We start from the raw sequence: 142919 nt of genomic DNA, 5'->3' as shown, positions 1-142919 counted from the left end.
TGTCTGCAGATATAGATATATATATTTTGCTGTTTGGTTTGTTTTTAGTTGGTTTTTAGGAGACAGGGTCTTGCTATATTGTCCTGAATGGCCTCAAACTCAAGGCAATCCTGTTTCTGCTTCTTTAGTGCTGGGATTACGGGCATGCATCACCACACTCGGTTAGACATGCTGTTTTCTTCCTCCTCTTCATAGTGAATGTTCATTATACATAGTGCTGGGTTTCATAAAGACAGTTCATTTCAACTGTCCTGTGTACTTTAAGTATATTCCCTCTGAATACCCTCCTCTTGGTCCCGCCCCCCTTCCATTCTCCTTTCTTCCTCCTCTGTCTCCCTTCTGCTTTCAGGTCTGATATGGTTTTAGGTATTTATATAAAATTTAGATCCCAAAGTGAGAGAACACATGGGCCTTTGTCCTCCTGCTTCTGGCTTCCTTTGCTTGTTATCTTTCACTGAATCCTTTTTTTTTTCCACGCCATATTCTTCATGCTGTACACATTTTCAAATGAACATAGCACTTTCTCCATGACAGACTAATGTTAACGCAGGCCATCACAAGTCTCTGCACATCTAGAGTGGTTTAAGTCATACCAAGCATGTTTTTCAAATACATGGAACTAAGTTAGAAATCAACACCAGAACATGGTATGATGGCTCAAGCCAGGAATCCCAGCACCTGGGAGGCTCAGTCAGGACTGCCTTTGAATTCCAGGCTGGAAGGACTATAAAAAAACAAAACAATCAAAAAACAACAACAAAAAACACCAAACTACTTTTCTATACTAGATAAAAGCAAACAAACTCAGAGGCAGAAGGAAAAAAGGAAACTGATTAGTGAAGAAATGGATGGAAGAAATGGAAAAATTGAAGGAACAGTTGGCTTTATGAAGATTATTAAAATTAAATCAGAAATAAAGAGGTGATACCTTTATCAATTCTATAGAAATTTAAGAGATTATGAAGGGCTGGAGACATGACTCGGCAGTTAAGCGTACTGACTACTCTTCTAGAGGACTCCTGCCTTCGACCCCCAGCACCCATAACCACGGGTAAAATTCCATTTCCAGATTCCTCATCCTCGTCTGGCCTCTGCAGGCACCAGGCCCGCAAGTGGTTCACAGACATACATACAGGCAAAACACTTATCCACATAAAAGTAAAAGGCAAACTGCTGTATGTATTGAGTGAGAATGGAAAAGTAGCAACATTACTCATAGCTAACTGAGTTTATGTCTCTCGGCTGCTCTGCCAGGCGTCAAGTTGTTCTAGGTTAGAAGAAACAGGGGTGTAAAGACTGGTACTTTCTCGGATAGGATAGTTCAGTAACGAACAGGAAGCAACTATGGCTAGAACGCCTGGCTGCCAATTTCCTTTTATTATTTATTTAGAGGAATGTGTGTATGTGTTGAGGACAACTTGCGGGTGTCAGGTCTCACCTTCCACTCGCGGGTCCCGGGAGTCGAACTCAGGTACTCAGGCACGGTGGCAAGTCCCTTTACTCCGCCGGCCCAACAGAGCCACTTCCTAGCTCGGCGGCTGAACCAGTTGCCTACCGCCTCAGTCCTTCGTCACACGCTAGGAGAGTCATAGTCCTCATGGGGACTTAGGGGCTAGACCCGCAGACGCACGGGACGATTTTCAAGGAAGCAGTTTACTGCTCGGAAAATGTTAGCTGAAAAAGGACTGTTGTACTTCCTAGGATAGCGCGAGCGGTCGCCACGGTAACGGGCGCTGACTTCCGGAAGAGGTACGGCACGCGACGAGGGACATCGGCCTCCTCGAGTGCGCGCTGACGGGGCGGCTCGTCGCGGCGCGGTGGGTTCCGGCTGCAGCCCCGAAGGCTGTGTCGCCCGGCGCCAGCTCGGAGGCCCGGCCGCGCGCGCCATGGACTTCTCCAAGTTCCTGGCCGACGACTTCGACGTGAAGGACTGGATCAATGCCGCCTTCAGAGCCAGCCCCAAAGACGGGGCGGCGGCGGGGAAGGCGGACGGCCACGCAGCCACCCTGGTGATGAAGCTGCAGCTGTTCATCCAGGAGGTGAACCACGCCGTGGAGGGTGAGCCGCGCAGACGCCCACCTGACCCACCCTGAGTGCCCGACTGCAGGACCCCGCCCAGGGGCCAAGCCTCTCCTTTGGTGGGAAAGCGGGCCCTGCGGCAGTCTTGAGTTAGGTTTGGTCTTTGGTAGTCACCTGTGGTGAAGCCGTAACATTTCCTTTGAAACCTAAAAAAAAAAAAAAGAAAAAAGTTGGGCTTGGTGGCAGCTACCTGTAATTTTAGCACTGGGGAGGTGGTGGTGGAGGATCAGGAATTCAAGGCTAGCTTTGGTTGCAAAGTGAGTTTGAGGCCAGCCTGGGCTATACCAGAACGGGCGCGCATACACAGACACCGCCCCCCCCTCCCCCAACACACACACACTCTGTTTTCTTCTTATGAGACAGTGGTTGCTGAGAATTGAACTCAGGACTTCTGGAAGGGCAGATGATGCTCTTAATCTCTGAGCCATCTCTCCAGCCCTAAAACATAAATCTTGAAAAAAGTCCGCCGGGCGGTGGTGGCGCAGGCCTGTAATCCCAGCACTCGGGAGATAGATCTCTGTGAGTTTGAGGGCAGCCTAGTTTACAGAGCTAGTGCAGGACAGGCTCCAAAGCTACAGAAAGAAACCCTGTCTCGAAAAACCAAAAAAAAAAAAAAAAAAAAAAGAAAAATGTCCTTTGGGGAGTTGTGGGGTAGATAGGTCTCATGTGGCCTATACTGGCCTTGAACTTGCTGTATAGTGTAGGGTGACCTTTGACTCCCAAGTCCTGGGATTATAGATTTGTTCCATCATGTCTGGCATAAGGACGCACTTTTGAGAGTGTTAAATAGTTAGCTGATCCTAGTATTTAGCAGTAGATGGGAAGGACACAGATCCATTGTAGTATGAGGAAGATGGGTCATCCTGAATGAAGACACTTTTACTCTGTGTGTGTGTGTGTGTGTGTGTGTGTGTGTGTGTGTGTGTGTGTGAGAAGTCCTTGCATGTTATTTTGTGGCAGTCTTACTAAGGTGCCCAGGCTGGCCTTGACCTCACTCTGTGTCCCAGGTAAGTCTTGACTTTTTGATCTTGCCTCAGCAGCTTGAGTGTCTGGGATTGTAGGTCTGAGTCACTATGCCTTGCAGATTTATGACCATTTTTAAAATTTAAAATTACATTTATTTATTTGTGTGTATTAGAGAGAGAGAGAAAAAGAGAGAGAGAGAGAGAGTGAGAATATATGGATGGACATGTGTCCAGAGAGAGAGAGAGAGGATATGGGCATGAATCAGTGCCCCTCCTTGCCATTTCACTGTGCAGACTACACAGTGCCACCTAGCCTGGGTTATGGTGCTGCAGTTCAGTTTCCAGGGTATGCTTTCCCTCAGTCTGAGTGTGGGAGCAGGGGCTCTTGGGAGCCACATCCTTGTGTTCAGAGGTGTTAGAAATGCAGATCTTGAACCCTGTCTCACATCTACCAGATGACAGGCTAGATGATGTTAAAGCATGCTCAGGACCCGGGTTAACTGGAGACCATGGTGTTCATGTCTCTAGTCTGTTGCAATAGGCTCAAAGTGCAGCAGCCAGGGCCATGTTATGTACATACATCCTCATTGGTTCCCAAATTTGTAAAAGCACCCAGGGTTTGTGTATGGTTCTGTTTTTATGTTCATAAGTATGACAATCACAGCACCCAGGGAGCTGGCATTCACCTTGTGCATTTCCAGAAGTTTCCCCTTAATACATGTGTAAACATGAGACAGGATTGCTTCATTGGTAGCTCAAGCATGTCCCTGTCCCCTGCCCTCAGTTCCGCTTTGAAGACTCTTCCCAGATTCTGAGCACACCAGACACTCAGAAGCTCGAATGGTTAGAGTTCCTAGTCTCTCATCTCGAATGCTCTTAGATAGTTAAAATGTCCATTTGCAGCATCACTGATGGTCTTGAGTCAGCAGAGACTTGTAGCAGCAACTTATTTTGGAGGAACATCTATTAAAGGTATCCTCAACCCAGTTCATTGAAGAGTAAAAACAAAAGCAGATTTGAAGGTCACTTGATAAATACACCTTTCCCCTATGCTGAAGCCAAGTAGTCCTTTAAAGTTGGAGGGAATGTGTGATAAAGCGGAGGTCTATGAGATGATCTCAGCTAGGACCATGTCCTGCATAGAGTGATGAATAAAACTGTGTTCTTCGGAAGCAGGAAGCAGGCCATCAACATCAACCTGACCCAAAACCAACAGGCTACAAGAAAGAACGAAGGGCACAGGTGTGGTAGCCACAGGTGTGGTAGTGTGGGCCTGTAATCCCAACTCTCAGGAAGCGTTTTAGAATTCTTCTTTATATAATTAGGAAAACTGAGTATATTCTTGAAAAGGTTGGAATTAGAGGAAAAGTGTCCCAGAAAAAGTCCAACAAAATAAAAATACAAAAACAAGAAAAAAAGACCATGGCAAACAGATGGGAACTAAACTCACATAATACTTGACAAGTGTGTTGCCACTGAGCTACAGCCCCAGCTCTTGGGTTTTGTTTTAAGATTTATTTTCTTTTATGTGCATGTGTGTGTGTAGGTGTGCAGGTACCCACAGAGGCCACGAGGGGAGCTTCAGGTCCTTTGGAGCTAGAGTTATGGGCCCCATCCATATTCCGTTCTCTGGTAGAGCATAATTGTTCTTAGTCATGGAGCCACTACCACTTTTCACAGTCATCCTCCTGCCTCAGCTTCCTAAGGGTTGGGATTACAGGCTTACACTATCATACCTGTGTCCTTCATTCTTTCTGTTGGCCTTGGGTCAGGCTGATGTTGATTGCTTGTTTCTGAAGCACACAGTTTCACTCATTCTACTGAGGACATGGTCCTGGTTGAGGTCACCTCACTGATCCCTGTTTTGCCCCACAGTCCCTGCAGGTTCTCAAAGCTGATTGGTAATGTTGTAGGGAAAGTGTCCTTCCTGTCCTCACATGTGTGATAATTTCCCACCGTACCAGCTCCAGTTTCCACCACTTGTACACATTGCCATTCTTGAATTTTTGCTGCAGAAACAAGTCTCCAGGCCCTTCAAAACATGCCCAAAGTGCTCCGTGATGTGGAAGCCCTGAAGCAGGAGGCGTCTTTTCTGAAAGAACAAATGATTCTTGTCAAAGAGGACATTAAAAAATTTGAGCAGGACACGTCACAGTCAATGCAGGTACTTTGTTTGGCTTCTGTCTTTGATGTGGGTTCTCCTATTTGGCAGATGCTCTCGTTCACAGGAGGTTTAGAACTCAGAACTCTACCTGGCTCTCAGGCCTCCTTTTCATCTAGCTTGTCTTTTCAGCCAAATTAGCTAGGTGAGGCTGGAGAGATGGCTCAGCAGTTAAAAGCACTGGCTGCTCTTCCAGAGGTCCTGAGTTCAATTCCCTGCCACCACATGGTGGCTCACAACCATCTATAATGGGATCTGATGCCGTCTTCTGACGTGCAGGCATACATGCAGAAAGAAGAGGGCATTAATAATAATAATAATAATAACAATAACAATAATAATAATAATAATAATAATAATAATAAGCTATAGTGAAGAACACTCATAAAACACTGTTTCAGGTCACCAAAGGTGGAGAAAAGAGGACTGTCACTGAATTGTGCACACTTTCTCTTTCAGGTGCTGGTAGAGCTTGACCAGGTGAAGTCCAGGATGCAGCTTGCTGCAGAATCTCTCCAGGAAGCTGATAAGTGGAGCACACTGAGTGCTGATATTGAGGAGACCTTCAAAACTCAAGTATGTTCCTTTACAGAGCACACTGTTCCAGGCATTTAGGGAAGAACTTGGGGTTTGGGGAAAGCAAGTGAGGTAGCTGTTGGTTGTCTGTAGTGGTCTCTGTCTGTTGTGAAGAGAAGTTTCCTTGATGAGGGGTGAGGACTACACTTATCTGTGTTTAGACTATAGTTCTTGATCTTTGTTTCCATCTGTAAAATGGGGACATTTGTAGGCTCCTGGTAGTATCAGTTGTGGTCACAAGCTCTCTGTCTGAACTAATCTGAACAACCATGCAGGCTTTATAGCAGGGACCTATGATCAGGGTGAGGTAAGAATTGTTGCACGAATCCTAAATGGTCTTATAATAAAAACTCAGAAAAACAAAACAAAACAAAAAAACTCAGAGCCAGATATCAGGGTAAAAGCTGAAAGATCAGGGAAGCAGAGCAAGCCACAGCCACCACCTCTTATCTTACCTCACCAACTCCTCAGTCTGAAAGAGCCAGAGTTCCTGTCTCCTCCCGCCTTATATTCCTTTCACTGTCCAGCCATATCACTTCCAGTCTCAACCTTCCTAGTGCTAGGATTAAAGGTGTGTGATCCCAAGTGCTGGAATTAAAGGTGTGTGCCACCACTGCCTAGCTGGTTCTCTTAGACTGGATTAATCTCATGTAGCCCAGGTGTGGCCTTGAACTCACAGAAATCCGAAGGGATCTCTGCCTCTGCCTCCCAAGTGCTAGGATTAAAGGTGTGTGCCACCACTGCCTGACCTCTATGGCTAACTCTGTGACTGGCTTTGTCCTCTGATCTTCAGGCAGGCTTTATTTTCTAGATTACAAACAATATATCACCACAAAGAATGGAACTTGGATCAGCCTGATTTTGATAACCAGTGCTGGACCAAGACTTCTTTTGTTTTGTTTTGGTTTGGTTTTTCAAGACAGGGTTTCTCTGTAGCTTTTGGAGCTTGTCCTGGACTAGCTCTGTAGACTAGGCTGGCCTAGAACACACAAAGATCTGCCTGCTGGGATTAAAGGCATGCGCCGCCGCCGCCGCCACCACCACCACCACCACCACCTGGCAGACCAATACTTCTTGGAGTCTGACCCAGATCATTTTACTTTAGCCATATTTAAGCACAGCACAGTTTTGAAAAAAGTATTCAGATAACAATGAATTCAGTCCTGTGAGTATGGCAAAGCTTAAGGCATGTTCACACTGAAGCCCTTTACAGCGTCCATGTGGCTGTAAGATAGATTCTTGTTGACTTAGAAGCAGTGCTCAAGGTAAGGGTATTGGGAGAATGACGGGTAGACACAGTGCCTGCCCTAAGATGACATAGAAGTAAAGTACAAATGACATCTCTCACAGGATGAGTTTCATGGCCAAAACGCTCAAGGTGTTAGGGGGAAAAGTCTGGGATAAACAAACATAATATTCTGGGAGTATGGGCAGGGCCTGGCCCAACAGAGCAACGGATTACCAGGTTGTAAACTACATTTCCCCCTAGCATTCTGGGAAAAACAGTCAACTATCTTCTCCCTTTGAGGAAGTCAGCTGTATGGTTTCCTTTCTTTGGCTTCTCCAGTGCTTATCTGTGTGCATGGGCTTTTTTGCCCTCTGCATACACTGATCTGTGGGTACAAGGACCAATATTTAGAGTGTAGTTAGGGATTATGGTTTAGTGAAGTGGTGGTTGTAGGTTCTCCTCAAAGACCCATGTTTCCTAGCCCTGGGTAGCTGGCTAGGTTTCCAGGACCAGGCATGTTATCCCTCCTGTTGAGTGGGTCTTGAGAGGTGCTGCTTACCACCAGTGTATTCTGGCTGCTACTGCCCCCTCAGGGTTACCATGCCAGGCTGATTGTTGTGGTTCACAGGTGTCATAACTGGATGTTTCTTGCTTCCTCTCCTGGAAACTTGCATGGTATCTTCCAGTACCATGAGAGCTAGTTCAGGTCAGGTCCAGCTCAGCGGTCTCTGGGCCCTGTGTCTGAAGTACATGGTGTCTTGAGCAATAGGAACTTACTTTCCACCACTGGGGGGTAGCCAAGAGCAACAGCAGTAACCTCTAACCCTGACATAACAACTAAGGATGGCCTTTGATGCCTGGTGTTGGGGATTTTGTTAGATGATCTAAGGTTCTGGGAAGGAGAATTGTCAGCACAGATGGGACAGTTTTATTTAATCTTTCTCTATGCGCGTGCGCGCGCGCACACACACACACACACACACACACACACACACACACACACACACCTACCTGTGTATATTATGGTACTTTTAGGTAGATGGTTAATAGTTTGGTTCCTTATGGCTTTTCAGACATCCTTACTGTTATTTTACTCTTCTCCGTCCTTCTATATTTATCTTCCCCCCTTCCTTAACTAGAGCCCCCTTTTCCCATCTCCCCTTCAGATCACTGAACTCTGCTATTCCCCTCTCTATCTCCATCCCCACCACTCCCAATGGTCCCTTTTTACTTTCCTGATTTCTGCAGTTACTCCAGGATATATACTCACATTTGAAGATTTGTTGCTAGGAACTTCCAGTAAGAAAGAACATGAGGTGTTTGTCTTTCTGGGTCATAGTTACCTCACTCATTATGATCTTTTCTAGTTTCACCCATTTACTTGCAAAGTTCATGATTTCATTATTCTTTACAGCTGAATAGTATTCCATAGTTTATATGTACCACATTTTCATTATCCATTCGTAAATTGAAGGACATTTAGGTTATTCCATTTCTTGTCTGCTGTGACTATAGCATCAATGAACATGGCTGAGCAAATATCTGTGGAACAGGATACCAAATCTTTTGGGCATTATGCCAAGGAATGGTATAGCTAAGTTGTGTGGTCAATTTGGTTTTAGCTTTTTGAGAATTCTCTGCACTGATTTCCATAATGGCTACAGCAGTTTACAATCCCATAAACAGTAAATGAAGGTTCTTTTTCCCCACATCCTCTCCAGCATTTGTTGTTGGTTGTTTTGTTGACCTTTGCCATTGTCTGACTGGGGTGAGATGAAATCTCAAAGTTCTTTTGATTTGTATTTCCCTAATTACTAAGGGTGATGAACACTTTTGAGATATTTCTTAGTCATTTTCATCTTTCTTTTGAGAACTTTGTGTCTCTCTCTGTTCAGGTCCTAGCTTTGTGTGTGTGTGTGCGTGCGTGTGTGTGTGTGTGTGTGTGTGTGTGTGTGTGTGTGTGTGTGTCTTTCAGACAAGATCTCAGTTAGCCCAGGCTGGCCTTGAACTTTTGATACTTCTGCATCTACTTCCCAAGTGCTGGCATTATGTACATGCACCAATAGACACCAGAATTCCTCAGATTCTTTTATTTTTAGTTTAGTTATTTTTGTTTTTGAGACAGAGTGTCTTAGTTAGGGTTTCCATTGCTGTGAAAAGATACCATGACCACAGCAACTCTTATAAAGGAAAACATTTAATTGGAGTGGCTTGCTTATAGTTTTAGAGGTTCAGTCCATTATCATCGTGCTGGAGTAGTAGCTGAGAGTTCATCTTGCAGGCAGCAGGAAGTCAGCTGAGACAGTAGGTGGTATCCTGAGCACAGGAAACCTCAAGCCTGCCCCCACAGTGACACACTTCCTCCAACAAGGCCATATCTACTCCAACAAAGCCACATCTGCTAATGGTGTCACTCCCTAGGTATCATGGGGGCCAATTATATTCAATCTACCGCACAGGGGGTCTTGCTGTATAATCCTAGTTGGTCTATAACTCATTATATAGACCAAGCTGGCCTCTAACTCACAGAGATCCTCCTGCCTCTGTCTCCTGAATGCTGATATTAAAGGTGCATGCTATCATGACCAGCCTCAGATTATTTCTTTAAGACAATTTTGTAGAAAAGAAAATGCCAAGTTATAAGACATGATTTCTTATTTTTTTTAGTGCTGGAGATGAAACCCAGGCCTACAACATGCTAGGCAAGCACTATCCCACAGAGTTGCATCTCTAGTCCTGGGAATACTTCCTTTTTATTTACTATTTTATGGCATGCATGTGTGCACATGTATGATATATGTGTGAGTGCTGGTGTGTACATGCCACAGCACTCATAAATGGAGGTCAGAGGGCTACTTTCAGAAGTCTGTTGTGTCTTTCCACTGTGGGTCCCAAGGATCAAACTCAGGGTGGCAGGCTTGCACAGCAAGTGCTCCTGCCAACCCTTCCCCTACTCTTGTGGATATCTTTAAGATTCTTGACCTATTGTTAAATTGCCTTCCAGTAAGACAGTATACATGTTAAGATACTTTATTTTATTTACATATCTCTGTGTGTCTGTGTGAGTGGATGTATGTGGGTGTGGATGGAGGAGGTCAGGTGAGTAGGGTGGAAACCTGGAGCTGAGTTAGAGCCTGCTGTGAGCCTCCCAGGATGGGTGCTGGGATCTGAGCTTGTCCTCTACTGACAACAAGCCCTCCTAACCACTGAGTTGAAGATTAGTTAGTTATAGCTGAAGATTAGATAGTTATAGTTATAGTTTTCCTTGTTAAGGATTTCAGAAAAGAAACTCACTAAAGAGCTGTAAGTGTATAGATTTGAAAGATGTTGTAAGATAGTTCTGTTAGTAATATAAGTTAGGGTAGAAAGTGAATCAGGTACATTTTGTACTTATCAAGATAGGATAGATAATGGAATTATTTTCTCTGAATTTGTCGAATGCAAATGGACTAGACATTGTTTAGGTATTTATTGCTTGTTATATGATACATAGTTATTGTACTTTTCTATATAGTTTTTCTTATATTAGTTATAACCTTTTTCCTTTTTTTTATTATAATAGAAAAGGTGAAATATGGTGAAATATTTGTACTGAAATGTGATTTTATTTGTATGTTAATAAATAAAATTGCCTGGGGGTCAGAGCTAATAGCAAGCCATAGCAGAAGCCAGGCGGTAGTGGTGCACACTTTTAATCCCTGATCACATGACAGATCTCTGTGTGTTCAAGGATACAGCCAGCATGGCGACACACGCCTTTAATCTCAATACCAACCATAGAAGACCTGGAGGTCTGTATAGACAGGCAGTGACGAGGAAGTCATGTGGTTGGGTTTACAACCAATAAGAAGGCAGAAAAGAAAGTCAATAAAAAGACAGATACACAGGAAGTAGGCCTCTTTCTGAGGGGAAGGACAGCAGCGGCAGCGAGGGCTAAGAAGGCTGTCTTGGTATCAGCTCTTAGCTACTGTTCTGACCTCTTGGACTTTTAACTCTGCATTTGGCTCTGTGTTTCTTATTTAATAAGGCCCTTACACCTACATGATACCGGTTTTTTTTTTTTTTGCATCCTTATCAAAAATAGCCATTTTAATTTTTCAAAAGCTTTCTCAATTAGAAGAAAATGGCACGTCCTTGTTTTAATTTGTGTTTATTTTGGTACTAATAATGTTGAACATGATTTTTATGTGCTGTTTTTATTTTTATGAATTATTTCCTTAACTGAATTTTTTAAAAGATTCGTTTATTTTATGTATGAGTGCTCAATTTGCATATATGACTTTATGCCAGAAGAGGGCATCAGATCCCACTATAGTTGTGGGCCATCATATGGTTGCTGGGAATAGAACTCTAGACCTCTGGAAGAACAGCTGGTGTTCTTAACTGCTGAGCCATCTCTCCAGCCTCTGAAAAAAAATTTTTTTTAATTGAATTGTGTATGAGTGTGTGTGTGTGTGTGTGTGTGTGTGTATACACAAGCACTTGTGCAGCGGTATACATGTGGTTGTCAGAGGACAATTTGTGCAAGTCAGTTCTTCCCTTCCATCGTGTGGGCACTGGGAGGATGGTGGGCAAACTCAGGTAAAGGTGGCAAGCACCTTTACCTCCTGAACCGTCTCTCCAGCCCCAAAAAGTTGTCTTCTAATGTATTTCCTCTAATTCCAGTTGAGTTATTGGGAGTCTTAAGATAAGCATCTTCTGTTTTGTCTTTTTACAGGACGTAGCTGTGATTTCTGCAAAGCTGACTGGTATGCAGAACAGCTTGATGATGCTTGTGGATACTCCAGACTACTCCGAAAAGTGTGTGCACCTGGAGGCTCTGAAGAACAGGCTGGAGGCCCTGGCCAGCCCCCAGATTGTAGCAGCATTCACCTCCCAGTCTATAGGTGAGTGTGGCCAGTTTCAATTGTGGGTACCTTTCTGTATAAATGTAAGGCTTGTTTGCCAGGCGGTGGTGGTGCATGCCTTTAATCCCAGTGCTCGGAAGGCAGAAGCAGGTAGATCTCTGTGAGTTCGAGGCCAGCCTGGTCTATAGACCATGTTACAAGAAAGCCAGGGCTACACAGAGAAACCCTATCTCAAAAAACCAAAAAGAAAAAAAGAGTCTTTAGAATAATTTTGCGTTGATTAAGTTATGTAGATTGCAGAAAAATGTAACTTCATAGTGTTTCCATATTTTTAGCATTTTATACAGTTTCCTGGCATACAGAATAGTTGAAACAGGCACTGTGGAGATAGCCTCTAGATTTCAGCACTGTCGTTTTCCTGCGCCACCTCCCCACGCTGGCAAGTGCTCTGCCACTAAGCTCCATGCCAACCTTACGTTTGCTCCATGGTAGGCCTGTTGCTCCATCTCACTGTTTCTTCCTCTTTCATTATTGTTGTTGGTTTGGCAGCTTTGCCACAGACTGCAGCTCCAGCCCATTTTTGTCTTGTGTGTGGAGAGTCCTGGTGAGAACCAGGGCTTTGTCATGCTAAGCCTTCACTTTACTTCGAAACCACACTTCTAGCCCCATGTGACTCTCTTCAAAGTAAGTCGCAGACATCAACACACTTCACTCCTACATACTTCATCCACAAAAATGTCAGCCAATCAAAAAGTGGCAGCAGTGGAGCTGTCTTTTTTTTTTTTCTTTCTTGAGACAGGTTTCTACTGTGTAGCTCTGGCTAAGTTGGAACTTGTTAGGTAGCCCAGGCTGGCCTCCAGTGAGTGATCTGAGTGCCTCTGCTTCCCAAGCGCTGAGACACACATGGGGTGTGCACTGTGCAGGGCACTGATGCTGTTTCTGGTCTGAATTCCCTGCTACTCGTGTGTCGTGTGAGCCCTTCTCTTCTGAGTCCCTTCCTCTTGAACTTGTTCTATACAAGTTCCCAGCAGCTGTTCCATCAGCAGACTTGGAAGCCTGGAGTCAGCCTGCCTTTTTATCTTTGAAACATAGATGGTTGACAGTGGTATTGTTCTGCATTCTTTCCTGTTCTGAAAACACCTTCTCCTCTTGGCTTCTGAGATGCAGCATTAGTTTTGCTTAACAGTGGTGCTTTTCTAATGACGCACTTAGGGTGGTTTAAGAGCTCTAGTTCTTCAGTTTGTTTTAGGTCACGTGGAAATGCTGACATCAGCCTTCAGCATTTTTTTCTTTGAAAATTGTGTTAATAAGCTACACAATTATAAACATGAACATACAGATGTGTGCACATATGAATGATTGTCATATGTATGTCATAAATCTTTAGGGTATTCAGTTTTACTATATAATTTTCTTTTATTAACTAAGGACCTTTTTGAGAACAAAAGAAGTTTTCCAGCTCTTAAAGATTTGTGTGTATTTTAAGTGTATAACATGCTGATTTCATAATCCTGTAATTACTGTGATCAAGGGAAGCACATCCGTCACACACAGTTGTCCCTTTCTATTTTTTCAAGACAGGGTTTCTCTGTGTAGCCCTGGCTGTCCTGGAACTCACTTTGTAGACCAGGCTGGCCTCGAACTCACAGAAATCTGCCTGCCTCTGCCTTCTGAATGCTGGGATTAAAGGCATGCACGATAGCCCCCTGGCCAGTGTCCCTTTCTTTTTGTGGTAAGGATACTAATAATCTACTCTGAGCAAATTTAAGTCTATACAGCCGGGCGGTGATGACACATGCCTGTAATCCCAGCACTTGGGAGGCAGAGCCAGGCGGATCTCTGTGAGTTCGAGGCCAGCCTGGTCTCCAAAGCGAGTTCCAGGAAAGGCACAAAGTTACACAGAGAAACCCTGTCTCGAAAAAACAGAAAACAAAAACAAACAAAAAAAATTTAAGTCTATAATATATTATTATTATCTGTAATCACTATGCTCCTTCTCATAACTGAGAGCTGGTGCTTTTTGAATGATGTTTCCTGTTTGCCAACCTTCTCCTTGGCAGCTCCCATTATCTTTTGTTTCTCTAAGCTCAGCTTTTGAGATTCCATGTATAAATGTGATCATACTTGATGTTTCTCTCTCTCTCACACTCTGGAATGGAAAACATGGTGCTTTCCATGTTCTTCTGTGTAGTAGTTCTGGCAGGCTTTCTTTCTGTTTGATCTTGAAAGAGAGGTTGCCTTCCATATGCCTCTGAATTCACAGGGATTGAACCCAGGGCCTTGTGCATGCCAGGCAGGCACTCTACCACTGGACTTCATCTGTGTCCCCGGGAGAGTGCTTTTAGTAATTAAGCTGGGACAAGAGGTGTAAACCAGGACTGCACAGAAGCTCTGTGGGTAGCTTAGTGCTCAGTGTGTGCAAAGAAGCCTACCCTTCCCAGCCCCACAGTGACAGCATTGTCCCCATGAGATGCTTTCTTCCTGCTCATCTTCACAGTCAGGGCCCAAGAAAGTTGGGCCCCCCTTAGTCCAGTGTTGAAGACATATCAAAGCTGGGGCTCCACTAGTTACACTAGGGTGTAACTCAGTGATAAAGCTCCCACTTAGTGTAGACAGTGCCTTGGGCTTAATGCCTAGCACTACCAAAAAGCAAAACAAAACAAAAGCCTTTGCTTAGTTTATTAGTTTTAGTAGGATTTGTGTGTGCATGGAATCTTCCGGTTTTTACATACAGGACCATGTCTGCACAGATTATTGTGCTCCTTTTCCCATCTGAATGTCTTTTATTTTTCTTGCCTAGCTTCTCTGATTAGGACTTCCAGTATCATGTTGGATATAACTAGACAAAGTAGACTCGTTTTGTCCCTTATCTTTAAAAATTTTTTTTAGATTTATTTTATGAATATGAGTGTTTCACCTGTGTGTATATATGTATACCGTATGCATGCTTGGTATCTACAGAGGTCAGAAGAAGGCATCGGATCCACTGGAATGGTAATTATGGGTGGTTGTGGCCACCATGTAGGTGCTGGGAGCCAAATCCCAGCCAGTCCTCTGCCAGAGCAAAAGATGCCTTTAACTGCTGAGTCATCTCTCCAGCCCCTTGTTTCTTACCATTATATCTTGAGTGTTGTGGTAGCTGTGGTTTTTATTATTCTAGTCCTAGATGACTGAGAATTTTTATCATGAAAGAGTGTTGAGTTTTGGGGCTGAAGGTTAAGAGAGCTTGTTGCTTTACAGAGGTTGGGAGTTCCCAGAATCCTTATCTGGCAGCTCACAATAGCCTGCAGCTCCAGCTCCAGGGTATCTGATGCCCTCTTTTGGCCTACACAAGCACCCATACACATGTTCACAGACATACGTAAATGAAAATAAAGTAAGTATTTTTTTAAGTTTTTGAGTTTTATTAAATACTTTTTTTCATAGTTGAGATGGTCATTATCTTCCCTTGTTTTGTTAATGTAGCATTACATTGCATTAATTCCCACCCCTTTTTGAGACAGGATCTTACTATATAGTGATGACTGGCTTAAAACTCATTATGTGAAATAGGCTGGCCTTGAACTCACAGAGCTTTGTCTGCCTCTGCCTCCCAAGTGTTGAGATTAAAGACCCTTACATTGATTGACTCTTGGTGTTGAACCATCTTTGTTCCCAAGGATTAAATCCCACTTAGTAATGGGGTATGGTCCTTTTAATGTACTGCTGAATTTGGGTTGTTTTTTTTTTTTTTAATTGAGTATTTTTTTTTTTAAAGACAGTGCAGTGTAGCCCAGGCTGGACCAAACTGACTCTGTGCTGAGGATCATCTTGACCTTCACTTCTTTTCTGTGTGTGGAGAGGTTAGAGGACACCTTTTGTGTCTGTCCTGTCTTCCTGCTTTGCTCTGGGCAGGGTCCCCCCGTCCCGTGTCCCCCCCCCCCCTCCCGTCTCTGCTCTTCGTGCTCTAGGCTAGCTGCATGGGGAGCTCCCGAGCAGTTCTCATGCCTTGTCTCCAAACTCACGGGGTTACAGATGGACACCCCTCTGCATCAGCTTCTTACCTGGGTTCTGGAGACTAACTCAGAGGACCAAGCTTGCTTGGCAAGTGTTTTTACTTCCTGGCCTGATCTTGAACCTCTGACCCTCCTCTTCCCACCTTCTGAGTGCTGTCAAGTATACGCTACCACATGTGGTTTATGCGTGCTTAGGACCAAGCCCTTCCTTCTAGCCTTTTTTCTGTGTTTGAGACAGGGTCTTGCTATGTAGCCCTGTCTGGCCAGAAACTTTCCATGTAGACTAGGGTGGTCTCACACTTGGAACAATCCTCTCACCTCTGCCTGAGGGTTGGAATTATAGGTGTATGCCTATAATGTGTCCAGCTGAGAATTTCTCTGAGATTCAGTCTTGGTAGTTTGTGTGTTTGGAGGAATTTATCATTTTCATCAAGGATATCTGACATCTTATTTTTTAAAATAATTTCTTTTTATTTTATGTGTATTTGTGTTTTGCCTGCATGTATGTCTGTGTGAGGGTGTCAGATCTTGGAGTTACAGACAGTTGTTAGGTGCTGTGTGGGTATGGGAAATTGAACTTGGGTCCTCTAGAAGGGCAGTCAGTATTCTTAAAATCTGAGTCACCTCTCCAGCCCCTGACATGTTGTCTTATAATAGTCCAAAGTACTTTCCTGTTATCCTTTTATTGTTTTTTTTTTTTTTTTGTTTGTTTGTTTTTCATTCCCATTGTCTGCATTTAAGTATTCTTTCTTTCTTTTTTCTTGACTTAGTGGAACTAGGTAGATTTTTTTCAGTTTGCTGCATTGTTCAGAGTCTGGCTTTATTGATCTCCTTTTTTGTTACTCCATTTTTCTTCTGCTAGCTGATTAGTTTATCGTTCTTGTGGTTTATTTGCGGTAGAGTCTTACTATATCACTGTGCATCCCTGAGTGGCCTTGAATTCCCAATCCTCCTGCCTCTGTCATCCCTGGCAATGTTACTTAAATAATCCTTTTAGTACAACTCAGTGTACTTCCAGTAACTGTGCTTTGTGCTGATTTATCAAGGAACAATGAAACAAGACAAGGGATGTCACAGCACTCATGTGGCTTGTCTTTCCGTGTGTGGGAAAGAGAGCAGGCAGTTACATAAAGTGCCTGACACAGTAAGTATGGCCCGATTCCTTCTGTGAAGAGGAGGTGTGACACAGCTGGCAGGGGAGCCTAGTTTAGGTCGACTGATTAAGATCCTGGAGACCACCCTAGATGATAAGACGTACCAAGGCCCCGAGGCACTGAGGAGTGTGATTTGTTCTTGGCATTTGACAGCAGGCTTGTTTGCTCACCATTTTTCAATTCATATAAACGCCAATGGAGTCAGAAGATGGCTTTTTTTTTTTTTTGTGAAAGTCAGCACTGCATGCAGCTCACTGTGGTTTCCCGTCCAGACACTAACTCAAGCTGGAGGTGCAGTTTTCTCAACTACGAAACGAGGCTGATGGATGAGATGGGTTATTTATATCCATGTCAGTGACAGTCCATGGTTGGTGCAGGGCCAGGACTAGGAAGGGGAAGTAGGTGTACTCCTGGACAACTCTGAGGCTCAGAACCGCCTTAAATTTTACACTCCAGCTTTGGTGCCAGCCCTGTTCTCATCTGTTTACCACCAGCAGTCACGTGCTCTGATTATTGCACCCTCCCATTACTCTTTAAAAATAAAAATCATTTTATTATTTTACGTGTGTGGGCATTTGCCTGCTCTGGATACCATGTGTGTGCCTGGTGCCCACAGAGGCAGGAAGAGGGCATAGAATCCTCTAGAACTGGAGTTATAGATGGTTGCAAGTTGCCATGTAGGTTCTAAGAATCAAACTCGGGTCCTCTGCAAGAGCAGCCCATGTTCTTACTCTCTAAGCCATCTCTCCATTCCCTGTGTATGTTATTTTTGAAGACAGGGGCTTGTTATGTAGTCCGGGCTGTCATTCTCCTGTCTCAGACTCCTGAGTGTTAGGATTCCAGGCATGTTGCCACCATGCCCAGAGCTATATTAATGTGTTCAATGCGTTATTTTAGTAAGCTTAGACTTGCAGTGTCTGGTAACTGAATCCTATGTTCTGCCCTTATTTCTTATGCCTATGATTCTCATATTTGAATGAAAGCAGTTATCTAAGTAGAAATTTCTGAATCTAGTTGACATATATCTGAATTTCTCAGAGCGAGTTGCTTGCCTTGGCTGCCTTGGGAAACCTGCTAACACTTTATAGCATTTTGTGTTCTTTAGATCAGTCCAGAGTGTTTGTGAAGGTGTTTACTGAAATCGACCGGATGCCCCAGCTCCTTGCATACTACTACAAATGTCACAAGGTGAGCAGCTGCAGGGGAGTATGACTGGAGGGCCACTGCCTCTACTGGGCTTATGTCTTTCCTAGACTAAGGCAAAAGTAGAGACTGCTTGCCCGTGGGTCATTTTTCTTTTAGTTAAAGCCAGTAGGGGGTGCTCTTGATCCACTTAATGGATGCCTTTAACTGTCACTTGGAACGAATCAGTGGGCTTTCAGCCTGCTTTCGTTTACATACTTAAAACATTATTTTAATTTGTTCCTATTTTTGTTTTTTAAAGGAGATTCATGTCTCATGCTTTATTATGCCTTTAGCAAGCCATAAGAATTTTCTGTTTTCAAGGACTAGGCTACCAACCTGCAACTTCCTGGGCAAACCTTAATTCTTTTAAGCACATTACTCATAGTTTTTTGTTTGTTTGTTTTAGTTTTCCTTATTATTATTTTGTGTGTAGTGCATGTGTGCAGCACAAGTGTGCCATGGTGTATTTGTGGGTAAGAGGACAGCATTATGGAATCTGCTTCCCTTCTACCTTTATGTGGGTCCCTGGGATTGAACTCAGGTTGTTAGGTTTGCATGGGAAGTGTCTTTATGCCGTGAGTCATCTTATTGGCCTCTGGGGGGAGGGGGGGCTCACGCCTTTAATTCCAGCACTTTCCAGTACTTAGGAGACAGAGGCAGGTGGATCTCTGTGAGTATGAGGTCAGCTTGGTCTACAGAGCTAGTTCTAGGACAGCCAAGGCTATACAAAGAAACCCTGTCTCGGGGGTGGGAGGGAGGCAAAAAAAAAAAAAAAAAAAAAAAAAGTATGGGCCAGGCAGTGGTGGCACATGCGTTTAATCCCTGCACTTGGGAGGCAGAGCCCAGGTGGATCTCTGTGAGTTCAGTGCCAGCCTGGTCTACAGAGAGAGTTCCAGGACAGGCACCGAAACTACACAGAGAAACTCTGTCTCGAAAAACAAGACAAAACAAAAAGTATGGTGGAGGGCACACGTATAGACACCCTAAGAGCTCTTCACAAGAGTGCAATGTACCCTGCAGAAGCACAGTGGCATGCTTTGGGGTGGGATCAGAGGAGACAGTGTGGCTTGGAGGTCGACAAGTTCAAGCAGTAGATCGGAGCAGGAGCCTGTTTGTTTTCTGCTTTTTCTCAAGTGGACGGATCTCAGTGGGTACTTGTGTGCTCAGGACAGTGGGCAGCAATAAATAGTGTAGTGGCATGGGGCAATTTCCCAGCATGTTTTGGGGACACCTAGTAAAACACCCCCGTTTGTTCTGCTTTTGCAGGTACAGCTTTTAGCAGCCTGGCAAGAGCTGTGCCAGAGTGACCTTCCACTGGACCGGCAGCTCACTGGCCTCTACGATGCCTTGCTTGGGGCTTGGCACATGCAAACGCAGTGGGCCACACAGGTAACCCTCACCGTTGGAGAACAAAGCCTACAGTGGCATGGGAATGGGGGCTGCTTTGGACCAAGCACTGTTGTCACCCAGTGGGTTAAAACATAGGCTTATAAACCCACGTCAGGGGATTCTTTAGGTCTCCAAGGAAACTCTACTTATCACTCTCCTCTGTATCTTAAATAGGATCTAATGAGACTGGGTTCCTGGTATTCAGCTGGGCCTCTGGCCTTCCTCAAAGCCGTTATCTTGATAGCTGAAAGTCAGAGGCCCCTAGTCAGGTGGTGGAAAGAGCAGACTGTTTTTTGTCTTAAGTTCAGGTCAAGTTCCTTTGTTTTCATCCAGAGCTAGAGGAAAAGTCTCTCTCTCTCTCTCTCTCTCTCTCTCTCTCTCTCTCTCTCTCTCTCTCTCTCTCTTCTTTTGGTTTTGGTTTTGGTTTTTCGAGTCAGGGTTTCTCTGTGTAGCTTTGAGCCTTTCTTGGAACTCACTCTGTAGCCCAGGCTGGCCTTGAACTCACAGAGATCTGCCTGCCTCTGCCTCTCGAGTGCTGGGATTACAGGTGTGCGCCACCATGGCCCGGCTTGAAAAGTCTCATTCTAAAGGTACTCTGAACAGGGTGAGGTGAGGCACAGGCATTTGTAGCCACAGGGGAGGAGCCACCCTTCCCTGTCTGATGTCAGAGGCACAGCAGCTCTTCTGGGAAAAACCCATCTTACCTGGGAGTGCTGATGGGTCAGGTCTGGTGGCTGTGGGACTTATTCTCACAGATTGTCACGACTCCTGAGATAATCATCAGGCACTTGCTGGAATGCACTCAACTGTAGTTGGGGAGAATTCCTTACTCATGGTTATGTCGTTCATGTTGGCTAAAACATTTTGTTTTGTTTCTTTCTTTTCATCCTCCCCGAGGCTCATGAGACAGATTTTTGCTGTGTAGCCAAGCCTGGCCTTAGACTCACTGCGATCCTCCTCCCTCAGCCTCTGGTTTCTCCATCCTTGTTTCTTGTCACTTGAACTAACCTGATTTAGATTTAGGTTCTAAATTCCCACGGTTCTTTGTAGCTACCAGTTTCCGGTGTGCCTGTCTGTCCACAATCATTTACACATCCTCACCTCTTACACACGTCTTGTATCACTAGAATAAAAACAACAGTGTCTAGCCATGAAAATGCCCTGTGTCATCTAAGAAGATCCTGGGTTCTCAGCCTCAGTTTTGGAAGGCATGTTTATTTGCACCTTTGGCTCATGGTCTGTTTTCTTTGCTGGAGTTAGGTGTGACAGGCGGCCAGTTTGCTGAAGCTTGGGCTAGCACAGTGTAAGGGACGGGGTGACATGGTAAAATGTCATAACCCTCCATTTTCCCTAGTGTTTCATTTTATTTTAGTGGGTTTTGTGGATCAGATCTATAGCTTCACACATGCTAGGCCAGAACATTTCCACTGAGCTGTACTCCAGGTCTTTCTTGTTTTATTTGGAGACAGGTTTCTTTAAGTTGCTCAGGCTGGCCTTGAATTTTTAATCTTCCTGCCTTGGCCATCCTAAATTGCTGGGATTAGATGCCTGTACCACTGGACCCAGCTTTCCCTTTCTCTTCTTTCTAAAAATTGATGATTTGAAATTTTATTTTGTTACTGTTTTAAGACAAGGTCTTACTCTGTAGTCCAGACTGACTTGGAATTCACTGTGTAGATAGGCATGGTAGTTTACACCTTTAATCCTAGCACTTAGGAGGCAGAGGCAGAGGCAGATCTCTGTATGTTTGAAGCCAGCCTGGTCTACATGGCAAGTTCTAGGCCAGCCAGGGCTACATAGTGAGACCCTGTCTAAAAGAAAGAAAGAAATTCACTGAGCAGCCCACTCTGGCCTCTAATTCATAGCAATCCTCCTGCCTTGGCCTCCCCAGTGCTGGGATTATAGTCATGCATCACCAAACCTTTTGTTGTTGTTGTTGTTGTTATTTTTTAATATTTATTTTGGGAGGGTGTTGGAGGCAGTCTCATATACTTCTGATCTTCCTGCCTCTGTCCCTCGAGTGGGTATCCTGTCATGCCTTATTTATGAGTTCGGGGGATGGAACCCCAGGCTTTGTGTAAGCACTTTATTAACAGAACTGTAGCCTCACTCCTCCCCAGTGTTTTTAATTTTTCAAGACAGGGATTTTCTGTGTAGCCCTGGCTATCCTAGAACTCATTCTGTAGATCAGGCTGGCCTCAAACTAAAAAAGATCTATCTGCCTCTGTTTCTGGAGTCCTGGGATTAAAGGTATGTGCCATCACCACCCGGCCCTCCCCAGTATTTTAAGTGAAACTTTTGAAAAATCTTGCTCCTGTCCTGGGGCTCAAGTGCAGGGCCTTTGGCATACTAAACAAGTGATGTTTTACCACTGAGTGCATACTAGTCCTCTGTTACTTTACTACAAAAGAAACTTCCAACTATAAAAAACTGAAAGATTTGTACAGTTAATGCCTCCACCCCAGGCTTTGCAACGGACATTTTACCCTGTGTGCTTTATCATAGATCTGTCCCTCTGTCCATGTTTCCATCTGCTCATTGAGACTACTTATTTTTGATTCTTTTAAAAGTAATTTGCAAACATCATTCACTTTAGAACATACACATATTATCAGCTAGAGTATTTATTTGTTTTAAATTTATTTTATTATTTTAAATTTATTTTAAACTGTAAAATGTAATGATCTTTTTGTTTGTTTGTTTATTTTGTGTTTTTTCAAGATGGGGTTTCTCTGTGTAACAGTCCTGGCTGTTTTGGAACTCCCTATGTAGACCAGGCTGGCCTTGTACTCACAGAGATCCACCTGCCTCTGCCTCACATGCTGGGATTAAATGTGGCCCACTCTCCTTTGTTGATAGACACTTGGTCGGCTCCTGTCCGAGGCTTTGTTAAAGCCACTCTGAGCAGTGCTCCACCGGGGTCTTTCTACTTAAATGTAAATACCTGAGAGTAGACTTGTGGGTTCAGAGTGCAGGCAGTGTATGCTTTGGTGTAGAATAATTCACCAGACCTTTTCCAGAGTGGTCACACTTTACAAGTTCACACCAGTGTGCAAGGGCTCTGCATGCTGTACATCATGCTGATGTTGATGTTGTCATCTGTTTAATTTTAGCTTTCCTGGTGGGTGTGTAGTAACCTCTCATTGTGATTTTAATTTGCATTTCCATGATGACTAAAGATATTGAACACCCACTCATGTGCTTATTGGCTGTTTGCATACATTCCTTTGTGACATGTCTACTCAGGCCTCTTGCTTGTTTTAAAAAAAATGGGTTATTTGCCTTTGCACTATTTAGTTTAAGGAGTTCATCATTCTGGATAGAAGTCCTTTCTCAAATATGTTTTATAGACACTGTCTTCCAGTCTGTAGCTTGAGTAGAGGGTTTTTGTTTGTCTGCTTTGGGGATGCTGGAGAATGAACCCAGAGTTTGCACATGCCAGTCAAGTCTGCATCCCCAACTCTGAGCAGAAGTTTTCATTTCATTTATTTATTTATTTATGAATCAATGATTTTATAGGGGAGTGTTTACACATGCCATTGTACACATGTGGGGGTCAGAGGACAACTTGTGGGAGTCAGTCCTTCCTTCCAACAGGTTGGCCTCAGGAATTGAACTTGGGGTGTCAGGCTTGGCAGCAGGTTCCCAACTGAGCCATCTTGCAGGTGCAGTTTTGATTTTTTAATTTAATTTTTATGTGTGTGTGTGTGTGCCACATGTGGGTGGGTTCCTGAGGAGGTCAAAGGGTGTCAGATCTCTTGGAGCTGGGATTAGAGGCAGTTAGCATGGGTGCTAGGAACTGAACTCAGGTCCTCTGGAAGAGCAGCATGTGCTCTTAACCACTTAGCCATCTTTCTAGCCCTCAGAAGTTCTGATTTTGGTGAAGCCAAGTTAATAATTTTTTTTTTCTTTTATAGATATTGTTTTCTTTGCCCTAAAGCACCACCACTAGCCCCCAGGTTGCAAAGACATTCTAATGGTTCCATCTAGAAGCTTCTTAGCTTCTTCTTGAGCTCTATCCTCATGAGTTTTTGTTCATAGTGGAGGGCAGTTCCCAAGGTCTCACCATGGATTAGTCAGGTTAACTCTGCAGCCCTCGTTCCTAAGTTTGTTCTCTTAGGCCTTATCCCACTGGAAGGAAGGAGTTAGAAGAAATGGCTCTATCCCAGGGGACTCTTATGTGTTAGTTTGTATACAAAGACATTTCCTGGACCTTCAGTGGCACTTTTGTAAATGTATGCTTCAATGAGAACATATTGGGTCCATTATGCTCAGCTTTCTATCTCCTTGGAGTGACTGGACGAAAGGGGTCCTCTGGCCATTTGCCACAAAACAATGGGAAGTTTAAACATGATTTCGGAATTGAGGCTGGTTTCTTAGTCATGGATGCAGTAAACCTGACACAGGCCCAGAGTATCAACAACATGCATAGATCATGCTTCATCAGTATAGAACCTCTCCTGAAGCCACAGATTGGAGGAAGATGTCTGAAAAACAGCTGACAAGGGCTCATATTTAGATAGAGAACTCTAGTAACTGCACAGTGAAAAAAGGCAGATAAACCAATTTTTCAAAGTGAGCTCAAGACTTGACACATCACGGCTCCTTAAGTAAAATGTTAAAGTAACACCTAAAATTAATAAATTTAGTGAAGATATGGGGAGTGAGTTGCTGATTAGTGTAGTTGGAGATCTTCTCTCCAGGTGCCACCAAGCCCCTGAGGTCCCACAACCCACGTATAAAATAATCACTCAGACGCTTATATTACTTATAAACTGTATGGCCATGGCAGGTTTCTTGTTATCTACTTCTATCTTAAATTAACCCATTTCTATTAATCTATAAATTGCCACATGGCTCGTGGCTTACCATTACCTTACATCTTCCTTGTCATGGCGGCGGCTGGCAGTATCTCCTTCCAGTCTTCCACTTCCCATAATTCTCCTCCTCCTTGTCCCACCTACCCTATCCTTCATGCCTGGCTACTGGCCAATCAGCACTTTATTTATTTTAACCAATCAGAGCAACACATTTGACATACAGAACATCCCACAGCAGATGAGGGATTTGAGGAAGGTAAATGCCATTGCCTGGTAGAGGATGGTGATAACAGCCAAGAAGAGCTGGACATGGTAGCTTATGCCTGTAATCAAATCCTAACACTCAGGAGGCTGAGGCAGGAGATTCAGACCTGGGCTACATAGTGAGTTCCAGACCAGCCTGGAAAGAAAAGCGTTCAAAAAGAATGAGAAGTTGTTAGGATCTGTTCTAAATAATGCTCAAGCAACTGTTAGTAACTAGAAGAAAGGAAACTCAAAGGGGGGAGTTCATCCTGGGTTAGTGGGAATTACCAACCAAAACAGGGAAGGTAAGGGGAATGGGTCTTGAGAGGTCAATTGGAAATAATGAATTTCAGTTTGTAATGCTTTGCAATGTTTATTTATTTTTGTGTTGAGGTCAGAGGGTGGCTTCGTGGAGTCACTTCTCTCCTTCCACCTTTATGTGGGTCTTGGGGATTGCACTCAGGTCTCATCAGGCTTTCAAGATGAGTACCTTCACCCACTGAACCACGTCACTTGCCTCGGGATGCTTTTACGTTCCAAGTGAGAGAGTTTAGCAAAACAGATGGTTGGAAGCCTCACTCAGGCCATACAAGGTGGAATGGGATAACCATCCAGCCATTTTGTTAATGTTGGGTGTGTATGGTTCTTCCTTCTATTTCTTTATCTCGGACTCCAGCAGAGTGACTCTAAGCAGAGTATAGAATAGGATTCATGAAATGAAGCGAAAGCCCACTGAAGTTTTGTAATTCTTGGAGTGTTTAGGAAACACTTTGAACATATTTTGGATCATATACATGACCTTGTGGTCTTTGATTCATTCTGAGCTGACTTGTAATTTCTTTTTCTTTTCTTCCCTTCCCTTTTCTTCTCATAAGAGGAGACAGTTTCCGAGCACCATTCGTTGTCAGGACAACACTTTCCCTGTTCAGTGGTCTTGCGTTCTTTTCTTGCCTCTCCTTAGCTGCGATGCTGTCCACACAGAATGAACCAGAAAGTGTCCCGTGAGTCTGCTAGTTGATGTCAGAGTGAGGCCCTTAGAGCGGGTAGTTCACGTTTTCTTTGAGATTTTATTTTTAGTTTTTGTGTATGAGTATTTTGTCAGCATGTATATATGTATGTATGTGCCCATATGCATGCAGGCCTGCCGAGACCAGAAGAGGACGTTGGACGCCCTGGGACTGGAGTTACAGAGGGTTGTGAGCTTCCATGTGAGTTCTGGGAATTGAATCCAGGACCTCTGGAAGAGCAGCCAGTGCCTTAACTGCTGAGCCACCTCTTCAGCCCTAGACTGGATAGTTTAAACAATAGTGATATTCTCAAAATGCTGTATACTAGAAGTTTGAAATCAAGTCAAACGCAGGGCTGGAGTCTTCTCTCCGAATCTTCCTCCCAGATGTGCTGGTTGTACTGATGTCTTCTCACGAGGACAGTGGTCATGTAGAATCAGAGCATGCCCCTATGGTACCATTGTACCTTCACTCCCTCTTCAAAAGGCTGCCTCCAAATAGAGTCATATTTAAGGTATTTGGTGGCTAAGGCTTTAGCATAGCATTTTAGGGAGACAGTTCGGACTATGAGATGCCCTTCAATGTTTCAGTGTCTCTGGAGGATTGGTGTAAATTTTTGTATGTTTTGTAGAGTTCACCAATGGAGTGCCTTCAGTTTTGGTCTTTATTTGGACTTCTGTTTTAAGACAGGGTCTCATGTATTCTAGGTGATTCCTGAACTCTTGGGCTTCCTGCCTCTACTCCTGTACTGGGATTGCAGGCATGGCACACCATTCCAGCTGTCTGGGCATTTTTGACTACCAACTCACACTCCTGGTGACCCTTAGGTCTATTTGGAGTTTCTTTTTCCTCTGGAGCCAGTTTTGGTAGACTGCAGCTTTAGCACTGTGTCCATGTGTTCAGGCCCTGGCGGGTAGTGGTCACGGTCCTCCCTTAGGAGCTTAGCGTGCTTTCTGCTTCTATAGGACGGGTGCTAGTGTCCTACTTGTGTATCTGAGTTTAGTAACTTGAATACTCTGTCCTGTTTCCTAAGTTTAGGCACAGGTTGTCAATTTTAGAGCTCTGTAAAAAAAACCAGCTTCTGGTGTCAATTCTGTGTATCTGTTTTCTCTTTCTCTCGGCTTCAGTAATCTTTTCTGACTTTAGTTCAGGTTCTTCTTTTCCTAGTTCTGGTTCTTGTTTTTCCAGACAGAGTTCACATAGTCCAGGGCTGGCCTTGTGTTTGCTGTGTAGCTAAGGATGACTTTGAACTTCTGATTTGTCTGCCTCTACTTCCCAAGAGCTGCGTGTGAGGGCAGGCAAGTGCCACCACACCTAGTTCCGGTGGTGTTGGGGATTGGAGCTATGCATGGTTGATAGGCAAGAACTGCCTCACCGAGCTTCATTCCTACCCCGTAGTTCTTTAGTGCATGCAGTTAGGTAGCTGATGTGAGATCTTTAGTGTATGCATTTTTTAAAAAAAGATCTATTTATTTATTATGTATACAGTGTTCTGTTTGCATGTGTCCCTGCAGGGCAGAAGAGGGTGCCAGATCTCATTACAGATGGTTGTGAGCCACCATGTGGTTGCTGGGAATTGAACTCAGGACCTCTGGAAGAACAGTCAGTGCTTTTAACTTCTGAGCCAACTCTCCAGCCCCTAGTGTATGCATTTATAGCTGTGAATTCTCCTCCTTGATCTGTTTTTGCTGCATCCTGTAAGTTTTGTTATGCTCTGTTTTAGTTTCATTTCTATTAAGGTAACTTTGGATAAAGTTTGAATTTTATTGGCTGTATAGTTTTCCATTTGTATCTTTTTTGGTGTTCGGCTTTTCTTTCTTTCTATCTTTCTTTCTTCTTTCTTTTTCTTTTCTATTATTTTTCTTTTTTCTTTGTTTTTTTTTTTTTGAGACAGGGTTTCTCTGTGTAGCTTTGTGCCTTTCCTGGAACTCACTTGGTAGCCCAGGCTGGCCTCGAACTCACAGAGATCCTCCTGGCTCTGCCTCCCGAGTGCTGGGATTAAAGGCGTGCACCACCACCACCCGGCCTTTTTTCTTTTTTTGGTCTTTTGAGACAGGGTTTCTCTGTATAATAGCTCTGGCTGTCTTGGAACTTGCTTTGTAGACCAGGCTGGCCTTGAACTCACAGAGATTGCCTGCTTCTGCCTCCTGAGTGCTGGGGCTAAGGGTGCACTACATAATGTTCAGCTTTTCTAAGACTAATTCTTTAATTTATTTATTTTTATTTTATATGTATTGGTGTTTTGCTGTGGATGTCGGGTCTCCTGGAGTTGGGATTATAGACAGTTGTGAACTGCCATGTGGGTGCTGGGAACTGAATCCTGGTCCTCTGGAAGAGCAGTCAGTGCTCTTAACCACTGAGCCATCTCTCCAGCCCCTCTAAGACTAATCCTTACATCTCATCATCTCATTTCATGTTTGCACCTATTTGGGTTATAGCAAAAAGGTATTAATCAACAAAAGGAGGTTGAGAGCATTTTCTTTCCTTTTTTTTTTTTTTTTTTTTCCGGAGACAGGGTTTCTCTGTAGCTTTGGAGCCTGTCCTGGACTAGCTCTGTAGACCAGGCTGGCCTCGAACTCGCAGAGATCCACCTGCCTCTGCCTCCCAAGTGCTGGGATTACAGGCGTGCGCTGCTGCCACCACCACCCGGCTGAGAGCATTTTCTAAAGGGACATTGTATGTTATTCAAATTTTCTCAAGAGATGTAAGGAACAGAGAGTGGAAAAAGATAACCAGAGAAGAAGTGAGCCACCTAAAGTGTACAGGTCCCTGTAGGTCCTTAAGAGAATGCATGTGAGCCCTGGATCTGTGCAGAGAATAGAAGTGACTTCAGGCCAGACGCTGGGTTGTGCATGGCCCTCCAGCTGTGGTCCATGTTGAAGGCCCTGGGTTGTGCACGGCCCCTCCAGCTATGGTCAGTGTTGAAGGCCCCGGGTTGTGCATGGCCCTCCAGCTGTGGTCAGTGTTGAAGGCCCTGGGTTGTGGATGGCCCTCCAGCTGTGGTCAGTGTTGAAGATCCTGGGTTGTGCATGGCCCTCCAGCTGTGGTCCATGTTGAAGGCCCTGGGTTGTGCATGGCCCTCCAGCTGTGGTCAGTGTTGAAGGCCCTGGGTTGTGCATGGCCCTCCAGCTGTGGTCAATGTTGAAGACCCTGGGTTGTGCATGGCCCTCCAGCTGTGGTCAGTGTTGAAGACCCTGGGTTGTGCATGGCCCTCCAGCTGTGGTCCATGTTGAAGGCCCTGGGTTGTGCATGGCCCTCCAGCTGTGGTCAGCGTTGCTCTTTCATTGTGTTTTGCTTCTGTTCATCCTTCAGTCTCTGTTGTCACCTATTCCTCGCTGATGACTATCTCAGTACTGTAACAGGCATTTGGCAAGCTTGAGTAAGTAGGCATGTACTTCTCTGGCCACGTTGCAGCTCCTGGCACTTTCCATTCTGTCCCTGTCCAGTCTTCCTGGTGAGGGAAACTTGGGCTCCTACTGACCCATCCTGAGCAGTCTTAGGAGCTCCCTCAGAACCCTCAGGAGACAGCTAGCTTATTCGGATGGCTTCTTCCTTGCGCTCCTGTGCACTGAGCACATGCCTCTCTCCTACTGCAGGTTTTCAGGAACCCCCACGAGGTGGTGACAGTGCTGCTGATTCAGACCCTGGGGGCCTTGGTGCCCTCCCTGCCCATGTGCCTCAGTGCAGCCATGGAGAGAGCGGGACCCGAGCTGGAGCTCACCAGGCTACTGGAGTTTTTTGACACCACTGCCCACTTTGCCAAGGGGCTGGAGATGGCACTGCTTCCCCACCTCCGTAAGCATTCCTACCTCCTGTCTTTACTTGCTTTTGGGGCCTGGGTGTGTGTACTTTCTCAGGTAACTATATGGAGGAGAAAGGGGTCATTGTTTCTCCACTCACGTGGAAAGTTTTCCCATGATAACAGTGCCAGCATGGAAGTGGGGGTTCAGTGTACTCACTTGGCCCCCGTGCTGACAGGACCACATACTCCAAGGCAGGGGCAGACACTTGTGCTGTGCCTGAGAGTGTGAGAGGGCCTTAATGGGAAGCAGGGCAGCATGAGGGGCTGTGAGCTGGCAACAAGCTTCAGTGGGGCGATCCTCTTTTTCATGAGTCAAAACCTCAGACAGTCACCTAAACAGTAAGTTTATGAGAAACAGGCTAGAGAGGAAGGCGATGAAGGACAGCAGCAGCTTTGTAGCCCAGGAGCCATGACAGGCCTGAAGTGATGTGGGGAAGTGGGTGTTCCCAGTGGCCATTGAGCAGAGCACAGCTTATCCCATTGGGGACACAGAGTGTGGGATCTGGCTTTCCAGCCATTTCCACCCGTGTGAGAAGAAAGAAAGCAGCATGAACTTTTAGGTAGCATAGACCTCGTGACGCATGCTGCTGTCAAATCAGGAAACTGCTTCAAGAAGGCCTCCTCCTGCCGTGCAGCTGCTGTGTGTCACAGCCTTCGTTTATTTAATAGTTACTCTCTTTCATTACCTTGGGTTTAATTGCCTGTACATTCCAGGGAGTATGTTTGTTGTTCAGGTTCCGGATGATTCATAGCTGTTGTGGCACACTCACTAGTCAGGCCTCACTTGTGGGAGACGCACAGTCATATGGGTGGTTTCCAAAGGACTGTGATGCCCTGGCCCGGGTGACTAGAGAACGCTTAGTCTGGGCACCCTGCTGGAGCAGGCTGGCCGAGGTAGGGCAGAGAGCAGGTTGTAAGCGTTCCTCCCCAAGGATGGCCTTTCTTAAAGATCTGAGAACCACCCTCTGAAGTCAGCATGACAGTTTAAGGTTAGATGTCTAGTAATTTCAGCTGAGGCCTTCCAACGTTTTTGTTTTTTTTTTTTGTCTTTTTTTTTTTTTTTATTGTTTTAAGCCAAAAATACTTTTGGAAAGATGGATGTGGTGGTATATGCATGTATCTCAGAACTCAGTAATATATTGGGTTCAAATCCAGCCTGGGCTACATTGTTAGACCCCATCTCAAAAACAGTAAGAGAGCGGGTGGTGGTGGCCCATGCCTGTAATCCCAGCGCTCCAGAGGCAGAGGCAAGTGGATCTCTGAGTTTTAGGTTAGCCTGGTCTACAGAGTGAGTTCCAGAACAGCCAGGGCTACATAGAGAAACCCTGTCTCGAAAAACAAAACAGAACAGAATAACCCCAGTAACAAAAAAAGAGCATGAAAATGATCTGTAACTTCATCATTAAGAAAGAAGTAGTGGTCGAATTCTGTTCTATTCCTCCCAGAGTTCATATGTAAATGCACACTGAAGCTGGGCTTGCTGGAATATGCCTGTAATCCTGGTCCTTGGAAGACTGAAGCAGGGGGATTGTGAGTTTGAGGCTAGTAGTAAGTTCAAGACCAGTCTGAGATATGTAGTGAAATTCTGTCTCAAAACTCCAACTTGCCTCAACAATTAAATAAATACATACTATTTGCAAGCATTAATATAAATATTTAATATATACTATATATAAAATGTATTTTACATCATTTATGAATATTTAACACATACTGCACTATATAATGTATAACTACTGTTATTGCATGAAACATTTAATGTTATGTATCGATATTATATGCATATATGCTATACTATAGTACATAAAAATTTTATTCATTCATTCATTCATTCATTCATTCATTCATTCATTCATTTATTGTGGGAGGGTTTCAATATATAGCTCTGCTGGCCTGTGTGGACCAGGCAGATCTCAAACTCACAATGATCCATAAGTGTTAGGATTAAAGCATGAGCCACCATGCCTGGCAAAATATTTTAAAATATTGGTGGTATATAATCTTACATTCTTTTTGATTTCAAAATAATATAGTGGGGGCTGGGAGGTACTCAGCTGGTGAAGGATCTGCTTCTGAGTATGAGGACCTGAATTCGGCCCTAGCACCCATGTGGAAAAAGGGAGGCACAGCATCTCATGCTTTTAACTCAAGTACTGGGAAGACAGGCGGGAGGCTTCCTCACTGGGCAGCTGATCTAATCTAATTGGTGAGCTGCAGGCCAGTGAGACCCAGCCTCAAAGGAGGTGAATGACATACCTGAGGACACCCAACGTTGTTCTCTGGCTTCCACATGTGTTCACACATTTAAAGAAGGATAATAGAATGAGTATTTTCTTAGGTTATTATCCTAAAACATGGCTTCTAATAACTGCTTCATGACTGTGACATACATTTTCTTGTTTGTTTGTTTGAAACATGGTCTACATAGCTCTGGCTGTCTTGGAACTCTCTAGTGACCAGGCTAACCTTGAGCTCACTGTTTCCTCCTGTATCTGCCTCTTGAGTGCTGGGATTTAAGGCAAGCAGTGGCATGCCTGACCCTATGGCATACTTTTTTTTTTTTTTTAAGCTACTATTTAAGCAAAACCTTGCAAACTGTCTCAGGAGAGTTTCTGACCCAACCCTGAGGTTTTCAAAGTATAGAGCTGCAGTTGCTATGCCCAGGACAATTTAGAGGTGCCTATCATACTGTGTCTTCTGCTGTCCCTTAGGGTGAGTGGTGCCCCCCCCCCCCCCCCCCCCCCAGCCATCCCCCCCAGCATTGTGTTCTTTCTTCCTCCATCAGTTCCTGGTTCTTAGATAATTAATGATATAGCACTTTAAATTTTATACTTTGGTTTTTAATGTGTGAAAATTATCTGTTTGGAGATTTAATCTATTTTTCATTAATTTTTTAGAGCAGTTCATTTAAAGCAATGCATTATTGAATACATGTATAAAAGCAATAAAATATGTGTTGCAAAAATTTCTGACAAAGAATCTATAATACAAATGGAAGTTTCCTCTGATGCCACAGTTGAGAATTTAGCATTTGTTCCTAAAAGATTTTTATATGGTGAACTTCCCCCCTTATTTATCTGATATGTTACAGATATATTTTTAACCTTTATCTTTAACTTTTTTTGTTATTTAATAGTTAATGCAGATACATGATACAATTCAAAATATATGAAAGGCTATATAATAGAAAACAATTTAGGTTCATTTTTTCCTTATTTTTATTTTTTGATATGTATGGGTATTTTTACTGAATGTGATAAACACACACACACACATATGCATCATGTATATGCCTGGTGGACAGAAGAGGGTGCTAGGTCCCTAAGAACTAGAATTACAGATGGTTGTGACTCTCCATGTGGGTGTTGGGAACTAAACCCAGGTCCTCTGTAAGAGCAGTGATAATCACCACTGAGCCACCTCTCCAACTCTTAACTTCAGGACTAGGCCATGTCTGTTTATTACACAGAATCTTGACAATACAAGAAAACAGTCATCCTTACCTTGCCATCTAGGAATAGCATTTTTGTGTATATGAGTGTGTATGTGTATGTACTAAATTTGCATTGTTTTTGGCTTTTTGAGACAAGGTCTCATTTAGTCCAGGGTGGCCTTTAACTCACTATGTAGCTGAGGATGACCATGAACTCCTGATCCTCCTTAGTTATTGGGATTACAGATATGTACTACCATACCCAGCTTTTATAATATGTTTATAATAGATTGTTGCCATTATCATACCCAAGCATTTAATATCTAGTATATAGCTTGTATTCAGAGTTTGCCAGCTCTACAGAGATCTTTCTAGCTGCTTCCTCCTCTGTCTCCCTCTGAGAGCCAGGCTAGTGTATGTACATTACATTTGATTGACCTCTCTTTACTTTCTTAATCTAACAGTCATTTTATCTTTGTTTTTTGTGACAGTGACATCTTTGAAGAAGATGGTTTTCTTGTAGAATTTACCACGCCCTAGAATGCTGTCTTTTCCTATTATTGTTAGCTCTATATTAAACACTTTGACATCATATATTGCCCTGCTACTAACGTGAGACTCCTGTTGCATCACATCAGGAGCCACAGTGTCCAGTTGACACGACAGGCTGGATTAATCATTTGGTAAATGAGTCTACAAGGTCACTCCATTGTTGTTCCTTTTTCCTTTTTGTCATTCTTGGTTTTATTTTTTGAGACAGGGTTTTTCTCTGTAGTCTTGGCTGTCCTGGAACTTGCTTTGTAGACCAGGCTGGCCTTGAACTCATGGAGACCCACCTGCCTTTGCCTCACAAGTGCTGGGATTAAAGGTGTGCACCACCAATGCCTTATTTACTACATTTTCATGATCCGTCAGTTGAAGGCCATTTAGTTATTTCTATTTCTGGCTATTGTCAATAGAGAAACAATTAACATGATGGGGCACAAATCGGTAGAGTAGAAAGCCAAGTCATTTGGGCATGTGTTATAGAATATTATGTGAAGGTGTGTTACTTTTGTTTATGTTGCATTTGTTCAACTCTGTGCCTGTCTGAAACACCTGATGGTCTAATACAGCGCTGAATGGCCAACAGTGAGGAAAAAGGATAGGCAGGGCTGGTAGGCAGAGAGAATATATAGAAGGAGAAATATGAAAGGAGATTAAAGGAGTAGCCAGAGAAGGAGAAGGACTCCAGGGGCCAACCACCCAGCTTACACAGCAAGCCACAGAGTAAGAGTCAGATTTATAGAAGTAAGAGAATGGGAAAAGCCCAGAGGTAAAAGGTAGATGGGATAATTTAAGGAAAGCTGGCAAGAAACAAGCCAAGCTAAGGTCAGGTATTTATAACTAAGAATAAGCCTCTGTGAGTGATTTATTTCGGAGCTGGGTGGGGGCCCCCCAAAAGAGCAAAAGCTAACACCAGGCATATGCCAAGGAGTGGTGTATCTGAGTCATAGAGTGGAGTCTCCACACTGACTCCAGAGTGGCTGCATTAGTCCGCCTTCCCACTGGTAGTAAAGGTGGGCTTCTCCTTCTCTACAACCTTGTTGGTATTTGTCCTCACCTGTTTTGCTATGTCAGCCATTCTGACTGGGGTGAGATGGAACCTCAGCTATTTTCATTTACATTTCCCTAATTGCTCAGAATGATAAATATTTTTTAAGGTATTTATTAGCCATTTTTATTTCCTCTATTGAGAATTCTCTGTTTAGATCCCTAGCCCATTTTTTAGTTGGATCATTTGTGTTCTTGACTCTCCTTTGAATTTGTTTTATATTCTGAATATTAGTCTTCCGTCAGATGTGTAGCTGGCAGAAATTCTCACCCATGCTGTGGTTTCTTCTTCACTTGATTATTCCTTTAGCTGTGCAGAAACTTTTTAGTTTTATGAGGCCACACTTGCCAATTGTTGCCCTCAATTCCTAGGCAAATGCAGTCCTGTTCAGAAAGTTCTTTCCTACACTGGATATGTTTTCTAGAAGTTTTAGTGGTTCAGATTTCAAATTGAGATCTTTGATCCTTGGGTCTCATTTTTGTGCAGGGTGATAGATATGTGTCCAATCTGATTCTTTTACATGTGGAGATGCAGTTTCCCCAGCCCTATGTATAGCCCCTTCTCAAGATCACTGTAGATGGAGTGTGTGTGTGTGTGTGTGTGTGTGTGTGTGTGTGTGTGTGTGTGTGTGTTGGGGGAGGTTCACCCACAGAGCCTCTTCTCTATAGCCAGTTCTTGACCCTGTCAAAGAGGTCAGAGAACAATTATGGAAGCCATTTCTCTCTTACCATGTGGGTCCTAGGAATCAAACTCAGGTCATTAGGCTTGGCAGCAAGTGCCTTTCCCTGCTGTGAGCCATTTCACTGGCCCCTGATAAGTGTTGTTGGTTTTGTTGTTGTTGTTGTGTTGTTGGTTTGTTTTTTGAGACAGGGTTTCTCTGTGTAACAGTCCTGGCTGTCCTGGATCTCGCTCTGTAGACCAGGCTGGCCTCAACCTCACAGAGATCCACCTGCCTCTGCCCCTCAAATGCTGGGATTAAAGGTGTGCACCACCACCGCCCAGTGTGTTGTTTGTTTTTAAGATTTAATTTTATTATTTTAAATTATGTGTATGTATGTGGTTATGTGCACATGAGTATAGTTGCCCATGGAGGCCAGAGGCATTAGAACTGGAATTAAAGGTGACTGAGAGCAGCCTCATTTGGGTGCTGGGGACCAAATCAGGTCTTTTGAAAGCAGAATATGCTCTTAACTGCTGAACTATCTTTCTACTCCTAGTTTGGTGTTTTGAGACAGAGACTCATGTAGCCTAGGCTGGCCTCAAATTCACTTTGTAGCTGAGGATGACCTGGAATGCCTCCTCCTGTTACCTCTACCTGACATTATGGACATATATCACTGTTCCCACGCCCAGGAGTTTTCACCTGAATCTGGGTCTTTGCTGTGATGACTCTAAGCTCTCTAGGGGCATGGTGTCTATAATACTACTTGTAGCAAACAACACACAAAGCCCAGATCTTTGCATTGGGATCACAGAGGCTTCCATGACTGAGAAAGCAGATACATGCAGGATGTGTGGATCAGGGAGTGTTCCAGGAGCGTACCCTTTACTATTGCTTTCCAGCAACCAGTTCTAGATTATTTGCCTATGATTTTAATTTCATGTTCCCTACAGAGGACCACAACCTGGTGAAAGTGGTGGAGCTTGTGGATGCTGTGTATGGTCCATATAAACCCTACCAGCTAAAGTATGGCGACATGGAGGAGAACAACCTTCTCATACAGATCAGTGCTGTGCCTCTGGTAATGTCTGATAATGCTGCAGGACTAGCCATTTATCAAGCATTCTCTGTGCTAGGCTCTTGGCTCTGTGTAGCGGAGGGTTGGGGTGGGATCAAGTTTATATAAGAGGGAAGCGAGGAGGAGGAAAAAGGAAGAAGCAAGCTGGATGGCTTTACATGCCTCATGGACTCTTGCAGCCCAAGTATGAAATGAAACTACCAATGTGCTTCCATTTTCATTTCAAATCACCAGTTAAAAGGCAAAGCAAACAAAATAGAGAGACTTAAATCTTAACTCTCTATCATCTCTTCAGCTTAGTAATTCTGTCTTAAGATGGTTTTTTGCCTTTTGTCTTAAGGGTTTCAGAGCAGGTGCCCAGTGTGGGCACCAAGGGTCAAGGCCATCTGTGTGTCACCTAAGTGTTTGTTCTCAGGTCGTTTGAGGTGTCCAGTGTGAGCTGAGCTGCTACAGAAGTGTTGATTGAACATTGAAGTCTGCAGCCTCTAGGGACCTACCTAGGAAGTCTGCTCTCCTCAGTTCTGTTCTTGCCCTGCAGGAGACATTCTCCTCTGTCACAGGGAAGTTTATCCTAGCTATAGGGATGGAAGGTGAAGAACCATTTTAATAACCAGAAAAAGGGGAAAGAAATGAAGAAAGAAAGAAGTATGAGGATGAGCTAGCTAAGTTTTGGTTGTATTTTTCTGCCAGGAGTTAATTTCTGTGCTGTCATGGCCACATAAACTGCTGACCATCCATGTTTGTGTATGTGTGTGTGTTTGTTTGTATGTGTCTGGCTCAGGCTCTTGAAGAGCTATCGCAGTTGGGGGTGGTATTTTTTAGGTGATTTAGCCATGGTGAGTGGGCTTGTCAGTCATCCCATGTAAATGCTGGCTGGTTCTCTGTGCTAATGGGGTCCAGACCAGCATTCTCAAGTCTAATGAGCTTTTGTCTGTCTCTGTCTACTGCCCAGGAGCACGGGGAAGTGATAGACTGCGTTCAGGAGCTGAGCCACTCTGTGCACAAGCTCTTTGGGCTGGCATCTGCAGCTGTTGACAGATGTGCTAGATTCACCAATGGCTTGGGGACCTGTGGACTGCTGACAGCTTTGAAATCCCTCTTTGCCAAGTAAGGCTGAGGGAGCGGGGACAGGGCCGGCCGCCTTGGAGGTTGTGTCTGTTCCAATTGAGAGTATAGCTGTGTTCCTGCCGGGAACCTGTACCTGAGCCCAAGAGGATGATCTTAAGGATGCTCAGTGGGGCATCATTTGCATAGGTGGAGCACTGGAAGTTATCAACATGTCCATCCAGTGGGATATGACAAAATACATAATTTAAAAATGTCAGGTGAGCCAGGTGTGGTGTTGCATACCTTTAATCCCAGCATAGAGGCAGAGGCAGTCGGATGTCTGAGAATTTGAGGCCATTCGGATCTGCATAGTTCAAGGCCAAGTAGGGCTATGTTGAGAGACTCTGTCTCAGAAAAACCAAACCAATGACACACACACACACACACACACACAAATAATAAAAAAAAGTAAAATTAAAAAATGATGTAAATAGCCTATAGATTAAACAAGCTACTTACAAAACATCATCCATCTGAAATGCCCAGAACAGGCAAGTTTATAGAGAGAAGCAGCTTCTTGCTTGCCAGGAAAGACATAGAGGAGATGGAGGTGACTGTTAAAGGTTTGGAATGTCATCAGAGGCAGAGTGTGATTTGCATACATAAGGACTCCATGTAACTACCCAGTACCCCCAAAGTAAAACCAAAAGCTTGTAACTGAAAGAAAAAGAAAAAAGGGACAGTTTAGTCACATTTTTTCAGAAGAATAAGCAAGGAGCAGGAGGCTGGGTCCTCTGGGCAGGTCACTGAGGATGAGGGTCCTTGGGAGCTGATATCCTCCAGTCTTTATAGAATGTCTTTTGATCTCACCTGCCCCATCTCTGTTTTCTCCGATCTCTCCCCCACTTTCCTCCCAACCTCATGTGCTCTTCCTTTTGTGTACCCAGGGACTGCTTGGTACTGCCAGTGTGCACACGTGTGCCAGGCCATTTACTGGCACATGGTAGCCTCTTGAGGGCTGCTTCTTAGAAGAAAGCTGACTCTCCTTCCCCCAGCAGCCATCAGTGGCCAACAGCTCCTCCCGCACCTGTGCTTGGATTGCGTCAGGCTTGCTCTTGTGTAGATGTGCTGTCAAGCATGCAGTCATAGCTTCTGTGAGTTCACGTGTGCATGGTGCTGTCCAGCACATGCTATTATTTCTCTGCAGACATTTACTACCTCTGGCTCTTATAGTCTCCCATTTCTCTCTGATGACCCCTGGGTCTGGGGTCAGGGATGATAGCGCTGCCTCCTTTAGAGATGAGCATGCCTCCTGTTCTGTGCACAGTGATAGACTGTGAGTCTCTGCACTAATCTCTATCTCCAGTAAAAAGAAGCTTCTCTGGTTAGGACTGAGAGGCGCACTGACCCATGGGTCTAAAAAGGACAATTTAGTTGAGTGATAGTATTAGGTTTTTCCCTAGAGCCTGTGACTTAGGCAACCATAAGTTTTTGCCAATGCTAGCAGTACAAGGCAGTGCATGAATTTCATCTTGTGGATCGCTCTTAAAATCCATTAGAATATACTTGATTACTCCCATAATATTCATGCAACTATCACACTAGTGGGCATATCTTGCCCTAGACGCCACATGCTATCAAATTAAAAAAAACCAAATAAACAATAAAACAACGGTGTTAGATATGGGTTGTGTTTTTTTGAGTTGTTGGTCGGTGGAGTCCCATAGACTCCTCCAAACAGTATGGATTGTTGCTATTGCTCTTGGTTACCCTTCAGAATTTGATTGTAAGACCCTACTTCTGAAAACACCACATATTTGAGTCTCAGGACATGGAGAAACCAAACTGGCTCCAGCTGGGAAGCTTCACCCTACTGGATAGCTTCCATAGTGCTGGAAGGGACTATGCACACTACCTCAGTGTGCAGAGAAAAATAGTCAACAGTCTTACCCAGCTGTGAACTCGATGAACTGCACATACATTGTTATGCTCTCCAAGGACCCCTTTGTGGAAATCTGTTTCTCCACGAAGTTGCCCTGTATTTCCAGGCTCCTTTACTGAACTGAATGCTGTTTTGCCTAAGATGTTAGGGAGCTCTTGTCATTCCAGAAATACCAGGCTCGCCCTGTGAGCCCAGTGTTCTTGGCTGTTGAGGCCTTACGGGTTAGAGGTTTGTCCAGATGAACCCTGGTGTGTGTCTGAAAGGGGAGAAGCGTAAGTAGTGAGTGTAGTGTTTGCTTACTTACTTATTTATGATTTTAGGTGATTTTTGTGTGTTTGGATGTTTTGCATACACTTCTGTTTGTACACCACATGCTCGTCTGCCATCCCTGGAGGTTGGAAGGCAGCATTGATCCCCTGGAACTGTAGTTACAGATTGTGGGTGCTTGGGAACTGAATGAACCCAGGTTTCTGCAGGAGCAGCCAGTGCTCTTAATCACTGGGCCAGGTTTCCAGGTGACCCCTACTCTGCCTCTTTTTAAAAACCTCTTCTCATCCTGCCATCGTTAGGATTTTGTGGGTGGGGAGCTTTCTTTTGAGATCTAAAAACTATTCTGTAAGGTAGTAGAAATAATGCTTTTAGACATAGTTCCCCCCAATATAAAACACACAAAATGTAAAAATATGCCCCCCTTCCATCAGGTTTCAGTCCTTTCCACAGAGGTAGCATGCTGGAACACTTCGCTTTTGGTTTTCTGATTCTTCTTTGCAAATAAGTAAGATTTGATCAACTTTATCACCTCCCTGCTATGAAAATGAGGTCTTGAGCTTTTCTTTAGCTCATACTCCTCTGAGCGAGCACTTACCAGATTTACTTTTCTTCTGTTTGTTGTTTTTATGATTGATAAAGAATTTATATTTGCATTAAAATTTACTGTATACCAAAGTATATGGGGCAATGAGGTCACTGTCTCTAGAATTTGGATATTACCAATATTGCTGAGTTTATAGTGGAGTTGAAGCTAATTTTATCAGGTTCAAGTGTTGGGAGAGAGGAGGACTTGGGGCAGGGTGGGCAGATGGGGCAGAATGAATGTCCTGATGTGCACTCTGTCCCTGCACACTAAGTTAGCCCATACAAGGCTACAAAGAGTGACTTCACAGCTGTGGAAGGCATGAGGTGCAGGAACTGGCTCAATCTGGGCTAAGCCTGGTCCTGGCACCTTAGGACCTAAGTCAGAGTCGTTGTTTCCAGTAAAGTAATGGCAGTGAATAGAAAAGATTGTGGTTGATGTCTCCGCCAGTGAGTGGCTCTCTGGTGGTGGACACTTGAAGCTATATATTCTGAAAGCGAACCAAAGAGTCTAATCTATTATGTAAGTAACGGGGTAAAATCTACACTGTGTTCTGTATTCTGACCTGAGGGATAGTGAAATCCCTGTCTGCTCAGCAGCCCAGGAGTGGCCTGTTCTTGGCACATTTGTCATAGTTGCCAGCTGCTGACAGTTGTTTAAGTTCCCACAACTGAAGCAGTTATGTCCACTAACTTTTCCTGCCAGTCTGCTCTGGAGGCCTCTGCTTGGAAGGTCTTCGTGAAGGGAGTTGAGTGGTTGTGCAGTGTCTGCAGGTTGTGGAGTGTATGAGGTCAGTTCTCCCACCTCAAAGGGATGGCTTTTCTCTCCTCTACACAGCCTCCCTCTCAGGCCCAGGCATTACATTCTGCTCTGTTCGAGGGAGGTTAGCTTTCTTGTGATGCCCAGATGTTCTAAGGACACAGCCCCCCCCCCCCACCCCACCTCAGGACAGAGCAAGGAAATTTACATCCTTAAAAGCATACCTCACCAAGAACTTTCATTTCATGCTTTTCAGAAATCATATGCTATTTCATTTATTTGTAAGATGATACAGAAGGCATCATTAAATCCATTTTAGAGATGAGAAAACTGAGGTCTGAAGATACAGAGGCACTTGCCTAAAGTCGAGGTGTGCTGAGTGCCATCAGAACAGCCTGTGAGGGTCTCCACCTTGAGTCTGACTCTGTGCTCTTGGGTGCTCTTTCCTGCCAGTGAGCTTTAGTCTTCCTGCAGTGACTAGTCTAGACTGGAAGATTTGCTTGCAAAAGTACGCAGGATGTTGGTAACTGCATTGCAGTGGGCTGTGTGTTCTGCAGCCTTTCTAGAACTTGTTTCCAGAGAAGCGCATGCGTTGTCAGGCAGCAGTGTCTCTCAGCTTGTCTGTCACTGGGTTCCATTTGGTGGCCATCTCCTCCCTCCTCATCCTGAACACCCCTAAGGTCTCTCTGCCCTTATTAAATGGCCTGGAGATTTTTTCTGTAGCACGAATCTTAAAAGGTCTTATTAATAAAAACAAACCCGGAGCCAGGTATTGGGGTGAACACTGAAAGATCAGAGAGACAGAACAGGCCACAGTTAACCTCACTTTGCCAACTCCTCAGCTGATCCTGTTTCCTCAGACTGGAAGCCTCTGAGTCCTCATTCGGAATGAATCTCAGCTGAACTGCTACTCAAAAGCCTAAAAGCTTAATCAGGCTCTAGTTCCTGGTCCTCACGCCTTATATACCTTTCTGCTTTCTGCCATCACTTCTTGGGGTTAAAGGCATGTGTCACCATGCCTGGCTGTTTCCAGTGTGGCCTTGAACTCACAGAGATCCAGATGGATCTCTGCCTCCAGAATGCTAGGATTAAAGGCATGTGTGCCACCATTTTCTGGCCTCTATATCTAGTAACTGTTCTGTTCTCTGACCCCAGATAAGTTTATTAGGGTGCACAATATATTGGGGAACACAACATCACCACATTTTTCTGTAGCCAGATGTTCCTAAGTATTCTTCATGACAGGACATTTGCAAGATAGACAGCGGAGGATTTCAGCTGTCTTTAGAGCTGCTGTTTCCTCCCCTCTCTAGGTATGTGTCTCATTTCACCAATGCGCTCCAGTCAATTCGAAAGAAGTGCAGACTGGATGATATTCCTCCCAACTCCCTTTTCCAGGAAGATTGGACCGCTTTCCAGAACTCCATCAGGTAATGTGGATGCTGTAGTGTAAGTATGCGCTGAATGGAGCAAGCAGTATGATTCATGAGGTGCCCCTCTTTCCCCTTTCAGTGCCTTTGTTTGCTTGCCTCTTTGTTTTGAGACAGGCTCCCTTGGGTAGCCCTGACTGTTCTGGAACTTGTTATGTAGACCAGGCATTGGCTTGCCACTGCCTTCCAAGTGCTGGGATCAAGGGTGTGTGTGATCCTGGCTCAGTGCCTTTTTAAAAAGTACTACCTAAATTTAAACAGCCAATAAACAAAAAACCCAAACAGCTGCCAAAACAAATGCCAGAAATATCCTTATAATTTGTAAAATATATTTTTTAAAGATTTATGTATTTTATTTTCTGTATATGAGTGTTTTGCCTGCATGTATGTCTGTGCATTAAGTGCATGCAGTACCAGAGGAGACCAGAAGGGGGCATCAAATCCACTGGAACCAGAGTTAAGATAGCTACCACATGGGTACTGGGAACTGAACTTTTGTCCTCTGAAAGAGCAGCAAGTGCTTTTAATCACTGAATCATCTCTCCAGCCCCGTGAAGTATTTAAAAAAATTCTTTACAAATGCCTTGTCTTCTTTGATGACAAACTCTTTTACATGTGGTATGAGATCCCCTTCCCCCACAACCTGTGTTTTTTTTCCAAAGCTAAAGTATACAGCTGTATTTTGGAGCATACAGCTGAGCTGGTCTGTCCTGTTTCGGGTCTAAGAACCACAGCACTTACGAGAATGCCCTTGGAAAGAATCCTGCAGGAGCTGAGTGGCAGACACTGAGCTGAGCCTCTCATGTTGTCAACAGCTATACTCTGAAGCACTCATGTGACTTTGGGGCCACTAGGTAGACATGCCAGTACCTGGGGAGTGTGATCAGTAGTGTCTTAGGAAGGTTTGGCCCTGGCGTGTTCAGCTGAAAAGTCTCTGACCCACAGACACCACTTATCATCATAGCATTTAAAAGAATTTTGGATTAGTTGCCAACAGATAAAGCAAATTAAACATAATCCAGATCTCTGAAATTGCCTAGAAAATCTGAGGCTGTGGCACTGAGTGGGTTAGCAATGGAAGCTACTGACTGGTGTGTTTAGAGACACTGCTTTTTATGGACCAGTATTCCAGAGGCAAGCTGTTCTTCAGGTGACCTACTTCATCCACTATCATGTCTTGACCCCTGGCCCCACTGCCTGGGTATGTCACACGGTAACATCATGGTACATGTGGTGAATGCCAGAGCTCAGACAGCCACTGATGGTGGTCCGGGTGAACCAGGATTACCCAAGACCATCTTAGGTTACCATCTCATGGTCTCTGTTCTGGACTTTATGTGTATGGACTGAGATGCTTTGGGTGCTAACTACATCCCCTCTCCTGTGGGGTCTTGGCATACCAGGAAATACTCTGCACAAGGCTGTTCTGGTACACCTGAGTTGAGTGGAATATTTTACTTTCTCATAAACCTTTCTCATGATGGAATGCCCAGATACCCTGGTGATGACAGGCACTTTCAGAGAGAGTTAAAAGTTAACGAGGCTTGAGATGTTTTTAATCTTTGGATTTGTCCCAACCTAATGGGTTTGCTGAAGAAGGACCAGAGACTAGGGTCTGCGGACTGGCATGATATTACTTCAAAGGTTATGAAATGCAGATGTGACAGTCATTCCAACATCTGCATTTCATGTGTGAGAGGGAGACAGTTTTCTATGCAAATAGTAGCTGTCTAGTAGGTATTGAATAATACATTTCACTTTCAAATTTTAAATAATGAGTACTTCCGTCCAATTTTCTTAAAGTAAAAACCCAGTGTTTTGGAACTGTAAAACGGTTTGAGGTAGCATTGGGTAGACTTGAGATTCATAGCCGAAGTGTTAGTAACATGGAGGACACCAGGAGGAACCTGCACTTGCCTCTGACATTCATTATATGTGGTGGTGAAACATTTCAGGGAGGCAGTGCCATCAGAAGGAGCAAATGGTTGGGATTTTTATGAATGAGACTGTGTTTGTCCTGTAAACGCTGGCATGCCCGGTAGCACTTGAGCTTGAAGTGCTTTGTGTTCTGTTTAGGATCATAGCCACCTGTGGGGAGCTCTTGCGCCAGTGTGGGGACTTGGAGCAGCAGCTGGCAAACAGGTAGGAGGGCATCCTCCATCTCCTTGCCCGTCATTCGCGGGGGTTTGGGCTGGGCAGTATTTGATCCAGTACAGGGACAGAATCTGAAAGCTACAGGTCTGGAGGACTGCCTGTCCCTCGATACGAGGTGTCATTACTGTCATCATTAAACATTTATTGAACACCTAAAAGGGCAAGGCTCATCCTACTTGGCAGTAGTCACATAAATCTGGTTAGATATGGAGGCGCCGGGCCAGATGAGGAAATAGTACACGATGTTTCCCAATTATATGTGGGTTAGGCTTCTACTTATGGTCAGTTATTGGGCTTGAAATAAATTTCCTCATAGAGACCATGTTACGAGTGGTGACTAAGGCCCCCAGACAAGCCCAGAGGATTGAAACTAACCCAGGCAGCCTGCAGTCCAAGTCCTGGAGTAGAATTCTGCCAAGGGCTGAGAATCAAAGGGGAGTTTTGGAGTCTGCACTAAGAAAGATCCATTCCAGCCTCCTGTCTCTCCTCTGATATTGCCAGGGCTTTATGTGTGATCCAGTGTTGCCCCATTCAGACATTTCCCTGCCACCTTCCCAGCTTCCTTGTTCCTTCATCCTGTGGGAAATAAGAAGCCTGGTATGTGGGGTGGTTGTTGCTTAACAGTTAGTTAATGTGTGTATATGTGTGTCCTAAAACTCACTGTGTAGACCAGCTAGCCTTGAACTCACAGAGATCACTTGCCTCTACCTCCCAAGTGCTAGGGTTGGGATTAAAGGCGTGCACTACCATACCTAGCTGAGAGAGGCGCTGACTTTAACTTTGTTGTCATCAGAATGTGTGAGTGTTGTTCCCACACTTCCGTTTGTCTGTCCTTACACTGGCATTACTCTGAATATGTGTGTTAGCCATCTCTCCTCCTCAGAACACAGTAATTTTTCTTAACTTTTGCCTTGCAAAGGGTCAGGAGGTTTTGGTCAGGAAGGTGAGTGAGGCCTGGGTGGCTGTGGGGATGACCTTCTAGCTGCTGTTTGCAGCCTAGAGAGAAGCTAAAAGGCAGATTCAGCTTCAGTGAAAGACCACACAGCCTCTGAGTGATGTCATCCTGGAACCCTGAGCCTGGGGACAGTCACCATCTGTGTTCCCATCTGCTTGGTGTGTGGCAGCCACCCTGTAAAGCTTACCTTATCTCCCGTCTGTCTCACCTCAGAACCCAGCCTCTGCAGAGCCACTCCCCAGGGGCTGCACATGGCAAGGCAGCGCAGACACTGCTTAAGACTGACATCGACTGTCACTCCTAAGGTCTCTGTGCAAAGGGCTATGGCTGTGTAAAGCAGAGCTGGCTGTCACTTCTTTCTGGAAGATTGCTACGGTTTATCCGGACCTTCCTGGTGCTCACCACTTTCTTTAGAACACTGGTACAAACATCCCTGACAATGATGGTTCTGTTGATGATGCTTTGGCTACACGCTTTATATTCAGGAGAAAATGTGTTTCAAATTTTGGTCTTTTCTAGACTAACATTGTTCAGGCTGTGATCCTTTCCTACTGTGCAGGGCAGTAGCGGCCATCCCATAGCTCCCTGTCAGCCCCTCTAGTGTTGAGAGCCTAGAAGGTTGGAGACTTTAGGATGTTTTCAACTTATGAGGGTTTGTTGGATCTTAGCCCCATTGTAAGTCTAGGAGTGCCTGCGCTTTTAAGGTCTTTATAGAGTAGTTCAAATGGACAGTTGGGTTTCAGGAATTCAGTGTAAATGGACAGGCTTCCGGGGCTGAGGAGAGAAATAGCTTGTCTTGAAGGGAAATGAATTGAAGAACTAGGTGAAATTATAACCTTCGCTCCTGAGTGCACACTGGCTGCATTCTCCAGGCACATTGGTACACTAGTGATGAGCTCATCTAGTGATGTCTGTATGGAGATGAGGCTAAGAGCAGGCGTCATTAGTCCTCTTGAGTTGGAATTGTGCTTATGGACACTTTAAACTAGTCTTGGCTAGAGAAAGCATTTCTAGCCTTCCTTGTTTTCTTTAACTTGGATGGCAAGCTAATCCAGGGAAGCTGGATGCCCATGGGCTACCTGAGATGGAAGCTTATATTACTGTAACTCCATGGAAGAGAGGAGAGCTGACCCCAGAAGGCAATGATGAAGGCTTCTGGTTACCCACGTGCAGCTAGCTACTGGTCCTTCACAAACAGCTGTTCGTGCCAGGCACCGTGCTAGCTGCTAGGGTTGGGCGATGAAGCCCCTTTATTCTGTTCTTACCATTTTATAGGAGGTGTGAGGGAAACCTCTGGTAGGTGCACAGCGGAGGCAAGAGGCTGCCAGCAGGGAAGGGCCAAGTGTCCCGGGGAGGGGAGAGCCTGGGAAAGCTCCTGAGGGACACACACTCAGGAGGGAGAGTGTTTCCAAGAGTGTGGAGGGGCAGTGAGTGAGCAGAGACAATGCAGGGCTGTGAGGAATCAGTTTTTGCATGTTTTAGTTTTATCCTGGAGAACTGAGGCTGCTTCTAGAAAAAAGGCAAAACCAGACTTGCCCTTTGAAAAGACTGCTCTGTTAGCTGGGGTGGATGAGGCGGATGAGGCAGATGAGGAAGGAAGGGGAAGAGAAGGGAAGGGAAGGGAAGGGATGGTTAGAGTACTTCTGCACCTGAGGGTGCAGTCTGAGCAAGGTGGTCAGGGCTGGGCCGCAGTTTCCCACACAGACAGAGGAGCTGGCGGAATTGCTGGTGGGCTTCAGCAGTGGGAGCGCCAGCTTGAGCCTGGGGAGGAGGTGGGGGAGGAGGTGAGGAGCGAGCCAGCCCCTGTCTGCAGTGTTGTTCAGCAAGCTTGGGGCTGCAGAACTCTTGGTCCCTTTTCTGCCCTTTTTATCTTTAAGACAGGGTCTCACTGTTTACCCCTACAGACCTGGACCTCACAGAGGTCCACCAGTGTCTGCCTCTAGGTGCTGGGATGAAAGGCACATGTCGCCACGCCTGCATTTGTTTTATTTCCTTGATATAGGGTCTAGGTTTGCTTCAAACTTGTAATTCTCCTGCCTCAGCCTCCTGAGTACTGGGATTTCAGGTATATGCCTCACCCTGCTTTTTAATAAATGAGTGCAGTCTAAAACCTGGCATGCCCAAAGCAATTGCTTTCATAAGAAATATTTGGGCTGGGCATTGATGGCGCACACCTTTAATCCCAGCACTCGGGAGTCAGAGGCAGGCAGATCTCTGTGAGTTCAAGTCCAGCCTGGGCTACCAAGTGAGTTCTAGGAAAGGCGCAAAGCTACACAGAGAAACTGTCTCGAAAAACCAAACAAACAAACAAGCAAACAACAAAAGAAATATTTGGAAGGGAGGGTCAGGGAGTTAGCTGCATTTGGGGTAGTCACAGTGCCTCTTCTTCTCCCATAGTTCTGCATACATTGAACGTGGAGGCTGGGTGGGAAGAGTGGGCTGAGGGAGAATAGTGGTTCCAGCATCGTCCTGTTCATGGAGACTCAGCTCCACAGAAGTACCACAGGTGGATTAGCACGGAGACTCTCCCCGAGGCATTTTTCTTTCTTGAAGACTCTGTAAAGTGCCAGCTTCTCTCAGTAGATCTCCCTGTAGCATCCAAGCCACAAAAGTAAACTTCGTGGTGTGCCAGTGAATACCAGCATTATAGTTCAGTGTATGGGGAAGGTATTCCGAGGATAAATAGGCATGCAGTTAGCTAGTGGGTCACACAGCATTTGACTCTTCCACGCCATGATGCCCAAGGTAACCCTGGTTTCTTTTCTGCATCTGAGGCCCAGCTCATTCTTAAATGAAGAAAGATGTCTTCGTTTCCGTAAAAAGCAGACCTTAATTCTGTCTACCTCGTGTCCTACATTTAGGAAGATGCTCAGTACAGCCAATTCAGGGCACAATGCTCACCACTTTCCTTTCAGGGTCCTGTCCACAGCGGGGAAGTATCTGTCTGACTCCTACAGCCCTCGGAGCCTGGCAGGGTTCCAAGACAGCATCTTGACAGACAAGAAGAGCCCTGCCAAGAACCCATGGCAGGAATATAATTACCTCCAGAAAGATAACCCTGCTGAATATGCCAGTTTAATGGAAATACTTTATACCCTCAAGGTATGAGATCAGCCCAGCAGCATTCTTACAAATGAAACCTTTCCCGTGTCACTCACTCTCCCCTGGTGCCAGGTTTTCTGTCTCTGTTTGCAGGCCCTGCCTTCTCTCTCTGTCTCCTGTATGTGAAGTTTTAAGGAGCTAGTAACCATCACTGGGTTGGAACTCACTGAGATAAAGCTGTAGGAGTCGGGTGGATATGTCTTTTTATGGATGAAAGCCAGGCTTGAAAGTTGTCCAGGAAGCTTACTGTTGCTCCATTTAGAGATAAACTTGTCTATGAGACTATGGCAGTGGGAACCCCTGGTCCTTATGTAGTGACAATACCCTTTACTGAGTGGCAGCTAGGGGATCAGATGTGTACTGTCTGCAGTTAGAGTGATCCTGTAAAGAGGAGCATTTGGGGAGCAGGGTCCCCTTCTAGGTAGTCTTTGAAGCTGATCTTGGCTTTGAGCTTTAGGCCCCTTGGACAAGAGGACTTCCCAGAAAATGGAGTGAGTCACCTAGCTCCTAGGCATGCCCTGTAGGGTTGTAAGAGGACTGTAGGCATCAGGTTCAGAGCACCCCTCCATGTGTTCTTATGCCACCAGATGCAGTCTGCAGCTCTCCTTCTGGTGCAGTGCTCCAGGGGTGAACCATGCAGTGAGGCCCCACTCTTGTTTCCCGAGAGTCTCCCCATCTCTGCACCTTGGCCCACCACGGGCTGCATTTGAGCTTGATAAACACACTTCTTAAAGCAATTCTCCAAACGCATTCATCCATGTTTCTGAGATTAAGTTAAACCAGCTCTGTTTATCTTTATTGCTAATCTGATTTATGTCTGTTGTAATCGGTCCATTTATAATCACAAGAACTAAGGTTACATTTTCCATCTCTGTATTTTCTCAGGCTGTATGAATTCCCAGGACTCATACAGGTTGTACATACTCTGGCTTTCAGCCAGGGGTGACTGACCTGACCTCTCTGGGAATCAGAGTTCTGGCCATCACTCTTGTTTATTATATGTGAGGCCACGATCTTTCCCCCTCCTCCTCAGTCCCCAAGGGATAGTCACAAGTTAGGTTTTCCTAAACTGCAAATCTGTAAACTCATGTTGGAAAAATGCGTCAGAGTCACCTGGGAAGTGATGTCAACCCTCACGGGTTCAGTATTTTGGAGCTTGTGGATCTTCCAGTCAGCCTTTTCCTGGGGGGTGAGGGGGGCATAGTCGGGTTTGGGGACCACTATTGTAGAAGCCGTTCACATGCCCCACTCAGTTACTCTTCAACACTTCCAAGAAGCTGATGACCTCGTTTGGGGACTTAACTGCCTTTGCCTTTGCCTGTCTCAGGAGAAGGGGTCCAGTAATCACAACCTGCTGTCTGCATCACGCACAGCCCTGACCCGGCTGAACCAGCAGGCCCACCAGCTGGCTTTCGACTCGGTCTTCCTGCGCATCAAACAGCAGCTGCTGCTCGTTGCCAGGATGGATGTAAGTTCCACTGACTGCAATGTCTATGCTCCCGGGTCCTGCATATGCTCAAACTATGCCAGGATCTTCTCCCTCTCCGCCATGAGATGCTGGGGGACAGCAGAGTCACTTTGTCATTTCAGTCTCTGGCTTGGCATGAATTTCTCATCTTAATTGTAGTTACACAAGCACTCTATTGAGAGGCCATTTTATAAGATGATGATGGTGATGATGGTGGTGGTGGTGACGGGTTGTCATTATCTGAGACAGGGTCTTACCATGTAGCCCGGCCTGGCCTGAATCTCAACATCCTCTGCCTCAGTCTCCAAGCGCCATGACTGCAGGTGTATACCATCATGCTCAGCTTTCTGAAGCTTGTCAGTACTGCTTGTTCACCTTTCCCACTGGCAGGCCTGCCTTTTCTGCCTTTTCAGGGGGTAAGAGAGGTCGTGTGCTGCTGTGACCCCTCGTCCACAGAGCTCCCGTCTTCTGATGTTGGGTGGTCCTGCCAGAGGGAACAGTTCCAGCTCTTGGGCAGGAGAATGCCTTATCTGCCTGGAGCCTGTTTCTGAGGAGGCGCTGCCTCTTTTGCTTGTTCACTGGCTCTGTTGCCTTGGCTGACCTTGAAGTTGTGACCCTTCTGTCTTAGTGGGGTGGTACTAGGATTGCAGGTCACACCTTGCTCTGAGCTGCTACTTTCTTCCTCGATACATCCGGTGTGCCTGTGTGAGAATGGTCTCCCTGCCCTTGCCTCATGCCCGCTTCCCCTTCTCTGCTTGTCCCAGATGCCTTTGGAGGAGCTGCCCAGTGTCACATCTTCTCTGCTCTCCTGTCTCTCCCTGGTTCAGATCCTGTTGCTTTCTTCTGGGTTACTAGGCAGGACAGCACCCTGGTCAATTGTCTCATGCGCTCCCCCAGTCTGTTCAGTTCTACTTCTGTGGGAGATAATGTTTGGGAAAGCCCCAGTTACATCTGTGCTTCTTATGGCACACAGGTCCTCTCAGGAAACGGCAATGACTCGAATGATATAGTTACAAGGCCGTGGCTTTCTGCTGCCCTCTAGAAATTGTGTGAAGAGCCCCTGGATAGCCTTGGTCAAGTCTCAGCCCCTCTGTGGGTTTGATGTTCATTCCACCCTGAGACTCTGATCTTCATTCCGTGAGATTTGGTGGTTGGAGTTTGTGCTTCTAGCACTGAGGGCAGCACTGGAGAGAGCTGCAGCAGAGATGATGGGGCCAGATGTCTGCTTCTTCAGCCCTCTGGGAGCCCTGCGGACCTAGAATTTTCCATCCTGTGGGTAGTGTATGGCAGATTTTAGCATAGCGTCACCACATAATGGATGTTCACATAAGAATAGTTTTCTTCCTTTCTGTGAGTCTGTATTTTGATATATGTTATAAATATATATATATATAAATAAAATATACATCTGATATATATCAGAAAACATATACATACATATATGCATATAATAAAACATAAATGTAAAATAAAAATATTTGTTTATATAAATATTTGAAATTTATTTTTATTTTATGTGTATAAATGTATGTATGTGCATGTACCATGTGTATATAGTGCCCACAGAGGCCAGAAGATGGGACTGGATCCCCTGGAACTGGAGTTACAGATAGTTATGAACCACCATGTGGGTGCTGGAAACTGAACCTGGGTCCTCTGCAAGAGCAGCAAGTGCTCTTGACTGCTAAGACATCTCTAGGGACTTCCCCATCCCATCCACCCCCCACACCTGTGTTTTGAGACAAGGTCTCCTAAGCTAATCTCAAACTCACAAGCCTTCTGTCTTAGCCTCTTAAATCTGGGGATATAGGCATACACCTCCACTTAGCTGTGCTTCTCATTTTCTAAGAAAAAGGGCTTAATTAGGTCTTTAAAGAAAAAATTATATTAATATTCATTTTCAGAAACACACTTAATACTGGAAGATGCCGAGTAAAAAGTATAGTAAATCAGCCTGACGGTGGTTGCGCACACCTTTAATCCCAGCACTTGGGAGGCAGAGGCAGGCGGATCTCTGTGAGTTCGAGGCCAGCCTGGACTATAGAGTGAGTTCCAGGAAAGGCTCAAAGCTACACAGAGAAACCCTGTTTCAAAAAACCAAAAAAAAGAAAAAAAGAAAAAGAAAAAAAGTTTAAAAAGTATAGTAAATCCCTTTAAAATGTCAACATCTAAAATGTGGGTAGCATGCAATCCCAATGACCTGCTTACTCAGGTGTGTCTCAGGCTGAGCAAATGTCTATAGAAATGGATCCAAAGGACACACGGAGTTATGTTATACATGTTATCTTTAAAAGAGTGTTACACTCCTTTGATCCCGGCACTCGGAAGGCAGTTGCAGGCAGATCTCTATGGGTTCAAGGCCAGCCTGGGCTACAAAGTGAGCTTCACGACAGCCATAGGCTATATAGTGAGACTTTATCTCAAAAACTAAACCAAACCAAACAAAAAGGCAACATGAATATAGACTATACAGATGAAGTCTTATTTGGATTGAACTAACTAAAATTGAGGAGAAACTAAATGAAACGGTAGTGGGACTTGTGTCCCCAGGCTCTCTTAGCAAGCACTTTACCCACTGAGCCGTCTTGCGGGCCTGTGTTCTTACTGTGTTATTTTTGTCATAGTTTAAGATGTTGGCCTCACTTCACAGCTGTTGGTCTTAGTTCCACACTGAAACAGGCTCCCACCTGTCGTTTCGCCTCCATTTCTGCTTTCCAGAGTTCCTTGTTGTGACTCATAGCCCAGTTGCTGGAATCCCCACTTTTGGTTCAGGCTTTACCACAGTACTGGGACACTGGGATAGACCAGGTTAGCTTTGGTGATTAGAAAGACTTGTGTGGGAGCCAGCATCCAAACACAATACAAAGACAAACACTTGAGCCTGGAGGATTTGAAAAGAAAACCCTGGTCACTGATGTTTGTGTTGAACGTTGGCAGGTAAATTGTATTGCCCCTTTGTATTTTAAGACTATTAACCAACACCATGTTCAGTTCAGAATAGATTATTGCCATTTACCTGTATTACCTGCTGACAGATGAAGAGAAAAGCCCTTGTGAAGGGCAGTTTAAATAAATCTTGAACAATTAAGAAATAATCTACACCATTTCCGCGTTGCCCTCTTCAAGTGAGCCTTACTTGCCTGCTTTCTGAGACCTTCCCAGTTCAGGCCATTCCATCTCGACCCTTCTCTGAACTTTCCCACCTCCCCCACCTCCCTCTGGTCCCTGACTGTTCTCCTGAGGCTCTTTCTGCTTCCTCTAAGAAGCCTTTCTCCAACTCATAGCCCTTGTTTCTCTTGATGGCTGGCAGCCATGATGGTCTTTGCTCTGTGTCACCCCTCACCTTTGTCCTCGTCCATGGTACCACTTTTGGACCTTCTACTTCATGACTACTGCCTGGTTCATGTTCCACCATCTCTCAACTGTTTCTAACCCTTTGCTCACTCCCAGCCTCCCTCAGAGAGGTTGCTGCATGCAGTTTCATAGAGCATTGCTCTGGTATCATCTCTTAGCCTTCCCATGGCTGCCCAGGGCCAATCTGAGAATCTCCTTTATTTTATTTTATATAACTATTTACTTTTTGAGACAAAGTCTCACTATGTAGCCATGGCTGGCCTAGAACTCACTCTGTAGACCAGGCTAGCCCCAGACTTAAAGAGACTTGCCTACTTTTGCTGGGATTCAAGGTGTGTGCCACCATGCCACCATGTCTAGATTTGAGAGTGTTTTTAGAGGCTTTTTATTACAGGAATTCTTACACATGCAGAGTAGAGAGGAGGATGGAAAGCTCGTCCTGCTTCCACGATGACCAGCTCTGGAGCACCCTGCTTCATCTCAAAGGGCTCTAGGAAGGATAGTTTTAGTGTGTGTGTGTGTGTGTGTGTGTGTGTGTGTGTGTGTGTGTGTGTGTGAGAGAGAGAGAGAGAGAGAGAGAGAGAGAGAGAGAGAGAGAGAGAGAGAGAGAGAAGGTGTGTAGTGAGTAGCATGTATGCTACAGTTAGTATGTTGAGGCCACAGAAAAGCTTGGTGGAGTCATTTCTCTCCTTCCACCTTTATGTGAGTTCCAGAGATCAAACTCAGGGCCTCAGGCTTGGGTGGGGAGCCCTCTAGCTGCTGAGCCATCTCTCTGACCCTTAAATAGTTTCTCAACATCACTCATCTGTGTTCTGATTTTCATTTGTCTTATAAATGTCACTGTTTGGATCAGGAGCCAGAGTCCTGCATAGTGAGACTGTCTTCCCTTCCTCTCCCTCCTTCTCTTTCTCTTTTCACTCCTTCCCTTCCTTGCTGCCCTCTTCTTGCCCGCCTCACCCCTAGAAGGTTGTTTGTTGAATGTGGTGTGCAAAGCTGTCCATTCTCTTTCCATCCTCATTTCTGCGACTCCACACTTGCCTACATCCCATGGCTGATCCCTTCCCTGACCTATCATACCTCTGAACTCTCACATCTCACACAGAATCCTGAGTGTCAGCTTGTCTCTGTGCGTATCCAAGCAGAGCAAGAATAGGCTGAGGGGATGCAGTAGGGAGAGGTGGGGTGTCCAGCCATCTTGCTGCCTCAGCTTCTGAGAACAAGGACAACCATTAGCATGAGACCCTGGACATCCTGGGACCAAGGCGAGTGTCTTAGTCACTGTCCTGTCACTGTGAAGGACACTGGAACCAAGACAAGTGTCTCAGTCACTGTCCTGTCACTGTGAAGGACACTGGGACCAAGGCGAGTGTCTTAGCTACTGTCCTGTTGCTGTGAGGGACACTGGGACCAAGGCAAGTGTCTTAGTCACTGTCCTGTCACTGTGAAGGACACTGGGACCAAGGCGAGTGTCTTAGCTACTGTCCTGTTGTTGTGAAGGACACTGGGACCAAGGCAACTCTTATAAAGAAAGCATTTAACTGGGGGCTGGCTTATGGTTCCAGAGGGTCAGTCCATGATCATCATGGCAAGGAGCATGGGGCATGCAAGCATGCATGGTTTTGGAGCATTAGCTGAGAACTTTACCTGATCCACAGGGATCAGGCAAAGAGCCACTGGGCCTGACATGGGCTTTTGAAACCTCAAAACCCATCCCCAATGACACACTTTCTTTAACAATCTGAGTCTTCTGTCATCCTTCTAATCCTTCTCAGTTTATCACCTGGGGACTAAATCTGCAAATCTATGAGCCGATGGAGGCCGTTCTCACTTGAACAGCTACACGAAGTCTGCATGGGAGGAGTGCTCCTTTGAAGTGGGTTTGGAGCAAAGGATATAGGAATATTGACAGAGTGCTTTCCTAGCATTCATGAAGCTTTGGTTCTAATCCCCAACACCACATGGTGATGGATGTTTTTACAAACCAAGGAGGATCAGGAAGGAGTTCAGGGCCAGCCTGGACTATGTGGTGGATTTAAGGCTAGCCTGGGGTTTATGAGACCCTATCTTAAACAAATAAATACATAATAAGTAAAACATATACGGGGGAGTTAATTGGGGGTGGATGGGATATTTGAGTAAAAAGATTCTCAAACAAGAACAAGGAGTCTTGAAAATGGAAAGGGATGAGGCATTGGCAGGGAAGAGAAGAACCAGTGCCCTTCAGAGAAACAGAGACTAGATGGAGTTGGCATACAGGCCTGTTGAAGCTTTACTTAGGCCAAGAGCCCTGGGCTAGCTTTGTCATTCCATTCCCAGAATGCTTCTTAAAGAATCAAGCAACCAGACTGGGTACCAGGCGGCTGCTGTGCTGTGACCTCGAGAGTTACTCCTGGAGGCCAGCCAGGAAGGGCCTTGCTCTCCAGGCTGGAATCAAGAAGCTGGGCTTCCTTGAAATGTGAGCCAGATGAGGCTGTGGGCACATGTGTGCTGACCGGGGACCTGCTTACAGGTCACCAGGAAGCTCATGCAGTAATGTCAGAGGTGTGTCCACTTGCATGGGGGTGCTGACGCCCCTCCCTCTACAGAGGGAGATCTGAGGTACAGAAGACAGTTGTTCAGATTTCGTCCAAGTTCTGGGTCAGTCCAGAGCTATCTGCAGGAGTCAGTGCATCCTCACTCGGGGCAGAGTGGCCTTGGTGAGTGAGGTTGGGATGTTCTGTGCAGCACAGGGCTTACTGGGCCTCCCTCCCAGGAGGAGCTGTCCTCATGCAGTCTCTGAGAAAGAGCACAGAGGTTCCCATCCTCTTTAGAGTTCTGAAGGCCAAGGTTAGTGGAGCCACCTGTGTTCAGCCCCCTTTTTGCATGGTGACCCCATCATAAAAGCACAGACTGAGGGCTACCTATCTCATTTCATGTTCCTAGTTACATAAGCAGAAGTGATCAGTGTCCATCTGGTAGTTGTGCTGAGAAGGTAAGTGTGCCTGTGTAGGCTGGGAGTTGGAAGTTTGCACCTTATGGCGGTCTTTCAAGAGGTTCATAGAGATGTCCCAGGCTTGCTGGGGGCGTCAGGCCCCTAGGTCAGCTCTGACCATGGATGACTCCTCCAGGAAGGGCCATGAGCTCCCCGTGTAACGTCACAATGTACCTTCTGGGGCTGCCTGGTAGCATGTTGCTGATTACTTCCTCTCTTCTCCTTCCAGAGCTGGAACACAGCTGGCATTGGCGAAACCCTGACAGATGATCTGCCTGCCTTCAGCCTCACACCTCTCGAGTACATCAGCAATGTAAGAGCTTCTTGGGTGTGCTCCAAGGTGGCCTCTGCATTTCACAGCTCACCTTGGCTTCTGATTCCCTCTGGGCAGTCACCAGCTGGTTTGTGCTGTGTGGACCTGGTTTGGGATCATTTCATTCAGCTCCTGGGCAAATGTAGCAGAACCATAAGTATTTCAGATGCTAAGACACTGCTGCACCTGCCCCACTCTTCCAGCGTGACCCCTGAGGGTCAGAATTGAGGCCACTTGGAAATTCTGACTTGGGATATCAAGGAACAGGTGCCCAAATTATTTTCTATTCTTCTATACCTACCTTAAAACACAAACAGTTGTGAATTGTAATAGAAGGAAGTGCCTGAAATCAGCTGTCTTGTCCACTTGTGACAAATTCTGTATTAGCTGTGGGCTTGCCCCGAATGTCTCACAGGTTTCCCCTTTGTGATTCTGCATCCGCCATCTTTGTCTCCTAGTGTGAAATTACAGTGTCACATCCTTTCTAGACTGTAGTTATTAATGGCAGCTTCCAAGTATAGTCCCTTCCTTCCCCTGCCTAAGCCATCTTGGAGGGAGAGAAACAGAACCAGGTGCTAGTCCAGATGACGGGACTGAGTGCACTTGCTGACGTTAGCACCTTAGTGGCCTTATCTGTGAGCAGTGATGAGAGCTCACCTGTACACAGCACTTCTGATCTCACAAAGTTCTTTGGTACCCACTGCCCTATTGAAGTAGGTGATGCTGGGTGCATTTCAGGACATTGGAGCCACTGTTGAAAAGGATGTATCTACAGGGAGGAGCAGGCCTCCATTTGTGTGTGTGTGTGTGTGTGTGTGTGTGTGTGTGTGTGTGTAAGGAGTGTGCATGTGGAGACCAGAGGCCAGGTAGCAGCCAGTGCGTGCGTGCGTGCGTGCGTGCGTGTGTGTGTGTGTGTGTGTGTGTGTGTAAGGAGTGTGCATGTGGAGACCAGAGGCCAGGTAGCAGCCAGTGCGTGCGTGTGTGCGTGTGCGTGTGCGTGTGCGTGTGTGTGTGTGTGTGTGTGTGTGTGTGTGTGTGTAGTGTGCATGCAGAGGCCAGCTCGCCACCTTGTTTTTGAGCAGGTTAATGAGCCCCAGGGATCCACCTGTCTATTTCCCCAGCCCTGGGATTATAGCATGGCCCACCACACCTGGCTTTTGGCATGGGTGCTGGGGGAAGAACTCTGTCCTCCCTCAGGCTTGTACAGCAATGCTCCTCTGGCTGGGCTCTCCCCAGCCTTAGTGGTTGTTTCTGGGGTGTTGCCCTAACTAGTATTACCTCACTGGTGCGCATCCCAGGTCAGGCAGTTTTGTCTCTCATAAGTGAACTTTTCGAGTCATTAGCTAGGTGTGTCAGTATCAAGCTGAAAGCACTTTCTTTTGTTTCAGATTGGGCAGTACATCATGTCCCTGCCCTTGAATCTTGAGCCATTTGTGACTCAGGAGGACTCCGCATTAGAGCTGGCCTTGCATGCTGGGAAGCTGCCGTTTCCTCCTGAGCAAGGTGAGAACAGCAGGAAGCCACAGCACCTGCTGTCCAGGGAATAGTGGACGCTATCTTAACACCTCATCAGCCACAACATCTCTAAACTCCTGGAGATGTAGCCATCAAATGTAGACTATTATCCCAGCAAGTGGAAGGCTGAGGCAGGAGGACCACTCTAAGTATGAGACCAGCCGGAGCTACATAGTAAGTCCCAGACTAACCTGGACTACAGAATAAGACCTCCCCAAAAAACAATCAAAAGAAAACAAAACCAAATGAAAAACAGATATACATGTACTACATAGTGGGAGCTAAGCAAGACTGAGTGCCCTTCTGAGGAGCTTTGGCAGGGATGAGGTCTGACCAGGGTGCGGAAGAGCTGTCTCGCTTTGCTCTGCAGCGTGCCCTGACAACAGGACAGAAAACACTGCAGGGCATCCAAAGTGCCCACAGCTGGGGAGGCAGTGGCGAGGACATCCTGGGGTGTTGGCAACTAGTGGTGGTGACAGCGATTTCCCAAGTCCAGGGTCCCGTGGATACGCACCCTTGCTCCCTGGGAGCAAGCAGGTAAGCTGCCAGTTCATAAGGATCGTTTTTCTTGTTGTCATAAGCTGCTTTCCAGAGTGTGTCCTGTGGAGATGCCTCTGCCACCCCTCGCTCCTGCCTCCACACGGCCCCTGTTCTAAACTGATAAGGCAAACTGGCACTCATTTAACTGTCTCCTTTTGCTTGTTATTTGTACCTGACAGAGGTGAGCAGGAGACACCTTGACTCCCAATATTGAGTATTTTTTTAAGTAAAGAAAAAAACAACTTTGGCATGTGAAGGATTCAGCCACTCATAGGGAGTAACACAATGAAGATAAACTTGCTTGGGAAGGTTGGAATTGAGAAGCTGAACGGCACCCATGAAAATGCAAATAAAAGAAGCAGAGTGACCGTGAGAGGGCGCTGAACTCAGTCAGGGACGTAAGGCCCAAGTGGTCATTTTCTGTTGATGTAAAATGGGTCCCACAGCGACCTGTGGCAGGCCTAACAACACTGGGGTGTGCAAGGCAGAGACCGTCAGACACATGATAAGAACTGTCAAAACCACAGTACGTTAGCTTTGACAGATCAAAAAGAATTAGTGAGTTTGGAAGAGGAATTGAGCAGAATGATCAGGATGCTGGATTGAGTCAGTGTGTCAAACTTTTACCCCACAGAACAGACTGGACAAGTGTCCATAGTCATTTCCAGAATTATACAGACAAAATTTCCATAAGTCTCACAGGCTCATAAGCAAGAGGGACACTCAGAGCTTTTTGTAAAAGCTTTTAAAGTTCAGATTTTAAAATTTGAAATTTACTCAGCTGAAATATGGGTAAATATTAATATAATTTTAGGAGTAGGTAGATTTTTAAATGAGAGGTAGAAATGATAAAGGAAATTGAAAAGTGAGCTTGGTGTGGTGACTTGATCCCAGCACTCAGGAGACAGAGGCAGGTAAATCTCTGAGTTTTTGGCTAGCTAGGGCTACATAGTAAGACCCTGTCTCAGAAAAGAAAAGAGAGAAAAGGAAAGGAAAAAGAAAAGAAAAGAAAATGGAAAGCAACATAACACATGCCTATGTATACTCTCAGCACTGTGTTGAGGTAGGAAGGTTGTGAATTGGAGACTAGCTAGGGCTACATAGTGAAAGCCTGTCTCACACAAACAAACAAACAACAACAGAAACAAAGGGGGTGGGGGCTGCCTGGAGATGGCTCAGCAGTTAAGACACTTGTTGCTCTTGCACAGGACCAAGGTTTAATCTTTAGCACCTGTGTGGTTGCACACAACTGTCTGTAAGTCCAGTTCCAGGGGATCTGATGCCCTTCTTTGGCTTCTGGGGCACTAAGCACTCATGGTGTACATACACGCATACAGACAAAATACACAGCTTTAGTCCATTGCTGTAAGGTGGTATGTTCAGTTTTGAAAATAAAATAAATGAAATGAGCCAGGTATGGTGGCACATACTTTTAATCCCAACACCCAGGATGCAGAGATAGGCAGGTCTTTGTTGAGTTCAAGGCCAGTCAAAGCTATGTAGAGAGACCCCGTTTCAAAACAAACAAACAAGAAAATAAAATGAATAAATTCAATAAAAAATAAACCAAAGTAGGAAAAAGAATGAGATAAGCTGGATGAAACACAGCATCTATGACAAATGACAGTTAATATTTTTATTCTATAAAAGCCTTTACAAATGAATAAGAAAAAGAAGATAAACACCCACAGAAAAGGAGGAAATTCCATTCCTCTGGAAACTCAGATTATATAATTCAAACCTGTTTTCCTTCATTCTTTTTTTAAAAAATTATTTTAGTTTTTGTTAGGTATGTGTGTCTGTGGGTGGGTGGGTATGTGCTTGTAAGTGCAGATATTAGTGGATTCCAGAGACGTCAGATCCCCTTGGAGCCAGAAGCACAGGGGGTTGTGAGCTGCTCTGTCTAGGTGTCCTCTGCAAGACACACTATGAGTTCTTAACTGCTGAGCTGTCCCTTGGGCCCTTCATTCTTACAAGTATTAAATATAAACTCATACATGGTATCCTCAGCATCTGTGGGCAGTTGAAGGCATTCATAGAACCCCAGAAACATATGTAATGTTATTAATCTATTAATAACTGCAAATGGGAATGGGATTGACTATCTTAGAACCAGTCAGATTGTGTATGTGTTTGGATCAGCTCTCTGCATGTATGGGTTCCACACTTGTGGATCCCACCAACTGGGAGCAGAAATAATTGCGAATGCCCATTTCATATGGACTGAACTTTCACAGACTTTTTCGTTGTCAGTATTCTCTAAATGAACCAGTCCTCTATTTGCACAGCACTTACATCACATTGGGGAGTATAAGCAATGTAGAGATAATTTAAGTATGCAGGAGGATATATATATATGTGATATGAAAAGACTACATTAATAAGAGATTGAAATTTTTTTCATGCCTTTTAGATCAGGAATTCTGCTAGATGATCATGCTAATAAAATGATGAGTAGAACTCTGAATATTCATCTCAGAATTGCTTATTAAAGCAGAACATGGAAAAAGATGAGAAACTGTTGATACTGCTTTAAAGACTGGGGACTGTTCAGTGATGGAGCACTTGCTTCCCACACACGTATGAGGCCTAAGCCGTGGGTTCCATCTACAGTAAGGGGAGAAAAACATTGTTTTTTTTCTCCCTTAGGTAGATCCATAATGTGGAATCCAAAATATGAAAGAACTGGGGATGGAGAAATGGCTCAGCAGTTGAACCCTTACTGCTCATTCATAGGACCTGGGTTTGGTTCCAGCACCTGTGTGGCCACTCACAACAGCTGTAACTCCAGTCCCAGAGGATCTGCTGCCCTCTTCTGGCCTCTGTGAGCTACTGTGTGTACATGGTGCTCTTATATACACTTAAAATAAAAACTAGATAATTTTTTTTAAAAATATAAGAGGCTATTTGAGAATTTAGATGTTAGCGTATTAAGTATGAAGAACAGTTATGATATATGCAATGTGATTCCATTTTAAAACTTACTAGGAATACAAGTGCAGAAAGACCAGAGTACTTTAGTCCATCACTGTAAACGGTATGTCCAGTTTGGAAACAGTATTTCTGATAAAAGTGACAATATACTTACCCTTTGGCTTGTCAGGTTTTATTTCTATTTTATCTATCTATCTATCTATCTATCTATCTATCCATCTATCTATTTTGTTTTTCGAGACCCAGTTTTTCTATGTAGCTTTGGAGCCTTTCCTTGAACTCACTCTGCACACCAGGCTGGCCTTAAACTTACAGAGATCCACCTGCCTCTGTTTCTCAAGTGCTGGGATGAAAGGCATGTGCCACCACCACCCGGCCAGATTGTTTTTCTAAATGCGGATCCTAGAGCCTCTTCCTTGTGTGCCTCACCTACATCTGGAAGGATCTGCCTGTTAACTTGGCAACAACCTCAGCTTAGAATCAACCCACATGTCCATTGCCAGAAACATGGACACAAATCATGGTACAGTGGCAAAGTGAAATAACATGCAGTGTTAAAATGAGTGAGGCTAGCTGGGCATGGTGGCACATGTCTGCAACCCCAGCACTCTGGGTGTGCAGCGGTGGGTGGAGCCAGACATGTTGGGAAGCATATGAGAAGAGCACATGGAGAGGCTGCAGGGCAGGGCAGAAGACCTGTTCATCTGGGACTCACTTGTGTGCCTGCAGAGAGGCGTGGGAGTTCCACCCACCTCTGGCAAGGGCGGTTTTCTTGTCCAGGGAGATATTTCATAGATGTTGACTATACAGTTCTCTAAAACATACGTAATGTGCATGCAAGGTTTTATTTTGTTTTGTTTGTTGTTGTTTTGAGACAAGGACTCATTATGTGGCCCATTCTAACTTCAAACTTATCATGATTCTCCTGCCCCAGTCTCCCAAGTGTTGAACCTACAGACTTCAATGTGCACCATGCATTCTACCCTATTTATTGATATGGCTTATACTTTAGACAAGAAAAGTGAAGGTGAGATCCTGTTGATGGAATGCAAACTGGCAAAGGGCTTTGAGGGCCTCTCTGTTCCTCACCTGGGAACCAGTTCTAGAAATATCTCTCCTAACAGAAGTGCTTAGGAGGAGGATTATTCCAAAACTGTTTGCTGCAGGGGAAAAAGTTCACATAATCTCAGTATTTATTACTAATAGAGTAAATATCTTGTGATGTAGTTTTAGCTACTTGGCTATTGCCATATTGCCATGACAAAACACCATGCCAAGGCAACTTGAAAAAGAAAGTATTTAATTTGGGGACTCATGGTTCCAGAGAGTTCGAATTCATGACAACCATGGTGGGGAGCATGGCAACAGGCAGGCATGATGCTGGAGCAGTAGCTGAGCGCTTCCATGCTGAGGCAATAACCATGAATCACAGAGAGACAGAGACAGACAGAGAGAGAACTCAGAATGACACAGACTTTTTTTTTTATTTGACACAGACTTTTAAAAACCTCAAAGCCCACCCCCAGCAACATACCTCCTCCAACAAGGCCACACCTCCTAATCCTTCCCAAACAGTTCCACTATCTGGGTCCAAGCATTCAAATATCTGAGCCTACAAGATCCGCTCTCATTCAAACCACCACAGATGTCTTCATAATTTGTCAGTTTTCTTCATTAGAAAAAGTTAAAACCATTAGCACTTCTCAGGTAAGATCTTCAGAGACATTAAGGAAAACAATGAGGTGTGAACCAATACTTAGTTTTCCATACCTTATGCCTTGTTCTGTGAAGGAGCTCTAGATCCCAAGTGGTCAGCCTTTAACTCGTGTACACAGGAACAACACTAAATCACCGAATACGTTGTGTGTGCGTGACAATGATAATTAAGGATGACGAATTTCAAAAGGAATGGGAGAGAGATGGGGGAATTGGAGACGTGTAAATGATGTAAATATATCATTCAGAATGAAATTCTAAAAAAAAAAAAAAGAGAGAGATTCTTAAAACAACAAAACCCCAAAGAAAGCAGGTCTAGGGAAATGCATATCAAGGAGGGTGCAGTGGCCACTCTAGACAGGGTGAACTATATGAAGGACATTTATCTGTCTTCGCTGTACTTTGAAATGCCATCATTTTTTAAAAACTTAGAATATAGTTCTCTATTAAAAAAATATTTTAAATGTGTATTTATGTGTGTCTTTGTGTGGTTATGTGCACATGAGTGCAGGTACCCTTGAAGGCTAGAAGAAGGTATCAGATCCCCTGAGTTGAAGGTATAGGTGGTTGTGAGCCACCCGATGGGTGCTGGGGACTAAACCTGGCTTCTCTGCAAGAACAAGTGCTCTTAACCACTGGACCACCTCTCCAGCCCTAAGAATGTATTTCTCTGTTGTGTGTAAAACTCTGCACACACCAAAATAGTGAGAATCACTGAGGGTGGGGATGGCATGCTCATCACTTTTATTTTCATGTGTTTACTAATGTACTCTTCATTTGTATATTTATTTAACTCTTTCTTTTGAAATAAATACTTCTCTCAGAGAACACACCCTTTGTTTAACTTTTTGATGCTGGGGATCCAACTTAGGGCTGTGCATTCTAAGCATTCATCTGCTGCTGTGCCACAGCTCAGCTCTTGGTATACCTTGTAAATTTAAAAACACCAATCTTGTCTTCATAGGAACTTTACACAGATGAACTCAGCATCCGGCTTTAAGAGTGGCTCCTGCTTTTTTCTGTTCCACTTACCTTCTTTGCTGGACCATTGACATAAATCTCAGGTGTCTCCTCCTCCCTCATGGATGTTGTGTTGTGTGTGTGGTTCATAAGGACTGAAAGCTGGTTCAGGTTCCTTGGAAGAAAGTTGTCCTGCTACACTGTATTTCGAACAGCATAGTGCCTTGTCCACTAGGCTATCTATGGAGATCTGCATCTCACTCACTCACTTCACAGATGTTTACTAATTGTTTACTATGTGTGGGCAGTTAGGATGGCCTCACCAGAGTAAATTTCAACAGTACTTAAAAGTATGACAGTACCAACAACATTAGTCCAGAGTTTTTGGCTTTCTTTGTTGTTTTGAGACAGGGCTCATGTAGCCCAGGCTGGCCTTACGTTTGATATATAGTCAAGGACAACCTCAAGCTCCTGATCCTCCTGCCTCCAGCACCCTAGTGCTAGGATTAAAGACGTGCACCGCCATGCACAGCAGTATTTGTTGCCATTTTCTTCCTTTTTTCTTTCTTTTTCTTTTTCTTTTCTTTCCTTTTTTTTTTTCTTTTTTTTTTTTTTTTTCTTGGTGGTGCTGGGATTGAATCTAGGGCCTTGAGCATGCTAAGTAAATTTTTATCACTGAGCTCCATTCCCAGCAAACATACTCAAATTTTATTGAGGGGGAGTAGTGAGTGTGTGTGTGTACATGTGTATGTATGCACTCATGTGTCCCACAGTGCATATGTGGAGGTCAGAGGGCAATTTGTAACAGTCAGTTCTCTCCTCCCACTGTGGGACCCAGGGGTTGAACTCCAGTCCCTAGGCTTGTCAAGCACTGATTCATCTTGCCACCCCCTCAAAAATTAAACACCCAGAAAATAGGAAAGAATTATACAGTGAGCATTCATACATAATCTGGTTGTTCCTAGCTTTTGTTTGTTTGTTTTTGAGACAGGATCTCTCTATATAATGTAGCTGCGGTTATCCTAGAACTCAATAGGTAGACTAGTCTAGACTCAAACGCAGAGATCCGCCTGCCTCTGCTCCTGAGTGCTATGCCTGGCTCTCATTTCTAGCATTCTAACATTGCAGATTTAAGGAACAAGAGGGTGTGGACTTGATGATGTATGCCTATTGTCTTGGCATTTAAGAGGTAGGAGGATCACAAGTTTGAGATAGCCTGGGTTACATATCAAGTTCCAAGATACAGACCCTCTCACAAAAAAACAAAACAAAAAACCCAGTAACAACCAACTTGCTTACCTGGGCATAGTGGCACATGCCTTTAATGAAGGCATGGCTACCCTGATATACTCAAAGTAGTTCAGGCTAGCCTCAAACTCAGGATAGTAGTCTTGCACATATGTCACTGTTTTTCTTGAAAATGTTTATTTATTATTATTACCAAAAGTTATTATCATCATTATATAGTTCTTGTTGAAAATAAATTTCATTCATGGATGATATTCATTTACTCACTTGTTTGCTTGTGTATTTGAGACTAGGTGGGCATTGTGTAGCCCAGGCAGGCCTCAAACTCTACAAAGCCACTGATGACCTTGAGCTCTCAATCCTCCTGCCCCCTGCCTTTACCTCCCAAGTGCTGGGATTATAGGCCTGTGCCACCATGTCCACACCCAGCGTCTGGTACATTTGAGTCACGGTACTGCCTGAGCTCTGTCTCCAGCCCTCCTGGGCACTTTAAAAAAAAATTATTTTGTATATATGGGTGTTTTGCCAGTGTGTGTGTCTGTGCACCACATGCATGTAGATTCTTTGTAAGAGCAACACGTGCTCATCAAATCTCGAATGGCCTGCTGCAAGGTTGGCTTTGCTGTGCTTGCGTGCCTCTTCCTGCCTGCCTGGCGTGTACTGAGGGGCAGCCAAAGCTGCCCAGACCCAGCAGGAGCTTGGTACATCAGGACTTGTTTTATTCCTGAGAAGCTGCCCCTCATCCTCTGTTCTCATACGGTGCCTGGCTTTAGCCCTGGCTTTAGCCTTCCCGTCACACCGGCATCGCTGTCTCCTGAGCTTTCAGCTTTGGACTTTGTCTTCTACTTCTCTTTTCCATACACTGCAAGCCATCTGTGTGTCTGTGGCTCCCACGGCAGCTGCATGAAACCAGGGCCCCTGTTACTCTCTGTATAGGTGGTGGGTGGTCTCAGAGAGGCCCGGGGCCTCAGCTCCCCAGAGGTGGAGTTGTTTTGAGGCTCAGTCTTAGTTCCAGCATGGCCCCTGTCTTATGCATTGCTTCTTTGTGCCCTCAGTGCCCACCTCCACCTTTGCTTGGAGACTCTCATCTCTTGGGGTCCTCCTCTGCCTACTCAAGTCCTGGCCTCCATGGCTTGATTTGGCTCCCAGGACTTGGGTAGCCACATCAGATTGACTCCTTTTCAGAGCTCTCCTGTCCCTGTCAGTGTCTGTGGACCCATAGGCTCCTTGTTCTGTTTCCCACTGAGCCCATTAGCTCCCTGGCACATTAGGGCATGTAGCACTTACTGGGAGCCAGGACACTAAGAGGTGACTTTTTCTGAGCAGATTTTATATTTCTCTATGACCTTCTTTCTGCTTCAGGGGATGAATTGCCTGAGTTGGACAATATGGCCGACAGCTGGCTAGGCTCCATTGCCAGAGCCACCATGCAGACCTATTGTGATGTGATCCTCCAGATCCCGGAGGTGACCCCACACTCCACCAAGCAGCTGGCTACAGACATTGGTAAGTGTCCATGGGTTGGTTGGGCAGGAAAAGAGAAGCAGTTACAAGTTTGACTTCCCTCTTGACCTCCAGGAATGTTGCCCCAAAGCTCCTCCTAACTTCAATTCTGGAGTTGATTGTGGACCTGGGTAGAAGGGATTCTGGAAGGCCATGGAGGTGGAGAACTATTAAGGAGGCTGTGGTGAGATGCACTGGAGTGAGCGAGGCAGCCTGGCCCTGCCTGGTCTTCTACTCACTGACATAGTTATTACTAACCTAACATTTATGGAGCACTTACTGCATACCAGGCATATCAGGCTCTGAAGCAAGCTTGCATCCATTGTGTGATGCAGTCCTGTAGGAAGGTGATGTCACATGACAAGGTCACATGCTGGCTCCTTCATGGTCCCCATCAGAATGCTTTGCTGCCCCAGGTCAGAGGGCATGGCTTCCCCACTCCCTTCTCCTGGGGTTTAAGTGGTCTGGAGAGAGGGTGGAGGAGTCTTTAACAGTCAGCTCCAGGGACCATCCCAGCTGTGACCTGGGTGACTAGGGCTGAGCCAGGCCCCACTTGGGTTTGTTTTGCTGATGAAGAATTAGAAGCAAGGTTTAGCCCTCGGGTCCTCAGAGTGGTTAGTGATGGGGCCAGCCTCCAATCCAGCTGCCCTGAGTCCCTCACTCTGCCCATTTCAGTCTGCCTTTGGCTCTTCCTAGAGGCACCACCTGCCTTTAGTGATTTTCCTAGGCACAAGTATTCAGAGATGGATAAGGAAATTCAGATGCCCTTTGGTATGCCCAACTGGTACAGGCGATAGCATGGAGGAGCCACCTGGAATGGGGTGGTGGTGGTCCCTTCAGATGCTGGGATTGCCCTAGAGTTCAGTGGCCCATGTCATCCTTCTCTCCCTGCTTATCGACACTGCTTGAACACCTACTGTGTGTCGGCTGTAGTGCTAAGGATAGCATGTAGCAGAGATTAGTGTTTCTTCACCCGCTGAGCGTTGAGTGTAAGGAAGTGAGGTTAAGGGCTGGGAAGGATGCTGAGCACTGAGGCCCAGGCAAGGAATGGGAGACATTCAAATTAAGCATTCATACAACAACATAAAATACTGCTGGCCAGACACAATGTTGTGGCAGACTAGGTCCTGTTGGTTTCACCATTGAGCTGAGCCTGGCAAAGAAGACCCAGGGAAGAGCCTGCTCTGCCTTGCAGTTCAGGTCTGGACAGAGAGGAGGTAGCAATCTGAGAGTCAGGAGGAACAGGGTTGGCTTGGGTGGTGCTGCCCCTGCCAGGCCTTCTGAGCAGAAAGAGGAGGAAGGAGGCATGATGTGCCTATGTGTGGTCCCTCCAACACAACAGATACTTTAAGGCCTCTGTCCCATCTCACCTCCATCCCCACTGCCTGGTGGGTACTGACTTCGTGGGCAGGGTTGGTAAAGGGTGGCACTCCTGGCTGCAGCTGGGTGTTTTCTGTTCTGATAGTACTGCCCAGGGTGTCAGGTGGTTAGAATCCAGGGCTGCTTTTTAGAACGTGCAGCTGAAAGTTTTTCTGTGTCCCACCTGGTCCTCAGCCACTCAGACCCAAGTAAACACACAGAGGCTTATATTTATTAAAACTGTTCAGCCATTAGTTCAGCCCTACCACTGACTAGCTCTTACACTTAAACTCAGACCATTTCTGTTGATCTATATGTCGCCACGTGTTCTGTGGCTTTACCTGTGTGCCATTACATGCTGTTCCCTGGACAGCGGGCTGGTGTCTCCTGACTCAGCCTTCCTCTTCCCAGAATTCTTCTTTGCTTATCCCGCCTACACTACACTTCCTGCCTGGCTACTTGCCAGTCATTGTCTTATTTATCAACCAATCAGAGCAACACATATTCACAGCATACAGAATGACATCCCCATCAAGAGTGACTGACCCCTAGAGGTCTGTCTGTGTTTCTCTCTTGAGAAAGGGTCTCACTGCATAGCCCTGGCTGGGCTAGAACTCACTATGTAGGCAGGCTGTCCTTGAACTCACAGGGCTCCACCTACCTCTGCCTTTGAGTGCTAAAGATGTCCCACCATGCCCAGCTAGAGGTTGATCTTTACCATCATGTTCAATTTGATCTGGGTTTGGGCTAGTAAATCTGCATTAACTAGTGATCTAGTTATCACTAGTTATCACTAGTGATCTCTCATGAGTGATCTGGGAAGTGTGGCCTGCATGATACCAGGCCACCACCCCTATACCAGCCTTGTGTTAAGTGTGAGGTCCCCAGGGGGAGGCTTTGGTTGTTCAGCAAGCCCATATTCCCCACCCCCTTGCTTCTCCACATGCTGGAGAGCATCCTGGGGGGGGTGGGATAAGGGGAGCAGCTGCCTTTTACACTGGTGCTGGAGGGGTAGAGGAGTGGGAGCTGGCAACGCTGGCTGGTTCTTGATTAAATTAGAATTCCAGGGCCCAGGTTGTATAGTCCCCAGGGAAGGCCCTGCTGTGGGAGAAGCAGGGGAGCAGCCAGTATTTGGGAGGCCTAGGGGCCCATGTACTGCACCACTGAGCCTGTCCCTTTTTCCCCCACAGACTATCTCATCAATGTGATGGATGCACTGGGTCTGCAGCCATCCCGTACCCTCCAGAACATCGTGACGCTCTTGAAGGCCAAGCCTGAGGAATACAGACAGGTCAGCAAAGGCCTACCACGCCGCCTTGCCTCCACAGTGGCCGCCATGCGTGGTATAAATTACTGACCAACTCTGAGAAGAGGGTCCCGGAGAGAGTCATGGCCAGCGTCTGCCTCAGTGACTCTCAGAATGGGTTCATTCTCGGCATCTGCCAGTGATGGGGCAGTGTGTGTGGAAGATGCTTTCCTTTCTTAGAAGCCAGGCATGGTAGTGCATGTCTACAGTCCTTGGAAGGCAGATGCAGGAGGATTGCTGTGAGTTTGAGGTCATCCTGGGCTAGTGTGAGACCCAGTTTCTACAAGGAAAAGGCTGTAAATGAGAAGTAATGTATTATTTATCAGAGAGGACTTTTCAGGTGATGGCATTAATAAACACTGCAGTGGGCCAAAGGCTGTTTCCTCCTTCTCTGGTGACGTCTGAGTGCTCGGATGCTGAGCAGGGCCCGGGGACACTGGGGGAGGTAGGGCTGTGCAGGAGCTGGGCCTTCCCCAGTGCAGAGGGAGTGAGGGAGGAAGAAACGGTGAGCAGGTGGACGGGAAGGCAGAGGCACAAGTGCTAGGAAGAGGCTGCCAGGTGGGAGCAGGTGGGCAGCCAGCACGCGGGGCCTGCGGCTGGGAGAGGGGGTCCCCAGCAGAAAGAAGCACAGAGCGGGTGCAGAGGCCGTGTTCAGCCAGGGTGGCTGGAGAGGAGGACAGTGGGCATTCAGGTTAGAGGGGAGCCAGGCCAAATCAGATAGGATCTTACAGGCCGTGGTGGGAATGTGGGCTTCACGTCTTTTTTTGTTGTTGTTCTTGTTGTTTTACTTTATTTAACTTTTATTTTATGTGAAGGTGTCAGATTCCCTGGAAATGGAGTTACAGGCAGTTGTGAGCTACCATGTGGGTCCTGGGAATTGAACCCAGGTCCTCTGGAAGAACAGCCAGTGCTCTTAACCATTGAGCTATCTTTCCAGCCTTTTTTTTTTTTTTAATTTACAGGATGATGCAAATTTCACACACACACCCCTTTTTTAAAAAATCTTTTTGTTCTATTGCATCTGTACTTGTCAAGGCTGTTTGGCTTATATGTAACAGAAAATAACATTGCCTAAATGACTTGAGTCAAGAGGAATTAATTTTTTCACAATGGGAAGTCAGAGGGTGAGGGCTCCAGCGGCTGACGTAGGGCCTGGATAGAGTAGGAACTTTGCCAATGTTCATGGTAGGTGACCCTGGCAGTGTGACTATCACCCCTGTGTTTAGGGGGAGACTGTGGCATAGGTTGGAGAGACATGGCTCTCCCTTCTACCAGGTCATCAGCAGTGCTCCACCAGCCCCTGCCGACTTCCAGACCGCAGTGGCCATTTCTTGGTCACAAAGTATGGCCCCATCTGCAAGGGGTGCTGGGGAAGTGGGGGACAGGACCTGCTTCAGGATTTCTCAAGCTTAGCCCCTGCAGTGTTTTGAGTCAAATAGCTTTGCTGGGAAACTGTTCTTTCCATCAGCCTGGCTTCTGTCCACTAGCTACCAGGCACGTAGCTCTCACTGGGACAACCAAAACTACCTTCAGGGATTCCCAGAAGGGCACATCAGATAGGAAACACTGACCCGAGCAACCAGGATTCACCCTCCAGGGTAAGCCGATGGCTACCCTGAACTAAGTTGGTTATTTATTAGCTAGTGTCTGTCACCAGGGATCTAATCACTGCCTCATAAATAATAGGCAAGCACTCTCACTGAGCTAAGTCCTAGCCCTTTTGATCTTGGTTTGAGGCGATGTCTTACAGAGTTGTCCAGGCTAATCCAAACTTGCTTTGTAACCCAGACAAGCCTTGAACTTGTGACTGTCTTTCCTCAGCCTCTCAGGGAGCTGGCCTGCACTACCAGGTCTGACTTCCTTTTTCACTCTGTAGCCAGTGCTAGCCTCAAACTCACCATTTTCCTGCCTCCTCGGCCTCCCAAGTTTTGGGGTTAGGTGCATACACAACCACACCTGGCTAAAATCAGCTGTCTCTTGGCAAGAGCTCCTCTGAGAGGGCTGCTTGTCAGAATTAAGCTAGGCCAAGATCCCAAGTGTGAAGCTTCACTTGTTGCCGGGGTCTCTCGGAGAGTCCCACCACAGCCTTGGGAGGCATAGGCTGGTATCTGTAATCTAGAGAGGTTTGGGAACTTTCCAGGCTAATCAGCTGCCTGTGGCAAGCTAGAGTTTAGAGTAAGCCTGGTGACCATAGTGTCTACATTCTTAACCCAATGCCAGGCTACCTTCTTCGGGCACCGTGTGGGAGGTGCATGACCCAGGTGACACATGCTGGGGGAGGCAGGCACACAGTGTGGGGACACTTAATCCCAGCATCAGCCTGCTTGTGCCACCCTGTGGACTGATGCACCACACCCATGAGGCCTCCAGGGCTACCATCTCACTGAGACTGTCCTTATACCTTGGGAACTAGTTTGGCAGGCATGGACAACAGTATCAGCGGTGACCTTGCCCTAAGAAAAACACTTTGCTTTCTCATGGGTTGGTCACCGACTGTCCCTGGCAGGAGTCAAATCTGGAAGTGTGGAAGGTCACAGGTACTGCTGGTAGTGCACACTTGTGACTGGAGCCCATGAGAAGCCTTAGGCCTTAGAAGGATGGCCCGGGGCTGGATTCAAGACTTTCTGGCCTCCCAGCAGTGTGATCTTTGGAAAGTCACTCCCTCTTTGTGCCAGATTCTAGGGCCCCATGATGGTTCCCAGTTCTTACTTAGACCACCTGAAGAACCATTGAGATATAGTGGGAGCAATGACTTGGCAAGTTCATGTTCATTGTTCATTCATAGTCTCCAGTATCTTAACCTAGCTTCCTTTTGGAGATGAAGTGGAAATCCTACATTATCTTGGGTGATGTGAGTGTGACCAACCTGTTCCCAGTGCTAAAAAGGCCCTGGAAGGAATAGAACAATATTCTTCTAGACCAGGCACAGGGTGGCTGGGCAGCCAAGTCAGAGCTACCTTAATGATGTGGCCATTGAAACTATATACTGGAGCCTGACCCTTACCTTCCCCTGAGGTAAGGACAGCAAGCCAGTTCTGATGTAGTTCCTGGCTTGCAGATGGCTGCAAAGTGTCTGAGCAGAACCTCTTCTGGAGTCAGTGGCTTCCCACCCTCCACAGATTCTTCCAGGATAGCTGGTTGGTGTCTTCCATTCCCAGTCACAGCCTGGCCTATATGAGATACTGTCTCAAAAAAACAAGGGCTGGAGAGATGGCTCAGCATTTAAAAGCACTGAATGCTCTTCCAGATGACCTGGATTTGATCCCTAGCACAATGTGGCCACTCATAACCGTCCATATCTGTAGTTCCAGAGGGATCCGATGCTGCCTTCTGGCCTCTAAGGGTACTACATATACGTGGCACACAGACTTATACACAGTCAAAACACCACATACACATGAAATAAACACTCCGACCCCCAATCCTAATAAACAGGTTTATTTAGCTCAAGGTTCTGAAGGTTGGTCAATCTGAGACTGAGGGGTCAGCATTCAGATGTCATGACTTGGCAGAGACAGCCTGTGGTGAGGCTCAGCTTTCTGTCCCTTGTGAAGCCCTGATGCAGCTCCTCCAGGTGGCTCAGGAGGCAGAGATGCTTGCTGCACACCATATGGTGGAAGGAGAGCACTGATGAGCAAGTTAGCCTCTGACCCCCACGTGAGCTCCGTGCCATACTCAGTGGGACACACTCGTGTACACACACAAATGTAAATAAAAATAAAAACCAGCAATGCGCACTCTGATAACTTCAACCCCATTTACCACCCAGTTGTGACAGCTCCAAACGCCATCAGCAGTACTTTCTGGGTCTTTTGTTCATTTGCTTTGGTACTGGGAGTAGACATCCTGTGTGTTGGGCAAGCACTCTACTACAGAGCTACATTCCCAACTCAGCAGATGATAGGCACATTAATTTTCCATATGAATTTCAGAGGAACTTTTCGAGCATGGCAGTCACTTCCTAGAATCGTGATTATGAGTGTCTTTGCACCTCCAGCATGGCAGTCACTTCCTAGAATCGTGATTATGAGTGTCTTTGCACCTCCAGCCTCAATTTACTTTCCTGCTGAATAGGATATTATGAGCAAGTGTGGTGGCTCAGGCCGGTAGTCCCAACACTCAGGAGGCGGAGAAAGGCAGATTTCCCTATAGTTTACATAGGAGCTCCAGGCCAGCCAAGGCTACATAGTGAGACCCTGACTCAGAGTAATAAAAAATAAATAATAAGCAAGCTGGCATATTACTGCTCCCGGGTTAGGAGGGTGGAGTGAAATGAGAATTATATGGTACTCAGCGTGAGGGCCAGGAAGATGCTTCATTCAATAACGTGTTTGCCACATGAGCATGAGGACTTGAGTTCAGATCCCCAGCACCCACATCGAAACAAAACAAGACAACAACAAAACCCCGGGCACCGTGGCCTGGGCCTGTAACTACAGATGTCACCAGGTTGGTGACAGGGAACAAGGTTGGAGATCCCTGGAACTCATTGGCTGGCCAGCCTCGCTGGTCTGTGAGCGCCAGGTCCAGTGAGATACTCTATCTCAAAAAGCCCTGGGTTTGGTCCTCAGCTCTGGCAAAAACAAACAAACAAACAAACAAAAACAAACAAACAAACAAAAAAAACAAAAAAACAAAACAAAACAAAAAAACAAAACCAATGTCCTGCCGGGTGGTAGTGGCACACGCTTATAATCCCAGCACTCAGGAGGCAAAGGCAGGTGGATCTCTGTGAGTTCAAGGCCAGCCTGGTCTACAGAGCTAGTCCAGGGCAGGCTCCAAAGCTACAGAGAGAAACCCTGTCTTGAAAACAAAACAAAAACAAAAACAAAAAGCTAAGGTGAGTGCAATCAAGGGAGAGACCTGACCTTGACTCTGGGCTTTCCTATGGATGTGCACTGGCATGCACATGTGTACGCACCACACATTTGTACACACACCACGTGCACAATGCTACTATTAAAATGGTAGTAGCGTGCTCAGCATGGGGTCTGGCACATGGAGGTAAGTACTTGATGTACCATAGCCATTGCTTAGTGATGACAATAAACAGTGATGGTGAGCGTGTCAGGGGCTTGACATAATAAAGCTGAGGTTACCACCAAGTGACTCCAGTCTGCACCTAGCTGGGCCCTGAACCAGGAGACCCAGTGTCCCCCATACAGCCTTTAGCTTGACCCAGATGAGCACTGCCTTCATCCACAGGTGTGGCAGTGGGCCTTGATGACAGGCCAAGGAGCCCCCCTGATCTCCACCCACCAGCCTAGACCCTCAGACAGCAGGCTCTGTAGCCAGAGCTCCTTCCTCACTGGGACTTGGCAGGTGGCAGTGGGGCTCTGCCAGGTTCAGCCACCTACACCAGCCAGCAACACCTTGCCTGGTCTCTAAAGAGTCATCAGAGTTGCCATATTTAACAGCAAAGGATCCAGGCAATTCACTTAAGTTTGAATGTAAAAGAAACAAATGACTTATATAATACATCGCAACTATTGCATGGGTGTAATTACACTACAAAACTAATTTGTGAGTTAAACCCAAAATTGGTTTAACTAAGTGGCCTGAATTTTCTCTGGCACCCCTAGGCACCAGGCCCCACCTGCCTCAGACTCTGTGATTTGCTGGGTGCTATGGTGGCTTAAGGTCTGGGCACATAGAATGGGGTCTGCCAAGCTGAGCAGTTTATCCAGCTCATTGACCATGTTGATTGGCTGAGAGATAGGGATATGATTCAGTCAGGGACCAGTGAGTATCAGCCTGGATTGGGTATTAAGAGAGACCTCCAGAGGTCCCCAGAAGCAGAGACTGAATTACTTGGTATGCTTGAGAGCATTTATTTGTTTTGTGTGGTTTGTTTGGTTTGGTTTCTTGGGATAGTCTCACTATGTAGTCCAAACTGGTCTTGAACTCAGATCTCCCTGCCTTAGCCTTCCAAGTACCAAGATTGCGGGCATCTACCCTCCACCCCCATGACTGGTTTGAGGTTTTTTTTCTACCTGTCTGTGCAACCTAAAGAAATAGATTGGGTGGCACTGCAGAGCCCTTGGACAGATGCTTTGGGGATAACTTGGAAGTGTGCGATTCCCAAGCCAGAGCTGCCCCTGGCCTGCCTGAAAGCTCTTGGCTCCTAAGGCGTCATGCTTGCCCTTTTCATACCCCAGACATACGCCAGGACACCCCAGCTACCTACTGGGATAAAGGACAAATCTCCACTCGGTGTTTTTTCTCTTTATTTTCTAAACAAAGCATGCGCTCCCCCTGACAAGCCTTCCTACCTGATGCTCCCTCCCCATGATCTGTAGCAACCCCCACCCCCACCCCAACCTGGTCTTTTAACAGGATGCCAGTGCCGACTAGGGCAAGGTCACTGATTCTGGAGGACTGAGGTGGTGACACACACAGAGGGAAGTGGCCTACCATCAGGAGAGGGACTCCAGGGCTTTCTGGAACCTGTCTACTAGGCCATAGGGCAACACAGAGCAAAGACTGTGGGAAGTGTGGGCAGAAGCCAGGCAAGTTTAGAACTCCAGGATACTGGTACCAGCATCTTGATCGTCTGGACCCCTCAGCCTGGGGCTGACCAGTTACTGCTGGCTGCTCTAAAGGTACATGGGCTCTGGCATGGGCACTTGTGTTCCTGGCTCTTTGGATGAGGCCTAATAGAACAAGGCACTGGCAATGGTTGTAACTTCAGTTTCAAGTTCACCAGCTGCTGGGCGGGTGGGGCCTAAACCGCCTCAACTTCACTGTCTGACTCTATGGTGTCCAGCGGCTGCAGCCTCAGGGAGTCATAGTTAGGGGGTGGGGTGCCTGGAATGGGCAGAGTCTGCTGCTCAGGGTAGACCTCAGCATGGGGACTGTGGCTGGTTGTGTCAGGCTGGAAGCCAAAGTTGGTGTGGGCCTCCACCAGCTCAGCCACGGTGGGTGGCGGGCCAGTGTATGGTGCCTGTGGCCGCTTCCTGCGCAGGCCTTTGCAGGAGACCACCAGCTTGATGATGGTGATCCAAATGAAGTCGATAATGATCTCCCCAAACTCAATGAGGCACAGCACTGAGCCCCCCATCCAGAAGCCAAACTGGCCCCCCAAGTTAGAGAGCAGCCACACAATCTGTAGGAAACAGGGAAATGAAGGCTCAGGTCTGTTCAGGTTTAGGGGCCCTAATACCCACCTAGGGACTCGGGGATCCATGAGACAGGCACCCTCACACTTACATTGTTGGCTGGAGATTCCTCGATGGTGCGGTAGTTGAACTCTTGAAAGTAGATGTTGAGCTTGACAACACCCTTCCTACAGGAGGCAGCAAGGCAGGCTGGGACCATGGCCTGTGCTCCCTCCCAGGATGGGTGCACACATGTGTCCCATGGGAAGGGCACGTCAAGGCACCCTGCCCACCTCCAGCCTGAGTTGCTGTCAGGAGTGGGGAGACCCAAACCAGACCTGGAAGTACTGCCCCTCGCCACTTGTTCTGGGCCTCAGAGCCACAAAGGACATCTGTACCAGCACCTGTCCTGTGGACTCCTTTTTCATCCCCATGTCTGCCATTTTCCTAAAGGGTCTTCTGGCTTGAGAGGGTCCTAGGTCCTTCTGAAGCTCCTCTCTGGGCCTAGGGTAGCCCAGGCCATATGCCACACATCCAAGAAGTGTGGCTACCTCAAACAGGGTGGCCAGGGGCTGAGAGGGTGACAGAGGAGTGGTTCCCCATTTCATTGGGGATCCCTGAAAAGACTGGGCTGTCTCATTTCTCCAGGCCTTTCCCACACTCCACCTTCCCTCCATCCCTGTCCCTGGGTATCTTGGCCTCTCCTTGACTGGGAGCGCCTCCTACTTCTCAAATGTCACCTGTTCACAGACCTCCCTGTATCAGGTTCACTGAGGCTTCTCCCTGTTCCTAAAAGGATAGGGGGGCTCATGCAAGACACTCCTGGCTGGACACCCTTCATATATCTCAGCTCGAGGTTCCTGGGGGTGTAGACCTTGCCTTTCCTGCACTCAGAGTGTTTGTGTTGAATGGACAGAGACATGGATGGAGGGAAGGTGGGTGGGTGGATAGATGAGGAAAAAAACAGAAGGATGGGAGTTAGCGAGACAGCTCAGCATGTAACCTGCTTGCCACACAAGCCTGATGGCCTGAGTCAATCTCAGGAACCCACATAAGGATGGAAAGAGAAATGACCCCACATAGTTTTCTTCTGACCTTGACACGCACACCATGGCATGTGTGTGCTACACACATACACATCACACACAGGATAATTTTTTTAAGAATGGAGGATGTGGTGATGGAGAGGTGCTGACATGTGGAAAACCAGCCCTTCCGTTTCACACTGAGCCCTCAGCTGCCTTTCTTCCTCCTCTAGTCTTGCACTGGATTTTAACAGCAAAAGGAATTTGGGCAGCTGTTCCACGTGCAAACCCTGGCCTGGGTGCTGGTTCCTCCCTTTTCTGCCTTTGCTGGCCCTGGCCACATTCCATCCTCACCTGCTCACGGTGATGTTTGCACTCTGGTCCCGCTCCTGAGACAGGACATGGAAGATCCAATCCTAGAACCCAAGAAGGCAGCTGAAAGAAAGGGACATGCAATCGAGCACACACACACACACACACACACACACACACACACACACACACACAGCAGCCCCACACCTTCCAGAAGTCTGAGCCTTGAGTTGAGAGCAGAGGAACTCACAGATGCCTGGCTGTTCTCAGAGGGAACTCAGCTCTCTAGATGCCCAGTCCCCAGGCGGGTATTGTCTCAGCCTCGTGCCTGACTCTGGCCGCGGCACTTGCTGTTCTTTGTGCTCAGAATCCTCCCTGCCCTCCTGGGCCAGCTCTACCTCTGACCATGGCTCTCTTGCACCTCCATAGAGAGGCCTTCCCCGACCTGCCCTCCAAGCGCCTTCTCCTGCTGTCCACTCCCGGTGTTCTTCCCTCCCAGACGTGACTTCGAAATGATCTTTCTACATATGTGTCTCCCATTGACTGGGCTGTGGACTTGGGAAAGGGGAGACTGTGCTGTCCCTGGCCTAGTGCCTGGGAGAGTGTGGGTGGAGCGGGAAGAAGGGGAGACAGGGAGGAAGGGATGTAGAAGTGGAGGGAGGAGGAGAGGGAAAGAAAGATGGAGGGGAGAGAGGGGAAAGACTCTCTCTGAAGTCCCAGGCTTGTTCTCAACCCAAAGAGAGGAGAAGAGGAGCTTGGCTTTCTGCCACCTCACCTCAGAGGCCTCGGAAGGCCAGTCAGCCATGGAGATGGTCATCTTGTACTGGGTGTCACTGGAATAGAGAAGCCAGCCCTGTTGCTGTGCCCTGTGCCCACCTCACCAGCGCCGGCAGTCCCCTGTGTCACACTCACTTGCAGGACTCCTTGCACATGCTGAGGCAGGTCTCTCTCTGGGCCACACTCATCTGTAGGCTTAGGTAGCAGTAGGCTTCATGGGAGAGAGAGAGAGAGGCGGTCAGGAGCCAAGGGGGCTGCTCCCGGGGACCCTCACTACCCCAGAGAGCCTCTGCTCTCTTCCTATGTCACCTGAGGGGACTCAGTCCAAGGCCCCTGTCACTAAGATCATTGCCCCACACCCCACATGGGGTCCTGTCCCCAAACATCTTAGATGCAGCTCAGCAGCTCGGAGTGTCTTCTCCTTTGTCCCTCCTCATCCTTACCCAGAAGATGGCTTCTGGGGTCATGTCCAGAAGGATGAGCAACCAAAAAGGAACAAATAAATAAATGTATACTTTCCTCATTTGTATACTGTAATGGTGGTAGGACCCACATCCCTGGACTGACTCCAATCCCCCAGGGCCCTCAGTCTCAGCCTCCATCTGTGAAGGAACCCATTGAGGATTTGTCCTGTGATGCTGGCTTCCAAACCCCCCAAAGCCACCTTCACAACAGCAGATTCTTCAGTGTCCCCCTGCAGCCCAGTTCCCCTCACGTGTGGATGCACGTGCTGAGGATGGATGTATGGCTTTATGTGTACACACACACACACACAAACACTGGAAGCAAGGTACTGCAGTGACGCACTGTTCTGTGCATGAAGACACAGCCATACCTTTCCTATGTGCACCTGAAGATATACATACTGCATACTCTCCAGCAGCCCTATTCCATGACTCATGTGTGTGCAGGGATGTGCACAGCACACACATGCCTGGAGGGACAGTTCATCTCCTCACCTGTGTCTCAAGCATGTACTTCACAGACTCAAGAGGGGGGAAGGAAGGTTCTTTTGGAAAGGGGGCTGGGGAGGGGCCCCCATAGCGGTGGGTGGGGTCCCCTGGGGGGGGCTTCTCCTCACGGTTGTCAGTCTTCCTGTGCTGCACTCACCCCAGTCTGGGAAGTCTCTGTTGTTGCAGTATTTCTCCCCAGCAGGCAGTGGGTACAAGTAGTGGCCGCAGCTACAGTTGTGGACCATGTGGTCTTGGAAACAGGAGTGAAGACAAGCCTGGGGGAGCAGAACAGATCTCAGGCATGGTGGGATGGTCCCACTCCAGTACCAGAAAGAGGGACCCCAGAGAAGCTGCTGCCAGGGGACTAGGGGCTACTGGGGACCCCGAGGTGTGGTCTTCTGGCTGAGAACCTGTGGTGATCAGGCAGAGCTGCAGGCCCTGCAGTCAGGCCACAGCTATTCTTTCACATTGGACCCCACGGCAGCTGCTTGGGCCCTGCACAGGGACTCAGGCCACATCCCAGCAGCTCCCCTCCCCCTGTCTCTCCACCCAAAGCTGGGTCCTGTGGATGGTATGAGCAGGGGTGAGCGAACTGCCTCAAAGAAGCTAGTAACAGCTCCTCCAGTGAGTGCCAGCCCCCTCCTGAGCTCTGTGCACAGACCCAGAAAGACTGCAGGCAAGCTGCCTCAGATCTGCTTTCTTATGCGGGGTGGGGGTGAGGTGGGGGTGGGAGGTGGGATCCCCAAGGGAGGCAGAGGGGTGATCTTTAATGAATCAGAGCTGAGGGGTGGGTGGGTGGAGTAGAGGGGCCACAAGAGTCTCCAGCCCTGAGCGCTGGATGTAGTGAGGAAGTTTTCAAGGCCCCAGTGTCCATGATGTTTAGGTCATTCTGACCTGGTTCCAGTCTACTCGCAGACCAGCTAGCTATATGTCCTGAAGCAAATGATGAACTTGTGAGCCTCAGTTTACTCATGGAGAAACAGGATACTAGTCATACCTGCCTTCCAAGGTTGGAGGACTCAACACAGCATCAGCGCTTGGTAAGCAGTTAGTACGCCCGCTCCTTCCCTCCTGTGCATGTCCTAAGTGTTGACTACTGTGGCCTCCTACCTCCAACCCATGCCCACTCCTCATGCCTCTGCCCACTCCCTCCTTCCCTGCCCCCTCTCCTTCAGACCAATGCATCTGTCCTCTCCCAGAGGGAGGCTGAGATTCCCACTGGCAGGGTCAAGAGGAGACAGCAGGGGTCAGAGGAGGTGCCGAGTTACAGTGCCTCACACAGAACTCAGTCCCTCATCTGGAAAAGAGGTGTCATCCCCACCCTGTGCCTGAGCTGGAGTAGCCCACGCAGCTCCTGGTAGGAAGTGGACAGTAGACAGAACTTCCGGCAGGGTCTAGATTTCTGCTCTTGCCCTGAAAGGAGCAGGCACTGGTTTCCAGGGAATGTAGCTAGTCCTCCTTATCCATGCTTCCTGGCTCCCCCTGCTGCTCTGTCAGCCTGTCCATTCCTCTGGAAGCTCCCAAGGTGTCCAGAGTTCTCCAGAGCAGACAGAAGTCCCTCAGACAGGAAGCGGCCAAGCCAGCCCATGTTGGGGTGTGTAATGCCAAATTCAGGGCTCCCAAACATGGAGGCAAGCACTCTCTGCTTGCCTTTGTTCCCTCATCTCCTCAGGCAGGCTGGGCTGGGAGGAAAAGTCAGCAAGCTGTCCATTTGGTCCCTTAGGCAAGAATTGTTCTCTCCTCCTGCAGAGGGAAGGTTCTAGACTGACCTTGGAGATCAGAACAAGAGGAAAGCTCCCAGCCACAGCAAGGAAGCTTGAGGACAGGTACCAAAGAGGGACTTTCTCAGATTAATTGGTGAGCGTTCCGTTCAGGGTCTGTAGAACCCAGTTTTCCTCATTCCTGTGCAAGAGCTGAAAAAAGTCATGTGCATCATAGGGGTGCATGATAGGGATGCATTATAGGGGTGCCTCGAGGATGGCACATGGCCAACCTGCTGCAGTTAATACATCCATAAGTGCTGCTGCTGCTGCTGACATTTTGATATCACAGAGGGATGAGAGTTCCATCCCGGGTGTTCCCCCAGGGACACCTGCCAAGGGGATATAAGAGTGGCTAGCCCTGGACCTTGGGTGAGAACCCAGAACCCTGGTCTTCGCAGCACCATGGTTTCCTGTGCTACTTACAAAGATCCAGCCAGGTCTGCCTGGTGCTGCATGCCTGTAATCCCACTACTGAAAAGGCTGAGGAAGGGTGTGTGTGTGTGATTTTCAGGCCACCCTGGGCTACATAGGGTAACCCTATCTCAGATAAGTAAGTAAATAAGAAATAAAAGATTTGGCAGAGCCAGCCCGGCTCTCGCAGAGAGCTGAGGTAAAGGGGATAGGACCCCCACGGTCACCAGTTCTGTGGAGCCTTCTCACCTGGATGGAATACGTGGTGTTGTAGTCACTGTAGAGGTTCTGAATGGCGACATCGGAACCATTCATGGTGCAAGGACTGTAGGGCTCCCCCTTGCGCTGCAGCTTGTCCTGTGGAGAGAGGTGGCTCATGGAGACCCCTGGTAGCTTCTTCTGTGTATATATCCCCCCCCCCAACCCTGGCACAGCAAATGGGATACTGCAAAGGGATGGGGAGTTGGAGGTCCCAGAAGGTGCCAGAGGGGACGCCAGAGGGCTCAGTGTGTCTAGGGTTGGCCCTGAGGCAAAGGTGTGCCAGGGTCGTGAATGCTACTTTCAGGATGTGGGAGGACATCCCCTCAGCCCTCTCCACTCAGGCTGCCTGGGGCCCCCGGCTGTACCACCAGCACACCGATGGACGTCTCGGTTCCTGCCATAGCGTAGATGCCCTCTTCTCTGATGAAGGGGTACGTCCTCTGCTCATGCAGCATCAGCCTGGCCCCTGCTGTGGATGCAAGGAAGGGGACATAGTCCTCCTGGCCGATGTCCAGGGTCAACTTGAGACCTATGAGGGAAAGATAGCGAGGGCGGTTGAGCTTGGACATCTTCCAGATGGAAGGGAGACCCGCCACCCAAGTGTTCAAGCCTCATTCAGCCAAGGGGCCCAGAATCTCCTCCTGGGCTCCTGGGCCCCACCTGTAGTCTGCACAGCACGCCCTGCCCACCCACGGTGCCCAGCCCATTCCATCCCACACAGCACGTGACCTCATTCTCCCCATTCAGTCCTTTCCTGTTCCGCCTCTGAAGACGCTTTTCCCTCGCTCTGGAATGCCGTTCCCCGCCCTCTCCTTTCTTCTGGAACATTCCACTCTTTCTCCAGGCTGCAGTCAGTATCACTTCCTCCAGCAGCTTTCCTGTTTGTTCGAAGTCATTCTGCCCTCTCCTAGCTCTGGAACGTCCCTTCCCAAGCCCCGCCTCACGCCTGTTCTCAGTCTGGTCCCAGCTGGGCTGCCTGCTGCGAAGGCGAAGGCTTGCTCCCAGCCCGACTTTGGGGCACTGGGGTGACCATCCTTGCCTGAGACAACCGGAGCCACCACTGCTCACTTAGCACTTGCTACATATTGTGTGCTAGCGAGGTGCTCATTTAAGATAGGATCTGGCTATGTAGCCCAGGCTGGCCTCAAACTGGTGATCTTCCCGTCTCAGCCTCTTGATTGCTGAGATCACAGGCTTGTGCCATGTTGCCTGGCTCTAAGATGCTTTACTACAAAACATCCGATTGGATGCTCACAAAAATCCTATGAGGTACACTAATTATCTCCATTTTACAGGTAAGCAAACTGATGCACAAAGAAATAAAGGGACCTCTCTAAGGTCACACTGGGAGGAAGTGCATTTTATGGGTTCTAACCAGGCTCATTGGCTACTTATTGTAATTATGTGTCTCTCAAGTGAGTAGTCCAGGAGTCTGTTGACTGTTTTCACTAACAAGGGATGGGTTAAGGTAGTCAGCTCTGTGGCCTCCTCTCAGCCAGAGACTCTGATGGCCAAGGAAGGCCATTTTGCCTTTTCATAGTTAGCAGTGTCACAGCCTGACACTGTAGGCAGTTCCCCCAAATGTGGGTGTTCGGATGTTTGTCAAAGCCTCTCCAAGGAGCTGAGGCTGATCTTAAACTTGTGATCACTTCAGCCCAGGGTTGGATTTAAAGGTGTATACCACAACAGCCAGCATTCATCAGCCTTCCTCTAGAGGACCGGGCAGTGGAATGGGGATCTGCCAACAGCCATACTCCCCCTGCTCTCCACTCTTTGCTCTTTCCTGCTGTTGGGCTCCTCTGTCCTGTCAGCATCTTGGATCAATTGTGTAGAAACTTATCAGCATGCACTGAACATGCTCAACAGGCCTGATTTCCTGAACAGATGAGGTGACATCTTAACACAAAGATGCAGTGACTCAGGAGCTGAATATTGTTGTGGTCCATTCCAAGCTACCATGTACTACACTCTTAAAAAAGAAACCGAGGCCTTCAGAACCTATTATAGCCACGAGCTCTGTGGTTTTTGAAACATCATGGTATTCAAACAACAAAATGGAAATACTAGCCTAGGCCCCAGCCTCACCCTAACACTGACGTTAACCTAACTCCAGCTTTAACCTAACCATAACCTTATCCTAATCATAACCCTAACCCTAATATAACCATAACCCTAACACTCACAGTAACCCTAACCTAACCCCTAACACTAACCCTAATCTTAACCCTAACCTTATGCTAACCCTAACCCTAACCCTTACCCTTGGCAGACCGCCCCCCCCCCAGCCCTGGTCTGCCAAAGAAGAGAGTGGGCCGTTGTTACCTTTCAAACACTCCAGAGAGGCAGCGTCTCTTGGTGTCTCCTTGCAAACCAAAACTCACCGAATTCAGTCCCAGGGTTGGCAGACGGAAGTGCCTTCTCTGTCATGCCCCAGTTGAAGATGTAGCAGTTGCCATAATCAGGGTAGAAGATAGGTGTGAAGTTCCTGGAATAAACGGGGTAGGTAGTTGGGCGGGAAGCTTCCCCTGGGCAGAGGGCTCCCCCAGGGGTGCTGGCCTGCTCTGCTGAAGAAGGGAGTGGGGCCACTGCTGCCGCCAAGGGCCTTTCAAACACTTCAGAGAGGGAGGTGGAGGGAGAGGCTAAGTCTAGCTCTTCCCTTCCAGTCTGCCCCCTGTGGAAGCCAGCAGGGGACTCCTGGGAGGCTCTGAGGGGGAAGGGAAGGAGTCTTTCCTGGCTGGGGCTGGTTTCACCTTTAAGGCTTGTGAAGAAGTGTTCTCAGATGCTTTCCCCAGTCACTACACCGTCAAGAGGATGTGGCCTTGTCCTGACCCTTTCTGCTTTTGCCTTTGAGACTGTTTCACTGTGCGGCCCAGGCTGGCCTGGAGATGGGGATCCTGGCTCGCCTCTCCATTGCTGGGGTTCTAGGTGTGTGCTACTCTGCCTGGCTTTGTGATGGCTTCTTGTATCTCTCCAAAGGTAAGAGCTCCCAAAACGATGCTGTTGCCGTGTTCAAAACAATCAGCAAAATCTCCCAATGCTATTAATTAAATATGCAGTTCCAGTTTCCACTTGTCTCACAAATATTTGTTTTGACAAGTTGTTTATTTAAATCAAAACCCAAGTAATTTTAATGGGTGGTTTAATTGTAATTGGTTAATAAGCCCTGTTAATCTCTTTTGACTGTGTCTCTTGGGCTGATGAAAAAAGCCCACACCACGCAAGCCTGACAACCTGAGATTAATTCCCAGGAAAGAAAACCAAGTGCCAAGAGTTGTCCTCTGACCCCCACAGATGCACCATGGCACTCGCGCACACATGTGTGCACACACACACATACTAACAAAATCAAATGAATAGTTTCAGTTTGATCCAGTAATAATCGCAGATGGGTAACCTTGTCCAAAAATGAGATCACACAGGACAGAGACTCTACTGTTAGCAAGAACTGGAGTCTGGAGGACTCATTAACAATAGCACAGACAGTCATCAAAAATGCAGACAGTGGGGAACTTGATGGTATTAGTAACTCAGTTCCTTCAGTAAATAAATTGTGCAACAGAAAAGGAAATCACCTATAGAGGAACAGAAACTCAAAATGCACAGTGTGTGAGATCAAACTCTGTACACTCACCTCATGTGTGCAAGCTGAAAAGTGGATTTCAAAGACAGGGGAAGGAGTAATAGCAGTTGCTAAAGGCTGGGGTTGGGCACAGAGCAAGAGTGGGTACCGAGTCCCCAGCAGCTGGGAAGTGCAAGGTGGGATGAGTTAAGCAAAATCATCCCTTCACAAGAGGGAGGGGTGCTGTGGCAGCTCAAGACAAAGTCTTACATGTTTTACATAAAGCTAGCAAAGAGGGCTGGTGTGGTGACCCATGCTTCTCCACCAACCACTCAGGAGGCCGAGGAAGGAGAATCTTGAGTTTGAGATCAGCCTGGGCTATGTAGTGAGGCCTTGTTTTGAAAAACAAACAAATAGAAAAACCAGTCTAATAACAAAAACTGAAAGTGAGATTTCTCTGTGAAGGAAGGGTAAGTATTTTGGAAGGTGGTGATGCCTTGATTTGGTCACTGTGTGTAGTAGAATCAGGGTATGGTCATACTGTCCCCACATAGTCAGTACATGTGGATACATATAAGTATACACAGCATGTATGTATATACAATCCTATCCATTTTAAAAAAGGATTATTTGATTAAAAAGCAAATCACAAGCTCAGTAGAGTGGTGCATGCCTGCAATCCTAGCACAGGGTTGAACTGTTCCTCCACCTCTGCTCTGTGATGTGGATGTGCTTGTGGCCATCAGAAATAATGTTGAAAGTATTTCTCAAAGGATGGTATGATGGTTCATCCAGTAAGTGTACTTGCTGAGAAGCCTGACCTCCAGAGTTCAATCCCCAGGGCACACACTGGAGGGAGGGAGAACTGGCTCCCACAAGTTGTTCTCTGACCTTCAAATGAGGGCTGTGGCATGTGACTCCCATGAAAGAAAGAATGAATGAATGAGTGAGTGAGTGAGTGAATGAATGAATGAATAAGTACATGGTTTAAAAGTATTCTTCACAATAAAACCAAAAAGAATCCCCAAGCAAATATCTGTGTATCTATTCTATTCTTTTTATTTTATCAAAAACAAGAAGGAATAGGGTAAGTCCACCAAATGTGTGAAATTTAAATATCAACCAATGTTCCAAATCTCCACAGCCAGCCCTACCTATTTGAGTATACATCATCTCCCTTGATCCTCAGGATAACCAAGCGTTATTCTCCCTGTTCTCATAAGGAAGTCCCGTGTTCAGTCTCCTGTCTCAGTCTCTGAGCTCTGAGTAGAATGAGATGGCCCACCACAGAAACAGAAATCCTACCTCGGCGCTATCCCTGGCTTTCTCTGCCACCATCAGATGGGGCTTGTCCTGCTCAACCTCTGGGCTTTGGTTTTCTGAAACAGTATAAGGAGGATGAGTAATAACTGGCTTTCCTTGGCACTACAAACATTTCTAGAGGTGGGCACTGGGCTGGAGCAGCCAGGGAAACAGGATGGGGCTGTCCTAGCTTGTCCAATTCTACCTAAAGCCCAGTCTTTGGTCCAGGCTCCCCAGGACTCCTGTTCCCTAATGGCCATCTCATGTTAGAATCCCTGCAGAAGTCCTGTTCCCACCTTTCTCCCTCAGTCTTGCCGTGCAGCATCAGGACCACTGTCCCTGTTACCTTAGCCCCTTCCCCCTTATCCACTACACTTCAGCAACACTCCAGATGTTTGCAAACACTCCAGATGTTTGCAAACAGCACACATGCTATTCCCTGCATCTAGAACATTATCTAACCAGCCCATCCATCAAATAGTTACTTTCTTCATTTCCTTCAGTTTCATCTCCGAGACTCCTGAGTCTTCCCGCCCCCCTTGCAAAGTGATAGAACTTAGCTGACTATGACAAGGTGTTAGGAACAGACCCCCCCCCCCCCACACACACACACATTTCCACCTCTTCATTACCTTCGATTCAGCACAAGACTGGGAAACCACCCTGATTTAATCGCTTATCTATCTGCTGCTTCTGCAGTGGGCCCTGGGTCTAAGGAGAGCCATGACCTTGGATCTGTAGGATGATAGCCCAGAGGTCACTGGCTCAGAGTAGTCTGCCTTGAACCTACTTCTGGCTTTGTCCTTTCCTAGCCCAGGGTCCCTTACTGTCACTGATCTTCATTTTCACCATCTATTCATATGTCCCAGGGACAATTGCAGCAGCTACTACCTTCCAGGACGGAGCTGAGGGAGAGATGCCTGGCATACTGTGACATTCAAAGTACCTTGGCTGGTACTGTCCACACCTCTGTTTCCAGAGCCTGGAACACAATGCAGCAGTACACAGACACTTGGTTAAATATTTGCTGAATAAACTGTAAATGTGATAAGGACATTGGGAGAGATAAACCGGGGTTAGAGGTGGGTCAGGGAAGGTGTCTCGGCCAAGGTGGGGCCTGAGGAGACTCAAAGGCTGAGGAAGAGGTGGTGGAGTCTCCTAGATGGGAAAGTGAAAAGTATGTCCTGATGGAGGCATGGCATCAGCAAAGGCTTGGTGGAAGACAGGCGCTCTGAGCAGGTACCACATAGTCTCTACACTGTGTGGGTCAGAGCTGAGACCACAGGCAGAGAACAGAGCAAACAGGTTGCAGCCAGGCCCTGCTCTGAAGGGAGAGGCCTCGTCCCAGGCTGTGAGGACATAGTGTTCCCAAGTGACTGTCTTGGGCAGATGCAGCCCAGAAGGGAGCAGGAGGTTGCCAGGGTGAGGCCAGTCGCCTCCTGAAGACTGAACTCTGGGTCGTCATCTCTGCCAACTTTGTTGGTAATGCCTGTCACCTAGAGAGACTATGCACAGATTTAGTAACCTCTAGCTCCAGAGCAAGGGTTCCCTCTATAAACGTTTTCTGGGACAGAGGCCATGAATACAGAGGCCAGCAAGCAAGTCTTAAGAAATGCCTGGGAGATAGACAGGGACACTCATGGTCACTTGTGGTGCCAGATACTCTGGAGACTTGAACTTAGGACCAGACTGGACAACATATCTAGAAGAGGAGAGGGAAGGGAATGGGGGCAGAAACAGGAAAGATGGCTTCGTTGAGAAAGTGTTAGCTGTCAAAGCATGGGGACCCGAGTTTAGATTCATAACATCCACAAATTTACTTGCCCACTCCCCCACGTCATGTGACCACTTGCTTACTCCATCAAATCATGTGACTCACTTCCCAAGAAAGAAAGATGATGTCATGTGTGCTATAACCTGGCCACCATGCTCTACCAGCTGTGATTCCTTACAGGTGTTAGGTGGCCTCTGAGACTGGCTTCTCTGAGTCCATCACCCCTGCTAAGATCAAACAGGACAGGTCCACCCACATCAAGGGCTTCTCATGAGACATCCAAACAGTCCTCTGAAACATTCAAGGTCACCCCCAACAAAGAAGTCTGAGAAATGGTCCTAACCAAAGAGGCTCCATGTTCAATGCTGCCTGACCTGCTAAAATCCTTGATGGGAAAATGTCGTGTGGGAAAATGGATGAAATCAGAACAAAGCATGTTGTTTCCTTCCTAGAGAAGCAAGTTTGCATTCTTTGCCGTTTGCATTTGTGGTGCTGGGGGTCTGACCCAGGACCCTTACACGCTAGATGAGTGCTCTGCCCCTGACCTATATCACACCCATTTTCTTAGTTTTGATAGATTACAATTGAGAGGCAGGATGTTAAGGAAAGAGATCACTGGCCAAGGGATCAAAGAGAGTCCTATATGCTGGTTTTGGCAGTGTGTGTGTGTGTGTGTGTGTATGTGGTTTATATGTGTGTTGTGTGTATGGTGTATGTGTGTACGTGCATATATGTGTGTGTTGTATATGTGTGCATACGTGTGTGTGGTTTATATGTGTGTGCATGTGGTTTGTGTGGTGTATATATATGTGTGTGTGTGTGTGTGTGTGTGTGTGTGTGTGTATGTTGTATGTGTGTGCACTCTTGGTCATGGGGAGAGGCCAGAGGATGATGTTGGGTGTGCTCCTCCGTCACTCTCTATCACGTTCTACCTTATTCCCTTGATATAGTGTCTCACTAAACCTGGAGTTGGGCTGTCAGCTAGCAAACCCCAGTGATCTTCCTGTCTCTGTTCCTAGTGCTGGGGCTACAAGAATGTGCAGCCACACTCAGCTTTTTTACATGGGTTCCAGGGATTCAAACTCAGGTCCTTTCGCTTGCATGGGAAGTGACGTTATCCTCTGAGCCATCTCCTCATTCCACTGTCTTTGCCACTTTTCAACAAATAGGAAAGAATTCCGTAATCAGCTGATTTTTTAAAACTTGGGTACCAGGCATAGTTCTAAGCTCCTTAACATAGGCCAACTCATTCAATCCTTCCAGGAGCTCTATGAGGTCACTCACCCCCTTTTTTAGATAAGGAAACAGAGGCATGGAGAAACTAAGTAACTTTCTGACCCTCCATTTGTGGTAGAATCACTGCCAAGATGCAGATATTTCTTGTAAAGACCCTTGTAAGGTGTGAGTAAAGTCCTGAGTCAACGTGTATTGTTGACATGGACACGGCCATGTCAAATACCCCAGTGCTTCAGACCTATGGGAGTGGCAAGCCTTCCCTGGGTGAGGCCCAGATGGACAAAAAGACTTCCTCAGGTCTGAGTGCAAATATTGACGGCGTGCAGAAAATGTCCACCATAACTCTCTCCCCTGAAGAGCAGGCCTGAAGACTTCTCCCCAACAGAGACTGCTCCTACCAAGATCAGCTAAGCTTGTCTCTGCCATCCGGCTGTATGTCATAAGCCAGGCCTCTCCATTTATCTGTACGTAATAATCCCACCTCCCCGTTCAGCTGTACATACTGAAGATGCTGAGCTTCCAGAGTGCCGCGGCTTCTTCCTTCAGTTAGGGCAGTCCTTGAAGCCATGCTAGATCATGGCAGACCCTCACAGGAAAGATGACACTGGGCACTGAGCCTTGGGACACTAAAGTGAAAGCTAAGGCCAGGATTCAGGATAAGGAATGGATGGCAGCTGCATTTTGTTTGACTACAGCATTCAAAAGGAGTCCACCCTTCATCTTGTGTTGAGACCTAGAGGTGGGGCTAAGAAAAAGAAGCACAAGCTTAAGAGAAACAAGGTTAGGCTGGCTGTTCTGAACACTATTCAGTGACAGTGGCAGCATTAGTCACCTTGGTCGAGATAACCGTGGTGCTTTCACAGACAGCCACTTGGCAAATGTTGTCTGACTGACAACTGCATATGAATTAATAAAAGGATAGGAGCTGGTGTGAGAGAGAGACAGACAGAGAGAAAGAAGATAAGTGTGGGGTGTGTATGTGTCTGAACACACAAAGTGCTGGCTGCTGTTCAAATCCAGGCAGCTTGAAAGCTTGGTGGAGCTGAGATGCATGCTCTTAACACTGAATCTTCCCTTTGAGGGAGCATTCATGTGACCAAGACAGAGGACAGACCCAGAGAGTAAGGAGGCAAGGGCTAGGCATGCCGGGAGCCCAGGATGGTGGAAGGCAAGGGCACAGTCCCACTCAGTTTCTGCTCAGAGAGCTGGTGGCCAGCAGCTGTGGGAGTAAGGGACAGCCCAGACGCAAGTTGGCTATGGTTTCATGACAAGGTGGCTGGGTGGCCCCTTTTGCTCAGAGGCTTGGCTTAGGAGATTTGAAAGGAGTGGGTAGGGAGGGTGAAGACAGACACCTTTGTTTTCCTTCTTTCCTATTCTTGCCCTTTCCCATCCCTGCCCTCCTACCCCCACCCCATCTCTCTCTTTATTTCCAGGGTCTCACGAAGCACAGCCTTGAATTCTTGCTCCACCTGTCTCTCTGCTGGGACTACAGGCATCTGCCACTGATGCTTGTCTGTTTGAGCTCCATCTTCTATGCCTAACAGAAGCCTCTGGCTCTGCCACTCACCAATGGTGTGACTTAATCTCTCTGGGGGAAATGGGGAAAATTAGTACCCTTCATGGGCTTGTTGCCAGGGTGAATTATAATTTCATATATGAGAAGTGCTCAGAATAAAGTTTGGCCCATAAAAGGTCCAGTAAACATTGCATCACGACTGAATTTGAATTCCTTGTCAAATGTGGGTTTAGTAATAGGAGTAACTAGTTGAAATCCAACCTGCCTCAAGGCAGGCCTGTCCTATCAGTGGGGTACCATCTTATGGTTATTACACCCATGAGGATTGCCATTTTTCTGATTTGCATTATGGGACATTGGTGCTATCTTGCATGATTTGTGTGTGTGTGTGTGTGTGTGTGTGTGTGTGTGTGTGTGTGTGTGTGCTTGTGGTGTGGTATGTGTGTATGTGTGGTGTGTGTGATGTGTGTGTGTGTGTGCGCGTTTGTGGTGTGGTATGTGTGTATGTGTGGTGTGTGTGGTGTGTGTGGTGTGTGTGTGTGTGTGTGTGTGTGTGTGTGTGTGTGTGTGTAGCCAAGGAATTCTTGGTCCTCCTGTCTCTGTCTCCTGAGGGCCAAGACCACAGGCTTGTACCATCTCATTTGGTTTGATTGGCAACTCCTTGATCCCATGTGCAAAGTGCCTGCCCAGTACTCCTGTGCACAGAGGGAGACAGAGGGTCTGCAGCTCTCAGCCTGTTCTTCACTGAGCCTGTGGAAGGTTCAGGGCCAAGGCTACAGTTCCTGGGAAGATGAACCTGCAAGCATGTCACATGCCCAAGCATGAGACTTAGGAAGGAGCCCCTGTGTAGCAGCAGAATTGAGAACCTAAGTGTGAGAGCGCAGAGCAGGAAGGCATAAGTCTCCATGTCCAGGTGAAGGCGATGGGATTCTGTGGATAAGCTGGAAGGCAGCCCAGACTTTCTGGGTTGCTGCCACTCTGTCATTCTGTCACCCACCAGGAAGGGGCATTACAGGGAAGAGGAAGACCTTGAGCCCTCATAAGCCTTGCTCTGCGTGCTGGTGTGGACCTGGTGGGTGAAATGATTGTCCCATTTTAGAGGAAAGAAAGCAAAAGCCAGACAATGCCAGGTGCCCACCCACACATGCCATCAGGTAGTTGCACCATCCCCTAGCTGTTGGGAGTTGCAGGCTAATGACCCAAGGCTGCCCCCATTCCTGGGGTGGCCAACAGCCAAGCCTGGCTGATGGGGACATTATAAAAGGCTGGCCCATCTATCCAGGGAGGACAGCTCTGTGTTTTTATTCCTACACCACAGCAGATCGTCCCATGAATCAGGCCAAGCCTAGGCTTCACCCACAGCCATCACATCCTTGCCCATCCTTGTCTTCCTTCCGCACCTGCCTTCCTTGATGACGTCCCCCAAAGTGATTCCCTCCAGTGTCATGAGCCTGTCTCAGACGGGCCTCCAGCAAGCTGCAACGAGACCCCGAGGCGCAGACCGGCCTGTATGCTGTAGACAGCTACTCTAGAGCCGGGTGGGTCTGAACCCTAGCAGGCCAGGCTCCTCGCCTGTTCTCTCTGTCAGAGCAGGGCACAGGGGTTACTCTCACCGATGGCTGCAGGGCTCTGTCCCGAACAGGCAGGCTAGGATTATGCGATCAGGGGAGTAGCCCATGCGCACCAGGTCCTCTCGAGGCACTTGTGAGAAGATGTTGGTGGCCTGCAGGATATACCACTCAGTCACGGCCTGGGTAGCACTGGTGAAGTTCCGGAAGGCACACACAGTCCCGTTGACGCTGCACTGTGGAAGGGAAGAGAGGTTCCTACAGACACAAAGGCCATTGCTCTGGGGAACCCAGGAGGGGAGGGCAGCACCATACCAACTGCCCTGTGGCTTTGCCCTGGTGGTGGGAAATGTGTTAGAATCCTAACTCATTCATGCTTAGGGGCCATCACTTCAAGCAACTCCAGGCTAGTCATACACAGCCCCCGACTGGTACTCTCAGGCATGAACACAGGACACATGCACAGGTACATAGCACATGCAGAGACACAAAAGAACACATTCAGACACACATGGGTAAACACACATACACATCCAAACACACATGGGTACAAACACATATGGGCACGTAAACACACACACTCAGATGCACAAACACACACAAATACACACATTCAGATACACAAACACACTTGGATACATACACATACACACAGACGCACTCAAATACATGTGAGTACACACACAGAGACACACAAACAAACATGGTCACACACAGAGACACTCTTAGACACTCAGACACACAGGCACACTCAGACATACAGGGACACACGGGGCACACACAGGGACACACACACAGGGTCACACATGGACACAGAGCTCACCCTAAGAGCTTGGGCTGAATTTTTAGCTAGGTAACCCTAGTGTGGCATCTGCTCCCAAGCTCCAGGCCATTTGCTGGTTTGAGTGGGGGCTTTGGAGGCCGCGACCGTGTGCCAGTGCAAGGCAGACACAGTTGCCCCTCTGGAGGCTGTCAGGGCTGACCCTCGGAGTAACCAGGGGAGCTGTTGACAGTGCAGGCCTCTGGGCCCTGAACTGCATCCTTGCGCTCTCCAGAGATGAGGCCTGGATCATGGTCTGGCTTGTGACAGAGCTCTGGGAGATCCCAGATGAACCTTTCTCCCACTGGAGCTACAGGAGCCAGCGGCACCTCAGCCTGTGTGGCAGCGGTTTCTAGGCCTCTGATGGCTTCCTCCATACTCAAGTCCTTGTGAAACCACTGCCAGCTCCCAAGCACGTGATCCAGGACTGGCCAATCACTGTAGCCCACTGTGATAATTTTAGGGGTGTGATGTGACCAGGAGAGTTAGCCCAAGGCGTTTGACTGCTTTATTGAGAAAGAGAAACGGTGGGGAGAGATGGCTGAGATGTCAGCGGGAGAAGGCAAGGCCTGGGCTGAGATGGAGGGTGATGAGTCTTCATGAAAGCATCTGAGTGCCTGAACCCAGATGGATTCTGGATAGCTTTGTTACAGGTGCCAGGGGCTCCCTGCCATGCTAAACTAGTGTGAACTGGGTCACTCCCCTCCAAGGGTCTCACCAACACACCAGCCATTTCTACTTTTAAAGAAGTGCTCGCAAGGCGCAGGGAATCAGCCAGCCCGTAAAGTGCTTGTAGCCCTACCAGGGAAACCTGAGTCAGATCCTCAGAACTCACAAAAAACCCAGGTGAGGGCTGGAGAGCGGGCTCAGAGGTTAAGAGCACTTGTTCTTCCAGAGGACCCAGGTTTGAGTCCCAGAACCATATGGTGGCTCACAACCATCTATACCTCCAGTTCCAGGAGATCCAATGCCCTCTTCAGACCTCCAGGCACATACATAGCGCATAGACAGACACACAAGCAAAACACTCATACACATAAGATAAAATAAGTTGAAAAATAATAAAAAATATGGTGAAATGGTGTTTGTAATCTCAGAACTGGGGAGGTGGAGACAGGTAGATTCCTCAGGCTTGCTGGTCAGTCAGCCTTGCCTAAGGAGAAATGACATCTGGGGTTGTCCTCTGACCCACCCCCAACAGGTACACGTGCAAATATACCCACACACTTCCTCAACCCTTTGCAGATGTACAAAACAGGCACTGGGTCCTCTCAGCAAACCTAGATTATTAGTGAAAATAGATTGTCACCAGTCTCTCTGGATGGCCATGGCCTGTGCTTGGGGAACTTACCAGCCTCATGGCTACCTTGCACCCCTGGGCCTTGCAGGCGCTTCCTGGACTGCTGCCATTGTGACTGTCCCCAAACAGGTCGAGGACCACTGTGCGGTTAGGGTTCCGTTCATCAATAAGGACCAGGGGTGTGTGGTTCCAGATGGCAAAGTTCAGGGTTCTGGTGGTGTTGGTGTGACTGGGCTCAGGAGCCAGAATCTTGTCCAAGACAGTCTCCATCAGTTCATCGAGGTCCTTCAGCAAGTGCTTGACCTTGGAGTACCTAAGTGGGGAGAGGTCAGGGCAGGTGGGCAAGGGGCTACTGCAGAAAGAGCATGCAGAGCCTGGGGTCATCTTGTGACCCAATATATAATAACTTGCCACCAAAGCAGGGCCTGGTGATGCACACCTATAATCCCAGTTATTCTGGAGACTGAGGCAGAAGGAGTATAAATTTAAGCCCAACCTGGGCAAGGCAGTGAGATCCTGCCTCGTTCTTTATTTCTCTCTCTCTCTCTCTCTTGTGAAGCTGAGGATCGAACCCAGGGCCTTGTGCTTGCTAAATCCCCAACCCCTTGTTCTTTATTTCTTAAAGGGTTAGAGATGTATCCTAGTTATGGAGTAAGCCTGCCTGCATGCGTGATACCCTGGGTTCAACTCAAACATCACCTCTCTCCCATTCCATTTCTCTCCTTCCCAGGGACTCCATGTTGGAAGTGTGACCAGGCCCTGTGGTAGGGATGGATCCATAGGACAGAGTGCCCACTTGGTCACCCATGCCCAGTGCACACATACATCGGGGCAGGGTGGGCCAGCCTTGGTGAAAGGGCTTCCTGCAGGAGGCAGATTAAACCCAAGATGAGGAAATGAACGGCCAGAGCTCTGCAGCTCAGCTCTGTCCACAGCACCAAGCTGCTCTGGAGCACTCAGAAGGAGGAGGGGAGGGTGGGGGTTTCAAGGGCGGTGGTGTTATCCCAGGGCGGATGTCCACAGCTGCCTCTCACAGTAAGTCTCTGCATGGGATCTGGGTTCAAATCCTGTTATATCACTTAAAACCTGTACGGCCTTGGACAGCTTAGCTCTCTGAGGCTCAGTTTTCTCATTTAGAAAATAGAAGAAGGGTAAGAAAGTGTCCCTCAGGGAGAGTTGCTGTGGTTGTTGATATTATTGTATTAGTAATCTCCCCCCACCTCTCTCTCTCTCTCTCTCTCTCTCTCTCTCTCTCTCTCTCTCTCTCTCTGTGTGTGTGTGTGTGTGTGTGTGTGTGTGTGTGTGTGTGTGTGTGTATACTACTTGTAGGATGTGCCCATGGGGGCCAGAAAAGAGCATTGGATTCCCTGGGGCTGGAATTATATTCCGTTGTGAGCACCCACCCTGGGTGCTGGGAACAGAACATGGGTCCACTGCAAGCTTTCTTAACCATTGGGCTATCTCCCTAGTCTCTGCCGTTTTTTAGACAAGGTCTCAATTGTAGTCCAGGCTTGCCCGACTTCAAGATCTTCCTGTGTTGGCCTCCTAGGTACTGGGATTGCAGGTTGTGCTACTAAGGGCAGGTGGCTAATGCCGGGGGCTCAAGAGGAAACCCTGATTACAAAGATGGGCCTTCTGGGGCCTGGGGTAATGGCTCAGAAGTTAAGTGCCTAGCATGAGGACCCAAGTTCAATTGCCAGCACCCGTGTAAACAGATGGGCATGGTGGACTACTGCCCTTTAGACCCAGTGCTGGCCTGAGGCAGATTCCCTGGAGCTTGCTGGCCAGTCAGGGGGTCCAGGCCCACTGAGAAACCCTGTCTCAAAACACAATGGGTACTGTTCCCTGAGAAATGACCCCAAGGCTGACCCTGATCTCCACACACATGAATGGATGCACACACAAATACAAAAGCCAAAAGGACTTTTGAGGATTGGGAAGGTAACCACAAGGTGTGAACTCCCTTCTAGAACTTTCCTTCGGACAAGACTATCTTCTATCCCTCCATTCTTGAATTTGCCAGGCCGTTTTACCCCTGGGCCTTGGAACACACCGTGTCCACAACCTGAGCAGTACCTCCATCCCTCCTGGCTAAGTCCTCCTCACGCCTTGACACAGTTTTTACTGACTGGCCCCCTCAGTCCTGATTGGATGGGGGTCTGTTCGTCATCACACCCTGAAGCCTTCTCATTGTGTAAGAGACAGCATGGCAGGATGGTTAAAACGTGACCTTTCTGAAGTTAGACCAGGCCTGGGTCCAAATTCTAGGTTTCTCACCCTGAGTGGTGAACAGATGCGCTCACCCCTCTGAATCTGTATTTCCTCATCTGTGACTGAGGTTACTATAGGAATGTTCCTCTCCAGAGGGCTGTACATGAAAGAATTGTACCACTTCCCCTAAGCATAATCTGCCCAAGCATTGGGGGAGTGGGGATGAGTTTCCGATCATCAAAGTAATAACTCAATATTTTTGGAAAAGTCTTTTAAAATTTAGGGCTTAAAAATAAAAAAATTGTTATTTTATTATTTTTAACGAGTATTTTCCCTGCATGTGTGTATGTACATTGCACACTTGCTAGTGCCCTTGGCAGTCAGAAGAGGATTTCAGGTTCTCTGGAACTGGAGTTATAGATTGTTGTAAGCTGCATGTGGATGCTGAGAACTGAACCTGGGTGCTCTGGAAAAGCAGCAAGTGCTTTTAACCACTGAGCTGCTGTCTCTGTAGCCTCCAAGGTATCTTTGTTTTTTCTTTTTTAATCATTTTGTATTTATGGGCATTTTGCCTGTATATATGTCTGTGCACTGTGTGCATGTCTGGTGCCCAAAGTGGCCAGAAGAGGGCACTAGATCCCTGGAGCTGGAGTTACAGGCCATTGTGAGCTGTCATGTAGGTGCTGGGACTTGAACACAGGTCCTCTGGAAGAGTAGCTGGTGCTCTAACTGATGAGCCATTTCTCCAACTCCAATATGGAAAAAATCCTAATGGTTGTTTCCTCTGACAGGTTATACAGAGGGCAGTGACTTGGATCTGTTCATTGCTGAAATTTCTAGCATGTGGAACAGTGTCTAGCACACAGTAGATGCGCAATAAACACAAATGCAATATACCGACACAGCATTACTGAAAGCAGGAAGTGCCTTTTATATAGTGTATGTGGGCTTCTTTTTGAAACAGGTTCTGGCTGTACAGCCCAGGTTGGCCTGGAATTCATCATCCTGCCTCAGCCTCTGAATGCTAGGGTTATAGAGGCTGCCTGTGCTCCAGTAGATGGTTCTACACCCATGAACATACAGGCAGGACTAAGTGGACTTAGTGGGTGAGGGGAGAGAGAGAGAGAGAGAGAGAGAGAGAGAGCGAGAAGTTGGAAGAAAAAAGAGGTGGGGGGGATAAGGGAGGAACTGGAGGGATTTTATCCAAACACATTATATGCACATATGGATATTAAAGAAACAACTTTTAAAAAGAAGATGGACAGTACCCAAGGCATAACACCGGAGGCTGACCTTTGCTCCACTCCGAAATTACTTAGATCTAGACATCCTCTTTAAGCCAAGGAAGCTTAGGATTTTTTAAGTCTTATATTTACAAAAGGGAAACCAAAAAGGGAAAGTAACAAGAAGGAACAAAACAGAAAGACTGTGGAGAGAAGGGAGACATGGGAACGAACGTAGGGAGGGAAGAAAATGTTGGAAAAGAGGGAGGAGTGGAGCCAGCTTTGCTCCGGGGACCACCTACTGGAAGGGGCTGGAATTGCAGACGGTGACCGCCGGGAAGTTCATGGTCTTGAAGCCCATGGAGAGGGAGACGCTGACCTCCCAGCTCAGGTAGGTCTGGATGAAGACGCCCCACTGCCAGCACACCAGGCAGGCGAAGAGCAGCGTGAGCAGGAACCACATGGCCTTCTTCTTGGGACCTTCGCAGATGATGCGTTTGGGGCCGTGCGTGTTGGTATTGTTGCAGTACCACACCAGCAGCTCCTTGTAGGTGTAGCCCGGGCCCTTCTGCAGCCGGTGCAGGCCCTTCAGCAGGTACTTCTTCACTGGCATGGTGGCACCTGCTGGGACATGGGATGCCATCAGACAGGACACCGATGAGGAGGTCACAGGATGGAGACTGGTCACAGAGCCCAGCCTCCCTCTCCATCCCTCCTTTGGCCACCTGCCATCTACCCTTCCACTATCTATCTATCTATCTATCTATCTATCTATCTATCTATCTATCTATCTACCTATCTATCTATCGAAAAGAAATGTGCTTATTGAGTGACCGCAGCATAATTCAACTAGTGTCTCTGGATTCAGTGATGAGCAAATCAGACAAGATGTCTATGCCCCGCACTCCCCTCCCCCAGCCCATGCTGGCCTTGAACTTACCTCTATCCCCCTGTCTCTGCCTCCTGCTAGCTCTGGGATTACAGGCATCACTGCCATGCCCATCCTAGTTACTGAGGTTTTTCAACCCCCTCCCCCGCCCAGGGAATGCCCAGCATAGTAGACCAGTTGCTAAATTTCTCAGCTCAGGTTTCCCATGCATAACATGGTGACATATCTAATTCTTTCATTTCATTAAAAAATCATCTCTTAAAAATTTTATTTTATTTATTGTGTGTTCGAGTTTGCCAGTGCATGCTGGTGAACAACCTTCCGGAGTCCGTTTTCCCCTTCTATCATGTGAGTCCTGGAGACTGAAGTCAGGCCATCAAGTTCAGTAGCACTTGCCCCTCTGTGCTCGCTCTCTCTCTCTCTCTCTCTCTCCCCAGAGGAGCTGAGTTTGGAGCCCTATGCATACTAGGCAAGTGCTCTGTCTCTGACCTCCACCCCAAGCCCTGTCACAGCTAACTTATGGAATTGCTGCAAAGGTGAAAAACGTGCAAAGCCCAGAGCTCGACCATGCTAAATGAGGTGTCAGTCGGGTGGGGCTGGTGCTGATAAAATAAGCCAGCAGAAATGCTGAGCTTCCAACTGGGACCAGCACAAAGACCGAGGCTCTGCACTCTGAGCTCCTAGAGGTGTGAGAGGGTGATGGTTAAAAAGGAGGTCTCTGAGTAGGCATGGGGGTGCCATCTTGTAATCTCATCATTTGGGAAGCTGAGGCAGGAGGATTGCCATGAGTCCCAGGCCAGCTTGGGCTACAGAATGAGACCCTGCTTCATAGAAAACGAGGGCTTGGGGTCTAGTGCAGTGGTGAAGCACTGGCCTGTGGGAGGCTTTGTACTCCAGAAAGAGGGAGAGAAGAAGGAGGGTGAGGAAGGAAGGAAGGGAAGGAGGGAAGGAGGGAGGGAAACAGGGAGAAAGGAAGGGATGAGGAGGGAGGGAGGGAGAGGGAATATGAATATGAGATCTTGAGGTCCTATCCCCAATACTACAAAACATGAAAATAAAAAAAGAAAATGTAGCTCAGTTGGCAGAGTGCTTGCCTAGCATGCACAAAGCCCTGGGTTTGAGATCCAGCACCACACCATCTGGGTGTGTGATGCACATCTACAACCCCAGCAGAGGATCAAAGTCATCCTCAGCTACATAGTGAGTTCAAAGCCAGCTTGACTATATGGAACCCTGTCTCAAAACACAAAAAAGTGAGATTTGGTCGCCATCCCCATTTTTATAGGTATATAACTTGCTCATAAGTTGGGGACTCCCAGGGGAGCAAGAAAGAAGGTTCATTTTGATAATCACTGAGTCCAGAGGGACAAGCTTAATACCTGGCTGCATGGGGGGAGACATTGAGTCTTAGATTTGGAAAAGAACACTCCAGCAGCTCTGCAGGTCAGGTTGGAATGGAGTGGGTGGTCTTAGAGCACTGGGTGGTAGCTGTGGGCCAGGGAAGCCTCTTAGACCTTTCTAGATCTGTCTCCCAGGGACACGGGAAGCAGGACTCATGCAGAGATTACTAATAATTGCCACCACGCCTGGTATGAGTGAGCTTCAGGGAATCCCCCTGCCTCCAACAGTCACCCTAGCCACGGGTTCCATCTGTCCAGCCAAGTCCGCCTCCAAGGTCAGCAGCAGAGACTATTCCTCCTCAGAGATACCTGACTCTGAGCTGGCATGACACTTTCCTGTGAGAGCCACTGCTGGGGACACTGTGGTGGGACATTTGGTACCTGCTGATCCCATCCATATCCCCTCAGCCTTCCCCAACAGTTCAGGGGAACCCTACCCTCTCCCATGTCACTTATTGGACATTGGTGGCCAGGCTGACCCCTACCCTTAACCTTAGGGAATGTGTGTCTTCCCTAGCCATTGTCATGAACACCACAGAAACTCAATCCTGCCACTTTAGGCTGGAGCGACAGAGGAAGAGACCTCTGCTTTAGCTAAGACTTCTGACATGGTAGTTTCTGTCAGCACACAACAGAACAAAATCAATCTGAGGAGAGCAGAGTCTCAAGCCAGTAAGATGTCAGCCGGATCTAGCCATGCCTCAAGCCATCTGGTCGAGGGCTGCGGGACCCAAGATGGTTTTTCTTACTCATGCTGATCCAAATTGGGCCTGTCATTTGCAACTATTAGTAGGTTAAGAGAAGGAGTTCATCTCTCTTTACCCTGTGCTACAGTTACTCACTTGGATGGCTTCTTCCTTAAGCTCTCAAGCTCCCTGGGGCAGGGGTAAAGGCAGCAGCTTTCCCCCAGCATCACACCCAGCTCTCCACTGAACAGCCAAATACAGCATGTCAGATATCCCTTTCTGCCCCGTCCAAGTGTGTCCACAACCAGTCTGGACACAGTGGCACCCTCGTCTTTCCTCCTGTAACAGGAAGGGACCAGAGCACCAGGGACCTTGCCATCTCTATGGTCTTTATTCCCTGTGGGAATCAAATCCCATGGCCTCCCAAGCCGTTGTGGCTGTAAGGTGAGCATTCACAGACTTCTCCAGCTCTAGCCTCCCTCAGCGGGCCTGTCCTCTGCTCTCCTAACATGTACAGCAGAGGCTGCAAGAGTGTCAGCACACTGTTCCAGCTGCTTTAGATGTCGCTTTCCTCTAATCCATTATTCTTATGACTGGTAAATGCAAAGAGAATTAGGCTGGTCTGCCTGGAGCGCTCCAGCACCGCAAGGCCTCACTCACAGAAACCAGGGTGTTAGTTTCCAACAATGTCGTTGGCAGAAAGAGACAAAGGCCTTCTCTTGGGTCCTAATCTTTTCCATTATTATTTAATCCTTCTGGTTCAGTCAAGGAGAAAGTCGAAGCTCTGTACAGGCCTCTGATCCTCGATAATCTCCTAGCTCAACAGTGGGGCCTCTGGCTCAGATTATAGTTAGATACAGCATCTGGTTAAAATACGAAACATTTGTGTTTTCACTGAGCTGGTTTGTTTATGTTTTGATAAAACCTTGTAGTTCATGCTGGCCTCGTGCTCCCTAGTTACCAGAGGATGGCCTTGAACTCCTGATCCCTCTGCTTCAACCTCCAGTAGTGCTGGGATTCCAGGTGTATGCCATCATACCTGTCTTGTAATTTGTGTTTAATTTTATATATATATATATGGAGCTGGGGATCAAACCCAGGGCGTGCAAGGCAAGTGTTTTGTCATTGAGTTGCATCCTCATCTCATTATTATTGTTGTTGTTATTCACTATTGACAGGCATGTAGACAACACACTCCTCACTGGATTTGTTTTTGGTTTTTAAATCACATTTATATATTTAATTATTTGTGTGTGTGTGTGTGTGTGTGTGTGTGTGTAGGTCTGATGAAAACCTTGGGTATTGTTCCTCTGGCACTGTCCACCCTGTTTTTCTGAGACAGGTGCTCCCCCTGACCTAGAGCTCTCTGAACAGGCTAAGCTGGCTGGCCTCTCTGGCTCCAAGCATTGGCAGTGTTTGCCTCCACCACACCTGGTTTTTCATGTGGGTCCTTGGGACTGAACTCTGGTCCTTGTGCAGCAAGCACTTTACCAACCGAGCAATCATCCTTTCAGGTCTTTGCTTTTCAAAAGACATTGCTGAGGCAGGTGTGCTGGCTCACATCTGTAATCTCAGCTGCTCTGGAGGCTGAAGGAGGCTCTCAAGCTTGAGGCCAGCCTTGGCTACATAGCTAGCTCAAGGATAGCCTGGGAAATGTAGTAAGACCTGAATCTCCGTCAATCAACCAACCAACCAACCAATGTTTGAAGATGTGGCTTAATTCTACATTGCTTGTCTAGGACTTGCTGATCTCAGCACTACAGCCCCTCCCTTGCAAAATGGCACCTTTAAGAAAAAGGAACAAACAAGTGGAGAAGACACTTGTGACATACAAGTTTGACAAAGAACTTGAATGCCAGACCTATAGATACTCACACAAATCAGAAGGTAAGCAAGGACACGGAGTCAGCTCAGATAACCAAGCACAAGTGAATGGATAAAGATGTGGTAGCCGGCCAGGGTGGTGAACACATGTAGTCCTTGGACTTGAGAGGCCAAGGCAGAAGGATTGCAAATTCGAGGCTAACACAGTAAGAGTGTACCTCAAAACAAGACCAAACAAAAATATAAACTAGTAAACGAAACTCCAACCAAAAAAGAAAAATAAAAAGCAATGGAACATTATTCATCTATTAAAAAGAATGTAAACTGGGCTGGAGAGTTTGCTCACAGGTTAAGAGGGCTTGCTGCTTTGCAGGGACCTGGGTTTGGTTCCCAGCACCCACATGGTGACTCACAAGCACCAGTAACTCCAGTTCCAAGGGATTTGGTGCCCTCTTCTGGCCTCCATGGGCACTGCATGCACATGGCACACAGATGTTCCCACAGACAAAGCACCCATACACATACATAGCCAGTGTCTGGGAAGGGCAGTGATGGAGAGGGTGAGGATGAAGTCTTGCTAGCAGGGACCAGGAGGAATAACTTTCACTTTCTACAGTACAGTGGCTAACTGGTTGATAACAACTAATCAGATATTCAGAACAGGTGTAGAGAGGATGACTGTTATAGCAGAAAGAAATGATAAATGTTTGAGGTGACAGATGCATCAGTTGTCCTGTTCTGACCATTGCCTATTGTGTTCATGAATGGAAATCTCATACACTCACTGACAAAATGCCTGTGACTGTACCTGCTAACATCTGAAAATACCAAAATACCAAATTCACCAGTATGAGGATGGGCCCACTAATTTACCACAGCTAACACTGTCCGCTTCACTTTATGATTTGAACAGAATAAAAACCATCCTCAGAGACAACCTCTTTGCCTGGTGATCCTGGGGATTGAACCTGTGGCTTCACGCATAAAAGTTCCTCTTTAAAATGGGAAAAGGAGACTTTTCAATGTGTTAAGAGCACATGCTGCCCTTGAGGACCTTCTGTACACAAGTAAAAAGCTGGAAGTGACCACACTTGTGCCTGTAACCCCAGCGCAGTGACAGGTAGAGACTGGAGGTTCAATGGCACTTGCTGGTTCCCAGTCTTAGCTCCAGGGTCAGTGAGAGACTCTGTCTCAGGAGAATAAAGTAAGGGTTGGCAGAGGGGGACATCTGACATCCTTCTCTGGTCTCCTTATGGTGACCACAAAAGGACATATGTACACTAGAAACACACACACACACACACACACACACACACACACACACACACACACTAGCAAAAATGTCAAAAGATTTGAAAAAAATCATAAAAGAAGATTATGAACATAAGAAAGATGTCTCCGTGTCTTTACTCACTGGGAAAGCCAAATCAAACCGTAGCAGGATTCCACTTCCCACGAGAGGGCCGATGCTCTGAGCTGGTAAGGATGTGAAGCAACATGTAGGGTGGGAGCTGAGGTGGAATCACTTTGGAAAACAGTTGGAGACTGTCTTAGTCAGGGTTTCTATTGCTGTGATGAAACACCATGACCAAAGCAACTTGGGGAGGAAAGGGTTTATTCGGTTTATGCTTCCACATCACTGTTCATCATCAAAGGAAGTCAGGATAGGAACTCAAGCAGGGCAGCAACCTGGAGGCAGGAGCTGATGCAGAGGCCATGGAGGGGAGCTGCTTACTGGCTTACTCTTATGGCTTGCTCAGCCTGTTTTCTTATAGAACTCATGACCACCAGCCCAAGGATGGCTACATCCACAATGGGCTGGGTCTTCCCACGTCAGTCACTAACTAAGAAAATGCCCTATAGGCTTGCCTGTGGCCAGATCTTACGAGGCATTCCCTTATTTGAGGCTCCTTCATCTCAGAGGACTCTAGCTTGTGTCAAGTTGACATAAAACTAGCCAGCACAAAGACTTATACATTTGAATGGACTGGAAAGATGGTTCAGCAGGTAAAGGTGCCCGTTTGAAACTCCAAAACCTGAGTTTGCTCCCCAGAACCCACATGGTGGAAAAAGAGAGCTGACTCTTTCAAATTGTCCTGTGACCCCCACATACTCATCATGGTGCCCCTAAAACAAAAATAAAAAATGCAGTACAAATTAAGATAAATAATTCCCTTTAAAAAAATTAAGCTGAATGACATCTCACATGATTCAGTAATTCCAAGTTTATTTATCTGAGAGAACTGAAAGTGTGTGCATGCACAAAGGTGTCCATGCCTCTTCATAGCAGCGTTTATTTGTGATAGTCTCTAAAAGGAGACTGTTCAGATTTCCATCCATTCACATCTGCAGTGGAATACTACTCAGCCACAAACAGGAATCAATGATCAATACACAGAACATGGATGGCTATGCACAACCATTGTGCTGAGGACAATGAGCCAGACACAAAAGAGAACACCCTGTAAGATTCCCTCTTAGAAAACTCCAGCCAAGCTGAACCAGTTTATTGAGACAGAAAGTGGATTAGAGACTATGTGTCTCAATGAAAAGGCTGGCTAGAAAGTTTCACAAAAGAACATTATGGTGGACTTGTTCTAGATTGGTCCTGGGATGGTGAGTAATTTGGATGCATTAATCTACATATTTATAAAGATTTTTTTTATTTTAAAATATTTTATTTACATGTATGAGTGAATGTCTCTGTGAGTGTAGGTATTGGATCCCCTGGAACTGGAATTACTGACAGTTATGAGCCACCATGTGAGTACTGGGAATTGACCCAGGTCCTCTTAATCCCTGAGCCATTTCTCCAGCTCCTAAAGACTGTTTTTATGTAAACTATAGTACAGTAAACTTTGGATAAAATGTATCCATTGTCATTCCACATGTATGAGATTCTGCATTAATTAAAAATCTAGATTATTTTTAACTTTGAAAAAACATCAGCAATTGTCCCAGCATGGCAATAGTTGCTGGACATGTCTGCCACCCTCCTTAGCTCACCCCATTTGTGGATGTTTTATACCCAGCCCTCTGTTCCATCTTCCTTACTAGATGCTATGCTTACGTTGACATCTGACTTTCTGATCACTGTAAATTGCAGAAATTCTTTCATTGAAATCCCCTGTATTTATTTTTTGTAGCAAAACCTCAGCTGATCTGAGGAACTAAGTATGTGCAGCCTGAGTTTGATATTTAATTGAAGGTTAACCTGAGCACAGACTCGACTGGTCATTGGGAAAGTTCCCATGGTCATGTCTGTGCTGGGGAGCCACAGAACATGACTGAAGCTTTGTTCTCAAGAACCAGCCAGTGTCAGGGCGAGGGGTGGAGCTGACTATGCTAGGCAAGAGAAGCTGAAGGCGAGCCTTTGTTTTGAAGAGGTGAAGTCTCACTATGCTCCCCAGGTGGGTTTGGAACTCCTGGGCTCAAGGGATCTGTCCACCTCAGTCATGTGAGTGCTGTGATTATAGGTGTGCACCACCACACTTGGCTTAAGGGAGAGTTGAAAGGGAGGGCTCAGGCTCTTTGGGCACATCACTTTGATTTTTCAGTCCAAGTATTGTGTACACCCGGGGGCACCTGCACCTGTCTTCAATGTCTCTCTCAGTACCACTCTTCAGCAGACTGAAGCAACCAGGGCATCCTAGACAAACGACTGATACTGGTTTTGTTATAGGAAATACAAAGTGCTTTTGAGCTGCCATCACACTAGAGAGAAAGGCAAATACCAAAGTCTGTTGGAGTCTGTCAGAAAGGTGACTGGGAAAGGTTCTCATGGGCAATGGTGGGGCGCTGTAGGCACCTTCACAATGTAAAACAAAAGATTGGAACTGGATCAGGACACACTGTGTATTAAAATCCCATGGATTCAAGGGGACATGAAAAATGGGAGATGTGAGTAAAACAGTAGCCACTAGAGAATAAATGCCATCGGAAATGGACCCCAGGAAACTAGTGCACTGCGTGAACTCCCCACATATAGCAAGAATCTGTAAATTACAGCTTAAAACCTACTTTTGTGGCCTATGTCTGTGATGTCCTTAGGCTAAGAGTGAATTCTGCATGAATCCTGTGTATGGTGTGTGTGTGTGGGTGTGTGTGTAAGCACCCACATGTGTGCCTGTGGAGACCAGAAGTTGACATCCATATCTTCTCCTATTGTTCTCCACCATACTTTTGGAGACAGGGTCTTTCACTGAACCCAAAGCTTGCTGTTTGGGGACAGACTGACTGGCCAACAGGGCTCCAGACATGTCTCTTCACCCCTAAGAGCTGGGGTTTTATAGCTATGCACCACCCTGGTCAGCTTTTCCATGGCTGCTTGGGAATCCAAACTCAGGTTCTCATGCTTTCTTGGTCAGGACTTTACTCACTGAACTTTATTATTTATTTACTTATTTATTTATTTATTTGCTTATTTGTTTGTTTGTTTGTTTTGAGGCAAGACCTCACTGTGTAGCCCTGGCTGGCCTGGAACACACAGATCCACCTGCCTCTGCTCCCTTCCCACCTTCCCTACCCCTATGCCTGAATTTAAAAGGCATGTACCACAATGCCCAGCATGATCCTAATTTTACAGTCTTACAAGGAAAAGAATATGTGATAGAGATGTATATAGTTCAGAAAGCTCAAATTTTAACTATTTGACACTTTATCTAAAAAATTTTGCCTTCACCTTACTCTGTGTTTTAATTACTCAACAGATACACCTTTGGGGAGGCAAGGTTTATTTGACCTCACAGTTTCAGAGGGCTCCAGTCCAACATGGTGGTGAAGACAGGGCAGCTGGAGTGTAGCTCAGGCTCCTCACATCATGATGGACCAAGAGGCAGAGAGAGAGGCTGGAACCCATCCTAGAGAGCTGCTTGTGCTCCTAGGTGCCACCTCATCAAGGTTCCACGCCCTCTAGATAGTGTCACAAGCAAGTGTTCAGAGCATGAGCCTGTGGGACATTTCAGAGTTGCACCACAACGCTGTGCCACATGTACGTGCTTGCAGCAGATAAAAAGGAGGGTTTCCTGTGTTTTAAATTTGATTTTATTCCCCTAAACAGTTCAATGGTTTCTGAGATGATTGTCATCTATAGGTCACCATGATGTCTGCTGAATCCCTGAAGCATTTGTGACATTATTTGCAGAAAAGGTAACAGTGTGTCAACTGTCCCTGAGGTAGATGTAGCCTCAGCTTGAGAGGCACTGTGAACACTAAGTGGGTCATGTATGTGTGAAATAACAAGCTTGAAGCCCCAAGACCTCTCAAAAGTACCTTTTTAAACCACTCAAAAATAGCTTATTCTGTGGGCCCCTCCAAATCCTTTTGGCTAGGCATGGTTGTGTACACTTTCAGCCTCTGCACCTGGGAGGCAGGCTGGTCTCTGTGAGTCCCAGGTCTACATAGCAATGTTCAGGGCAGGCTGGCCACCTTAGTGAGAACATGTCTCAAAATAAAAAACTAAAAAACAGGAGCCAGGCATGTGGGTCAGTGGTGGAATACCTGCCTAGTATGTGTGAGGCACTGGGTTTAATTCCCAGGACCCTACGAGAAGCTCATCTTCCCAGCAGCCCTCGATTAATTGTTTTCCATTGGTTGAAGCACCTGCTAGTCCAAGGAATTTTTCTCCTGTGTGTGTGTGTGTGTGTGTGTGTGTACATGTGTTTGCATGCCATCCTTTTAAGAATGCTGGCACAGGCATAATCATGCCCATTTCTCAGAGAAGGGAATGAGGAGGCAGAGGGGTGTGTGCATAGTCACAGTGAGTCAGAGCAGATCTGGAAATAGAAACTAGCCATCACTCACCGACATGCTCAAAGGACACCCCACCTCCTGCACCTGTTTCCGTGGGTGTCGGGGAAGTAACAAATGTAGCAATGGGGTGGCTGCCTCCGTGTGCACACATGTGCCTCCTTCAACCAAGGCTGTGGTGTGCCAATGTCTACGTGTCCTCCCAGAGTGCCAGGCTGGGAGATGGGAATGGTAGCAAAGGCGGCTTCCTGCACTGCCGTCCGGAAGGGGAGACTCACTGGCCACAGTTGAGCTGATGTGTAGTGTACAGTTAAGTGTGAGGGAGAAAGGACGGGACGATACAGAGAGCTTGCAGTGGAACACCTGTAATCCCAGTATTCCAGAAGCAGAGGCAGGAGGATTACCAGTCTGAGGTCAGTTGCAGAGTACTAGCCTAGCACAGAGAGACAGAAACAGGAAGACGACAGACAGACAGATGGACAGAGACACAGAGCAACATTTAGGAGGGAGAAGAGGCAGGGCATATATAAGTGTGTGTGGTCTACCTCTAAGGGGTTACTTAAGAGTGGTAATATGACTTGCCTTCAAGAGAGGGAACTGCCTGGAAAAAAGACTAAGGAAGTAAGTCATTCCTTTTGCCTTTCTTGAAGTTTGGGCACATCAGCATCAATCCTTGTACTGTGTCTTAACCTCTGTTCTAGGCCCTGCGCATGCCTTAGGGCTCAAACCAAGATCTCTGTCTTTGTGTCATGTGCATGCCCACAGGAGACAAAAAGTATGACAAAGAGTAATTAAAGTTTAAAACTTACGCTCGTCAGAGTTAGGTCAGAGAATCCATACATCAGTCATGAAAATGTTTCATAACACCAACTAGTGGCTGAGCTCCAGGGGAAAGAACTCCTTTTTACACACCAGTGGGGTTCACACTGACACAACCTAGAGTCTCATTACACTTCAGGTGATACATACCCAGGTATTGCACTTCTTGTGTGCGCAAGTGGATCTGTGCACAAGTGTGTGTGCACTCACAGTGTGTGACATGGATGCCCTCTGACTGGAACCACCTGTTCTACTTTAGTTTCTGTTGCTGTGGTAAAATACCCTGATGAAAAGCAGCTTAGGGGAGAAAGGGTTTATTTGGTTCACATTTCTAAGTTACAGTCCATTACTTCAGGGAAGTCAAGGTTTGGACATCCCCAGTCAAAAGCAGAGAGAGGATAATGTGGATACTTGCTTGATTGCTCTCAGCTAGCTTTCTCCTCTCTTATACTTCTCAGGACACCTTGCCTAGGGGATGGTGCTGCCCACAACAGACTAGGTCTTCTTACATTAACAATCAAGACAGTCCCCAAAGACATGCCCACAGGCCAACCTGACCCAGATAATTCCTCATTAAGATTCTCTTCTCTGGTGATTCTAGTGACAGTTAAAACTAACCATCATGCCACTCAAGATGGCTCCTGAAGGGGTGGAGGGGAGAGGAAGGGGGGCTTTGAAGCAAAACAAGAAAAAGGAGTCACCGTCTATGCTTTGAGTGTGCTTCTGGGCTTCAGGTAAGTCAAGGACATGTTGATGCTTTGGGGGCTGACCCCCTTCCTCTACTGGCATCTAGTGGCTTGTGCTAATCTATCTATCTATCTATCTATCTATCTATCTATCTATCTGTCTGTCTGTCTGTCTGTCTGTCTGTCTGTCTGTCTGTCTATCTGTCATCTATCTATTTTTGTTTGATGTCTATCCTTATTTATTTTTTGCCCAGGGTTCAATCCAACAACCTACATCGCCTCTTTTGGTTCCCTCTCTCACTATCTCTCTGTGGGGCAGGGCATGGAACCCTGCACCTCGGGCATGCTAGGCAAGCTATGCAGCTCTGAGCCCTGCTCCCAGCCTGCCCTTTGTAGTTACTGTGGCTCATGATGCTGCTACCCCATTTTCTGTGTACTGTGATGGAGGAGAAGTCCAGCAAGTCTTGGCCCAGAAACACTTCAACTGAGATTTACCCCAGCTCTGGAATGCTAATGTGTGGCCATGTCACACTCATGTCATTTCTCTGTCCTCTGTGGCAGGTCACTCTCCTTTCTGGAAGTACTGAAGCAATGGCCATACTCATGAACAGCATGGGAATGTCCTTTGGGCTTCCAGCTGACATTTTGGGATAGCCTCTGGGTAGCATTGCACTTGAGAGGCATGTCATTGGTTCTCTATGGTCTCATCCAGCAATGGGGTGATGATGGAGTCACCCCCTCATTTATCATGACAGGGGGCAGGCACCTTCAGAGGTGTGTCTCTGTTCCTATCCAGAGGCAGGTGGTACATTTATGGGCGATTCTGCTGTATCCTTAGAGAAGGGCCCAGTCCATGATAAAAATGGGTTTAGATAGTGAATGGCCCCTGGAGAGCCACATAGTGAAGGTTTGGTCTCCAGCCTGTGGTGTTATTGAGAAATGGCAGCACCTTGAGGGGTGGGGCTCAGCGTAGGGAGTTAGGCCATTGGGGTCACATTAAAGAGACACCAGGACTCCAGTCCCTCTCTTCCCTCTCTTTGTTCCTTGCCAATGGACAGGCCTCCTCTGTCATACCTTACTGTCATACCAACTATACCAGGCAGAAAGCAGCAAGACCAGGCAACTGTGACTGAATCTCTGAATCAGTGAGCCCAGCGAAACTCTTCCTTTGCTAACTTAATTGTCTCAGGGACTTTATCAGGAGCTGAGAGCTAACACAGACTCTTTTGGTCTTAATTTTCTTTGCAAGTGGGCATGATGGTCTCTCTGCCTTCTGGGTTGTTAGGATTCAACGAGCTACTACTACACGAGAACTCGTGCACACTGTGTCCTTGACAGGTAGATGTCAGGGGTGGTAACTGATATTGTCCTTATCATCATTTCACACTGGGAACAGAGTTATTCAGAATGATGGTTGCTGTTCACTCTGGGGTGCTGAGGGAGGCATTCATGGGAGGATGGCATGTGGAAAAGAAGGCTCCCGTGAACCACAGAGTAGACCCAGATAACACATTGATCTTAGACTTCCAAACTCCAGAACTGTAATAAACTTCTGCTGTTTATATGCCACCAAGATGCTGGCATTTATTTCAGCAGCCTGAGCAGAGCAGGGCGGCTGGTAGGGCAGTGCTACGCGTTTCCTGTAATAGGCTGGTTGCGATATGTTAAGGGTCAGAGAACCGCACCCTGAGCACTCTCCTCTCTGCACCCTTTCAAAAGCCTGGAACCTCCTGCACATGACTCAGGGCCTAGCACTTTCTCTTTCTCCCTGTCAAATCAAAACTGTCTTCCTTGGGCTGGGGAGATAGCTTGGTGTTTAAGTGATAGCTGTGTAAACTTGAGGGTTGGGGTTCGGATTTCCAGAACCTACAGAAATGCCAAGTGGGCGTGGCAGTCCACCTGTAATTCTAGCCTCAGAAGGCAGAAACAAGAGATTCCTAGAACAAGCTGTCTATGGGGCGTAGCCATATCAGTGAGCTCTGGGCTTGACTGAGAGACTCTGCCTCATTGAATAAGGTGAGTGATTGAAGATGATTCCTGACATCAACCTCTGGTTTCCACATACATGCACATACTCAGGTCCCACACAGAAAGCAGAAGCCACAGGATCTAATTGTTTCACACCCCCTCTGGCCTCCTTCCAGCTCCTATGAAGGCCTGCACCTCTCTATGCAAGATTTGTTCAACACTATACATACAGATGTTCCTGGGAATGAGGAGAACACGATCTCTAAACCCTCAAAGATGGATGCTTACACCTGCTTTCCTCCCTAACCGTCCCACACAGGGTGTGTGCTGAGCTGCAAGATGGGAGAGAGGAGATGGTTAGCTCAAGTGTAGCCCAAGGCCCACCGGCCCAGTTGTGAGTCTTCAGCTCTGGCACCCACCAAAAGGGGGACTTTCTCCTGGCTGCTCTAAGGTACCGTGCAGGACTGGCATGCTGCTGCCAAATGCTGGCCTCTGCCAAGAACCACAGTCAGCCCTTCTTGGATGAGCGGGGCCATACTTTCAAGAGGAAGAAAAATATAACAGAGACAGAACTTGCAGGAAAAGCTTATCTGGAGTCCTGTCAAGCTTTGGGTGTGAATCCAGGGAACCTGTGCAACCCTGGGAAGCTACACGGTGTCTCTGTGCCTCCATTCCCTTATCTGAGGTGTGGAGACAATAAACACCCTTCACCCAAGGGTGTTTAGAATGGTATGTGGCTCACAGCACCCCATGCACACCTCTTCCCACTGGCTTTTATCCTCTCAAGGCCCCAGGCAAGTGAAAGGCCACACTGCCCTTCCAAACACAAAAAGAAAAGGGTGGTGTTTCAAGTGGACACAGGAGCCAGGTGTGATGCCATGTGCCTGTAATCCCACCACTCAGGTGGAGGCTGGAGGATCAGGAGTTCAAGATCATCCTCGTCTATGTGACAATTTAAAGACCAGCCTGAGCTACTTAGATTTTTGTCTTAAAAAAAAAAATCCAAACTAAACAGATAAATTTAAGAAATGGGCAATGGTTAAGGGGATGTCTGGCATCATGCCAACGAGACAAATAGAATGTAACTCTGTCGTGGTGATAGGTAAACGATGTCAAATGAAGGGCAAGAGGGAGTTTCAATGTCTGACAGGCTGTGGGGGCATGGCCTGCAGGTGCAAGCCACAGCCCAGGTCTAAGTGTGGCCTGGAGTGGCCTTCTGTGCCAAGGTCTGGTCACTGCAGTGCAGTCATGTCCTTTTCCTGATTTCAAAGTTTGATACAGTCTCTAATAAATATTTTTCACCCAGGGAACAGATTGAAACTAAATTTTTGACTCTGATAATTTAAAATCTCTTCAGCTTTTCTTAGGAAAGTGTTCCCAAGCCATACACCACACCACACCTATGTCCCGTCATCAAATCCACCTCTTTTCTCCCTCTTTCGCTCTCCACCTTCCTGGTTTTCCTTTTTCCTCTTTCTCTTCCCTCTCCCTCCCCGATCCTTTAAAGCAACTTCCTCCCATCATGTTATTTCACTGTGTCCTTTCCTAGTTATCGCTAAAAGTGCCAGACAGCTGCCTTCCTAATTGCAGTGTTATTAGAGAGCAGCATTAATTATAATGGGAGCTCACTTGCTTACCAGTGAAAGTTATGACAAAAGAAGTGATCAGGAGTGACAAGCTGCACTTTCTGCAGATGTAAGGACATCCCGGGGGCCCAGATCCAGTGACCCTCCTTTCTGGTGACCCTGTACCATCTCTTTTCAGAGTCAATTTTACCAGCTCTAGCCAAAGGCTTCAAGCAAAAGGGCCAGGAGCATTAGAACAGTATGAGAACAATGTCACCAGCAATAGTTGGGAGTGTCTGGAACCCCTCACAGACCACTGTGACAGTCCAGCTCTAAAGAAAAATCTTAAATATGTAGATCCACTTGAAGATCTCACCTCAAGGACAGACATGGAGGTGAAGAATTGTGATCCCAGCACTGGGGAGATGGAGATAGGAGGACCAGCCTTGGCTATGTTGTGAGTTCAAACAAACCAAACAAAAATCCTAACTTCAAACATGGATGTGGTGGCAGCAGATGCCTCCAATTCTAGCACTCAGGAAGCTGAGGCAGAAGAACTGAATCTGAAGCCAGCCTGGGCTGCATAGCAAGACCTTGTCTGAAAAACAAAACAAAACCCTCCAACCCAACCAAACAGAAACCCACAGGAGCCAGAGTGTGGGAAGGGAAAAGCTCAGCTCACAGCTCAGAGGCGTTTGCCCCAAGTTGTGAGGCAGGAGTTCTGCATTCACAAAGCTAGACCAGCTTGGCAGCACATCTGTGCTGCCTGCTCATTTCTAGAATCTTCTGGCTTCTGTAGTTTAGCCCATAGAACGGTTGAAAGAATTTCAGAAGGTTATCTCTGTAGACAGAGGTGGTCAGAGTGCCATTAACAATGACAGCTTCCTGTCTTCCGGTTCCCGGAGACTGGCTGCTTCGTGTACAAGGATGCCTTTGAGCCCAGTCATCATGATATGATATGGGCTGCCTTTGGGAACCAATTATGCTGTCACTTACTTAATATCTTTCTTTCAGTTGACTCACTCCTGGTTTTGCTTAAATACCCACTTCAGCTTTGTTCTAAGCAACAATATCCACTAAATCACAGGTTGGATGTCACTAATTATATATGTGTTCTAGTCCACCTCAACATAAATAATTATGAACGGGATGAGAAACAGTGCCATGTGTGCCGTCTGAAAGCCACCAGTACCCTCTCTCAGGCAGACACATTCAGCAGCGAGCCTTGTCTTCTCTCACTAGATTAGATAAGATGCCTTGCTGCCTGACATGCTGACCCCGCCCCCTGAGTGGCCATGCCCGGTGGATCTTAGCCTGACCTGTTTTGTAGGTTTTTCTACCACCTAGCCAAAGTCTATATTACATAGGCTTCAATTCCTGGAACAGCTTGCTATGTGCCCAGTCAAGCCAGACAGAGGTTCCCAATCTCTAAGACCTCATATGGCCACAGCTGTCAGAAAGACTTAACTGGTTGCCCTGCCCCCACCAGGGCTGGAGCTTGAACCCAGAGTCTTGTGTCATGACAAGTGTTTTACCACTGAGCTGTATCCCTAGCCCTCGAATTCCCATTGTCCTCCTGTCCCCACACTGGCCTAGCATATGCCATCTTCCTGTGCCTTGCACTCTGAAGTGGCTGGGTTATGGTCATATGTCCTCATATCAAGCTCAGAGAACGTTTAGTTTTCTGGAGGCACTGCAGTAAGACTCAAGGACCTCAGCATGCTGTGGAAGCACTCTGTCACTGAGCGACATCCCAGCCCTACCTTGAATGGCCTTTTAAGGAAACACCTGTCACTTCCCTGGGCACCTGGTGATTAAGTTCCACAACTAGGTCTAGAAAGGTGACCACACCCATGGCACTTCCATCCTCTCTGTCGAGATTTTCTACAACAATGCCGATGCTCATGGAGAGGAAACTAAGTGTGTGCTGGGACTGGAAGAGCCTGGCGTGCCACACAGTCCAGACACACAGAGGAACACTGGAGGTCTTTAGGGAGGGTGATTAAGTATTATTGTTTAAAATAATCTGTGGGGTCGGGGAAGACGGCTTGCTTGGTAAAAACACTTTCCTTGTAAGTGTGAGAACCCAGACTTGATCCCCAAACTCACATAAAAAGCCAGATGTGGAGGTGGATGCTTGTCATCCCTGTTGAGAAGTTGCCATGGGAGGTGGATCTCTAGAAATTTATGGCCAGCTAGTCAAGTCTACTTGGCAAAGTTCCAGGCAAATGAGAGACTCTGTCTCAACCCAAAAGGTAGAGGAACCTGAGGAATGATAGTCCAAGGAAGTTGTAAAGAAAGTAGTCCTTTGTCACTACATGCTACATGTATGTGCTACACATGTAAGCATACTAAGACACACACACACACACACACACACACACGCATCTATAGAGTTGGCCATGGTGACATACACTTCTAATCGCAGTTCTCAGGAGTCTGATGGAGAGTTCTGAGCTAGCCTGGGCTACATGATGAGACCCAGTCCCCTCCATGCCCAGATTAAAACAACCTGTAGGATTATATATATCTATGTACACCGGAAAAAGATCATCTGAGATGGTATTAACCAGGGCATTTATTGTGATTACCTCTTAGAAGCAAGAGCTTGGGTTACTAAAGATAATATTTTCAGTTTGTCTGTATTTTACAACTTTCGCATGATGGACATCTGTTGTTTATATCACAAAAACATAAGCAAATACATTCTTAGTTTTGTAGCAGTGTGGGAAAAGACTCCAGGCAGCATTACTACTTGGAAAATTTGGTTTATAAAAGTTAGGACCAGCAAGATGGCTCAGGAGTAAAAACTTTTGCCACACAACCTGATGACAGAACCTATGTAAAACAAGCCAGACATAGGTGGCATGTGCCCCATCATCCCAGCACCCCCACTGCAAGATGGAAGGCAGAGACGAAAGAGTTCCCTGGAATCTTGGGCCATTATCCTAGACTATACAGTACAGCCAGGGAAACCAGAGTGGTCTTTCTCAGAGAAAGCAGAGAACAGGCTCCCAGGGGCGGCCCTCTGACCGCCATTGGGCATGGTATGGCTCCTGCGCTCCCTCTCTCTCTCCTTCCCCCATCTCTCCTATATAAATAAAAATACAATTGGTTTCTTGTATTCATCTCTGGACTCAAACAAGCTCAGATCAGATTTATTTTTGAGTAGCGTCTGTCCTGGACACGAACAGTTCTCATCAACACCATAAACAATATGGTGAGCGACCCTGAATCACTTTACATGAGGAACTGAGTGGTGAGGATTTAGGGCCTGCATGGAGTGCCCCACGGATTTGAAAGGAAGACTGTGTCTGAAAAATGGTTGTCAGGGGGACATGTGGGAGGATAGCAGGAAATCTAGTTTGATTGTTGTGGATTTGTTGTTTTAAGATAAAAAAATATCTAGTTACATAGTCCAGACTGTTCTGGAACTCACTATGTAGCCCAGGCTAGCCTCAACCTCATGGTAATTCTTCTGCCTTCTGAGCGCTGCTGGAATTACTGGAATGAGCCACGGAGCCCAGAAAACTCTTATTTTTTTGATGGTTTCCTAGAATTGAGAGCCTCAGGGAGTGGTCCAGTGAGCACCTGGGTCATTGGGGATCAAGTTTCTATTACTTGGCCAAACAGGTTTACAAAAGAACAGAAGATTGGGTATACACTTCAACTTACATTCTAATATTTGTCCCTGTTTACTCCAATTTATTTTTACTTTATAATTTATTTTCAATTCAAAGAGAAACCCAACAGAAGTGATGTTCTGTCAACTGGCAGAGCCTACCCAGGACCTCCAGCCTTGTCCCTACAGTCTCTGGAGGTGACCCTGGCCTTACCTCTTGAAGACTGGGTGAGGCAAAGATGGGTTTCAGAGGAAGTGACTGTGGCAGGTTCCATCTTTGTGCTGTTAGCTCCTCCTATCTCCCGGCACCTTATCCTGTGCAGTCCCCAGTCTGTGGGAGAACACCTCCTCCACCATGCCCAGAGCCAGGAGCCCTGTCATCTGGTCCCAATGGATGGATGACTTGGGGGCACCCATGGCAAGCACCCAAGCCCTTGGCCCTGCCCTCACTCATTCAAGTGGCCACCTGCCCAGGGTGGGTGGAGTGTCACGTGCTGACTGACTGGCAGGCTGGAAGGAAAGAATGTGGCTGCTTTTATCTGCTTGCTGCTTCCTTTCCCTGTCCAGGCTGGAGGCAACTGCAGAGGATAAGATCAGCTAAGCCTGGAAAAGGTGTGTGTGTGTGTGTGTGTGTGTGTGTGTGTGTGTGTGTGTGTGTGTGTAGTGGAGGAAGGGGGTTGGCTAATCCATGGAATAGAGTTGGAAAAATCAAGATGATTTGTTAATAGTTCAAGGCTCCATGGGGGTAGGTCCAACTCTGAAGCCTTTCTCTGCCCCATTGACACTCATGAATAGTGTTATTATTAAAAGTGGAGGTTCATTCTTGTAATCCTGAACTGGAGAGACTGAGGCAGGGAGTGGTAAGTTCAAAGCCAACCTGGTCTCCATAGTGAGACCCTATCTCAAACAACAGTGAAAAGTGATCTCGAGTCAGATGTTCTTAGGTGGAGTCTGTGTCCATCTGTCTTTATAATAGACAGGTGTGTGTGTGTGTGTGTGTGTGTGTGTGTGTGTGTGTGTGTGTCTGTGTATGTGTGTCTGTGTGTGTGTGTGTGTGTCTGTGTGTGTGTCTGTGTGTGTGTGTGTGTGTCTGTGTGTGTGTGTGTGTGTCTGTGTGTGTGTGTGTGTGTGTGTGTGTGTGTGTGTGTGTGCTACAGCATGCTTATGGAGGTCAGAGGAAAACTTGCAGGAGTTAGTTCTCTCCTCCCACTGTGTGGGCACAGGGGATTGAGCTCAGGTCATTGGGCTTATCAGCTAGTGCCTTTAACCTCTGAGGCATCCTACCAGCCCCAATTGGTATTTTGAGATCAGGCTTCACTATGTAGCCCTACCTGGCCCTGGGCTCACTAGGTAGCACAGACTGGATTTCAAACTAACAGAAAATTTTCTGTTTCTGCCTTCTCCCAAGGACTTGTTTCATAGGTGTATACTACCACCTCCAGCTATATTTTTGCCTTTATTTTTTCTTACAATTTATTAATTAACTACTGTATGTGGTACATGCATGCCACAGGAGTACAACTTGTTGGAACTGGTTCTCTCCTTCCATTTGTAGGTTGCAGGGATGGACCTCAGGTCATCAGTCTTGGCAGCAAGCACCACTTAGCCATCTGGCCACCCTCATTTTGTCTTTAAATAAGAAATGGGGCAAGACTCCTAAAGTGGGTGGCTTAATATGAGGATGCATCCATAGAAAGCTCTGGAAGCCTTTGTTTGGAATAAAATATCAGCCCCAGCAGAAGGCATTCCCACTGGGTATGAAGGATGAGTCCCTGTTCTCCTCTTCCCAATTCAGAGTCAGGAGGGCTCTTCAGCTCTCTCTCTGCCCACCTCCCTTGCACCCTTCTGCCTACTGGTCCTCTCTCCCTCATCTCCTTCAGCCACCCAGGACTGCCCTAACAAGGCATTAAACTGCATGGTTCAGATGGCAGAATGCATTTTCTCGTTGTCTGGAGGCTTCGAGTGGAAGGTCAAGGTGTCGGAGGTGTCGGCGGGTGTGGGGTTGGCTTTACAGTGACTGCTGTGCTCTTCTAACCTGCCATCTGCCTGTGTGCAGGAAGGCCCTGTTCTGTATCCATGCTCCCTCTTCTTACAACGACACCATCATGCAGAGGTAAGCTCTCTAGCTACTTCTTTTTAAAACTTAACCACCACTTTAAAGGCCCCATTGCAAATACAGACATTCTGGGGGCTAGAGGTTCAATCTAGGGATTTGGAGGGACATAATTCACCCCACAGCACAGTTGCAAGTGGCAGGTGGCTGGAGGGAGATAGGTAAGCGTATCCTCCCCTTTGTGACCTCACACCCAGCTCCACACATAGTGCAGGGGACTTACAGAACGTCCTCGACAGAGAAAAGGCACCTTTTGAGCTGTGGTGCACACCTGTGACCCTAGCACCCCGGAGGTGGAAGTGAGAAGATCCGAAGTTCAAGGTCATCCTCAGGTACAGGTTTAAGACTAACCTGGGCTACATGGGATCCTGTCTCCAGAAAACATAGGAGGGAGAGGAGGGAGGGAGAAAAGGAGAGAAGAAGGGGGATGTGGATGGGGAACGGGGAGGGATGGGGGAGATCGAGAGCAAAAGCGAGCAACAAGGTGGCTCAGCAGTTAAAAGCGAGTGTCACCAAGCCTGATGATCTAGTATGGTCTCTGAGACTCACATAATGCAAGGAGAGAACCAACTCCCACAAGGTATCCTCTGACCTTAACACGTGGCATAGGCACAAGTACACACACACACACACACACACACACACACACACACACACGTCTCTACCTCTAAATAGTCCTCAAAACCTGTGTGCTTACCTGTCCCCGAGCCCTGAACCCCACATGCATGTACTGGATACCTACTGTTTACAGTCCAGCACTTCTCTCCCAATAGGATGGAGATCATGTAGCCAGACGCCATGCTGTGAGACAGATCGATAAAGGGACAAGAGGAGAGGCTAGTCCTCAGAAAGGTCACAGTGACTGTCATTTGTGAGGGACTTCCTGGAAGAGCTGGCATGGAGAGATGGATCTGGGCAGATGCCAAGAATTCATCAGGGGAGGCAGTCCAGGAAAGAAGCTTAGGGGCTCAGAGTTCCCTAGAATGTGCTCTCACTCTCTCTCTCCCCTCTCTCCTCTCTCTCCTCCCCTCTCTCTCCCCTTCTCTCACTCTCTCCCTCCCCGCCACACACCATGCTATACTTCATCATATGTAGGAGCTAATTTTCCTACCAACTCAATGGCGTGGGTACTACTTAAACCTCATTTTGTGGGTGGGAAAACCAGGGCACAGAAAGGATAAGCAAACGACACAAGGTGGTGACCAGCGAGTGTTGAGCTGGGATTTGAACCCGAGTTCTGAAGAGGAGTGAAGGGGACAGAAGACATGTGTTTGCTGGAAAGTCTGTGAGGGTTTGGCTTTTGCTCTGCAGCCAATGGGAGCTGTAGGAAGATTTTGTTCTTTTCTAGAGCTTGGAGAATCCGTCTCCAACGGCTGTCCTTTCTAATACCGTCTCGCAGATGAGAGTGTAAACTCAGTGGCTGCTGCGTGTTTTTGCCTTCCTTGCCCTCCAGTAATTACAAAAGCCAGCATTTGCTCAGCACAGTGCCAAGGACTCTCATGAAAATAAAGGCAGGAAAATGGAGAGCCTATCGCTGCCCTGTTTGCAGAAGGGTCTACTGAAGCTCAGAGACGTAGTGGGATTTTTCAAAGCCACCAGCAATACAAGATGGAGGAGGGGCCCATCTCCCTACAGAATCCCAGGGCTCTGTGCCAAGGCTTCCTCTCAGATGAGTCTCCCCGACTCCCTTCTGTTCCCTTGCTGCCTGTTTCAGCCCACTGGAGCCTACCTTCCCGAGGTGGTCGGCAGACAAGGCCCAGCCCCTTCCCAGCCCCACTCCATGAGCAGGGCTTTCAAGCCATTTGGGTGGCCCTGATCACACAACAGCTACTGGGCATGGGAAATGTTCCTTGTGGAACTGAGATATGCCATAGTTATAAGACACAATCTAGTTCCTAAAGACACGATATGAAAATGGAAGACAAGAGAGTTCTGAACACAGTGTGAACGTCATGGAACTGTGCACTCAACAGTGAGTTAAAGTAGGCAGGCAAAACGGCTCAGCACGTAAGCACACTTGCTGCCAAGCCTTGAAACCTGTTGGATCCGGTATGTAGGACAGAACTGATTCTCCAGAGTTGTCCTCTCCTCTGATGCACACTGTGGCTCATGTGTACCCACCTCAATATGAATTATGTAATTTGGAAATTAATTTTAAAAAGTGGTTTGCTGGGTGTGATAGAAATGCCTTTAATCCTAGCACTCAGAAGACAGAGGCAGGTAGATTTCGGTGAGTTTGAGGCCAGCCAGGGCTACATAGTGAGACCTGTCTCAAAAATATTTTAAGATATGGTGATTTAAGATGGGGTTAGGGTTATGTGGAACCTTCTTCTGCATGCTGGAGGCCCTGGGTTCCATCCTCAACACTAAAAATAAAAGAGGTGACCATTTGTATGTTACAGGTTTTTGGTTTTTTTTTGGTTTGGTTTTTAAATCACAACTGAAAATAAAATATATTTCTGGGTCTGGTGACATATACCTTTAACCCCAGCACTTGGGAGGCTGAGGCAGGAGGATCATGAGTTCATAGCTAGCCAGGGTTCCATAGCTAGATCATGTCTCAAAAATCGAGGCCTGGCATTGCAAGTTCACTTGGTTAGCACGTGCCAGGCCTTGGGCTCTGTCCTCAATGTTTAATTGCTTCAATGGTTCATGTTTGTGCATCATATTCTATTAACATAAAACAGCATTGGGTGGGAACAGTGAGTTAAGTGCTTAAATACGGATTGGCCATTGCAATGAATATTTGGGGGGACAAATAGGTGCTTTTTGATTATAAGCTGACTCTTGTGAGTGAAAGGGCACAGAGGCATGAAGAGGGCCAGGGTGGGGGTTTGGGGTGGGGGTGTGAGGTCAGGGTGTAGGGAGGTGGGGTAGGGAAGTGGTATTCAGGCTGTTTGCAGAATGAAATCATAGTTCCCATCTGTCCTTCTGTGGTGGTAGCAAGAACATTTGCTGAGCACCTAGTATGTACCAGGAACTATCACATGACACCATCTCATTTAATCCTCGAGTTGAGCCTACAAGGAATTGTCACCTCTCCAGCACAGAAGGCCACTCAGGGTCACCCAGCTGTGACGAGAGAAACCGAGTGAAAGGTGCCAGTGCACCTGCCTTCTCAAGTGCACAGTGATGCCATCTTACTGACAACCCCACCCCCACCCGTGGGCTGGCGCTTCTGGTTTCCAGAGCAGTAGGAGCATCCCCACCCCCACACCAAGGTGGTCAGTGCCCCCATCCAGGAAGGAGAGTCAGCTGTTCTGCTCTCTGACTTCCAATAGCTCACTCCCCCATTCAGACCTGCCTGCCAGCCCTCTCAAGTTCAAGGCCTTAGGGAACCAGTTGGGGGCTGGGTGGTCAATCTTGATCAAGGCAGTTGTGGAGGGTGGCACTGGGCCCAGTCTGTCTCCAAAGCTGTGGTGGCCCCAGCTTTCCGAGGGGTGGCAGTGCCTGTCCCCTCCCTCTCACAGTTCCAGGACTGAAGCTGAGGCCCCCAGAGGTGAGGCTAACGTGCACTTGACAGGCTGGCCTGTGTTATCCTCCAAGACCCCTATAGCAGAAGCTGTGGAATGGGGAAGAAGACCGCATGACCACAGAAACTCTGTCTTCTGGGTAACAATTACATCTTTAACTTGTGGGTTAGGACTTGAGGAAACCGCTCAGGTCTGGTCAAAGGCGCAGCTTGGCCACAGAAGCAAACCACGACCTGACTTTTCTAGGAGACCTGGGAGTCTTAGACTGAATAAAACTTCTTCTAGGGACCTCTGGGGAGCCCAGCTCGGTGAGAGCCACTGGGCTGAATGCCCAGTGCATGGCTGAGAGAGGTGGTTTTCAAAGTCTGGTTGTCCTTCTGATGGTAGCTGCAGCCCTAGGGAGTGCTATCAGCAAGACAGGTCCCCAGGCCCTATCCAGTTCTCCTGAATCAGAAACTCCAGTTCAACCACCTTCTGGAGTTCCGGGTCATGTTCACGCTTAAGAATCACTGGCTTAATGTCTTTCTATGTAAAGGATGGCACCAGAGTGGGGTGGAGTAGGTTATAAATCCCAGCCACTCTAGAGTCTGAGGCAGGAAGATGGAAAGTTCAAGACCAGCCTGGGCCTCAAGTAAGTTGGAAGACATTCTAGTGAGATTCCATTGTCAGAAAACCAAAATCAAAACCAAGAAACAAGAGAGACAGCAGGGGTGGTGCCTGAACATTGATTGACAGCTTCACACAGAGACAAATCCAAAGCTGATGTCACTCATCGATACAGAATCTTTCTCTTTTAACTCTACCATGCTGGGGATATACCCAGGGCCTCAAGCATGCAAGGCACGTGTCCTCACACTGAGATACACCCAGGTGACCTGTGTGCTGGTTGGAATTGGAGCCACCCTGGCCCAAGTTCCTTTTCATTTCTCCTGGGTCTCAAGCTCTCCTGGAAGGATGATGTCACAAAACAAAGACCAGACAGACTCAGGAGACTGTGACCATTGGAAATTGGGATTAGATGTTCAGAGAAAATCTGAACACCAGATGTGAGTGAAATTTGGTGAGAAACAAAATGATTATAGCTGGAGGCATAGCTTAGTGGAAGAGCATTCACTTAGCATGCTCAAAGGTCTTGAGTTCCTTCCCCAACATCCTCTATCCCAGAGAAAAACGCTCTGTGACTCACACAGTCAGGCATTCCGAACATCAGCTTGTGATCCTGTCCATAAGGATGACGTCAAATCCAGATACAGTGGTGTAGGCCTTAAGAGACAAGAGCATTGTGGTCTGGTCTCTCTTTATCTCCCTTCCCTCTGTGTATGTGTGTGTGTGTTGTGTGTGTGTGTGTGTTGTGTGTGTGTGTGTTGTGTGTGTGTGTGTGTGTGTGTGTGTGTGTGTTGTGTGTGTGTGTGTGTGTGTGTGTGTGTGTGTGTGTGTATGTGTATGTCATCCTGGGCTGTCATCCTCAGGGACGTTATCCACCTGCTTTGGGACAGGGTCTCTCATTGGTGCAGTCCTTACTATAAAGCTAACTTTGGTGACCAGACTGCTCCAGGAATCCTCTTTCTGTCCTTGCCTCCCCAGTGTTGGGACTATAAACTTGCACTTCCATGCCTTGGCATTCTTACAGGGGTTTTGGTGATTGAACTCTGGTCCTCACACTTACACAGCAAGTGCGTCACTGTTCATGCCATCTCCCAAGCCCCTGGGATGGCTCTGTGGGAACCAGTATTACTCCTGGGCAGAAGGACACAGAAAGGACTGGAGAATAACCAGGGAAAGTCATCTCCCTGGACAGGTGCTTAAACAACACTGGCTGTTCTTCCAGAGGTCCTGAGTTCAATTCCCATCAACCACATGGTGGCTCACAACCATCTACAATGAGAGATCTGGTGTCCTCTTCTGGCCTGCAGGCTGAACACTCAGTGTATACATAATAAATAAATCTTTTTTTAAAAAGACAATTTATTATTATTATTATTATTATTATTATTATTATTATTATTATATGATGCTAGGGATTGAACCTAGGAGTTTGTGTTTTGTTAGTCAAGCACTGAAAACATTTTGTTTTGTTTTTAAACTTTGAGACTGGGTCTCATTGTATACCCCAATTGTCCTTGAACTCCATCTTACTGCATTTGCCTCCCGTGCTGGGATGACAGGTGTGGGCTACCATGTAAGGCTCTTGATGTCACTTCAACTGTGTGATGGCCATGCTTAGCTCACATGCTACATGGTTAGAGGGTAGATCCAGCTTGGCTGGAGAGCCCTTTTTCACACAACCCTGGGCTTGGGCACTGAACTGCAGTCCTGGCCAACTGGAGGCCCAGCCTGTAGGCTGGCTTCTGCTGGTTGTCACCGGCCTAGGGTCCCTCTACTCCATATCAGCTGCCATAGCAGCCCTGAATTACGACAAATTCATGTTGAAAAGACAATCCAATATTGCTTGACTCCACCTGGTTCTGGGCCACAGTTGTCAAGACTGGACCCTGATTCTTTGGTCCCCTTTAGGACTTCAGCGACCTGCTTCCAAAGGTGTCTAAAGCTCCCCCATCTGTCTGGGACATCACTGAACCTTGAAATAAATGTTCTGTGCCACAAGCATGGTGATCAGAGGTTCACTACCACACAAGCCCCCCTTTCCTCTCTAGTTTACCTCCATGAGAATTATTATATATTATATTTTTAGATGAAAAGGAGACACAAAGAGGTCAAGTGATTTGCCCCAAGTCACACAGAAAGATTAGGAGGATTTTTCCTTGGCAGCACTGGGGATTGAACCCAGGGACTTGAGCCCACAGCTAACTGCAGAGCCTGCTTTTGTGATCACTCTGCCTCACTGCTTCCTCGTCCTCTATCTTAATGACCATCTATAATCCTCTATCACCCCCAGTCACCACAAGGCCCATGCACAAATGTCTCAAGGTCAGCTACAAACCTGCTTGGCAGCAAACCTGGGCTCTTCGGGTCTTGATGGACATCTAGACAGTCATGCAACCATTCTCTGCTTTGAGCCTGTATTGGGAACTGATAAAATCATTCTATGCTGCTCAGAAGAAGGAGGCTGGCAGACCCTCCCTGTTTGTTCGTGCAAGTTGTGTGTCTCATAACTCCAGGGGCACTATTCATAATGCAGTTGGTTGGATGACATCTTGGAGTTGTGCAGTACACAACTCATGTAGCTGTGCATAGCAGCCCTGAAGGCTGGAGGTAAGATTTTCAGGATACCCTGGCATAGGAGGTGCCCTGGGCTGTCTTCATTGCTGTTCAGAAACAAACCATCAAAAAGAGAACAGCCCAGAAGGAAATGTCTCCGGGTATGTGGGGGAGGGGTCTGTGCCCATGCTTTGGGGGAACTGCTTGGATTGGGAGAGGAAGTAACTGGTTCTTCCTGGGACTTCTGCCTTCAACTGGAGAAGCGTCCTTCCTGACTCGTCTCAAACTGGGCAGATTACAACTTCAGTGGGAATCTCAGCCCCAATCTGGGCAGGAGCTCTTCCTCTGCTCTGTGCTCAGCCCTTAGGTGGTCTCTGCTGGGCACCCTGCAAGCCACCCTATTCCAGGCTAGTTCTCACATTGGGCTCCACCTGCCTCTGGAAATCGGGAGCTGATGGGAACTGACTCACAGCCAGAGCCTCGAGCTATGCCTTTAACTACTGTTCCCCTGGTCTGTGTATTTTCCTCTATTTGTTTTGCTTTTACAATCCAAGCCAGGCCCTGTGCCAGGGCGTACCTGAATGAGCTTATGTGTCCTTTCCCATGAGCCCAAGAGGGAGGAATTGCAATCATTCCATTTTATAGATCAGATCTCTGTTCAGAGAGATTGGGTCAGTTCCCCGAAGCCACACAGAAAGTGGAAGAGCTAGGATTTGAATTGGTATTTTTGGCCCACATTCTTCCTTATTTTTTTTCCCAGGGAACAAGATGCATCATGTCCTCTGAGTATGTCTGTCTTCAGACTGGGCCTTGCCCTTGGGTCTGAAAAGCCATGTGGGTCATGTTGCTGTTGCCGATGGGGGTAATGGTGGTAATGATGGACACGATAAAGATGACAATGGGTGTGGGAGTGGTGCTTAGGGGTAATGATGACGGTGATGGGGGGTACTAGGGGTTCACATCTCCCTGATAGTGTTAGCTGAGGAAATGCAGACAGTAATGGCCAGCTCTGCGAGTATAAAGGCCCCTCTGTAAAGACCTCCAGAGTGGGTCCCACTGCACCGGGGCTTACTAGATACCTTTCCCCACCAACCTGAGATCAGAGACAAGAAGGAGGAAGAAGGACAGGCTGGAGGAGAGTATTAACGTCAGAGTGCCTGCCTAGCATGTGCACAGTCATGGGTTCTGCCCTCCCACTGCAGAAGGACAGCACCGTTGTGCCCCTCTGTGGCCTTCCCAGCTTCCTACTGAAGGCTAGCTTCTCTTTTCTCTGCATGGGGTCTAGGCCATACATTCTCCACCTTGTTCCAAGGGCAGGCTGGCCTGGTGGCTGAAGTCTTGGGAGGCAGGCCCAGTTGCTCGTTTTTTTTTTTTTTTGCCTGCCTCCCCTTGGGAACCATCACGTCAAAGGAAGTTGCTACTGTTGGGCAGTTTGGAGGCTGAGCTGGTGCCCCCCATTAGAAGGGCCTTAGAGTGGTAGTCACATGCTAACACTTGGCAGCCTCTTGGTTAGGGGAGACCAAGATCTTAACCCACACAACCACACAGGCTTATTCTCAGTTGATCCAAAAGCTGAAACCTTACATTTGGCTGAGGGTGACCCAAAGACATTGAGAGTCATGTCCCAGAGGGAAAAATTCCACTTCTCATCTACCCTGGTGGCCCATGTGACACCGAGCATCTGAGGGGGCAGGGTCAGGCAAACAGTACACTCTGCAGCCAAACTGCCCAGCTTACAATCCCAGCTTCATCATTCACTAGCTCTTAGTGACCCTGAGTAAGCAAGTGACTTAGCCTCTCGGATTCCATTCATCTCTGCCACCCATATCACAGGACTTCGTGAGGTGGTAATGCGTTTGTGCAGAGAGAAAACTCAGTTTCCCTGTGTGTAAAATGGATGGCTATATTACCCCACCTTGGGGCCATCATCTTGGCCAAGCTGTCCATTGTCCCTGTGCAGAGAGGCTACTGGGGGAACAAGATTGGCAAGCCCCACACTGTTCCGTGCAAAGTGACAGACTGCTGTGGCTCTGTGTTGGTGCGTCTCATCCCTGCCCCCAGAGGCTCTGCTCCTGTGCCTAAGAAGTTACTGATGATGGCCGGTATTGTGACTGCTACCCATCAGCCAGGGGCTGCACTTCCACCCTGGGCAACTTTGCCAAGGCCACCTTTGATGCCATCTCCAAGACCTACAGCTACCTGACTCCCGACCTCTGGAAAGAGACTATGTTCACCAAATCTCCTTATCAGGAATTCACTGACCATCTTGTGAAAACCCACACAAGAGTGTCTGTTCAGAGGACCCAGGCTCCAGCTGTGGCCACCACATAAGGGTTTTTTATGCAAGAAAAATAAAGTGAATTAAATCTGTTTAAAAAAAAAAAGAATTCAATGCCATAATGCAAGTGCTTGCATGTAGTATACATCACTGCCCTGGGCTGGGGGTACAGCACATGCTTAGCCAAACCCAGTTTGAGTGCAAAACCCAGGATCCAATCCCCAGCATCCAACAGAAGAAAAAGAAAAACCTCTGCCTGTTGCTACCATATTGACGGGGAGAAAGCCATGGGGAGCTCATCTGCATTCAGACCATTGTTGACAGTGCAAGTCAGCAGAACAGCTGTTTCCAGGGCAGCGTGGGAACCTTTGAGGAGGAGCTGAGATGCCTCTTGGAGGGTCTTCAGGGAAGAGCTTTGGCCTGTCAGCCCCACCAGGAGCAACCCTGCCCACCTCGGTCCAGTCCTGTTGGAAAGGCCCTCTTGGGAGTTGCAGGATTGAGATGAGGGTGGGAAGGGGATCTCCAGGTGAGGGGCAGAGGAGGCTCCAGGGAGCTGAGCCATGGCTTACTATTCCAGGTATATTTTCAGTGTCTATTTTAACATTCGCATGCACCCATCTCCTGCCATTCCTCCTTCCCACCCTTCCATTATCCTTACTTTGCAGATGTTCACTGAACATTCCCACAGTAACCGAACACTCTCACTTTGTCCCTGGTTTAAATTCCTGCAGAGTAGGTTATAGTACACAGCACATGAAGCATCCCCAATTCCTGCCTGGGATGTCTCCAACCTCTGAGTGCCTCTTCCCATGAAACCCCAGGTTCTGCCACCAGCAAAACAACCCAATGAACCCCTAGCCAGCCAGTGGACCAGAGCCAGGGTAGGGAGGGGTGGGGAATTGGCACCCTCCACAGCATACCTAGTCCTAAGTTGATCTTTCAGCGTTCCAGGCATAAGTGACAGTGTGTCTGGCTTTGCCCTGCCCTTTTGCTTTCCTTGAGGAGCCAAATGTCAGCCCTGGGGCAGCCCTAGGGGCACACTCTGCAAAGCCTGCTCTCAGGCACTCTGGCCCAGATCCCAGGGTGGGAAACCTCAGTGGTGGCCCCTGGGACTGTAGTTACTCAAACTGCCTGGAGGAGGAAGCAGTAAGGAGCTGGGCAAGTCTTGGTGCCTGGAGAGCAGGACAGGCGCTGCAGGGATGCCCCAAGACCCTCCCACCCCCAGCAGGTGGAGGCCATGTTTCCCAGAGAGTGAACTCCATCCTGAAGCGTTCTTTGGAGTCAGCAGCCCTCAGTGCCAGCTCCTCCTCTGCAGAGAGTTGGGTGCTGCAGTCGGGGCTCTCTGTTCCAGAAGGCTCAGGGCTGTGTCTCGCACTTCTGGCCTCCCCTCTCCCTATCTCCCCTTCTCTCTGTCTCCTCCCCTTCCTCTTCATGGCTTGCCTTCTCTGTCCTTCCTTCTCTTGCCTCCCTTGCATGAGCACTTACTGCCTACCAGGTGCCAGGCATGTTCTTGCTACCTGGCACTTGCCACCCCCTGATCTGTAAGCAGTTCTTCAAAGGCTGCCCTTCAAGTCACAGCCTCAGACCCAAGTTTCTCTACTTTCTTTCTCTAACACAATCCATCCAGGCCAAGACCAACTGCTTCTCACTGTGGTGTGAGCAGAAGGCAGAGGTGATCCATTCTGTGTGTGAGGGTGTTGTCACCAGGATTCAAAGAGGGAAAAGCAACAACCTACACACACACACACACACACAGACAGACAGACAGACAGACACACACACACACACACACACACACACACACACACACACACACACACACACACTCACCAGTCTAAGAATGCCAGCAATCCCAAGCAATGGGATCTTGCTGGCAGAGCATCAGTCTCTGCTGGAAGTGCTAAGAGGATCCAGATCAGTAGTTCCAGAGCCCACACCTGCAAATGAGCTCCCTCCCCACACATCTAGAGGGAAAGCAGCAAGCCTGCTTAGCTTTGTCCCTGAGGTCTGTACCCCAAGGTCAGCGGGGAAGGGAACAGCCAGGCTTGCCCCGGTATTTCCAAACCTGCTGCCACACTCCTAAGATTCTCCCAGTCAGGGGGTGCTGAGGTGAGGGAGGGAGAAAGTTCAACCCAGACTGTTTTTACTGTGTGGCCTTGGGCAGTTTGGGAACCTCTCAGAGCCTTCAGGTTCCTGCACATGGTCTGGTGACAAATGGCTAGGATAAGAATCTTTAGTGTCAAAATGAATAAGTAACCTCTTTGAGGTAGCTTTCACCTCTAATCCCAGGGCTCAGGCTAGCCTGACTAACACAGAGCCCATTTCACAAACGAAAACAAACAGGGGCCTGCAAGATGGCTCAGTGGGAAAGGGGCTTGCTGTCAAGCCCTGAGCTCCATTCTCAGGATTCACACACAGCGGAAAGAGAGACCTGACTCCTACAAGCTGTCCTGTGACCTCCATACACCTGTGGTGGCATGTTCGTACCTACACACACTAACAACATAAATATGTAACTGTAATAGATGGAAACAAACAATAACATCTCTCAAAACACAACTTCTTTCAGGTCATTTCAAATCTAGTTACATCACACCCATGTATTCAGGATTTACTGTGGGTCAATCACTGGGGTGAGTGCTTCTCCCTTTAGTCCTCAGAGTGTCCATCTTGAGGGGAAGAATCTTTATTTCCAGTTTATGATGAGAAACCCGAGGCACATAGAGGGTATGGGACTTGCCTGAGTCTCATGGTGCCTAAGTTGGCAGGGCTGGATTTGAAACTCTGTGATTTGTGGGATAATAAGCCAAGGCCGAGAATCACAGCATTTTGTGATTAAGGCAAAATCACAGCATTTTGTGTGTAAGACAGCTGGCAAGAGTTGATCTGACTCAACATTTTGTACTTTGCATTATAAAACCATAATTTCTAATTTGTTCAAAGTGAGTGATAATAGGAAATACAGACTTGATTTCTCCTCACCGTGTGTGTGTGTGTGTGTGTGTGTGTGTGTGTGTGTGTGTGTGTGTGTGTGTCTAGGCCAGAGTTAATTTTGGGTGACATTCCTTAGGAATGGACCACTTCGTTGTCTTTTGAGATGGGGTTTCCAGCCAGGGCTGGGGGGCTTGCTGATAAGGTCAACAGCCTGGCCATTGAGCTCCAGGGATCATCCTGTCTCCACCTCCTCAGCGCTGGATTACAAGCATGTACCATCATGCCCATCTTTCTCCCATGGGTTCTGAGAGTCAAACAGGCTCTCATCTGGTGCTGAACTTAAACTTGAAGTCTTAGGATCTGATTCCAGTTGCCGGTTTCAGCCGCCCTGCTCCCCTGAGCCTGACCCGTGATGGCCCCAGGCAGCAGAGTCCTGTGTGTGCACAAAATGACTTAAGATCTGTATAGGGCCTATGAGGCCAGCACTTTGTCTACCCCATTTTGCAGATGGGGAAACGAAGCATGGAAAGAGTCACTCAATTGGGTCCTCATAACTGAGAAGTGTCAGAACCAAGGCTGGAACTCAGGACAGCCAAAGTCAAAGCTCCTATTTTGCTGTTGTTGGTGTGTGTGTGTGTGTGTGTGTGTGTGTGTGTGTGTGTGTGTGTGTGTTGTTGAGGATCAAACCTGGGGTCTTGCCCATGCCAGGCAAGTGTTCTACCATAGACCTACATATACCCAGTTCCCTAAGTTAATTTCCTTTTTCTCGTTTGTTTCAAAATATAAACCATAAACCAGTTTAAAATGCACAGTTTGGGGTGACTAAGCACACTTCTGCCATTGCACATCTGGCACTGCTGTCCATTCCTAAAGCCTTTCATCACCACTAACATGAGGGACTCTGCGCCATGAAACATAGCCCACATGCTCCTCAGCCCTCTCCCCGAGGACCTCATATATGCAGGCTCCTATAGTGCTTGCTCTTTTGTTAGCCCAGCCTCTGCTTTAAAGCATTTAAAACCCAATACATGGGCCTGGAGAGGAGGCCCCGGGACTAGGTGCTTTCTGCACAAGCATGAGGATCTGAGTTCAAATCCCCAGCATCCACATAAAAAGCTAGTCTGGAGCTCCCTAAGTAGACCAGGCTGGCCTCAGACTCACAGAGATCCTCTTGCTTTTGCTTCCTGTGTGCTGGGATTAAAGATGTGAGCTAACATGCAGTGCTTGCCTCTTGGCTGTTTGTTTGTTTGTTCTTGGTTTTTCAAGACAGAGTTTCTTTGTGTAGCTGTGGCTGTCCTGGAACTTTCTCTGTAGACCAGACTGATCTTGAACTCAGAGATTCACCCTAGGGAGGGGGTATGGTTTCAAGATAGGGTTTCTCTGTGTAACAGCTTTGGCTGTCCTGGAACTCACAGAGATCCTCCTGCCTCTGCCTCCTGAGTGCTGAGATTAAAGGTGTGCACCACCACCACCTGGCTGCCTAAGGCTGTTTCCTATATGTGGACTTCCTTTCTCAATCTGCAGAAGAGCTCCTGTACATCCTTCAAAACCTCCCTTAGAGATTTCCTTCTTCTTTGTGCCTTTCCTTGAAATGTTGTCACAGGGTCTGACCAGTTAACATGGCCATTATCACAGAGGACTGAGGTCGTATTTACTGTAATCCAGGCAGTAATGGAGTGGTTTAATGACTCATTTAATACCTGAAATAACCCTTCAAAGCAGGCATTGTGTATCACCTCAGTTCCCCACAAGGAAATAGTCACAAAAGAGCCAAATTAGAGACCTGAAATGACACAATTTATCTAAATCACCTGGGAGACAGAAATGGCTCTGGAGTCCTGGTGTTACTTTCTATTGTGTTATTCTTGGGGAATAAGGAGCTGCCTCCAGGGGACTGTGGGATCTTGGAGGTTCCCACCTGATCTAAAAGGAAACTGACTAGCTCTCACTGCTTAAAATCTAAGGACTAACCCACAATTTTGAAGATTTATTTATTTATTTATTTATTTATTTATTTATTTATTTATTTCCGAAACAGGGTTTCTCTGTGTAGTTTTGGTGCCTGTCCTGGATCTCACTCTGTAGACCAGGCTGGTCTCAAACTCACAGAGATCCACCTGGCTCTGCCTCCCGAGTGCTGGGATTAAAGGCGTGTGCTACCACTGCCCGGCTGATTTTAAATTATGTGTGTGTGTGTGTGTGTGTGTGTGTGTGTGTGTGTCTGTGTGTGTGTCTGTGTGTGTGTCTGTGTGTGTGTCTGTGTGTCTGTGTTTGTGTGTGGGTAAGTGCATGTGAATACTGGTGCCCAAGGGGACCAGAGGTGTCAGATCCCCAGGAGATGGAGTTACAAGTGTTGTGAGCTGCCTGACATGGTGCTGGCAACCAAAGTCAGGCCCTCTGCAAGAGCAATACATGCTCTTAACAGCTGAGCTATCGCTGCAGACCAGCTAACCCACACCTTCCAAGGAGAGTGTGGGGCTGGGGAGATGGCTTGGTGGATAAAACGCTTGCTGTACATGTGTGAGACCAGAGGTTACAACCCCAGAGCCTACATAATAGAGGGTGTAGAAGCCATCTGTAATCCCAGTGCTCAGGAGAAGGGGCAGAATCCTGGGGCAAGCTCACTGTCTAGACTAGCCAGATCAGTGAGAGCTCCAGGTTCAGTGAGAGACCCTGCCTCCGTAAGAAAAGTGGATAGGCTGGAGGAAGACACCGGATATGAATGCATGGGAATAGGCACGTGCTCTCGCGAGTGCGCGCGCGCGCGCGCGCGCGCGCACACACACACACACACACACACAGCCTCATAAAGGCTGCCCAAAGGCTTTCTTTTTAAATATTTTTAATAAAATATTTATTTGTTTAATTTTATGTGTATGGGTGTTTGCCTGCATGTATGCACCAGGTGTGTGCTTGGTTTCACAGAGACCAGAAGAGGGCATTGAATCCCCTGGAACTGGAGCTACAGATGGTTGTGAGCCACCATGTAGGTGATGAGAATCAAATCTGGGTCCTCGAAAGAGCAGCCAGTGCTCTTAACCATTGGGCCATCTTTCCAGCCCCCTCACCCCAGGCTTTGTTTATGACTTCAGCAGTGTCCTGTATTCTAAAGGTAGACACCGGAAGTCATTTCTGCATCTTAGTTTGGGGCTGGATGCACAATAGGACCTTTTTAAAAGTACCATGGCATGGTTAGACCCTGATGTAAGCTTGGCCTGGCACTCAGCGACAGAAATATTTCCCTAGGCTCCTATCCAGTGCTCAGGACTCTGGCTGCCCTCGAGGCTGGAAGAGGTCATAAGTGGTAGCTCATATAGTACAGGACCATTTTAGGGTCTCCCCTGCCCAGAACAAGACTTTCTGATTTTGATTTGCATCATCCTATTGAACACTCAACAATTTGGAAAGACTATTATCATTAAGCCCATTTGATAGACGTGAAAACTGTGGCTCAGAGACAGGAGTGGATTTGCCTGACCTGAGAAATGACAAAACTGTAATTGAAAATGAAGTATCTCTGATTTTAGCACTTTGCTTGCCTGGCTGTTATCAACCATTCCAACAAACTGTTCGTTTGTTTGTTTGCTTGTTTTTTTTACTTTGGTCTTTTGAGACAAGCTCTTGCTATGAAACTCTGGCTGGCTTAGCATTTGCTATGCAGTCAAGGCTAGCCTCGAACCTGTAGTTCACCTGCGCCTCTTAAGCACTGGGATTACTGGCAAGTAGCACCATGCCATGAGACAGCAACTTTTTGATGGTCCTATCATACCTTTGAGGATGGACATAATTTTCTTGCACTATTATCTGGACCCAGAAAGTGTGGGGCACACAACCAGGAGACTGGGGACTTGGTTTAGGAACCCATGGTTCTTAAATGTATGTGTCTCTCTGTGTTTGCACACTGTGTGTGAGAGTATTCTCAGAGGCAGAAAGAGGGTGGCAGATCCCCTGAAGCTAGTTATAGGTGGTTGTGAGCTGCTTGACACGGGTGCTGGGAACTGAACTTGGATCCTCTGGGAGAGCATCAAGCTGCTGAGTCCCTCCTCCCGCCCCTCTCCCTGGTTTTTAATTGCTCTGCCTCCTACCGGAGAGTGAGAACAACACTGGAGGCAGTTAGAGAGAGCCCCTCAATCGGCTCTTTGGTGCCATCTCTGCCCACTGGGCACAGACAGCAGAGCTCCAGGACTGGCTCTTTCCTTGCCCTTGGACTCAGTGGAAGCTGCAAGTAGAGGGAAATGGGTTTGTCCTTGACCACAGATAGCTAGCACAAAGGTGGTCTTACCTGTCCATATGTCTGCATGCTTTGGAATCTGTCTTTTGTCAGTGTATGCTTGTATTCACATGGCTGTCTATAAATGCTTGCATACATGGCTTCAGGGTATGCAATGGAAAAGAAGGGACCTTGTCCCCCAAATTCATACTGTGAAATTAGTTGAGACAAAGAACAAGAATTCGGACTTGACCCCCAAATGGTAATTGATGTTAACTCCATGTCTATGCAGTAACATAGATGATTCTAGAAGGAACATATGGGGTTGAAGGTAAGTCACTATTGTTCAATGGTGTGGATAGATTATATAATTAACATTATATATCTGCCCACCACCTTACTATTTTACATATTTCCTAAGGGCTTCTATAATATATGATGTATAGGTGTTGAGAAAGTTCTAGAAGAAATATTCCATTTGAAGATGGTGGTTACCTTTAGGGAGCAAGGGAGAGCAGGACTTTGAGGGTTTAAGAGGACAGAGGTTAGTCCCTTGTATTGGTTTGCTGGCAGATGTCCCATCATGGAACTCTCCAGAGCCTCTTCACCCAGGGATTACACCAGACTGAGCTGCTCCAAGCCCCTCACTGACGGAGACTGCTTTTGAGTGGGGAAAAACTGCAGGTTCCTCCCAAAACCATGTGCCTCAGTTTCTCCCTCTGTGTTCAGCACATCTATGCCACGTGACATTCTCTAGGCATTAACTGTGTGCTTAAAATCCCGGAATGGCGGAAAGACAGCGTAGGTTGGAACCTGGATCTGGGTTCCACCCCAGCATTGCCTCTTACATCGGTGTCCCTCAGAGTTGGCTGACCTGGCAGAGGAGGTGGCAATCAGGCTCTGGGGTTAGATGCCTGGGCTCAGATCTGCACGCAGTGCCTTGTCTCTGGGATCCTTGCAGGAGTGCGCCCCCCACCCCCCGCCAGCCTCCCTCATCCTCCGGTTCCTCTCTGTGGAAGAGGAGAGCCCACCTGGCGGGCTGCTTGTTGGCGACGGGGATGTGCTCTATGCTTTTGTCGGCTCCTGAACTACAGCTCGCCCCGCCCATTCCGCGTGAGGACTTGACCAAAGCCCTTCCCTCCAGCTGAGAAGGGCTACAACTCTCGCTGGGTCTCTTCCCCATTCGCTGAGCGAATCGTCCCTCTGTCCTCCCTGCATCCCCAGCGGGTCCAGTCCCACCGTCTCCTCAATGGCGAGTTTGGCAGCGGCCAGACGCCCCAACGCCCTCCGGTGGGAAACTGAGGCTGGGTGGCCGGCTCTCGGCCGCTGTCAGGGGCCAGACTGCGGTCACTGGCCGTGTGCGCGCGCGCGGGGGTCGCTGTCATACCTGCTTAGGCTGCGGCTCGAGTCTGCGGTGATGGCAGCTAAGGTGGTGGCGTCGGAGTGGCTGTGGCGCTGGTCACCTGTAGAGCCTGGACGCTGGAGGCGGAGGGAGCGCGGAGGGCGGGGACCGCCCGGGAGCGCCTGCGGGCGGAGCCTGCCCGCCTGGGTTAGCCTGGTCAGCTGCACCATCAAGCTCCACGGCCACCCACCTCACGGGCTCCAGGCTAGGTGCAGAAATCGCGTCCTCCGTGTGTCCTCATAACCATCATACACCACATACATAAACTCTCCATCCTGCCCTACTCATGCATCTCTCTCACTCAACTCGCTGGAGCACATCACACTGCACCGTGACAAGTCACTGGTTGCAGCCCTGTTCTACTGGTGCTGAGATCCCCCCCCCCCCAACACACACACAAATTGGGGTTTTCAGGAAAGCTCTCGCTGTTGGTCTTCCCAGAACAAGTAAGTTGTACCTGGCTGGTCGTGGGATACAGCCTCCACCTCTGCGGTAGATAAGGTCACCTGGAGGTGTGGGTCTCTGGCTCCATCCCAGGGAGCTTCCCCACCACGCTTGTGGTGTAGCCTCAAGTCATCCCTGTTCCTCCTGTGCTAGAGGCTGAACACGGTTTGGCCCTTCCGAGTTGAAATTGCACCTTCGTTTGGAGAGGAAAAGAGGAGGCATTTTAAGAGGTGATTAGGAGTCCCCTCTGAGGAATGAGGTAGCCCATCTACCCGGTTAACAGATGGCTGCATCCACTTGGTCAACGGTTGAATGGTCATCTCTGGACTAGGTGTGCCTTTGTAGCTCTGCCAACAAGGAGGACATCACCAGGTGCAGGACCTAGTGACCTTGGTCCAGAGGTGGAAACCAAAACAAACTTTTCTTTTAGACTTCCCTGGTCCTGTGGTATTTACAACAGAGAGCAGGCTAAGGACACCTGCCTCCTGTGCTCTTCGCTGCCTTCCCCTCCTTCTGTCTCTCCTCTCCCCAGGTCCAAGGCACCTCGTGTCTGTTCGGCCGCTTTATTCCCAGTAGCCGTACTGTTTCATGTCCTGTGTATCTTCCCTCAGATGCTCCTGACATAGGAGTTCTTGCATTACAGGCACCTACTATACTTTTAACAACCATTAAGACCCCAGAGTTTTTATTTGCATGGGTGTCTTAGCTTGCTTTCGATTGCTGTGATAAACACTATAACCAAAACGAACCTGGGCAGTGAAAGGACAGTCCAGTCCATCACCAAGAAATCCAAGGTAGGAACTCAGGCAGGGTCGGGAACCTGGAAGCAAAAACTGAAGCAGAAGCCATGGAGGAACAATGCTTACTGGCTTGTGCCCATGCCTTGCTCAGACTGTTTTCTTATACAACCCAGGACCCCCTGCCCTGGGGTGGTAGCTCCCACGGTGGGCTGGACCTTCCCACATCAATTATTACTCAAGAATGCCCACAGACTTGTCTACAGCCACTCTGATGGAGACGTTTTTTCAACTGAGGTTCCCTCTTCCTAGAAGACCCGAACTTGTGTTGCTAACAAGCTAAGCAGAGCAAAGGGTCATACCTACTGCTGTTTTCTAGATGAGACAGGACGCACAGCAGGGTTGATGGACCATGCTTTCAATCTTAGCACTTCAAAGGAGAGGTAGGAAGACCCAGAGCCTGAGGTTAATCTGGGCTACACAGTGAGGATGAAGCCTGCTGGGCTGCACAGTGAGACCTTGTCAAAACAAACAAACAAACAAACAAACAAACAACAAAGGTGGTATGGCTCAGGGGATAAAATCCTTGCTGTGCAATCATGAGGAACTGAGTTCAGATACCCAGCATCCGTGTAAGTGGTTTGGTGGCATGTGCCTGTAATCTCTGTTCTGGGGAGGCCTGACAGATGACAGGTGGATCCTGGGGGCTCTCTGGCTAGCCAGTCTAACCAAAATGGCAAGTTCACGACTCAGTAAGAGACCCTGCCTCAAAAAAGAAGGTGGCGAATGATAGAGGGACCCGAAGTCTACCTCTGACTTCCAGACATGTATGCCTAGTCAAGCACACCAGCATGTGAACACACACACACACACACACACACACACACACACACACACACACAAACACACACACACACAGGAACCCTTCCTCCCCAACAGAATAAAATAAAATATTTCCAAATTCATCACACAGCCACAAATCCCTTATGTCCCAACATAAGTAAAATGCTTTTACAAAACACATCTTTCTGGAATGAAGACTTTTGGGAAGACATGCATGTTAGCATGTTGAATCTCTTTGATGCCTGGCTTCCTAACAGGCCCTTGGGCTGTCTTGTGTGCTCTGCATCATGTTTGTTACCCCTGTGTTGTTTCAGTGGAAGACAGTGAAGGAATCCCAGCTTCAAATAATATGATACCTTGGCATGCTGTAAAGATGGCCTGAGCTACTGAGCATTGGTGGCACATGCCTTTAATTCCCAGCACTTGGGAGGCAGAGGCAAGTGGATCTCTGTGGGTTCGAGGCTAGCCTGGTCTACAGAGTTCTAGGCCAGCCAAGGCTATTTCAGAGTGAAACTCTGTCTCAACAAAACAAAACAAAACAAGACAAAAAAAAGATGACCTGTCCCTATTGAAACTCACACTGGATTTGAATCCTCATTGTGAGGTGTGGACAGGATGCTGTTCCAACTTCTTAACCCAGCCATGGTATTTAGAGGTGGGGCCTTTGGGAGGTGATTAGCACTAAGTCATCAGGGTGTCACCCCATGATTGAGTACTGGCTTTATGAGAAGGAGAAAGGGCTGGGTTTGGTAGTGCACACCTGTAACCCTGGCACCCAGGAGCTGAGGCAGGAAGAGCATGAGTTTGATGCCAGCCTGGGCTCTAGTGAGATCCTGTCTCAAAAGTAAACAAACAAACAGGAGAGAGACCTTAATATCTGGACACACAGAGGATGTCCCTTTCTTTGCTATGACACCCTGGATCACCTTGGGACTCTGTCGGCAAGAAGGCCAGTTACAGCTACTTGAGCCTGGTCTAGAACTGTGTAATAGTGACAGAAAGCAGACTAAGAAACTTATCATTGCTTTTACGCTTTACTTAAAAATTGTACTTATTTATTCATGTATGTATTCATTCATTTATTTATTGTGTGTACATACATGCATGTATGTGTAGGGTCAGGTGATGACTTGCAGGAATCTGTTCTCTCCTTCCACCATGAGGGTCCTGGGGATGGAACTCAAGTCATTAGGCTGGGTGTCAAGTGCCTTCTCCGGCTGAACTCTCTTGCCAGCTCTGGTTCTCCACTTTGAATACAACCATTAGCTTGGTGAAAATGACAAACAAAGTCCTGGTATTGTTATGAAAGTGAATTTGGACTTTTATTCCTTTTGATAGGGTCTTTGAAAACTGCTGCTCTGGCACCTTCAGGTGGAAAATTGTTGACAGTTAGCTATTATTTGCCTGCAAACATGCCCATTTCACATGGTTCAACCCAAAGTGTGTTAATTGTGAGGACTTTCCCTTTGGCAGGGCTGTGTTATAGTTGTTGATAGAATGAGCTCCCTGTGGGCCTGAGTTGCTGGGATCAGCTTTGTGCAACCGACACTCCTTTTGTGATATGATTTCTAATGAAGGGGGATGGAATTTGGAGGTATCAAAGAACTCCAGATTGCCTGATGGCAGGTTGACATTTGTGTGTGTGTGTGTGTGTGTGTGTGTGTGTGTGTGTGTGTGTGTTTGTATGTGTCTGTGTGATCATGCAGGTGCACATGTGTACACATGTGTATGGAAGCCAGAGATTGAAATGAGGTGGCTTCTTCTATCATTCTTCACCCTATTTTCTGAAACAGGATCTCTCACTGAACCTGGAGTCTACTGATTGAACTCAATGGCTAGTCAGCAACCTCTAGGGATTCTTCATTGTTACTTTGTGTGTGTGTGTGTGTGTGTGTGTGTGTGTGTGTGTGTGTGTGTCCTGTAAGCTAAGGTCATTTGGGAAGTGGTAACCTCAATTGAGAAAATGGCTTCATCCAATTGGCCTGTAGGCAAGCTTGTGGAGATGTCTTAGTTTGGGTGTTATTGCTGTGAAGAGATACCATGACCATAGCAACTCTTATAAAAAACAAAAACAAGGGCTGGAGAGATGGCTCAGAGGTTAAGAGTACTGGCTGCTCTTCCCGAGGTCCTGAGTTCAATTCCCAGCAACCATATAGTGGCTCACTACCATCTGTAATTTGATCTGGTGCCCTCTTCTGGTGTGTAGGCAGAATAATGTATACATAATAAAAAATCTTAAAAAACAAAACAAAAACAAACAAACAAAACCCCAAAACTTTTCAATGAGGGTGGCTTACAGTTTAGAGGTGTTTAGTCCTTTATTGCCATGATGGGAAGCATGGCGGTGTGCAGGCAGACATGGTGCTAGAGAAGGAGCTGAGGAATTACAGCTTGGTCCAGAGGCAGCAGAAAGAGACTGAGCCACTAAGCCTGGCTTGAGCTTCTTGAGACCTCAAAACTGGTCCCAAGTGACACACTTCCTCCAACAAGGCCACATCTCCTAATAGCGCCCATCCCTATGAGCTTGGGGGGGGGGCATTTTCTTTCAAATAACCACAGAGGGCATTTTCTTGTTTAATAATCGATATGAGGGGTCCCGCTGTAAACAGTGCATTCCTGGACAGGTGGTCCTGGGTGGTATAAGAAAGCAGGCTGAATGTGAGGCTGAAGAGCAAGTCAGCAAACATTGTTCTCTGTACTCTCTATTTCTGTTCCTACATCCAGGTTGTGTTTGAGCTCCTGTTCTGGTTTCCCTCCACACTGGACTCTAACTTGTAAGGTGTAATAAACCTCTTCTTTCCCCAAGTCAGTTCTGATTATAGTGTTTAGCACACACCAGGAAGCAGATGAGGACGCCCACCTGTGTCCACCTCCCCAGTGCTGGAGTTACAGATGCATACTCTCATGTGTGCTTCTTACATAGAGGCTAGGATCCAAACGCAAGTCTTCATGGTCCCATGACAGCCACTTTGCAAACTTGACCATCTCTCCAGTCACCTAGGCGCTGACATTTGTTGTTGCTTTTTTTTTTTTTTTTTTTTTTTTTTTTTGAGACAGGGTCTCTTGTAGCCCAGGATGGCCTCAAAACCATGATGTATCAAAACTGACTTTGAACTATGAATTCTCTTGCCTCCACATCTCTAGTGCTGGGAGTACAGTACCACTTTGCCCAGCAAGCCTGATAAATTTTAAGGCTGTGATTTCAACCACTGTGAACAAAGAGCACTGTGTTTTCCAAGACAGCTTGAGCAAACCTGCTTTCCTCCACTTTTTTTTTTTTATAGGGATGTTGCTCTTAGGATACAGAACACCCACATAGATTGTAGCCAGGTCTTTATGTCTACGATCTATTGGCTAGTTTTTGT

General features: G+C 47.2%; 2 protein-coding genes and 1 pseudogene across 4 annotated transcripts; 2 read left to right on the top strand and 1 right to left on the bottom strand.

Moving 5' to 3' along the window:
- The first annotated feature begins 1732 nt into the window (after nucleotides 1-1732).
- Cog7 (component of oligomeric golgi complex 7) lies at nucleotides 1733-69856 on the top strand. Its single transcript, XM_036195844.1, has 17 exons — nucleotides 1733-2058; nucleotides 5060-5208; nucleotides 5665-5781; nucleotides 11727-11895; nucleotides 18111-18193; nucleotides 19457-19579; nucleotides 29246-29444; nucleotides 36093-36220; nucleotides 37170-37324; nucleotides 42132-42248; nucleotides 44325-44390; nucleotides 48273-48459; nucleotides 49787-49927; nucleotides 56482-56565; nucleotides 57954-58068; nucleotides 66841-66984; nucleotides 69531-69856. The coding sequence occupies exons 1-17, from the start codon at nucleotides 1887-1889 to the stop codon at nucleotides 69695-69697; spliced, it is 2316 nt and encodes a 771-aa protein (XP_036051737.1). The 5' UTR covers nucleotides 1733-1886; the 3' UTR covers nucleotides 69698-69856.
- A 5956-nt stretch (nucleotides 69857-75812) lies between these two features.
- On the bottom strand, nucleotides 75813-137613 carry Scnn1b (sodium channel epithelial 1 subunit beta). 3 transcript variants are annotated; one of them, XM_036167391.1, is made up of 13 exons: nucleotides 137516-137613; nucleotides 99057-99378; nucleotides 95372-95633; nucleotides 93246-93436; nucleotides 84627-84730; nucleotides 82611-82774; nucleotides 82234-82341; nucleotides 79968-80085; nucleotides 78993-79068; nucleotides 78856-78913; nucleotides 78123-78184; nucleotides 76856-76931; nucleotides 75813-76751 (listed from the first exon to the last, which is right to left on the bottom strand). In XM_036167391.1, exons 2-13 carry the CDS (start codon nucleotides 99365-99367, stop codon nucleotides 76371-76373), a joined length of 1911 nt encoding a protein of 636 aa, XP_036023284.1. In that variant the 5' UTR covers nucleotides 99368-99378; nucleotides 137516-137613; the 3' UTR covers nucleotides 75813-76370. The 3 variants fall into 3 exon arrangements, with proteins under 3 accessions (XP_036023284.1, XP_036023274.1, XP_036023295.1); XM_036167381.1 differs by having other exon boundaries at nucleotides 76856-77081; nucleotides 99057-99375; XM_036167402.1 differs by having other exon boundaries at nucleotides 99057-99375.
- LOC118577299 lies at nucleotides 128604-129037 on the top strand (annotated as a pseudogene).
- Nucleotides 137614-142919: the final 5306 nt, after the last annotated feature.

Source organism: Onychomys torridus, chromosome 1 (genome assembly GCF_903995425.1).
Source record: "Onychomys torridus chromosome 1, mOncTor1.1, whole genome shotgun sequence".
In the NCBI taxonomy this organism is placed as follows: domain Eukaryota; kingdom Metazoa; phylum Chordata; class Mammalia; order Rodentia; family Cricetidae; genus Onychomys; species Onychomys torridus.
The sequence above is the reverse complement of the archived record's forward strand: the minus strand, read 5'-3'. Positions and strand labels throughout refer to the sequence as shown.

Excerpts from the sequence above, each read along its gene's own strand:
- Cog7 (XM_036195844.1), top strand. The coding sequence starts at position 1,887 with ATGGACTTCTCCAAGTTCCTGGCCGACGACTTCGACGTGAAGGACTGG. Across the intron at positions 42,249-44,324 it reads GCTTTCCAGAACTCCATCAG|GATCATAGCCACCTGTGGGG; the intron begins GTAATGTGGATG and ends TGTTCTGTTTAG. Across the intron at positions 56,566-57,953 it reads CTCTCGAGTACATCAGCAAT|ATTGGGCAGTACATCATGTC; the intron begins GTAAGAGCTTCT and ends CTTTTGTTTCAG.
- Scnn1b (XM_036167381.1), bottom strand. The coding sequence starts at position 99,367 with ATGCCAGTGAAGAAGTACCTGCTGAAGGGCCTGCACCGGCTGCAGAAG. Across the intron at positions 82,775-84,626 it reads CAACCCTGGGACTGAATTCG|GTCTCAAGTTGACCCTGGAC; the intron begins GTGAGTTTTGGT and ends TTTCCCTCATAG. Across the intron at positions 78,914-78,992 it reads ATGTGCAAGGAGTCCTGCAA|TGACACCCAGTACAAGATGA; the intron begins GTGAGTGTGACA and ends TCTCTATTCCAG.